Genomic DNA, 144,179 nt, shown 5'->3' with positions numbered 1-144,179 from the left:
TATTTCATAGCACTATGATTGTTATTTGTTTGTATATGCTCTGGCATGTAATCTGCTGTTTCCATCACATGAAATTTTTGCTACTGTGTAATTGACAACTTTTTTATTAATCTTCAGAGAAACTGTTCAGAGAAACATAAGATAAGTGATCGTTATATTTAAGCAGCGCAATTTACTTCATTGGTTCATTGGAATCTGTAATTCTACGTGCCAGTCACAGTAGCACCGGAGCGGTGATTGACAGACGTGCACTCTCCTCAAAAAAATGTGTTCATCCTTGCTGTTTCTTACCAATGTACAACTCACGTAAAGTTGATAATTCCACAAATCACTGCAGTAACAGATTTCGAACAGAGATGGCGACAAAGAGGAAAAAGCTACGGACTGTAGCTTTAATGAAAATATTTTCTAACATGAATCTTATATGGATAACCTAGCATGTTGTCAAATAGGCAAGGTGGTAAAATGGGTACAGTTGATACACCATTTTTAAGATGTGTGCAGCAGTCACATAGTTAATTTAAAGAGAGAGAGAGTGTGTGTGTGTGTGTGTGTGTGTGTGTGCATGTGCTATGCCTCAAAAGAGGTAGAGGAGGGCAGATCAATTAGGAAGGTAGCTGAGAATTTACAGATTCCTGTTGCTTCACTGGCCCAATACACTCTAAAAAATGCTGGGTTGTTTCAACCCAATTTTGGGTCAAATATGGACCAACCCAAAAGTTGGGTTAAAAATGTAAAATCTGAACCCAAATTCAACTTTCACTTTCAGCTGTACATTTTTTTATTACGTTTTTAACCCAACATTTGGGATGGTCCATATTTGACCCAAATTTGGGTTGAAACAATCCAGCATTTTTTAGAGTGTATGTATGTGAAGAAAAGGCGAGAGCTTGCTGATGAGGGCCCAGGCCTGCTGCCCTCAGTAGGTAAGAGCTGCAATGCAGTTCTAACTCATGACCAGGAGCTCAGCCTGGTGTCTTATATCAGGACATTGGCAGCCTTAAATTATGGGCTTATTTATTATATCTAAAGAGGTAGGAATGAACTAAAAGCCAACAGTAGGGAGAGACCTGGGGCTCGTTCTTCGTACGTCGCTAACTCAGTTAGCTGGATTTGATTGTTGGCGATTTGCCATGATCTTGGATCGTTTGGTTCTTCGGCGCTGTTGTGGAAATAATTCTCTGTTCTTCGAAAAGATAGGAGGAAGAAGACAAGTGGAAACCTTTTCAAAAGTCAAAGTATCAAAAGTTTATTTTCTTGCAAGAAAACAAGTCCAAACTTTGGCATTCAACATACAGAACAGTGTCTACATGTGAAGGCCAAGGCTAGTCCTTCTCATCATCCTTAGATACCTGAAAACCCAGGAAACCATGCAGGCTATGTCTGGTTTGCTACCGATTGTCTCCTATACCGTCTAGCAAGGAAACATGTTTGCGCTGCTCTTAACTATTCTTGTAGACCATATATTTAATCTGGACAGCACAATGACGTCTGTTTTTTTTTAAGTTTCCTGTGTTCAAGTACAGCTTGACTTCACACCCCAATTTATCTCTTGGTTGCAAGTACTGTTCGACCTCACACCTTTCTGCTTTATCTTTTGTTTGATCAAAACCCTGCACAAATATAATTCACACTTGAGAAACAAAGAGCTATTAAAATGTTTCCATGCTGCTTGTTCCTTTGTTAAACACAGAACAATATGTCCTCACACTAAGCTTACATTACTTATGCATTTCTAACAGTTTAGTTCTCTTACGAGAGGATCTCTCGTATTGCGTAAGCTAGCTTACGCTACGGGAAAGATTCATCTTTGCTGAGAAGTTGAAGCCAAAAAATTATTCCATAATTTTGTAATCATTGTCAACGCAGTCTCTTCTGAGGCAGACCATGAGCGGGCTAGCTAGCGGCTCCTTGGTTCGCTCAGAGAGAATGCACGAACCTATGGGAGAGCGGCGCTGAGTCCGCGGCCAATGAGCGGACGGCGCTCACTCACTGCGTCACAGCCCGCCAAAAGGGCCGTGGCTACAGTGTATAAAGGTAGCTCTCCCAGGCTCGTTCGTCGATTTTTCATCATTCAGCGAGCTACACGCATCCGCTGTCCTGGGAAGAAGCCGCCGTCGTCGAGAAGGCATCTTCTAGCGAGCTCCGGAGACTGAGGAAGCCGGCCGTCTGCCACCTTCAGCCGCCCAGCAAGCTAGCGCCATCCGACGCCGTATCCTTTTTCACTATTCCATTCACAAAAGAGCTCGAGTGTCTTTTTCAAGATGCATCGATTTTCCTGCGGCTCATGCCGCTCTTCACTCGAGGAAGGAGACCGCCACCCCATCTGCGCTCTCTGTCTCGGAGTGGAACACGCAGAGCTCGCCCTCGCCAACGGAGGATGCGACCACTGCAAGGACCTGCCTCTGTCCGCCCTGCGGGCTCGACTGCAGGCGGTCAAAACCGCTCCCGCGCTGCCTCTCACTTCGCCGCGGAAGAAGAAACGCCGCTCCCAGAGGCTGCCGGAGCCCCCTGCGGATTCATGCGGGCCGCCGCCGCCGCCCACCGACCGCTCTCCCTCTCCGCCCCAGCCGGACTTACAGTTGCCGCCGAGTGGTCGCTCTGTCGCCTCCGACGACACCGCGGATGAGAAGGACTCCTGTTCGCTGCACGCTTCTGACAGCGAGGACTGGTCGTCGATTGGCTCTTCGACAAGAGAGTCTGCGGGGACCCGCGCCGGCATCGAAGAGGAACTTTTGCGTCCTCGCTCATCTTTGCCCGCCCTCTGCTAGATGGCGTTCTTCCCCCACGCTTCCTTCTAAGCGTGCAGAGCGACCTCTACCTTTCATGCCCGCGCCTGTGCTGCCGCCGGACAGGCCACTTCAGCGCTGCATTCAATGTCAGTCCTCCAAGTGCTTCAGAGCGACATCTTGTGCGAAATGGCGAACAGCGGTAGGAACCCGCCCATCCTCGCGGATCTGAGAAGCGCTACGGACCTTTCCCTTCGCGCTACTAAAGCCTCACAAGCCCTGTGAAAATGCATGGCCGCCCTCTGTGTCGCTGAGAGACACATGTGGCTCACGCTTACCGACATGAGAGATTCAGAACGCGCCGTGTTCCTCAACGTGCCTATCTCTCCGACCGGCCTCTTCGGATCTGCCGTCACGGGCATCGTTGACCGCTTCTCCGAGGTACAGAAAGCGACCCAGGCCATGAACTTGTTCCTACCCCGCCGCGCTAGCTCTTCGGCAGGCCGCTCTCACGAGCCCCCTGTCGGAACCCCACATCAGCGCCCGCCTCAGCAAGCTCAGCAGCCCCAGCGTAGACAGGGCGGCCGCCCTCGCTCTCGCTCTGACAGCCGCCGCAGACAGCCTCCCCCCCGGGGGCCTCGACCCAAGATCACGCTGAAGCCTGATCAGCAAAAGTCTGCCTAGCACAGCTGAGAAAAAGACGGCTCTCTCCCGCTGCGGCCGGACCGCCGTCAAAGCTTCGCCCTCTGTTAGTCCCCGTCTCATCGCCGACTACAGTAGAGTTCACCGCCACAAACAAGCCGGTCTCCCTGCCCGCTTGCGAGCGACTAAAAGCCGTTTTCACGGCTACCCAGAGAGTTCACAAAAAGAGCATAAAAGCCTCAAGTGTAATAAATGTGCCCACAAGCATGTGTTCACGTATACACACAAGCACCATATGCCCCGGGTCTCACACAGAGCCCATTCTCACGGAGCGGTCACTAACCGCTCTAGTAGCAGAGAACATAAACACGCCCACGAGCCCGTGCGCGTGTCCCCCCTCTGCTCGCTCTGTCACACGGCCCATAAACTCCTCTCTGAGTGTAAGTCCCGTTGCCAACCACATTATAAGCGCGCCCACACCCAGTGTCCAGCCCGCTATGTGCAGCAATCAGGGCGAAATCGCCATTCAACCGCTAGCCGCATGCTGCGAAGCGTGGGAAGCCATCCCCGGCATCTCCCCGTGGGTTTTAAGCATCATAAAGAATGGCTATCGATTACAGTTTCGTCGCTGCCCGCCACGCTCGTGCGTGCGGCTCGAATCCACTGTCAGTCCGGCTGCTATGAACACGTTTCGCTCAGAAATAGCCAAGCTGCTGCAGAAGGGCGCTATAGAGAGAGTCCCGCCATCTATGACCGAGTCGGGGTTTACGGCCGTTACTTTCTGGTTCCCAAGAAAGACGGCGGCCTCAGGCCGATCTTAGATCTCAGGGCTTTGAACAAAGCGCTCATGAAGAGACCGTTCAAAATGCTCACAGTCAAGAAACTCCTCGCGCACGTCCGCCAGGGGGACTGGTTCATCTCTCTAGACCTGAAAGACGCCTATTTTCAGATCCAGATAAACCCTCATCACAGGCCATTCCTACGTTTTGCCTTCGAGGGTCAAGTTACCAATATGCCGTTCTCCCGTTCGGCCTATCCTTAGCACCCCGTACGTTCACGAAGTGCATGGATACAGCGCTCGCTCCCCTGCGAAGTCAGGGGCTGCGCATTCTAAACTATCTGGACGACTGGCTGATTCTAGCAGATTCCCAGACGGAGCTTCTGTCGCACCGCGCAGTTCTCCTCAACCATCTGGAAGCGCTGGGGCTCTCTGTCAACTGGACAAAGAGCTCTCTCCAGCCCAGTCAAACTATTTCATTCCTTGGAATAGATTTGAACTCGATCACAATGACGGCTCGCTTATCCACACAGCGCGCGCGCCGTGTTCAGCGTCTAGCCGCCTCTTTTCAGATGGGTACCCACACATCCCTGAAATCCTCTCAGAGGATGCTGGGTTATATGGCCTCAGCCTCCGCTGTGCTACAGCTGGGTCTTCTGCACATGCGCCCCCTTCAACTCTGGTTAAAGAGCCGCGTATCCCACCGCGAGTAGACTACGGGCCGCCAGATGATCAGGATTACTCAGGCATGTATCACTGCACTGCAGCCATGGTCAGTAATCGAGTGGTTTCAGGTGGGCGTTACCATGGGAACCTTTTCTCGCTGCTGTTTATCCTCCCGCGCATACACGGTCACCACGTCCTGATTCGCTCAGACAATATGGCCGTGGTATCATACATCAACCGTCAGGGCGGCGTCAGATCCAAGAATCTCTTTCATCTGACGCGCCGCATCCTGTTGTGGTCCCAGAGTCACCTGCTCTCGCTCAGAGCGACGCACGTACCGGGCCATCTGAACGACGGTCCAGACATGCTGTCCAGGAACCTTGTCTCCCCCGGAGAATGGTCCCTGCACACTCAAACAGTCCAAACACTGTGGCGCCTATTCGGCAGAGCGGAGATACGCTCACTGCCCAATATTCTTTTCAAAGAGCGAGGATGTGTTAGCCCAGGATTGGCCCCGCCGCCCGCTCTATGCTTTTCCCCCGATTTCTCTGCTACCGCAGGTCATTCAGAGAATCAGGGACTCACGCCACTCGGTGCTCCTCATAGCCCCGCGCTGGGAGAATCAGATTTGGTTCCCGGAGCTTACACGGCTGTCACAGACAGCCCCGTGGCCCATTCCAATCAGAGCAGATCTCCTCACTCAAGCCTGCGGCTCGATCTGGCTCCCCATCCACAGCGCTGGGCGCTTCATGCATGGGTGACCAACGACTACGCGTCGAATTGCCAGAAGGGGTTCTAAACACGATCAAACATGCCAGAGCGGAATCTACCAGAAAGCTCTATGCTGCAAAATGGTCTGTGTTCTCTAAATGGTGCACCGACAAAAATTTGGACCCACGGACGTGCGAGGTTTCGTCTTTGCTCGTGTTTGGATAAGGGCAGGTCCCCATCCACTCTTAAGGTTTACGTGGCAGCCGTCGCGGCGTTCGTTGAACCCCGGCGCGACCAGTCTTTGGGCAAAGACGAGCTAATCATCCGCTTCCTCAGGGGAGCCAGAAGGATGAACCCCCCTCGCCCCCCCACGGTGCCGGTCTGGGATCTTTCTATAGTTCTAGAAGCTTTGAAAGCCCCACCGTTTGAACCACTCGAGTCCGTGGAGCTAAAATACCTCTCGCTAAAAACCGTTCTTCTGACGGCACTCGCCTCAGTAAAACGTGTGGGGGACATTCACGCGCTGTCTTCGAGCGCCGCGTGCCTTGAGTTTGGACCGAATGACTCCATCGTCATTCTGAAACCTAGACACGGTTATGTTCCGAAAGCGATTGGTACCCCTTTCAGGGCGCAAGTGATCTCTCTATCGGCGCTGCCTGCATCCGATAGCGAACGTGACTCTGATCGCCTCTGCCCGGTCCGGGCTCTCAGAGTGTACACTACACGTGTTGCTGCGTTCAGACGCTCAGAGCAGCTGTTTGTGTCGTTCGGTGGCCGCACCAAGGGGTTAGCCGCCTCGAAACAGACTCTATCCAGGTGGATAGTAGACGCGATTGCCTCTGCTTATGCCGCTAAAGACCTGCCTTGCCCTCTGGGCATCAGGGCTCATTCCACCAGAGGCATGGCCTCATCGTGGGCATGGTCCTGCGGAATTTCCATTCACGACATTTGTGTGGCTGCGGGATGGGCCTCCCCCTCCACTTTTGTCAGATTTTATAACTTGGAAGTTCCCGCCTTACAGGCTAGAATTCTGGCGGTCTAGTACTATACAGCTCTCCTATAGAAAGCCGCACTATCGGGAGTTCCATCACAACCGGCTCACCCCTTGTGTTCCCCTATGTGCTTATGCATTATACGTTCACACCCCCTTACGCCGGCCGCCTTAGGGCGTTTTGCACTAGATGATAACGGCCGCTATGCTGGCCGCCTTATTATCTTCATCCACTTATGATTCCCCCGGTGTTTTTCCCCCCTGGGATGCTTAGTGGTTACTCAGTGCGCACGGCGTTGACCAGGTGTTCCCGTTGCGTAAGCTAGCTTACGCAATACGAGAGAACCTCTCGTAAGAGAACGAATCGGTTACCTAACGCAGTGGTTCTCAAAGTGGGGTCCGCGGACCCCTGGTGGTCCGTGAGCTAAAGCCAGGGGGTCCGCGAAATAATTTATAACAACCTAACGTTTTTTTCCATGCTATGAGTCATGTTTTCTTTATAATCTGAAAACATGCTGTTTATTCCTAAGTAACTTATATAAAGCATTTAACATAAAACAATACAAAGTAGACACTTAAAGTTTTCTATAGATAGATAATCTATGTCTTTGCGTCAAGTAGACTATTCGCTGCTGTTGATTTTGCGGGATGTGCGCCAGAAAGGAGACAGAGAGACGGCATGAACCCGCATCCGGTTCTTTTCTGTATTTTTAAAAAGCATGACATTTTGTAGTTATTTATAATGTATACACACATAAAAAATGTACACTTTACCGTTTCGGATGATGCACTCTTGTCTTAGCTATGACCATAAATAAGAGTATTCCTGTTTCCACTGCTGAGGAAAAATTCCCATGTAATTGCGCCCCGGCGTCTCGCGTGCGCGCACAATAGTCAGTTCTAGCACTGCTACTGTAGATTTGACATTAGAAGTCTGATCATTATCAAAATAAAAGTGCATAGTGACAGGGCCGTACCCACAACTGAGGTTGCAAGGATGCACATCGCGATGATACTGACCTTCTCGTCTGAGGTGCTTCAGCAGACTAACAACGATAGATAGCTCGTCAATGTCAAAATGTTTGAGTCGGAGTGAACTCAAAGTTCCCGGCACGACGTTTCAGTCAACGGTCATAAAGTGCGAGATAAGATGTAGGCCTTAATTAACATAAACTAAACAGCTGTTTTAGATAAAAGTTTTAAAAAACGACTGAAACAATCAGTTTGCAAAGTATTAATCAAGCTCAACTTTAACAAAGGAAAAGCAGGTCAATAGAACATACTGTGCCCATGAGATTAACATTATGGATTCATATATTTAACACTGTATGTTTTTTTTAGCTAATTAGCTCCTATTAAACCTATTAAACATAATGCCATTATCATTGTATTTATAGGCTTATGGGCTTTATTTGTGTGCAGAATAGGCCTAATTATTGAAACATTTCTCTTTTAAGGCCATTCCTGATTGGAATATGTGATTGTGTTTCGTGACATCTTGACAAAAAAAAAATTCTACTTCTACTAAATCTATAGTTATCCAATTGTGGGGCCTTAAAACACCTTAAAATGCACATGTGTAGATCAAGAACATCAAAAATTCCTAAGTGAGGGATCCTAAGTGATTCCTAGCAAGATCACTTTCGTTACCTCAGTAGGCTATTTAGAAATTCCTGCATAGTACCCTGGGTGGAGACCATTCATTTTGTGCAAAAATATTTCATTTGCCGCTCACACATTAACTTTGTGCTCAATAACTTATAAATATGAGGGGGGTCCTTGGAATTTGTTTTCCCCTGAAAGGGGTCCCTGGCACCAAAATGTTTGAGAACCCCTGACCTAACGTAACCTCGGTTCTCTCTAGATGAGGGAACGAGTATTGCGTTCCCGGCCGTGCTTGCGCCACCAGCGTTTCGCTTCATGCTGACAGAATCGACGAACGAGCCTGGGAGAGCTACCTTTATACACTGTAGCCACGCCCCTTTTGGCGGGCTGTGACGCAGTGAGCGAGCGCCGTCCGCTCATTGGCCGCGGACTCAGCGCCGCTCTCCCATAGGTTCGTGCATTCTCTCTGAGCGAACCAATGAGCCGCTAGCTCGCCCGCTCATGGTCTGCCTCAGAAGAGACTGCGTTGACAATGACTACAAAATTATGGAATAATTATAGCTTACGCAATACTCGTTCCCTCATCTAGAGAGAACCGAGGTTACGTTAGGTAACCGATTCGTTATACCTTAAGCTTACTCTAACTTATGCATTTCTAACAGCTTGTTATATCTTTAATAATGTCTTTTGGATTACATGAACATCCCAGCAAACAATATTACGTTGTGACGACGTCACGTGCTGGTCATTTTTAGTCACACTTACGTTAGCATATGACGTCGCCACAACTGTCAAAGTGAAACACCAAAAGATGTCGCTACGACGTCGCCAACCGACAACGTGACAACGTCTTCAGTACGTCACTTTGCGACCGTGTTATTGGTCGCGGATTGGTCATTTGATGACTTTTTCATTATATATTCATTCTGCAGTGGTTCTATTGACAACCATTTACCTGCCACTACTGCCACAGCAACATCTATAATTGTGGTTCTTGTTCAGAACTTGTTTGTTTCAAGTAGCTTTACTGTTCAAATTGTGACATTTTACTCAAACAATTGGTAAAAACATGTTTAAACATTCACTATTGTTAATGTTAAACATGTTAAAAAAACATGTAGAATAATTGAAAAAACTGAAAAGTGTTTTTGCAGATTTTATTGAACATAATTGAATAGACACTATAACAAATTGGGGGGAAAATGAACAACTATACATTAAAGCAAAAAAATAAATGTCACTATTTAAAACACTTTAAAAACAAATGAGAAAAAATGAACAACTGTACATTAAAGCAAAAAAAAAAAAAAAAAGTTTAACACACTATTTAAAACACTTTAAAAAGGTCTTCACGTCAATTGCTGGTTATTGGAGACACCCCTCGCTGCAGCCTGTAGCACGATGACGTAGCTGGATGGTCCAATACGTGTTGGACCCTGTAACGCGCGCATGCGCACTAGTCAAGTCAAGTCATCTTGATTTATATCGCTTTTAACAATTTAAATTGTTTCAAAGCAGCTTTAATTTAATGTAACAGATTGTTTTTGCTTTATAGCGGTTCATGAATAATGTTATTTTACAGCTAGTTAGTTTTGATTCTGTCGAAATGAATTTGCTATTAAATTAGGGGATGACACCGTTCTCTCTAAACAGACTTTAAACGCGATCCTGTGATAAACGCTGATGGCACATGCACATTAATAATTCATAGGCCTAGTTAGTGTAGAGAGTTGGTGAACAATCGTTGATCTTCCAAGAATGGTCACGAGCGAAGCTCTTATGTTCAGAGCTTTTAGAATAAAACTTTTTTTTTAATAATTGCGACTTTTTCCTTACAATTTCGAGTATACTTTTCGCATACTGACTTTATTTCTCAGAATTGTGAGATATAAAGTCAGAATTGCGTGAAATAAAGCCTCAATCGCATGTTATAAAGACATAATTGCTTGAAATAAAGCCTCAATCGCATGTTATAAAGACAAAATTAGGTGAAATAAAGCCTCAATCGCATGTTATAAAGACAGAATTAGGTGAAATAAAGCCTCAATCGCATGTTATAAAGACAGAATTAGGTGAAATAAAGCCTCAATCGCATGTTATAAAGACAGAATTAGGTGAAATAAAGCCTCAATCGCATGTTATAAAGAATTGCGTGAAACTAAAGCCTCAATCGCATGTTATAAAGACCGAATTAGGTGAAATAAAGCCTCAATCGCATGTTATAAAGACAGAATTGGGTGAAATAAAGCCTCAATCGCATGTAATAAAAGACATAATTGCTTGAAATAAGCCTCAATCGCATGTTATAAAGACATACTTGCGTGAAATAAAGCCTCAATCGCATGTTATAAAGACAGAATTAGGTAAAATAAAGCCTTAATCGCATGTTATAGAGAACGAATTAGGTGAAATAAAGCCTCACTCGCATGTTATAAAGACAGAATTGCGTGAAATAAAGTCACAATTGTGTACTATAAAGTCAGAATTCTGACCTTTTTTCTCGCAATTCTGAATCTATAACATAAATGCGAGTTTATTATTACAAGATTTATTTCCCCTATGCTGTTATTAGCCTATTTTAGCATTTTCCTTACTTATTCATCAATAGTTACTTATTATTATTTAACAGTATTATACTACACAGTTTGAACATCATCTCAGTACAATATTGAGCTTACATATCACTTAAAACAAATGCATTCGAATTATAATCAGAGATCGGCACTGCGCATGCGTAAATGACGTCACCAAAACACACATCCATCCACTACGTATTGGACCGTCCAGCTACGTCATCGTGCTACAGACTGCAGCGAGGACCTCTTGGGTTATTGTCCTGTTGCTGGACCGCCACTTCTGGGACTGACTGCACCTAGACAAACAATTTAAATAAATTGAGTGAACAGAACTTCAAGATTCAATGTCAAGATTTTGTATTGGTACACTGTACACACTATTGGCAAGTGCAAAAATGAAATACTATACTCATTCCTTCCTTTAAATGCGTATGAGTATATGTTAGATGATATTAATATTTCCCTTTAAATGCTCATGAATACATCTTCTCCAACGTTAGTAAAAGTTACACACACATCTATCACATCTTAATGAAATAAAAGAAAACATATAAAAGAAAATAAAGATCGTATATGAAAGAAAAGAAACTTATATAAATGTAAATGCAAAATTAGCCATTACAACGCTCATCCTGGACTTGCTGTCATAGCAACAGGTCCGTCAGCTTGAACCTGCTCGCGAGCAGGCTTATTTCATGTAAACAGGATTAGATCGCGGCTGATACGTGAAGTCCTTTAGCGCAGCGCGATAGTGTAGCTTAATTTCTGAGATTTATTTTTGTTTTCTCGTGAAACGATCGTCGTGAGGGTGTCGTTTAAATACATTATTATTTTGTTGGAAATGCACATTAATGTTCGATTCGATATCGGGTTTCAACAACAGCACAAAATGTTTGCATTGCCCTAAAATTATTTGCGAGTGGCTTCCTTTACACTATTGGAGATGCGGAGAACTTGATAAGCTTTCTGTCGTGCCATTCACAAGTAGTGCTCTTAGTTTTTTTTTTTTTTTTTTTTTTTTTTTGCCAACTTAGGGTATATTATAATTTTAATGAAGATAATGCAATCATGATGACCATGCCGATTATGACTTACAGTCCCTCAGGCTTAACTTACGTGATTGGTGCCATACACTGTAGACTACACGTTCCCATCAAGGCCTCAATGAAGGGATTTTGTGAGCAGAAAGGGGGCGTATACAGTGCAGCCAAATTACTATTACAATTTTTAATATTCCAGATTTGGAATATTATATCACTTTTTTTAAAAGGCATTTGACTGAGTAAAATCTTTTAGATGGTGTGTGACCATGTTCTATATCACAAATCAGTGTGAAAGCAAAATGGCCAGGATCTGTGCATGACTCAAAAATTTTAAGAGATTCACATTTATGAACATTATTTGAACATGGTAAGGAAAATTATAAATATCAAACTCACGGTATTACATACACTTATGCTGAGAACTGCATTTTTCCATTAAACAGGTGATTACAACAGGATCCTGCATGGAGACAGGTGTTTTATGACCCCATTCCCTGACCCAAACCCCAGACCAGTTACAATGCAGCTCTAGGACAAGGGCACACAATGACATGAGCTTTGGCCAACTAAAGGGAAGATTTCAGGGTCTAAAAACCCTGAGGGTTGCACCTGACAGGGCCTGTGACATTCCATGTGCCATATTACACAACACTGCCAACATCAGAAAAAGAAAAAAAAAATGTTTAATTAAGCCTAAAATAAAAGACAAGACAAATTTGCAAAACTCTATTTGCTTATAGTTTTATTTCAATAGTTCTTTGTAAAGAAAAGCCAGTTATTCAGTCATGTTTTTAAAAGATATTATGCAAGGTCAGCAATAGTACTCTATGTGATTTTACTCTGAAGTTTATTTTGAAGCAACTCTATTTCTAGTGCAATTTTTTCTTAGACAAGTTCTGTTTCTCCCCCTGATTTTTGTTTTTTCAAAATACTCTATTTTCTGTTGAAGACTCATATAGGGAACAAATGCAACAAATAAAAAGCAAAAGTTGTCTACACTGCCCACCCCTGTATCACTGCTGTGTGCAGACTCTTCTGTAGGCCTTTCCGTACATGTGGACTCCTGTCAGAAATAATAGGCATAGGCACAAGTAGAAATCAATTAAAGCCATCAATTAAATTAAAGTACTTCCTCCAAAGGACAGTCATCTGAGAAGTTTTCTTCACTCTCCAGTGCAATGTGATTGATAACTCATGGCAAAATATGTTTTACATTAACATAAGTTCATCAGTTTTTACTTTCACGAGACAAAGCAATTTATCATTACTCAAGATTTAACAGTTGAAATGACTAAACCAGCCAATTTGGATTATAGGTCTACTTCATTTAATGCAGCAACAAATTATTTCACAGTGTACAAAGATAATTTAAATCTCATTTCCCAGTGATGTAGGTGTTGCTGCTACTGGTCCCTGATGTGGGTCTGGAAGAGCTGAACCCAGGGATGCCCTTCACAACAGGGCAATTCACATTCAACTCAAGGGTCAGCTCTTCTGCCAGGGTCAGGAGCATCATTATTTTTATTTTTTCTCAGCATTTTTCCTGTTTGCTTTCATAAACAGACAATCATTTATTTAACAGTGCCTTTTTAAAAGAGACTAGTAGGCCTAAAAGAGACCTATAAGACCTAAAATTACCATTAAGTAGAATATTTTTGTACTTCACTTTCACCATGTCCATTATTATAGTGTGGTGACTCGACATTACAATGAACAAAGTAATTATGAAATTATGAAAATAAAAATAAAATAATAATAAGTTATTAAAACATCTAACATGGCCACCACAAACGCATTTAATTTGTCTTCTAGTTTTGCCAGCACTGTCTCCTGGCTTTTGCACACTTTGAGGTGTTCCCTGGCGTTTTAATTAAAGACTGAAATTCGGCATAACCTTGCTTTAAAAGCGCTTGCTCTGCTTGGGAGAAAAACGTCTCGGTTACGTATGTAACCCTCGTTCCCTGAGTAGGGAACGGAGACGTTACGTCAGAAGTGACGGAGATTGGGGGTTTCGCATAGAAAGCCAATCCTCTTCGAGTATTTAAACACGAGCCAATGGCATGCAATGCCTTGGGGCTGCGGAAATTTGCATAGCGTACTCCGCCCTACTCCGTGAGTATAAAAGGAGGAAGTGAACGCAACCGCAGTATGTCTTCGCTGAGGAGCCAAGACTGAACTCGGCGTCTACCCAGCGATACAGCAGAAGTGGCAGGGAGACGTAACGTCTCCGTTCCCTACTCAGGGAACGAGGGTTACATACGTAACCGAGACGTTCCCTTTCGTAGTCACTTCGAGTTACGTCAGAAGTGACGGAGATTGGGGGTCTGTGCCATCACGCCATCTTCAAGCTGTCTTCCAGTGCCCTGCGAAAGACTGAACCCCCGAGCCTTACCTCTTTTTTTTTTTTTTTTTTTTTGGGGATCCGACTTTGACACAGGATTACCAAGGTACACTGGGAAACATATCCCGAAGGGGACATGCTACCAGCTGCCTACCGAAGGGAGGACTTATGAATACACATAAGGCCACATAGGAACGCATATGGAACACTGGAGTACCAACCGCAGGTGGCTACTGATTTAAACTCCAGGGGTGGCAGATGGCTTGCCAAGGGAAGACACATGCTCAGAGAGGCTTACAGTGGATAATACACATGAGACGGTTACCATGGGGAACCGTGCGCATGGAGGCACCTAGCTAGCATCCAGAGCAACGCAGTGGTGCCCGCATCGTCGGTGCTGGAGGACTCAAGACTTCAATGGAAGAACTGAGGAAATATCGCACTTATCCAGTCCGGGGAGTGGAGTGGCGAGCAAGCGAAGACACCTGAGCGGATCCAGAACTGGCCGAAACGAGTACGTGAGAGGATACCGGCTCAATTCGCAGATTATAGAATCTGGCGAAGGTGTTGGGTGTCGCCCAGCCTGCAGCTCTGCAGATGTCTGTTAGCGAGGCGCCGTGCGCTAAAGCCCAAGAGGAGGCCACACTCCGAGTGGAATGGGCCGTCACACCAAGGGGGCACGGAAGGCCTTGCTGCTGGTAAGACAAAGCAACGGCATCCACAATCCAGTGGGACAGCCGTTGCTTTGAGAGAGCCCTTCCCTTCTGGCTCCCTCCATGACAGACAAAGAGCTGGTCTGAGGTCCTGAAACACTGCGTTCTGTCGACATAGGTGCGGAGAGCACGTACCGGACAGAGCAGTGCCAAGGCTGGGTCTGCCTCCTCCGGGGGCAGCGCTTGCAGGTTCACCACCTGGTCCCGGAAGGGAGTGGTGGGAACCTTGGGCACATATCCAGGCCGGGGTCTCAGGATCACGTGAGAGTAAGCCGGCCCGAACTCCAGGCACGCTTCGTCAACGGAGAATGCGTGCAGGTCCCCCACCCTCTTGATGGAGGCCAATGCAACCAGGAGTGCTGTCTTCATGGACAGAAACTTTAACTCTACCGATTGCAAAGGCTCAAAGGGATGCCTCTGCAGAGCACTTAAAACTACCGAGAGGTCCCAAGAGGGTACGAGGGGAGGACGAGGCGGATGCAGCCTCCTCGCTCCCCTCAGGAACCTGATGACCAGGTCGTGCTTCCCTAAGGACTTACCTTCCACTGCTTCATGAGAAGCGGCAATGGCCGCGACGTAAACCTTAAGGGTGGAGGGCGACAGCCTGCGCTCCAACCCTTCTTGCAGGAAGGAAAGCACGACACTGATCGAACATCTCCGGGGGTCTTCTCCGCGAGAAGAGCACCAATTGACGAAGAGGTTCCACTTCAACGCATAAAGGTGTCCCGTGGACGACGCTCTTGCGGAAGTGATGGTTGCCGCCACCGCAGGTGGCAGCGAACTCAAACCTGCCTCGTCCCGTCCAGGAGCCACACGTGCAGCCTCCAAGATCGGGACGAGGGTGCCACAGAGTGCCCCGTCTCTGAGAGAGTAGGTCTTGTCTCAGAGGAATAGGCCAAGGAGGTGCTGTCGCGAGGAGCATGAGATCGGAGAACCACGTCTTGGTGGGCCAGTAGGGGGCTACCAGCAAGACCTGCTCCTCGTCCTCCTTGATCTTGCACAACACCCGTGCAAGGAGGCTCACTGGGGGAAACGCATACTTGCGTGGGCCCCGTGGCCAGCTGTGCGCCAGCGCATCCGAGCCGAGAGTGCCGCGGGTCAGAGAATAAAACTGGGCGCAGTGGGACGAGTCCCGAGAGGCGAACAGGTCTATCTGTGCCTCCCCGAACTCGTCCCAAATCAGCTGGACCGACTGAGGATGGAGTCGCCATTCGCCGGAGAGGGGACGGACCCGGGACAGCTCGTCGGCTGCCCAGTTCCGGTCTCCAGGAATGTAAACTGCACGAAGGGACCTCAGGTGCTTCTGACTCCATATCAAGAGGTGGCGGGCGAGCTGCGACAACTGGCGTGAGCGTAGACCCCCCTGGTGGTTGATGTACGCTACTGCCGTAGTGTTGTCTGAGCGGACAAGCACATGCTGGCCCTTGAGCAACGCTCGGAAGCGGTGCAGGGCGAGCCGTACTGCCAACAGCTCGAGGCAATTGATGTGCATGAGGCGCTGGGCTCCTGTCCAGGAACCGGCGGCTGCATGCCCATTGCACATGGCACCCCAACCCGTGGTAGATGCATCCGTGGAGACGACGAGATGTCTGGAAACTCGCTGAATAGGGACACCTGTCCGTAAAAAGCTGAGGTTCGACCACGGGAAGAAGGTTCGCCGGCATGCCGGAGTCACTGGGACTCGGAGCGAGCCGCGACGCCATGCCCACCTCGGGACTCGATCGCGAAGCCACAGCTGAAGCGGTCTCATATGAAGCAAACCGAGCGGCGTTGCCGCGGCCGCGGATGCCATATGCCCCAGGAGCCTCTGAAAAAGTTTCAGTGGAACCGCACTCTTGCCCTCGAACTGACGAAGGCCAGCCAGCAGTGAGTGCGCGCGCTCATTCGTGAGCTGCGCGGACATGGCGACCGAGTCTATCTCCATGCCGAGAAAAGAGATCCTCTGCACGGGGCAAAGTTTGCTCTTTTCCCGGTTGACCCGAAGGCCCAAACGGGCTAGGTGCCGGAGCACCAAGTCTCTGTGTTCGCAAGCTGAGCTCGAGAGTGTGCTAGTATCAGCCAGTCGTCGAGATAATTCAGGATGCGAACCCCGTGTTCGCGAAGGGGAACAAGGGCTGCCTCGACGATCTTCGTGAAGACGCGAGGGGACAGAGCTAACCCGAATGGGAGAACGGCGTACTGATATGCCTGGCCCTCGAAGGCAAACCGAAGAAACGGTCTGTGTCGAGGTAAGATGGACACATGGAAGTACGCGTCCTTCAGGTCGATCGCTGCAAACCAATCCTGATACCGAACACATTCGAAAATGCGTTTGGCCGTGAGCGTCTTGAACGGTAGTCGATGGAGAGAACGGTTCAAAATGCGCAGGTCCAGGATCGGTCGTAACCCACCGGTCTTCTTGGGGACAATGAAGTAGGGGCTGTAAAACCCGGACTCCACCTCGGCTGGAGGGACCGTCTCGATTGCACCCTTCGCCAGCAGGGTCGCAATCTCCGCTCTCAGGAGTGGGGCATTGCCACCAACTATCGTGGAGCGAACTCCCCTGAAGCGGGGAGGAGACCGTGCGAACTGAATCGCGTAGCCGAATCTGATCGTTCTGATGACCCAGCGGGATATCCCGGGAAGCACTAGCCAGGCTTCCAGGAAGTGAGCCAACGGGGTCATGTGAACCACAGACGTCCCCCCGGAGGGGCAGCGTGGCGGGTCGACTGGCACGCGTGCAGGGATGACCCCGCTCGGATGCGTCGAAGCCCGCTCCCCGACGGAAGGGACCAGGGAAAGCGGAGCGTTCCACGGGTGTCCGTTCCGCCGGGGGTCTGGCGACAGAGGGGGAAGGGATTGGCGTAGCCCGGGGACGACACTCGCACCCTTCCGCACCCTCAGAGACAGAGAGGAATGTGTGGGCTGACGCACTGGAACGTCGAGCGCACTCATTCCAGTCTGTGGGCTCAGTGATGATGTCAAGTCTTTCTTAACCAACTCAGGGCGCTGCCCACCCGTGGGCGAGCAGCGGGAACTGAAAACGAAAGATTTTCCCCCCGGCCCTCCACCGGGGGCAGGAGGGGGCCTGCTCCCGCCTCCTGGGGAAAAACTCAACTCCATCACTGAGCAGCCCGTATCAGGATCATCGCTTACCTGGCGTTTAGCGGGGTGTGCGGCCTGAGGGGGCTGTGACGCCTGCCGGCGGCCTCCTCCACGCCGTGGCCCGGATGAAGGCTGCTGCTGGGGCGGGGCGGGAGGCAGGGGAGCCGCGGGGGGGCGTCCTCGGCGGCGAGCAGCGGGAGGCATCTGTGCCGACGACTGGGTGGAGGCAGCAGCTGGTCGTCGGGGCAGAACATGTTTGATTGCCTCCGTCTGCTCCTGGGCAGTGGAGACTGCTGGGCAAGAGTTCTCGACTGCACCGCCAAAAAAGGCCAACCTGGGAGAGAAGGGCGTCGAGCAGACGAATCCGCTCAGCGCTCCGAGTGTCTGCCAGGTTGACGCTCCTGGACCACACTAGTGGCCATCACCTGACCAACGGCGCGAGCGGCCACTTTCGTTGCCCTTTTGGAGAGCAAGGTCAGTGGCGGACCGCAAATCTTCGAATGCCGTTGGATCAGTCCCGCCCTCGAGCATATCTCTGAGCATCTGCGCTTGCACAGTGCTCATCGCATGCAAAGCGGAGGCCGCCCGTCCCGCCGCTCTATAGGAACGCGCCGCCATGGCAGACGAGAACCTACAGGCTTTGGATGGGTGCCTAGGAGGACCACGGAGGAGGCGCTCCGTGGACACAGCTGTATCGCAACAGAACGCTCCAGCGGGGGCATCCCAGTGCACCCACGGGCGGCCCCACCATCGAGGGGGGAAAGGCGGGGGAGAGATCGCGCTCTCGAGTGGACAGAGGAGTCCCCCAAGAGCGCGATAACTCCGCATGCAGCTCGGGGAAAAAAGGCAATGGAGTTGGCCGTGGCCCTGCGGCGGCAGCTTTGTCCAAAAACCAATTATCCCTCCGTGAGAGATCGGGGGAGAATGGAGGATGCCACTCTAACCCAATACTCCCAGCGGCTTGAGACAGCATGCCGTCAGCTCGGGATCCGACACGGGCAGCGCTGGCTCTCCCAAAGGGGGCAGTGCAGCCGCATCCTCATCTCCCGAGGACTGTAGCCCGCCTAGTGATGCTGCGATCGACATCACATCATCATCTGGAGCGCTGCTCGAAGCAGCCGGTACCACTGAAGAGGCAGCCGACTGAATCGAACTAACGCTCGCTGGCTCACGCACTGAGGCGGGAGGTGTGGCCCGAGAAATCGTCGGGGCTTTATCCAACACCGTCACCGTTAATTCGCCGGGTCCCCGGTCGACGGGCCCCCTTTCGTGAAGGAAGCCGATCGAGTAAGGGGGACCGGGGCTCTCACTCTAGTGAGATTTTTTTTTTTTTTTTTATATAAAAATATATATTTTATATATAAAATATATATATATCTTTTTATATATATATATATTTTTTAACCTCAGTGTGGAGATGGTCATGTCCCCATAGCAGGAACATGAGTCATCCACGAACGCTGCTGCTGCATGCTGAATGCCCAGGCATACAGAGCAGCGATCGCGACCATCAGATGACGACAGAAATCGACCGCATCCAGAAGAACACGGGCGAACCGTCTTTAAAAAGACGTGCCGCGTGTAGCTCTTTTACAGAGAGGAGGAAATTCACTCTTTCAGCGCTGAGGCGACCAGGGAGAAGCGCAAAGTCTGGCAGACCACTGCACAGATCGCAGGCAATGCAGAAACTCGCTGGGTACCGCCGTCACACCAACACTGAAGAGGACGCTCGTCTCGAAGAGTCTTGTAATAGCTTTCAGGAGTGAAGAGGTTCTCTTGGCTCCGAAGCGAAAACATACTGCGGTTGCGTTCACTTCCTCCTTTTATACTCACGGAGTAGGGCGGAGTACGCTATGCAAATTTCCGCAGCCCCAAGGCATTGCATGCCATTGGCTCGTGTTTAAATACTCGAAGAGGATTGGCTTTCTATGCGAAACCCCCAATCTCCGTCACTTCTGACGTAACTCGAAGTGACTACGAAAGGGAACTGGGCGTGTTCTTTGGCCATGCTGAACAGCCAATAGCAGTGTTGCTGATCACCGGTTCTGCTATCGATACATGTCCCCTTTTAAACCAATGCGAGAACGCGCAGTTCTCTCAGATAACTCAATCCAGCGATACTAATCATAAACAACAGGTGTGTTCGAAGAACCCAATTAGCCGGATCATGATTAGCACGAGCCCCTGGCATTCTTCGTACGTTGCTTAAAACATCCGAGATCAAATGAGACATCTAAGATGATATCATTGTGCTAATCATGATCTGGCTAATTGGGTTCTTCAAACACACCTGTTGTTTATGATTAGTATCGCTGGATTGAGTTATCTGAGATGACTGCGTGTTCTCGCGTTGGTTTAAAAGGGTACATATATTGATAGCAGAAACAGTGATCAGCAACGCTGCTATTGGCTGTTCAGCATGGCCAAAGAACACGCCCAGGTAGCTTGACACCTACCAGGCTACCTGCTACAGACGACTTTCAGCTCACTATGGGGCTCAGATATTCCAGCTCGCAACTCCGACGACTTAATCTCGCAACCACTCCTGGATTTAACATCCCCATCATTAAAGAACTTGAACTTATTCGCCGTCCTTGTTACATCCATAGAGGCTCCGGTCGAAAATTCATCTTTCATAAACAACCAAGCTGCTCTGCTACAAACATCCCATCTGTCTGGTCATCCGTCACATGTATGACGCGCCATCAGAGTACCGTCGCTCCGGCTACCATCAATACTAGAAATATCGCGAGACCTCTGCACTCCAGTATGGGATCCTCGCATTTTCGGCTGGATACATTTCGTGGAGTGGATTCCAGTCTGCGTGGAGTAGATTTTAATGTTTTTACGACCCATACAAAGATTCACCCCACAGTCAATGGGCAAAATCGAACTTTTCAACACTCAATCCATCAATAATAAATCCACATTGATGGAAGAACACATCTGGGAGAAAGGACTTGACTTTATGTGTCTGACGGAAACCTGGCATCAGCCAGAGGTTTACTCTGCCCTAAATGAAGCCTGTCCCCCCGGCTACAGTTATTTGGAGGCAGCTCGCAGCACTGGCCGCGGTGGTGGCCTAGCTGTCATTTACCGACAGGATCTAGAGCTGTCCCCCATGATACTGCCTGCAACATCTTCCTGCGAGTGTCTTGCATTTACACGTAAGCCCCCCTTCCCAATGACTGTTCTCCTTATTTACCGGCCCCCTAAACTCAACTCTACTTTTATCCCGGAAATGTCTGATCTCCTTACTACACTCTGTACGACCTATGCAATTATAATAATCCTGGGAGATATAAACATTCATGTCGACACCCCCTCACGTCATCCTGCTGCTGATTTTCTTCAGCTATTAGACTCCCTCGATTTACAACAACATGTTGATCTCCCCACACATTCTAGGGAACACACACTCGACTTGGTCATCTCTAACTCCGCCCTCATTAGCAATCCACATGTTTATGATCTCGGTGTTTCAGATCACAAGGTTGTGTCAATGCAATTGCCCTTTCCTTCACCTCATACCAAACAAAGGCGGCAGATTCATTACAGAAAGCTGAAAAACATCAATGTAGATGTCCTGACCCAGGACTTTAAACATCTCTTCTCCGGATTTACTGACTTTGTTTCTGTAGCTGACTCCGTGGATTTTTACAACCAGTCCCTGAGCAGTCTTCTGGACCTCCACGCCCCCTTAATGTCCAGGTCAGTCTCATTCACGCGCTCTGCAGATGAAGGCGGCTGGGCGTGTCCTTGAGCGGCGGCTAAAGGCCTCTGGACTGACTGTTCACAAACAGGCGTACAGGGAGCAAAAGAGGGTATATGCAGAAGCTCTGAGGGACGCACAGTCCAGGTTTTACTCCACTATCATCAATAACAGCCCTGGTAACTCCAAACAACTTTTTTCAACAATAAACCACCTTCTTAAACCCCCCTTATTCTCCCACCCTGAGACCACTGAAGAGAGGTGTAATATGCACATCACTTTTTTCAAACAAAAAGTTAATAACATTCGCACAAACATCTCCGGCACTGCTGTCCTGCCCCTCACAACGGCCGATCCACCGTTTGAAATTGTCCAGCTCCTCTGTTCTTTCTCTGATGCCACACAGGAAGAAGTGGAGGATGTTATTAAAAAAATTAAGCCGTCCACCTGTGCCCTGGACCCTTTCCCTTCAGCCCTGCTGAAGGCCAACATCTCTGCCATTTCTCAATTTATCACAAAGATCATAAACCACTCCCTCCAGGTTGGTCATATCCCATCAACATTAAAGACTGCTGTCATCAGACCTCTACTGAAAAAAACCACCCTGGATCCAGAAGTTCTCTCCAACTACAGGCCCATTTCCAATCTTCCATTCCAATCAAAGGTTCTGGAAAAAAGTTGCAGCTCAACTCCATGTTCATCTTAAACACAATAACTTGTTTGAAAAGTTTCAGTCTGGTTTTCGCCCTGGCCATAACACAGAAACAGCCTTGGTCAGGATCACCAATGACCTCTTGATGGCAGCTGATACTTGCTCTCCCTCTCTGCTTTTCCTACTAGACCTAACAGCTGCTTTTGATACAGTAGACCACAACATCCTCCTTCACCGCCTGCAATACACCATTGGACTCTCAGGAAATGTTTACAACTGGTTTAAATCATACCTGAATGGCCTTGCTTTTGGCTTGCTTAGTCTGGGTTATTTAGTATTTAATATTTAACAATATTATTGATCTGTGTTGTACTACTTTCATGTTATCACTGTGAAGCTGCTTTGATACAATCTGTATTGTGAAAAGCGCTATATAAATAAATGTGACTTGACTTGACTTGACTTGAATGGCAGAACTGAGTATGTCGCCCTGGGCAAAGCCAAATCACACACTCATAATGTCACCTGCGGTGTCCCTCAGGGCTCTGTGCTGGGCCCCACACTCTTCTCCATTTACATGCTGCCTCTTGGCAAAGTCATTAGCAGACATGGTATATCATTCCATTGTTATGCTGATGACACACAGTTGTATCTCAGGACAACCCCCACTTCTTCTGCCCCCTTGTCAGCATCCACACTGAATACCTGCCTGGAGGAGATAAAGGCGTGGATCAAGCTCAATTTCCAGTTAAATAGTTCCAAAACAGAAGCCATCTTAATTGGCACACCCCATCATCTCCGCTTTTCCACCATCAGCAGTGTCATGTGTCGATGCTTTTTTAGATGAAAGAGGAACCAAGTCGTCTTGCTGGCAAAGAACTGTTTTATTAACTGACTCGTATAGCTACAGCTAAGTTACTCGAGCATAACACAGTCACATGTATCACGCGCTTTTCTGAGGCGCCTCACTCACGTCACACATGCGCGACTCCCACAATCTGTAGTTACATATCACAACATCTCCCCCCTTTTCAAAAGATAAAGCTTCACCAGTTAAACAAGATGTACTACACATCAAATAGAGATAAACATGAACATAACAGTCTCTGGGTGGTCGATGAATCACGTCAGCATACTTATTGTGATCTCTTGATCTCAACTTAATTTCTATTTATCCTGTCAATTATCGGATCTTAGCATAACAATCTATTCCCATGAAACTTAACTCAAGAACATAATGTAGCTTTTAACTGTACTTATCACTCAAACAGAAATACTGAGGAACAGTATGAAGATAAGTATCAATAAGTGTTCAAGTGTCTCTATATCTATGAGGTATTCTGACCTCACGACCTCTGGATGTCACTTGAACAGTTCTCTGAGGGGACGGCTGGTGTGGTGAACACACCACAGGTGAATCTTTCGGTCTCTGAACTGAAGCAGGGTCACCATGACTGGGTCTGGCCACAGAAGGAGGGCTGCTGGGCAGCTGCAGTGGAGATCCCTCAGACTGTTGCTGCTGGTCTGGAGAGTCAGCAAGCTCCGGGACTGCCTGCAGATGTCTTCTATTGCGTCGCAGCACTGCACCGTTGTCTGTCTTTACGATGTAAGACCGGGGCTCGCTGCACTTGCTAATGACTTTCGCAGACATTTTCCACCCCTTTTCTCCATCCAATTTCACTCTAACGGCCTGCCCAGATTGGAGTTCAGGAAGTGGCAGAGCAGAGTGACGGCGATCGTAGAAGAACCGGTAGGCTGATTTAGCCTGAGCATCCTTCTGCTGAATTTGATGTCTGCCCACAGGAGAAGCTTGTAGTTTTTCTTCCAACATAGGAAGTGTGGTCCTAATGTCTCTTCCAGCCATAAGTAAAGCTGGGCTCACCCCCGTAACAGCGCTAGGGGTGGCTCTGTAACACATTAGAGCGAGATATGGATCAGGCTGCTTCAGAATGCGCTTAGCAGTCTGCACAGCTCTCTCGACAGCACCATTTGCTTGGGGGTAATGAGGGCTGGTAGTCGTATGCACAAACCCGTAGCTTTGGCAGAAGTCTTGAAACTCACCCGAGGTGAATTGTGTGGCATTGTCGCTCACCAGCTCCAGCGGTATCCCCCATCTTGCAAACATGCCTTTGAGCCTGGTAATGACCTGGTGGCTGGATGTTGAAGACAGGTGGGAAATTTCAATGTCCCTGGAATAATAATCAGTCACAATGAGATAATTCTGTCTTTCCAGCTCACACAAATCTGCAGCAATCCGCTGCCAGGGTCCCCCAGGTAAAGGTGTGGTGAGGAGCGGTTCCCGTCTTTGAGTGCGTCTATTTTCGATGCAGAACTTACATGTTGACACTGTCGTTGTAATCTCTGCACTGATACGAGGCCACCATACTGACATCCTAGCTCGAACACGACACCTTGTTAGACCTTGGTGTCCCTCGTGTAGCTGTTTGAGCACTTCTGACCTAAGTGCAGTTGGGATAACCAGTCGATCTTGATACAACACTAGTCCATCGGTCTCAGAGAGGTGAGCTCTGGCAGAATAATATCCATGCAGGGATGGAAACAGCGATGTCCTTGGTGGCCATCCATTTCTAATGAACTGCACAATCTTTTGCAGCTCTTCATCCTCTAGTGTGGCGGAGCGGATTTTGTCAAGTTTTTTTTGATGAAACAGGCGCATTCTCTACCACTGACTCCACATATGCTTGAACGTCCTGGTCAGTGTGTTCATCACTACTGTCAGTCAGTGGACTCCTAGAGAGAGCATCGGCTATGATAAGCTGCTTTCCCGGGACGTGCTCAGCCACAACATTGAATTTCAGTAGGCGCATTAGGAGTCTTTGGCACCTTGGAGGGACTTTGTCCAGGTCGTATGTATTTATGAGGGGTACCAGTGGTTTGTGGTCCGTTTGTAGAAGGAAGTTTTCCATGCCTTGCACATAGCGAGCGAAGCGCTCACATGCCCACACCCCCGCAAGACACTCCTTTTCAATTTGGGAGTATCTCTTCTCTGCATCTGACAATGTGCGGGAGCCGAATGCAACTGGCCTTAACACACCCTCGTGTTCCTGCAATAAAGCCGCACCTAATCCATAGCTGCTCGCATCAGCGCTGATGACAGTTTTTCGGTTGACATCATAATATGCAAGTGCTGGTGCTGACACGAGCATAGCTTTCACTTTCTCAAACGCCGCTTCTTGAACATCACTCCACACCCACTCACTTTCTTTCCTGAGCAGGGCAGTGATAGGATGCAGCTGTGAGGAGAGGCCAGGCAGGAACTTTCCAACATAGTTGACAAGACCCAGGACCTGTTTAAGCTCCGTAACATTGGTTGGGCTTGGCATCTGTGTGATGGCTTTAACTTTGTCAGTGTCAGGTCTCATGCCTTCTGCACTTATGAGGTGGCCAAAGTACTTTATTTCTGCTTTGCCAAAATGACACTTGGCCTTATTCAACTTTAAACCACTGTCCTTTATGGTCATCAGAACCGCATCAAGACGGGTGTCGTGCTCTTTCCTTGTTGCTCCATAAACAAGTATGTCGTCCATTACTACGACAACTCCATCATGACCCCTTAATAGTGTCGACATCTGTCGTTGGAAGATTTCTGGAGCCGATGTGATACCGAATGGCAGCCGTCGGAAACAGAATCTTCCCATTGGGGTGATGAAGGTAGTCAGCTTTTGGCTTGCAGCATCCAAGGGGATCTGCCAAAATCCGCAGGAGGCATCAAGGGTAGAGAACACTTTAGCTCCGGCTAGCTTGGGAGCAATATCCTCTAATGTTGGCATGATGTACCTCTCTCGCTTAACCGCCTTATTTAAGCGTTTTAGATCGACACACACTCACACTTGCTCCTTGTTCCTCTTCACGACTGGAACCATCGGGGCACACCAGTCAGAAGGCTCTGTAACCTCCTCAATTATGCCCAGGGCCAGCATGCGTTTAAGTTCCGCCTCTACTTTGGCCAGGAGGGGGAACGGGATGCGACGTGGCGTCGTCAGTGAGTAGGGCTCACAGTCAGCTTTAAGTTCGATTTTTACGGGGTCGCACTTGAGCAAACCAATATCCCCAAACACCTGACTTAGCATTACAGTGTCCATCCCGTCAACTCTCATGACCAGTCCCATTTTTGTGGCTACACTCCGTCCAAGGAGGTTGTGAGAGTATGGCCCTTTAATTACAGTTATCCAGAATCTGTACTTTTCTCCTTTGTACTCACTTGTTGCCAGGAACTTGCCAATACTCTTAACTTCGCCACCGGGGCTGGTGATGGGTCCTTTCGTTGCAGTGACCAGGCGGGGGCGCTGTGGCAGTCTCATGAATGCAGCCTGTGATATAACACTGATATCCGCCCCAGTGTCTATTTTGAATTTCACAGTGCTGCCATTAACAGGTAAGTCAACGAGCCACTTATTTTCTGAATCAGGTTGATCCATTATGTCTGACACATTTTCAGTAACTTCTCCAAGGAAAAACAGCTCGTCTGTGTTAGTGGTGCTGCTAGGCATTGTAACAACCTCTTTAAGCATCCTCGTCTGACAAGCTGCCTCAAAATGTCCAATTTTATTACACCTTCTGCACTTTTTATTCTTTGCTGGGCAAGGATGCATTTTACCATGTCGTCTGTTACAGCGGGAACAGGTAGAATGCTGTTTAGACTCACTGTGTTCTTGTTTTTTCTGCCATTGTCCCTCGTTACTGCTCCTTCTGCTGTGGAACGGCCGCCTCCCCTGTCTCATGGCGTCTACTGCACACTCCGACCGCAGGCTCTCATTCTGTTGCTTTATTTGTTCGCTTTGGCGCGCTATTTGAATAGCTCGTTCAAGAGAGAGATCAGGCTCGAGCTGTAATTTCTGTGAAACATCGTTGTCAGATATACCAATAACTATTCTGTCCCTGATTTGCTCATCTTTAGTGTGCTCAAACTCACAGTACTGTGCCAGTTCATATAAACTTCTTACAAAAGCCTCGACTGACTCACCAGGCTTTTGTGCTCTCTTGTGAAAACATGCTCTTTCTGTATCACATTTCTCTTGGGCACAAAATGATCGGAGAATTTGGCTATCACCGTGTCGTAGTCCAATTCCGGTTTACTTTCCTCTTCATCTTCTCCGCCGTCATCGTACACAAAGGAATCATAAATCGCTTCCGCCTCTCTCCCCATTGCGTAGAGAAGCGTGTTTACTTGCACTTCACCGCTATCCTTATCCAACTTTGACGCCACCCGAAAGCGGTCGAAACGTCGGCGCCACATCGGCCATTCCGCCGGCCGCGTGAAGTCAAAAGAATCCGGAGGTCCGAGCTTCGCCATGTCTTATTTTCAGAGCGTGAAGTCGGCCACTTCTGACACCATGTCATGCGTCGATGCTTTTTTAGATGAAAGAGGAACCAAGTCGTCTTGCTGGCAAAGAACTGTTTTATTAACTGACTCGTATAGCTACAGCTAAGTTACTCGAGCATAACACAGTCACATGTATTACGCGCTTTTCTGAGGCGCCTCACTCACGTCACACATGCGCGACTCCCATAATCTGTAGTTACATATCACAACAAGCAGTATCACTTTTTCGGGCCAAAACATCGCCCTTTCCACATCTGTCACCAATTTGGGTGTTAAAATAGACTCTCAACTCACCTATGACACCCACATCAAACACCTCTGTAAGACATCATTTTATCATCTCAAGAACATTGCCAAACTCCGTCCAACACTTAACCTGGCAGATGCAGAGAAGCTCATCCATGCCTTTGTGTCCTCCAGGCTGGACTATTGTAATGCACTCCTCATCGGGATCTCTGGCAAAAGCATCCAGAGGCTACAATACATCCAGAACAGTGCTGCCAGGATCCTGATAAGGGTGCGCAAGCATGATCACATCACGCCCATCCTAAAATCTCTTCACTGGCTCCCTGTCCCACTCAGAATTGAATATAAGGTTTCCCTCCTCACCCACCAGTGCATTCATGGACATGCCCCCCTTTACCTACAGGAACTCCTCCAACATCAGAGCTCCTCAAGCACTCTCCGGTCTGCAAACACAAACACCCTTCATGTCCCCAGAACCAAGCTCTGTAGCATGGGTGGTAGGGCCTTTTCGTCGGCTGCTCCGAAGCTGTGGAATGCCCTCCCTGATCACCTGAGGGCCCCACAGACTACAGATGTTTTTAAACAAAATTTAAAAATGTACCTTTTTAAAAAAGCTTTCTACTAAATGTATTTTATAGGGACTAGTGATGGCCGGTTCGTGAACGAATCGTTCTTTTGAACCGGTTCTTTTTAGTGAACCGGTCGAACCAGTACACTAAATCGGACTGAATCGTTCGAAACAGTTCGCGTCTTGCGTCAGCGCTAAACCACAAGTTACTAAAGTTACTCACTTTCAGACATGCCTGACAGTCCCTCCGAATCGAAATAAACCAATATCCATTAGTACATTTTATTCAGTAACTCAAAAAGTTCACTGAACGGAGACATATGTTGTGCTGAGAGAAGTGATGAGCACGAGCAGCTGATACTGCGCATGCGTGTACTACCGAACATACAGGTACAGCGGTCGGATAACCAGTACAGAACCGAGAACTGTTTCTTTCGGACACGTTCGACATATTGAGAACTGGTGAGTTGATGAGCTGAGCATGCGTGCATTTTTTTCTGAGGGACGAAATGTAGGCCTACGTTTCCATGTCTTTAGTTGAACATCAGTTGTAACAAAATAAAACATTTATCACATTACTGTATCACTGTATTATTTTAACGATTGGAAATAATGATTGGATTCTAAAACTGTTTAATTACTAAACATTTATTATTATACTAAAATAATATTTTCAGGAACAGCTCATTTAATTTCTAAGTAACAATATAAATCATTGATGTTAACTCTTGCCAAGGTATGGTGCACTGCTTAGTAAATGTTTATAATGTGTTAACATAACGTTATGTTAACACATTATAAACATGATGTATACTGTATAGGCTATACAGAAGGCTATATTGGAGACAGACATGCATCGATTTTTTAGTTTTGTCGACTGTATATTCAGGTTTCAGCTCAGCACACAGCTATGCTATGGTTCTCGAGTCGAGAACTGGTTGTTGCAGTTCTTAAATCACTAGTACAGAACCGAGAACTGTTTCTTTCGGACACGTTCGAAACGGTGAACCGATGAGCTGGAGATACTGCGCATGCGTGATAGCACCGTCTCTGAACATAACTTTCTTTCGGCCGGCTGATCCTGTGCTGATATACGAGCACACAGTAGTACGGGTGAACCCAGGACTTAAATGAGAGGGCGAATCGGCGAAATGTAAGTTTATTTAATAACAAATAAAATGATGAAGACCATTAATGCATTTTATATATTTAAAACATGTAAAACATCCGCGTTAGCACATGGCCTAGGCTGCAGCAGGGTTCGTTTTCAAAATGTAAATGTAAGAAACTTATCCAAGATGATTATGACAATGCATACTATTATTTAACTGAAGTTGTGATTACAAATGCCATTAATTTGAAGTATTTTTATCCGCCGGGATGATAGAATTGACGTCATTACGTGATGACGTAAAAGAACTGGTGAACCGGTTTTTTGAACCGGTTCATTAAAACGAACTGTCCGAAAGAACCGGTTCGCGGAAAAGAACCGGACTTCCCATCACTAATAGGGACCTCCCCCCCCCCCCCACCTCTTTTAAACTTACTATTGATTTTGAGTTTTTAATTATATTACTATATGGCCTGTAGCACTTTGAGATTGCTAAAATGTAAAGTGCAATACAAATAAAATCTAAAAAAAAAAAAAAAAATCTATTAAATGCACCAAACAATGGCAACTTCCAGAAGCAAGTGGAGCTCATGGCTCAGTTTTATCCTGTCCTAAAGGAGCATGTTGCCAAGGTGGAAGGAGGAGCGAACCATACATCATACCTCTGGAAAAATATCCAAAATGAAATCATTGATTGTATCAGTGAAAGGATTGTGGACTCCATTGTGTCTGAAATCATACAGTCAAAATATTTTTCAATAATTTTCGACTGCACTTCAGATTTGAGCCACAAAGAGCAGTTCCTTTAAAAGGGAGGGGTTTCTTGAGGCATAAGAAACAACTGGAGAAGGCCTTTCAGCCCTAATCTTAGGGAGACTTCAAGAGTTACGCATCCCATTTGAAGACAGCAGGAGGCAGTCATATGATAATGGTGCAAATATGAAGGGGAAGAAGGCAGGTGTTCAAGCAAGACTACAGCAAATAAACCCCCGTGCACTATTTGTGCCATGTGGAGCACACACTGTTAATTTAGTTGTCTCAGATGCAACAAAGAGCTCTGCAGATGCAACTGGCTACTTTGGTTACCTGCAAAAACTGTTCACTTTGTTTTCTGCTTCCACTAAAAGGTGGTCCATTCTCCAAAAGCATGTGAACACAACACTGAAGTCCTGGAGAGCCAAATTAAAGGGATAGTTCACTTTGAAATTAATTTTTGATATGTTTTAGCTTACCTCAAGGGCATCCAAGATGTAGGTGTCTTTGTTTCCACAGTGTTTTCAATTTTGACATTTTTCAGTCAAACCGTTGTTGTCTATCAGTCATACACTGGAGGCTAAGGGGGTCCACCAAAAAGCATGCACAGAGAAGTCAAAATTAAACATAATTTAATGACTCGTAAATGCAAGTACACATTAATGGCCTAAGACACGAAATGAGTGTTTTTTGTGAGAAAACGAACAGTATTTATATCCTTTTTACCTCTTGTAATCACAGTGACGCCCAAGTGATCTGAATCAGTTGTGCAATGTCCAACTGAACCGAACTGAATCAGTTCAATTTTACGCCGGAAGTGATCGTTTGCGTGTGACGTCACTCAATATTTACACAGAGATTTCGGAAGATTTACACAGAGATTTACCTTTTACTAAACATATATAGATATACCGAAATCGTCTTCCATTGCAATTTCCCATTGCGATATCTAAATATGTTTAGTGAAAGGTAAAACTTCCGAAATCTCTGTATAAACAAAGAGTGACGTAGGCGTGCAAGCGATCACTTCCAGCGCATGCGCAGACCAAAGCGCCCATGCCGTCAGATCATTTTGTCTTGGCTATGATTACAAGAGGTAAAAACGATATAAATACTGTTCGTTTTCTCACACAAACCGCTCGTTTCGTGTCTTAGGCCATCAATGTGTACTTACATTTACGAGTCATTAAATCATGTTTAATTTTGACTTCTCTGTGCATGCTTTTTGGTGGACCCCCTTAGCCTCCAGTGTATGACTGATAGACAACAACGGTTTGACTGAAAAATGTCAAAATTGAAAATACTGTGGAAACAAAGACACCAACATCTTGGATGCCCTCGAGGTAAGCTAAAACATATCAAAAACTAATTTCAAAGTGAACTATCCCTTTAACAGTGTGGCGGCTGTAAGGTTTCAGGCTGCGAAAGTTAGAGATGCCCTCATTGAGGTGAGAGACAGACAGCACAGCAGACTCAGTCATAAAAGTAGAAGCACAGTCTCTAGATGAAGAAGTTGGTTCATACCACTTCTGCATTTGCACTGTTGTCTGGTATGACATTCTAGTAAAAGTCTAGAATGTCAATAAACTGCTACAGTCATGCACTTGGATGTTGCTGTGGATCTCCTGAAAAAAGCTGAGGTCTCCCTTGCCAGTTACAGAAGCACTGGTTTTGCTGATGCACAATCCTCTGGTGAAGAATTGTGTGAGGAGATGAATGTAGTTGCTGCCCTAAAGCAGAAGAGGCTCAGAGTGACCAAAAGGCAGTTTTCCTACGAGGCTCCTGATGAGCAGCTTAGTGATGCACTGAAGAGAATGGAAGTTTCTTTTTTCAATGCAGTTGTTGATGTGTGCATTTCATCTCTAAGAGAGAGAACAGAAATGATGGGTGACATTGCTAGCAAGTTTAGTGTTCTCACAAACTTCCCTGATCTCCCAGCTGATGAGCTTGTGAAGCAAGCTAAAGAACTCACCCACACCTTGACCTTTGGAGATAAATCAGACTTAGATGCGGAAGAACTGATTGTGAAGATGCAATATTTTCCAACTTGGCCGAAACCCAAAATGACAACGCTTGAACTGCTGGTGTTTCTTGAGGAGAAAAACCTTAAGGAAGCATATCCCAATCTATGGATAGCACTGAGAATTGCCGTCACCACTATAGGGTGAATTCAGTGTGATTTAGACACTTTTTGCCATTGAGATTATGGAAAAATTTTCCCTCCATCAACCTGAACATCTATATATATATATATAGGTTGATTGGGAAGGACACTTTTTCCAATTAATCTCATTAATCTTATCATCAATAACATATTATTCAATTATTCAATATCATTTTATTCAAAATTAACAAATGATTGTTTTAACACTATTTGATGCCATTGGTAGTATACGACGATCAATATTCTTGCTTCGGCATACCATGTTGAACTCCATCATATCGCAGGAATGCTAATCATTTGATCTGAAGTGAACGCTATACACGACCGCGTTTTCCGAGCCGATGCAGAAATCCCGTCTCTTCACCTGCTCAAACCGCACCAGGAACGAAAGATAGGCTATATAGCACCGTCACATTTATTGTAATGGAAACTTGTGGACTCGATCTTGAAGTCCTGACAGGCTGGAGTTTTTGCAATCTCCACAAACACAATAATTTACCATGACGATGATAAATTAAAATGCAAAAACTAACGAAAGCACACTGACTGACGAGTGCTCTCACTGAACACCAGCCTACTCTCCACTGAGCCGAGGCTGCAGCTCCCTGATATGACGTCAAATGACGCGATGTTCAAAAAAAAGCCGTTTTTACTAGCAGTCCAAGAAACACTCACTTTATCTTCTAAATTAGTGCCCTTATGTTGTTTTAAAAAAATTTAAATCCTGCATTAACTTTTCATATGGTATTTTCATACAAGGTTATCTATAAATTTCGATTTTTTTTTAACCTGCAATATGCTCTTTAATCCCAGGTGATGGTTCTTCCGTCGAATTACCGCACCGTCCCAGGGAGTCTCTCACACGCGATGACCAGGGCTTGGCAATCACTCACGCGACAGGCATCCTCTCAGTGCTGAAATGACAGCTTCAGCAAACCGACAACGAACAAAATCTTCGGCTTCAAAGTTCACTATTCAGTCTGATTTGTGTGCACAAAACTTGAATAAAGTCCAACTGGCAAATATACAACATTTGTCATGTTATATTTATAGTCTAACTACTAAAAAAAAATGAGCAGGGGCCTCATGCACAAAGACTTGCGTTGAATTCATACTAAAACATAGCGTACGATCAATGCTGTAAATGTGCGTACGCATAAAAAAAAACCCTGATGTATTAATGTCTGCGTACGAAGGATCCCACGCATATTCTCTTTGTACATCCCAATGGGCTTTATGCCCAGCTGCTCTACTTCCTGAACTTCAGCCAGCTCCTTGTTTCCTGTCTGCCATTATTGGCCAAATTGATTAATTCAGGTGTGCTTGACCTCAGTAGTCATGGCAACAATAATCAGACACACCTGAATTAATTAATTTGGCCAATAATGGCAGACAGGAAACAAGAAGCTGGCTGAAGTTCAGGAAATAGTGCAGTTGGGCATAAAGCCAATTAACGTAAAATTGAGCGCACATGAACGAGCACAACGCCCCACCCAGTCTCCTCCCCCAATTAAATGAATTTAAATATGGTAATAGTCAAATTTGGCGAAAGAAACCTGCAAGAAAATGGCTAAAGAAACCTGCAAGAAATGAAATTTCACTGAAAATGTCTTCTATGTGAATATATGTGAAAGTGTAATTTATTCCTGTGATCAAAGCTGAATTTTCAGCATCATTAATCGTCTTCAGTGTCACATGATCCTTCAGAAATCACTCTCATATGATTATTTAATGATCAAGAAACATTTATGATTATTATCATCAGTGATGAAAACAGCTGTGCTTCTGCTTAATATTTTCATGGAAACCGTGATCAAACACATGTAGAAATCTTATAATCTTTTGTAACATTATAAATGCATTTACTGGCACTTTTAAACAAATTCAATGTGTCCTTGCTGAATAAAAATTTTACTTTCTTTTTTTTTACCTTTACTGACCGAATTAATGAAGTTTATTTTTTAATCCTAGTTAAGCCAACGCTGCCATTGCTAGACGGGTTTGTACATGCTCTATGTTCTTACTTAACTGCATAGAATATTTAATATTTTAATAAGACTCGTGTGACATAATTTGTAATTGATACATTATTTGACATATTATTAAGCAATATCTGACAGCTGGTGGTGCGATAGAACAATTCGTAGTGTAATTTTGCCACTTCACTTTATTGCCTCTAGGAGTCGCCAACGGACACAAATCAAGGCAAATGTACGTACGCCAGACATGAAGTTTACTTGGAGGAACGCACATTCTTACGTTAATTTCACTGTTAGTACATCTGGCCGTGAACGTGAAAACTGGCGTACGTGTTTTTGTACGTACGCAGTGTTGATACATGAGGCCCCAGGTCCCGCAACTTCTCCTCAGCTCGTCCGTTTTTTTTCTCCGGTTGCGACCTTTCACCTCACGTCACTCCATCCATACAAAAGTCATATTAGTAAAAGATATATATATATATTTTTTTTAACACCAAACATCAAAATACTATGTTACATTACACATTTCACTTCACCAATGAAATACTTTAAACAAAAACTCTTAGAATAAATTACTTAAAACACATACTTAAAACAAACACAATTGTATTCAAAACTACAACTCCCATATACCCCTTTTCTTGCCTAAAATGAATAAAATGGATATGAACAACAATAAATGTATTTGTTTCTTGTGCTTACTTCTAAATTCTAATATTTTATAACTTTAACGTAATAGTATTTAGCACTATTTAAATGCTTTTTAGCCCTGCGCTACACCCGCCCCCTTCTGAAAGCTAGCATGTCCTCATAGGTCATTTAGACATGATTAAAGCAGAACTAAGTAACTTTTTTTACCTTAATTGAACAGCTTTGGAGTCATTGTAATGTTTATATTACTGATTTCGTGTTGAATGGTGATCGTCTCGCACCCCCCTGGTGCCTGTGAGCCGCAAAACCTGTGTTTAATGTTTGTATTTCTTGTAATTGTGACCTCGTGAGTCGGGATGTTTGCTATTGTCTGTTTGTTTTTTGTTTTTTTATTATGCTCGCTGTCTGTTACCGGCTTACTAGTACGTTAGATACTGTAACTTAGATGTTAGCATTTTCATTAGCAAACAAACTTGCTTGTTTTCTGTAAGTTAGTGTTTTGTCCGTCCCTCTATCAGGGTTTATTTGTGTTTCTCAGATCGCCTATAAATCGATATGAAATTCTACAAATTATGCATTAGTTTAGCTTGTCGTCAGCCTCAGAATTAGTAATGTTATATACTGTGCTGACTTGATATATAATGCATAAACCGACACGAGAGCTGCTAGCTAATAATGCAACTTTTTATATTTATTTAATCACATTTACACAAACAGAACTATAAGTAAACGAGAAATTGCATTGCAACTTAACACATGCAACTCTGTGCTAGTTTGACCTTGTGTAGAAATGATGTTGATAAAAGATTGATACATTTTCATTTTCATTTTTAGCTACAAGCGTTGGCAAGTGTCATCAACTCCGAGTAAGGGGCACTCCAGACCACCAGTACCACCGGTCTCAAGCTTCAATAATAAAATAAACAAACTTGTAATAAACAAATTAAACGTGTTTGACTTTCTTTGGTCAATCGTTACGATAGACAACTCGGATCACCAGAAAAATGATAGAAGAATGTAACGTAACATTTGTTTTGATAATGCATAATCTAAGTAGCTATAGCTGTAGGCTAAACTAAAAATAAATAAATAGCGGAAATATTTCTTATAGTATTGATTTTTAACCATAATGTTACTGATTACGTTTGGTAACACAATAAAAATATACACTATCTCAACATAATAATATTGTTCTGAGAATCATACCTCAGTGGACATGGCTCGGGCGTCAGTTTGGTTTGAAATGTGCTGGGGACAGAGAGGCATTCGGAAGGGCATTTTCAAAAGTGCTGGGTACAATAACGCATTCATTCTTTTTTTCTCTTTCGAGTAGGTCATGTTTTGAAAGACGATGTCCTGTAGCTTCCTGATGCACATAAATAAAAATAAGCACAATGTCCGAGTATAGTGAGTATATAGAAAATATACGCCCTTGATAGCATGTACAGTGATGGTCCGTCCAGAGGTAGAATTCTACACTCGAATAGTTTTTTTTTCCCCTCATCAAAACCAATCATTTTTATCAGTGGTTGAATTGATATAATGTTTATCAGTGGTTTTATATGTTTTGATGAGGGGGAAAAAAATATACGAGAGCGGAATTGGAATTTCTCTTGAAAGGGAAATGCAGGAACCTAACAAGGGCTAGGTTTAGTGTATGTTACAGGGGCCCACAATTATGGAATGAGCTGGACCCTAATTTAAAACAATCTGCCTCTTTAGCAATATTCAAAAAGAAATTAAAGCAACAATTACTGGAGAGATATAATTGAGGGTATTGAGGGAACCCCTCTCCTTTGGTATGAGGATAAATTTAATTTGAAGAACAAAGGTACAATGACTGTCTGTTTTTATCTCTTGAAAGTAACTGTATTCCAAATACTCATAATTTAACGTTTATTTGCTAATGGCATCTAAGTCGGTCCGCTCTGGTCACCAATGTTAGGTGGGTGGGGAGGTGTTGGTGGTGGGATGGACCCCTATTTATAAGCTATTGCTTCTTGGGGATCCATTTTCACAATAGCATATATCTGTTTTCCTGATCAGTTGTTGGGAAAGTTACATTGAACTATGGCGTGCTATAGTAGTAGTTGCAATTGTAATGTGTGATGTACTGCATAATTTATACTGCTTCTGTCTATACTATTCATACCCCAACAACTGCTTTTGTTGAAGTAAAATGTACTGAGTTATTGTGAAATAGATAAATAAATAAAAATAAATAAATAAATAAATAAATTAGAACCCATGAGAAAAAAGGACACGTTTGTGTGCATTTTGATTTCTGATTTCACCGGAAAGAATCTCCGCCACGGATTGAAGCGCGTTTCTGAGAGAAGGTAACACATTTCAGTGCTAGATTGCCTGTTATTTAACAAACAAATGAAACGAATGCTGTTAACTGGAGATGATCTATTTGCATTGGTACATCTGTGCCGCGAGATGTTTCAAAAGTGGTGGGGACAAATAGACCCTGTCGTTCGCCTATGACGCCTATGTTCGCCGGCTTCTCTGAAAACAAATGCACATGGCCTGAACGAGATGGGAGGGGAGGGGAGGGGAGGGGGGGGGGTTGACAACGAGTTTGCGACAGTTTTCTCATATATATATACTCCGAAACTGTAGGGGGAGCTCGAGAGAGAAACCTGCGAGAAAACAGCAAAGAAGTTCCCAGTCTTACTGAGCGCTGCTTTAAGTCCTCTTCTTTCAGGGCAAGGATTAGCTAGAGAGCATCTAAAACATTGGGCCATGGGATGACACCAAACTGTTTTGCACTTCCTCTTCTCAGTCTCTCGTGTTACATGAACCACATTAAGGGGCTTATCGACTGGCTTCCCTGGCTCATCATACGTAAAGCGTGTCACAGGTTTTATCTGTCTTTTAGGACGTCTTTCACAGGTAAGCTCTTCCACAGGCACTTCATCTTCACCCACTTCACACTCAGCAGGAGGTTCTCCCCCTTCAGACTCTGAGGCGTCCACAGGGTCTGGTTGTGGACTAGTTCCGGTGTCATCCTCCACAGGTGTTTCTCCCACTTCTCCAACTTCCTGAGGAAGGCTTTGCTTCACGTCATCAGACACTGGGGTACTTTCAGGTAGGATTTCTCTCTCAGGAACAGCAGAAGGTATCGATCTGAACAGTTCACTCACATCATCTCTCAGAGGGAAATATGACCCATTATGTTCCTCATCAGATGAGGACCCTTCGAATCCATCTTCAGCATTCATTTCTTGGACTTCCTCCTTCCTTGTTTCCTTTCTTACCCGTTTCTGATTTGTTTGGGTACTGGTCACAGGACGATGAGGGGTCTGTTTGCTCTCTTCAGGGATTGGCAACCTCACAGACTCTCCTATGGTTAACAGGTGGTCTCTATGAAGTGTCCGTATGCCTCCCATTCCTCTTTCAGGTTTCAATCTATAAACAGGTAAGTCTGGCAATTTCTTCACAACAATGTATGGCAATGGATTCCACCTATCCTGTAACTTGTGTTTGCCTGTCAATCCCAAATTCTTTATCAACACTGTCTCCTTGTTCCAGACTATAATGTCTCACTCTTCTGTCAAAGATTTTCTTGTTTCAATCATGGTTCTTTTGCGAAGCTTCGGATGCAAGTTTGTAAGCATTCTGCAGCTCTTTTTTCATACATCAATGGGCAAGCGGGCTTCTAGCCAGTAGCCTCATTCTTTGTACAGTTGTACGCGTGGACTAATTGACTGATGCTCTGACTCCATTGTGACCTTTTTGCAGGATCCAAAGTTGCTAGCATTGACAGTAGCGTCCTGTTGAATCTTTCTGGTTGTGCATCACCTTGTGGGTGGTAAGGTGAGGTTCGAGACTTACGGATGCCTAACATCTCCAAAAGGTCTTTGATAAGGCGACTTTCAAAGTCTCGCTCCTCATCGGAATGGATTCGCGAAGGTAATCCATAATGCACAAAGAATTTCTCAAACTGGGTCTTGGCTTCAGTCATTGCTTTTTGATCTTTGCACAGGAAAGATTGGGCGTAGTGTGTGAAATGATCTGTTATGACCAACACATTTGCGATCCCTCGCGAGTCCGGCTCAATAGACAAGAAGTCTATGCAAACTAGGTCAATTGGACCTGTACTTGTGATCTGACCCAATGGAGCAGCTCGTTGTGGAATTGACTTCCTTGCGATGCATCTCCCACAGTTCTTGACGTAACTCTCAATTTCAGTATTCATTCTCGGCCAGTAGAATCGTTCCTTAAGGAGTTCAGTCGTCCGTTCAACTCCAAGGTGTCCAGTATCGTGTAGAGATCGCAGGACCATCCTACGGTATTTCTCCGGTAAGACTACCTGTTGTCTTTTGTCTCCAGACTGTTGGTTCACAACTCTGAAAAGAAGATGATTCTTCACAGCCAGCTCGGGACTTTGTCTTTGCAGGAGCACTATGCTTGGATATTGATTCTTGGCCATAGACTAAAACCGGCCAGTCTCGACTGCTTGCACCGACACGGTGCGATCGCTGTTGTCTGTCCATTGAAGAACATGACAGCCCGCGTCTGTTTTGGAACTATTGGGGCCTCCATGAACCACGTGACAGCCTTGCGGCGACATCAAAGCGCGTCGTAACTCTCTCAATACATGGCTCAACCAAGAGAAAAGCTATGAAATTAAGAGAACGAACTATTTGGATAATTTAATGCTCATTCATGAAGTAGCGGTTCTAGGCACGGGCGAACCGGGCAGTTGCCCAGGGCAGAATTTCTTCATGTCACATGGGGGAAGGCACGAGCAGTTAAAAAAATCCTCTGTGCCGCGAAGTTTTTCTATTTTTTATCATTTCGATTCAATTATTGGCAATGGCGCCCTGCTTGCTGAGAAGGTGCCGTGCGCAGAAGCGATGTCAAGGGGATCTCCTGATTAGTTCACGTATCGCGTCTTTTGCGCGCTCGAGGTCGTTATTTCAAATCCTCTATGTTTCAAATAGGCGCACGCTCATTATGCGCTCAATGGAAGCGCGCTCATAAACTTTTCAGTATGGGAGTGCACGTGCACCAAACACTTGGGTGTTTTTTCTTTTCTCCGTAAATAGTCTACAGGGGTTGGACAATGAAACTGAAACGCTGGCCAATGTTGGAGGTTTCACATCTATATGCTTGGCGGCCAATCTTCAGAGTGAAGCGCGGGTGGATCAGTGATGGTTTGAGCTCCAATATCATGACAATCTTGATTGTATTTGATGGACACGACACTGCCGAGGACTACCAAACCCTTCTGGAGGATCATGAGCACCTGATGCTCAAACCGTGTATCAGCATGATCATGCACCAACACACACAGGAAGACTTGTGACAGAAGGGTTTGATGAAGATGAAAGTGATGTTGAACATCTCCCATGGTCTGCACAGTCACCAGATCTGAATATTATTGAGGTGTTTTGGAGGAGCGAGTACACCAGCATCATATAGTGACCTGGACACTGTTCTGGAAGAGGAACGGCTCATAATCCCTCTGGCCACTGTGAAGGACTTCTATCTGTCAATTGGTGCTTTATTTGGATGCAAAATGAGGCCCTCATTTTGCAATAACAAATTATTACACAATATTATTATACAATAACAAATTATTGTGTTGTAAAACCAGGTGTTTCAGTTTCATTGTCCAACCCCTGTAAATCTTTTAGCAGAGCTACAGCAAGCGTTTTTCTGTGGTGGAAATACATTAGCTACTAAAACTTTGTTGTTGTTGTGGAGAGCGCAGTGTAATGAAGGGGGCGCTCGAAGGGGGTCTCGCCCTGGGTGTAATTCAAAGTAGAACTGCCACTGCATTCATGGAAAAAATATATTAAAGTGCAAGTCAGTGATTCTGATAGTGTTTTGGCCAGCAGAGAAGGCCTTGCTGGCCCTGACGGCTCACCACTGTGAGATACAAACAGGTCCGATTTTAAGACAGTTTAATCTGAAATCAATATATCTTGTCCCCATAATTATTTATGTGTCGAAATGTTGTGCAAGAAGTGGTATGACTGTATACCGTATTTTTTAAATGTATGTCTAGTTTGAACTTGACGCGCTAGCAACTGGTCTCTGCGGAAGCTTTAATAAAAATACATAATAAAATATTTCAACTCAGATTAATATTTTCTGTCTAATTATTTACTTATATGGAAAGTAGCCGTGTAATAATAAATTTTACCTCAGCTTTGCGTTGGGGTCCTGATCACCCTTGTCGGGGGTTATTTTGAGAGAACCACCGCCTGGATGTACATTATCCCTTACTTAACTAATGCATAATTCAGGACTCTTAAAATGTAAAGTTAATCATGGATTAGTGTGTTCGTGCTTAACTAATGCTTAATTGTGAACAAGTTAATCATTCATCAATCCTTAAAGGTGCAGTGTGTAGATTTTAGTGGCATCTAGCAGTTTGGTTGCCAGTTGCACTATTAGCTCAGCCCACTGGTCACCCCTCCCTTTCGAAGAAGCTACGGTGGCTAAAATGGGACAAACATATCATTGTCTGAGACAGCAGAGAATAGCTAGAGTAAGCCAAGAGTGTGTAACATTGTCACTGTTTCTGTTTCTTTATCACATCATGGATAAAGTTTACAAAGCCATAGTCAGGTGAGGATCAAGGGTCTTAATATATAATATAATAATAGTAATCAGTTGATTGCCTCACGAACGTAACCAGCACATTTCTCCCCACATAGCAAACCCATAATACAGCAAGGGAAAAGGACCACATGAAACTATGCAGCTATATATTTTTTATAACAGGGTAGTAAAAGTTTAGCTGGCTAATATGAGCTGTTATGCCGTAGGGCTGTGGCTGAGCTGGTTAAAGCGCAAAGCATTATTTATATTCGACACGTCCGCATGAGCCCAAAGGTATGCGCGGCAAAAATGACATGATTATAACATTGTGCACCTCCGCATCCCTTACACACCAATTACTACACACAAATTAATAAATAATAATTAATAAAAATATTTTTTTTATATTTTTTATATTAGTTTTTTTCTCTAGTTTTGAAAACTCTTTGCGATCGACTTAAAATGCTTCCAAGATCGACTTGTCGACCGAGATCGACGGGTTACCTCCCGTTACTGGTTTACAGTCAACAGTACTAATCAGCTGATTGTCAAAGCCATAACGCAGCGAGGGAGAAGAACTAAGTTACATGAAACAATCCAACTACATATTTTATTTTTATTTTTACCACAGACAAGGGAAAAGTCACTACTCACGGTGTCTATGGCAAGCTTTTAGCTTTCTGCGGCTTCTCTTTCAAGGTAGTGACAAAACGCACTGTGTAGCGTTGTTTGTTCGCTGTCTGCTTTGGTAGAAACATGACGTCACAATATGTCAACCTTCATAGAAGGGGGTGCCCGTGGTTATGTAGATATAAATGTCTAATTCTAAGATACTAAAAACATAACGGTTCACTGAGTAAGGTCTTTATACACTACTGAACATAGTTATGGATCTTATACTGCATTTCTGTCAATAGATCCTCAGAAATATCACACATTGCACCTTTAATATTATTCTGGACCCTTAAAATAAAGTGTTACCCATTTTTGGTTTATTTCAGTTTATGCAATACATGCAGCACTGTAAACTCACAAGGGATTGTGAGTACTACAAACCCTGTTAAATCTATCTCTGGAGTTAGTTATTATCTAACACGTACAGCGTTGTGACAGAATCTACCGAATTATCACAGAAAACATACAAAGGTATTGCAGGGATTGGTAAGGATCTATACCTGCTAAATTCTATTTGGTGAGTGTTAAAAAATAGGAGCTACTGTAAAGATGGATTTGCTCTATGGTGTGCATATTGGAGAAGCTTTGACACTGTGAAAAGGCATGTGGAAAAAGATGTCATGGAACATCTTCCCTTGGCATCTGTCCATTATCAAGCCTAATTTGGGAATACCAGCTGCAAGAGCAAAAAAAATTTACAAAAAAAGTGTTTTGTTTTGTTGTTGTTTTTTTTCACTTGCATGTACTGTGGATGTATCTGTGTGTTTGTATGCCAGCGGCTTGTCCCTGTGTTCTAAAATATCCACCATGAAAGGTCTGCTTGCCAGTATTCTTCTCTGCCCACCATCTGCACGTCTAATGGCAGAATGAGAATTGATGGTTAAAGAAGAAAGTGCATATGATTGAAAAACACTGGAAGAATATCTTTGCTGCTTTCGAAAAATACAAATTTTGATAACTTTTGATAACTCTTTTATCACATTAAAAGAGTACAACGATTTTAACATAGTGCAAAGACAATAAAACAAGACCTCTAATGGTTCTTGTAAATTACTGCACCTGATCAGTATAGTGACGCCCACATCCTCACAGGTTTCGTAAACACGCGCCCAGGTATCCTGAATGATGCCTCGCTCCACATCTGTCAGCGGCTCTGGTTTCTCCCTCCCCTCTGTCTCTTTATCCTCCCTCTCTTTCTCCATGCCACAGACACACCACGGGGTACTTGCGCCTGAAGCAGGCACAGACGATGGAATGAGAGGTGGTGGTGGTGGAGAGGACCAACGAAGTCGGCGGAGGGGGCAACAGAAACGCAGGGCAAGAGAGTAGAGAGTGTGCATCCGCCCCCCTCTCACCCTGTGCCCCTCACTCCCCTGAGCAGGCAGGATGATTTCACTACTGAAAATCGCTCGGTGAATACATCTGCTGTCACTGTCTTCTGTCTGCTTTTCCGCTCCTTGTCTTCCACGCTGCTAAGGTCTTTGTCTACCCTCTAACACAGATGTTGTCTGTGCTTGGAACTTCTGGATTTGTAATGACCTCAGACATGGAACGTGTGGAGGAGAAGGAGGGAGCTGAAGAGCTAAAGGGAGGAGTGACAGTGAGAGAGAGAGAGAGAGAGAGAGAGAGAGCATTACAATTCCTGTGTTACCTATCAAGCCTTTCCAAGCTGTGCCTTTACACTCACAGATTCCAAACACACACAAGCTCATATTCAACAGTCACATTCTTTAAAAAAGGTATAACATGAATATGAAGCCTATTACACAAAATAAAACATACATAAATTCAGACAAAGATTTTGTCAAAAAAGTATATATTTTTAATGTTATTATTGTTATTATTATTATTTGTATTTATTTATTTGTATTATTGTTCATTGAGCCAGAATAAAAGATGTCCAGATCTAGAGATGGACAGTCTTCATAGGCGGTCCTAGGGAGGGGCTAGCAGGTGCTTCAGCACCCCCAAGATAGACCAAAGCACCCCAATAGCACCCCCAACCCCAAAAATAATATCTGGAAGCAATTATATTTTGGCTGAATAGAAAACAGTTTACTAATAGAAATAAATGTTTTCGTAGTATTTTAATTAATAAATGATAAAATAATTTAAGACAAACATTTTACTCATTACGCATAATGACGTCTGACGTATATATCAGGTCACGTAAATTGCAATGTATTAGAATTATTTAGAAAGATGGAGCGTTTCCTTCTGTCAAGTAAGCAAACTCGTAATTCTAATTTAGTTTGTGAAAATGAGTAGCCTACATAAATTTACCTCAGCCCGAGGTTGACAACGTTTCAGAATCGGATTTTGACAGTATGGAGTTTGACAAGGAGTCCGTTTTGTGTAGGACAGGTTATGCTCTTTAAATGCTGTAATAACCTATATCACTGACAAACATGCACATGCTCTGATTATGATGTTTTGTATGCTTTATTTTAGCAGGTTACAAATTATTTATGCTATCTAAGAAAGTTGCTAGGCTTTTGCGGCTCGCGCGGTCGCTTTAACGCCGCCTTCACACTGGCAGTTGAAAGCAGCTCCGATGCGGCTGCGAAACGACCGGAAGTCATTCATTTCCTATGGAGATTCGCAGACCGCATGCGAATGGGTCCGAAACGGGTCCGACCGTGTGCGGTGCGAAGAAAATCGTGTCCGTTGGTCATCCGGATGCGTTCAAAATTTTGAACTCGTGCGAAAAGCAAGTTGAGCGTTGCTATGTACTGATAAACAAACCTGAATTATTAACTTTTAATAAAATAAATAATGATTTTATAACGATAAGTTGTCATGTCATTTTTTATTTTCATGATTTTCTAACGTTTATAAGGGCAGTTAATACAATTAAATTGAAGGTAGATATTGAACTATTGACCACTATATCACATTTTTTAGCCGACCTGACATTAAAACGTCCTCAGCAACTTTCCTCACGCAGCATAACCCTCATCAGAGAGATCATACAGAACTGACAGAATCAACCTTTAATCTCTCCGCCATTTTTGTTCTACCCGCGTCTGACGCTTTTCACTGTTTAGTACGACGTCCGTTGGGAACGTATTGCGTATTACGGAGCTGATTTAAACTGCCAGTGTGAAGGCGGCGTAAGCCTTGTTTATACTCGACGCATCCGCAAGAGCGCGAGTCTCCGCTGCCTGCGCGCGCACCTCTCCAAACGGACGAGGCATTTATACTTGACGCGCTCGCCGTTGTGCTATTCTGTGAAACGACAGGGGGCGAACTTGGAGTAATTCTCCTCTAAACCACCAGGAATCAGCAGTGAAGAAGTAGTTTGCCGTTTATTAGTAGTATTAATGGGCTATATGCACGCATAAGTTCCGCATTTGACGCAAGGATGCTCGTCCATTTCCGGTTGTGGAGATTTAAGCGGAGGAAAACCGAGGAAAACAGGATTATGGCAGAGTCTTCAAAATTTACTGTCCTCCCGTCTTTGAAACGAAACGTACATACGTTTAGATGTAATTTTATATATAGTTATGTTTATTTAATATAATTTTAAAAGGAAGCATAAACACAACGAGGGGTGTCTGTTTTATCTGTTTTTGTGACTAACGTTTCTTTAGTATAACCATGGAGTATAAAATTCAATATAAATTCTCGGTATTGCATTGGACTCTACGATCGGCGGAAGTTATCGAGCATCCTTACACCTTCACCGGAAATACCGCCGTGCATAGAGCCCATTGCTAATTCATAAAAGAGTAAATGCAGTAGGTTTATTGTAGCCTACTTTCACTGCATGTAAACTAGTTAAACAACTGAAGCCTTGATGGAGAGTTTTAAACCTTAATTTTACCAGCAGGGCTTAATTCTGCTATTGTAGGCTTATTTTGTAGATGTAACCAATTACTTTAGACAAGTGCGAACTAGGTGCTTAATGCAAATGTGTTGTTCACAAAATGAGATGTTGTGGTCGCCCATCAATGCAAATGTATCTGTGTATAGAAGGATCATAAACATGCTGGTACAGATCGTACTCGGCCAGATTCGGCTCGTAGTCGTCCATCTTCGGATGTGGCGCCGCGCGCAAAGTTACAAAAAGTGCCGTGCACACCGCCAGGCGCAATGCGACCGCCCACACCGCAATGACATCATTTTTGGCGGGCTCCCTTCGTATAAACAAGGCTTTACTCGGGCGCGAGCTTCAATCTATCGCCGTAGCAGAGACTATTGTGTACAGGCCGCCGGATAGTGTTGCCAAGAACTTGCAATGTATAACTATCAGACCAGCCCTCGAGGCCTCAACACTCGCGGCTCACCGGGAAAAGTCCCGACTTGGATTGCCACACTCCGCTACTGACCGGCGGCCACAGTATCACATGTGCTCACTCGTGCTTGCAGCTGTCTCGCTGAAGTGTTTGTGTCGTGAAGCTGCCGCTTCTTTGCTGCGTGCGTGAGGAGAAACACAGTCCATAGGGTGGGACTGGAAGCGTGCGTTGCACACATCGATACGTCTTTCTTACAAATCTGGAATGTGGTTATTCATAAAAGTAGGCTATCGATTCTAATAAATTTAGGTATAGGTTTTTAATTTCCGAGTATCGCGATACTTTTGAAGTAGGCCTATCGGTGCACTGTGCAATATATATATATATATATATATATAAAAATTGCGCTGCTCCCCCTGTCATTGGCTGTCAATGATCTAGCACCCCCTCAGCACCTGCGTTAAAAATGATCTGGCGCCGCCCCTGACAGTCTTTCCTAAAGAATGAAGAGGATTACTTCTCACCAAGAGGGTCTATAGAAATCAAAATAACAAATTAACAATGATAATCATATGGTCTTTTTTATAAGTATTAAAGGACCACTGTTTTACACTAAAAATAAACTGCTTTCTACTAACAGAAATATGTTTGTATACCTGAGAAGTAATTTGCCCTAATGAACTGCACTGTTGTGAATATTTTTGAGATTATGCTTTTTCTTTATATTTACACCACAACTGTACTCCAAAGTATAACACCGGTCATCTAGAATTGTTTCTTTTTTCCCAAATATTTTATTTTTATTTTTACTTCATATAAACAAACACAATAGACTTTTAAAAAAGTAAAGTAATAAAAGACAATACTGACACAAAACATAACCAATTTAATCTCAGTCACTTACATTTCACAAATACCATTTTGAATACTTGTCTTTAAATGTGTCTATTTGGTGCAGTGCTATAGTGAAGACAGCAAGCATGAGATATGGAGAGATGGACACAAAAAGAGAGGAAAGGACATACATCTGTTTGACTACTGTTACGGAGCAGGCTCCCGCACCGCCTCCTCTCAGCCAACAGAGGGAGCCATCACCAGAGTACTAACTCGTATCAGGACTTCACTTACCATAATGCACCACCCTGATTACACACACACCTGAACTTCATCAGACTTTCTATTTAAGCCACACTCAAACATTGATTCAGTGCGAAGTATTGCATTGCCACGGCTGTAATGACTGAGCGTTTAACCCTGATCTGCCTGTTTTGTGTACCGACCTTGGATTGTTCTACCACCCTCGTTAGCCTGCTGCCTGCCCTGATTCAGATTGTTTTGGATTACCGTTGTCTGCTGCCTGTCCTGATCTTCTGCCTGTTATCTGACCAATCTCTGTGCCTGTCCTGTGATAACCCTGTTCTGCCGATCTCTGACCCTTGCCTGTTTGACCTGTCTTCAATAAAGCTGCAAATGGATTCCAATCTGTCTCGAGCTTCGTTACAGAATACTTCGCCGACTACGAATCCAGCAGCAGTATTACAAATTTCCTCCGAACTCACGTCTCAAGCATCTCGCCTGGATCTCCAACACCAGCAACTCAGCCACCTGACGACACTCACTGAAAAGCTTGTTCAAGGGTTGCATGAATTACGAACTGCCATTTCTAATCCGCCTGTTACACCTGCTAATCCTCCTGTGGAGAACCCGCCAGTGAATCCCACTACTTCCGTAGCCCCGCGACTGGCTTTCCCTGAAAAATTCGACGGTAACCCGACTAAATGCAAAGGATTCCTTCTCCAATGTACGCTCTTTGTGGAACAACAACCATCACTGTATGGTACGGATGCCAGCCGGATCGCGTTCGTTTGCTCACTGCTGACCGGACGGGCGCTAGAATAGGCGACAGCGGTTTGGAGGAATACCGGCTCTTCTTTCACCTCTTTCAGTGAGTTCATCCAACAGTTCCGTCAAGTTTTCAAACATGTGTCAGAGCGTGGAGATGCCGGCGAGCAATTGTTATCGCTCTCTCAGGGTAATAGATCTGCTGCTGATTTTGCTCTAACCTTCCGCACACTCGCGGCACAAACCAACTGGGTTGAGAGCACATTGAAGACTTTATTTCGCAAGGGTCTCACCGTAGAGCTGCAATCTGAACTCGCCTGCCGTGACGAGGGTAAATCTTTGTCTGAATATATTGATCTGGCCATTCAAGTTGACTCGCTGATTCGTTCACGCCGATCGATCCGGTTCAGCCAACGCCCCCAACCTGAAACCTCCACTGAACTAGAGCCTATGCAGGTCGGATTTTCTCATCTCTCTCCTGAGGAGAGAGAACGCCGCAGACAGCAGAGACTCTGCATGTACTGTGGTCAGCCAGGACATCTGAAATTCGTCTGTCCGGTTCGTCCATCAACTGCCCCTCGCTCGGTGAGTTCATGCACAGAACGCCGCAGACAGCAGAGACTCTGCATGTACTGTGGTCAGCCAGGACATCTGAAATTCGCCTGTCCGGTTCATCCATCAACTGCCCCTCGCTCGGTGAGTTCATGCACAGATATCCCCTCAAAACCCTCTAACTTTAAATTGCCAGTTGTAATCACTATTAGAGGAGAACAGTTCAGAACTACGGCTCTCATAGACTCTGGAGCCGTGGGCAATTTTATATCTCATACTTTTGCCGACCATTGCAAGCTTAAGCTAATCCCTTGTCTTTCCTCCTTGGCAGTGGAGGCGCTAGATGGTCGACCCCTAGGGGAAGGAAGAATTCAGAGTTTGACTGAAAAGATTGAACTGCGTGTAAGCTCCCTGCATACTGAACTGATCAATTTTTATGTGATTCAATCACCCCATCACCCCATCGTCTTGGGGTTTCCTTGGTTACGAGCTCATGATCCCCAAATTTCCTGGACAGAGCGGCAAATTATACAATGGAACTCATTATGTCACGACCACTGCCAGACTCCCGTAATTCGTGCCCCTCTTCATGCAGCAGAAAACGAGTCTCGAAATGCCAATAAAATTAATTCACCCCGAGAAAATCAAAACCCTTTGTCCAAAACTGATCCAGAGACAATATCTCACGAGGAAACTGAAATTCCTGTTGTGTATGCTGATCTCCTGGAGGCATTTAGTAAGAAGAAAGCTTCCCAGCTTCCCGAACATCGCTCCACTGACTGTGCTATTGACCTCCTCCCGGGTACCTCACCACCCCGTGGCCGAGTGTTCCCTTTATCTCAACCCGAATCAGAAGCCATGAAAACTCATATTCAGGAGGAACTCACCAAAGGATTCATTCGACCCTCAACTTCCCCCGCTGCTGCTGGATTCTTCTTTGTAAAGAAAAAGTACGGAGGTTTACGACCCTGCATTGACTACCGGGCTCTGAACGACATTACAGTGAAATTCCGTTATCCTCTTCCTCTAGTACCAGCAGCACTTGAACAACTTTGACAGGCCAAATTTTTCACTAAGCTGGATTTACGCAATGCTTATAATTTGATTCGTATCCGAGAGGGGGATGAGTGGAAGACGGCATTTTCCACCACTAGTGGGCACTACGAATACCTTGTCATGCCTTTCGGTTTGTCCAACAGTCCGTCAGTGTTCCAATCCTTCATGCATGATATCTTTCGAGACATGCTGGACAAGTGGGTGATAGTTTACATTGACAATATTCTGATCTACTCGAATTCCATGGAAGAACATGTTCAACAGGTCAGGTTAGTCCTTGAACGACTCATTCAACATCAGCTCTTCGCCAAAGCAGAGAAATGTGAATTTCATCAGACGAGCACATCGTTCTTGGGTTACATTATCAGCCAGGAGGGGGTCGCCATGGACGAAAAGAAGGTAAAGGGGGTTCTGGAATGGCCGTTACCTCAGACTCTGAAGGAACTACAGCGGTTTTTAGGATTCGCAAACTTCTACAGAAGATTCATTCGCAACTTCAGTATCATTGCTGCCCCTCTCACGGCTATGACCAAACGCCAATCGTCCAAACTAAAATGGTCCAATGAGGCGGAACAGGCTTTCGAGGAACTCAAGTCTCGATTCACTTCTGCACCCATTCTCCATCATCGGGATCCCAAAAGACAATTCATTGTGGAGGTTGACGCTTCAAGCACTGGTGTGGGGGCAGTGTTATCTCAACGACAAGGTAATCCTGAGAAGATGTTTCCATGCGCCTTTTTTTCCCGCAAACTTTCACCGGCAGAGCAGAACTATGATGTGGGGAATAGAGAGTTATTGGCAATGAAACTAGCATTAGAGGAGTGGCGACATTGGCTGGAAGGAGCTAGTCAACCCTTCATCATTTTCACCGATCACAAGAACTTAGAATATCTACGATCTGCTAAACGTCTCAATCCTCGACAGGCAAGATGGGCTTTATTTTTCACCCGTTTCCAGTTCACCGTCACATATCGCCCAGGGTCCAAAAATGTCAAAGCAGATGCACTCTCACGTCAAGCTGAAGGTACCATTCAAAATCCCACTCCTGAAAACATTATCCAGTCCAGTCTACTGGTGGCTCCCGTCCAATGGGATATTATCACTGAAATCCAACAGGCTAACAATCACACGCAGACCCCATCAGCATGTCCAGACAATCGACTGTTTGTCCCAGAAGCATTCAGAGCCAGACTCATCGATCACGTTCATTCAACTCCCAGCTCTGGGCATCCAGGTATTACTGCAACGATTCAGCTCCTACAGAACCGCTTTTGGTGGCCCACATTATCGCCTGATACCACCAAACAAGTGAAGAGTTGTGTCAATTGTAACATGTCCAAAACACCCAGACAGCTACCGGCAGGCCTATTAACACCACTCCCCACACCCCAACGACCCTGGTCTCATATTGCAACCGATTTCATCACCGATCTACCCAAATCTCAAGGGCACACCACCATCCTTACCATAGTGGACAGATTCTCCAAAGCATGCCGACTCATACCCCTACCCAAACTCCCTACTGCTTTAGAAACAGCCGAAATTCTTTGCAACCAAGTGTTCCGTTTTTATGGTCTACCTGAAGACATTGTTTCTGATCGAGGCCCTCAGTTTACTTCTAGAGTCTGGTCTGCATTCTTTAAAAGTTTAAACGTCAACATTATTTTAACCTCAGGATACCACCCTCAATCCAATGGACAAACTGAACGCCTGAATCAAGATGTCACACGTTTTCTAAGAGCTTATTGTCAAAAGGAACAAACCGAGTGGAGCAGATATTTATTTTGGGCAGAATACGCACAAAATTCTTTGGTCAAACCAGCTACAGGTGTAACTCCTTTCAAGTGTATACTCGGCTTTCAACCTCCCCTGTTTCCTTGGTCCGGAGAACCGACAGAATTACCTTCTGTGAGCGAATGGCTACGCAAGAGTGAAACGATCTGGGATCAGGCTCATACACATCTCCTTCAGGCTGTCCGAAGACAAGAACTACAGGCCTGTTATCTGACCAATCTCTGTGCCTGTCCTGTGATAACCCTGTTCTGCCGATCTCTGACCCTTGCCTGTTTGACCTGTCTTCAATAAAGCTGCAAATGGATTCCAATCTGTCTTGAGCTTCGTTACAACTACATCTGTCTGACAAGATAATTCCAGTCATTTGTCTGTGGAGCAAAAAGGGGTGAACCTGGGCATAATTGAGTTGAATCGGTCTCGCCCTCCCTCGGTCTTGGTCTCGGCCCCTAAAAGCCTTGGTCTTGTCTTGGTCTCGATGCACTCTGGTGTTGGTCTTGTCTTGGTCTCAGGTTAGGTGGTCTTGACTACAACACTAGCTCTCTCTCTCACACACACACGCACACACACACACACAAACACACACACCCTCGTTAAGATCTCTCTATTTTTCCATTCACTGACACACACAGATACAATGTTGAAAATACTGAACCAGATATGAAGATATATGAAGATCTGACATACAGAAGTTATTATTTCAACACCAATAAAGGTTAATGGATGTTCAGATGTTTTATTAATGTTTTATTTTATTAATGTCTTAATGTTGTTGAATGTTGCCACCAGGCCATGTTTTATTTATTTATTTCTACATTTTCCGTAGAATTGTCGATGGGTTCAATAACACATCATGTAAAAGGGGGGCCTTGGCCAGAACCTAGTGGTATTTGGGGAGCCTTGTCATGGAAAATTTTGGGAATCCCTGGCCTAGAAGACACACCGATGATGCAGCTGGTATCTTTACAGTGGCATCAAGTCTGGAGGTCTCAGAGGTGGTCCCACCGACAACTGTACTCCCTGTTATGGCAATGGCAGTTTGGTGTGTTTGGGCCGTGCACTGCGCTTCAGTTTAAGAGTTCGCTTCAGAGTCCACTTCAGTCCATGAAATCACTCCAGTGTTTGCTACTGTCCCAGAGTCCAGCCTTGTGATCCATGAACTCCCTTGCTGCATCCTAATTTGCATACTATCCATCCTAAATAGTATTGGAAAATAGAATTAGTACGTCCCAAATCGTAGTATGTTGAAATGAGTGTTCCAAAGATACCCAGATGGTCTAAAAATAAACCTTAAATTTTCCGGTAAAAAAACGGAAAAAAATATGGTAGGAACGTTAATGGTTTTACAGACTTAACTTATAATAAATCATATTTTGTTTTCTGATAAAATGTTTATTTACCAGCTTATTGACGTATTGATATCTGTTTTAGACCATTATAATACACTGACAACCAACAATCATCACAGCAGTGATTAGAATTACATGAGCAATCACAGCTCACCACAAGTGAATACTTACATAAGCAATACTTATTTAAAGAAGCTGCACAGTGTAATTCACACAAACATTAAACACCATCATGGTAACACACATGAAATAAAAAAAAAACATTCAATAAACAACATTAAATGTAACATAAAACCCTAATGTACATAACTGATTAGAAATTAGAAAAAAATAATGAAACTATGAGGAACCTAGTTATTTCAACAAAAATACATAAAATGTGAAGTGTCACACAGGGAATTGTGGGAATGTCAATTTACGTTTTTTCACTGTAAATTATACAATAATTGGTTCTTTTTCACTTTTTTAAAAACTCACACAGGGAATTGTGGTAATGTCAATTTACGTTTTTTCACTGTAAATTATACAATCCATCCATCCATCTTCTTCCGCTTCATCTGGAGCCGGGTCGCGGGGGCAGCAGTCTAAGCAGAGATGCCCAGACTTCCCTCTCCCTAGACACTTCCTCTAGCTCTTCTGGGGGGACACCGAGGCGTTCCCAGGCCAGCCGGGAGACATAGGGTGCTTCTCAATATCCCTCCTCGTCTCCTCGCTCCTCCGTCCTCCCTCCTATGACCCGGAAACCGATCGAGCTCAGCCATCTTGAAGGACATCTCAATTCTCTAATTGCACCGTGAGGAGTCGAGGATCGAGGAGTGAGGAGGCTTCCTAAGGAGTCATAAGTGAGGATACACAGGTGCATCCTACGCGGAACTGTTATATTGACTAAACGTGACGCACGTGTCAATTCTCCTCCCCCTTCACATCGGTCACAATCATTTTAATTTATACTTTACCTTTGCAGTTTATATAAACCACACATCTCAGATATTTCAACAGTATAGCCTCTCTTTATTATTATTTATTATGAAATTATTAAATAACCAATCTTCAACAACATAAGGGCAGATCCTTTTAGCGCTGCTGATGACACTGTGGAGTGACACTCCAGTGATCAAGTATTCCAATGTATATAAAAAAGCTTTTATTCGATTCCTCTGTCCTCCTTTCCTTTCCTCGCTTCCTTCCCTCGCGTCCTACAGGGGGTGGAGCTGAGACACAAGGAAAGGAAGCAAGGAAAGGAAACAAGGATGCACAAATAAGAAATGAGAAGCACCCATAGTCTTTCCAGCGTGTCCTAGGTCTTCCCCGGGGCCTCCGCCCAGTGGGACGTGCCCGGAACACCTCCCCGGGGAGGCGTCCAGGAGGCATCCGGAACAGATGCCCGAGCCACCTCAGCTGACCCCTCTCGATGTGGAGGAGCAGGGGCTCTACTCTGAGCTCCTCCCGAGTGACCGAGCTTCTCACCCCATCTCTAAGGAATCGCCCAGACACTCTGCAGAGAAAGCTCATTTCGGCCGCCTGTATCCGGGATCTTGTCCTTTCGGTCATGACCCAAAGCTCATGACCATAGGTGAGAGTAGGAACGTAGATTGACTGGTAAATCGAGAGCTTTGCCTTACGGCTTAGCTCCTTCTTCACCACAACAGACCGGTACATCGACCGCATTACTGCAGAAGCTGCACCGATCCGCCTGTCAATCTCCCGTTCCATCCTACCCCCACTCGTGAACAAAACCCCAAGATACTTAAACTCCTCCACTTGAGGAAGGATTTCTCCACCAACCTGAAGTGAGCAAGCCACCCTTTTCCGACTGAGGACCATGGCCTCAGATTTGGAGGTGCTGATTCTCATCCCAGCCGCTTCACTGCAAACCTCCCCAGTGCATGCTGATTGTCCAGGTGTGAAGGGGCCAACACGACAACATCATCCGCAAAGAGCAGAGACGAAATCGTGCGGTCCCCAAACCTGACACCCTCCGGCCCCTGGCTGCGCCTAGAAATTCCGTCCATAAAAATTATGAACAGAACCGGCGACAAAGGGCAGCCCTGCCGGAGTCCAACATGCACTGGGAAGAAGTCTGACTTATTACCGGGAATGCGAACCAAGCTCCTGCTTCGGTCATACAGAGACCGGACAGCCCTTAACAAAGGACCCCGGACCCCATATTCCTGGAGCACCCAGGCGTGACGTGGCGGCGGGATTGAGGAGATCCTCGAAGTATTCCTTCCACCGCCCGACGACATCCCCAGTTGAGGTCAGCAGCCGCCCACCCCTACTGTAAACAGCATTGGTGGGGGACTGCTTCCCTCTCCTGAGGCGCCGGACAGTTTGCCAGAATCTCTTCGAGGCCAGATTGTAAATTATTGTAATTATTGTAATTGTACATTACTGCAATTGTACAGTTATTGTAATTACAATTGTATAATTGTAAATTATACAATAATTGGTTGTTTTTCACTTTCAAAAACTGTAAATTTAACGGTATTTTACTGTAAAATTATATCACAGTTATTTACCGTGTATAGTACGGAAACTTTCTGTTAACCAATTAACAGTTTTGCACTGTAGCATTTTTACAGTATTTTACCGTTAAAATCACGGTTATTTTTTACATATATATATATATATATATATATATATATATATGTCAGAATGCAAAGTGCAGATCGATGCACACTCTGACGGCTGATATTGCCCACAACCCATCACGTGTTGGACGAGGATTCGGTAAGAACTACAAACAACTACAGACATAGAGGAACGTGCAAGTCTGGCGGTTGTGTAGAGAGGTTTTGATAAAAGGTTTAAGTGATTAATTATCAGTCTCTAACCTAACGAAAATTTATTTATTCAGTGTCGTCTACATTTTATTGCATCTGCAGCAGCATTGTGAACCTTTGTAAAGATACGGTTATAGCCATTCAATTTTAAATGCATCATTACATTCAAATTGCAAACACATGAGGAGAGTCTCCGCATAAAAGACCCACAACTGGCAGAAGTACGTACAACAACATTTCTCTCCGAAATGGTAAGAAATTATATTAGATTGAATGGAGGATTTTAACTGTGACGAGATGAGTGACAGGGCAATTTACGGTGATAGGATGCATGCGACAGAGCTGTCCATTAAAGATGACGAAGTAGTATGTCCCAATCCCAAGGCTTGCCTACTCTTTTGCTACACACTCAAAAGTTTGTACTGTTTCTTCACAAGAAGAGTACATACTTTTAGGGCATAGTATAAGCAGGCAAATTGGGACGCATCCCCTGTCTGCCTTGATGCGACCATGGAGGTCGGCAAAGAACTTCCTGTTTGCCCTGATGTGACCATGGAGACCATACACATTCATATGTACTTTTAAAGAATATATTAAATTTGAATGTTATAGATAGATTTTAACATCACCACCAATATCAGCACACTTCTGTTGTTTAAAATGCTTTCTTTAATAATAAAAAAATTGACATTTTAAATAAAAAATAATTGTGGTGTAAATATGGGTAAATAATGGCCACATAGACCAACAGCATTACAGAACTTGACCATACACAAATTATATAGGCCTAAGGTTCACAAATGGGCCAAAACTGTTTTCTGAATTTTCTCACTTGTGGCACACGCCACTGTGTTGAGAAAAAGAACTAGAAAGAAGTCTAGAAAGAATAATTTGTTGACTGAACAGCATTAAAATTAAGATATTACCACTTTACATTAAGGTTCATTACATTAGTGTATTTACTAACTTGAACTAACCATACATGCGTCACAGTATTTATTAATCTTTGTTAATGTTAGTTAATAAAAATCCAACTGTTCATTGTTTGTAACAAACTAATGTTAACAAATTCAACCTTTGATTTCAATGACATTAGTAAATGTTAAAATGAATATTACCTAAGATTAATAAATGCCTAAGAAGTATTGTTCATTCTTTGTTCATGTTAACTAAGGTAATGAATATTAAAGTCAAGTGTTACCGATTATTTCAATCAGTAAAACGTTAAAGAACTTGCTGAACCAGATTTATGTATTTTTGTTCATAAAGGCTACACTTTTCATATCTGATATTACATAATTAAATGCACTGGAAAATTATGTACTGTAAACTGCAATTTTAATTTAGCAGATGAGTTGACAACATGTCTGTGTTTTAGATAGGAGTAGCACCCGTTTTAAGTCAAAATCACTTAATTTGATCATCGTCTGCCCTCTTGAGTATGAACGGTGCAACTACATTCCTTTATCTTCCAGTTATGCCAGATTTCCCGAGAAGTTGAGGTACACGTCAGAATGGAACCTGTACTGGTGAGCGGACGTGTACAGTGACCTCAGCGGTTTGTGCGTATCAGCTGACACAAATACAGACGGGAAGACATGGAACGCGGTAAGACCTACCATACCGAAAAACCACAACCTTTGAATAGAATGGAATCTACTGATTGTAGTCTTGAATTTAAATCTATACATACAGTCGGCAATGCGTCATAGTTGGGGGAAAGCAGCGCGACCATCCTATGTATTTGAATGACAAAAATGTCATATTGCGAGTCATTTATGCCTGCCGACCGGCAATGGTACATTGCAAAATGAACTGTAATAGGTTATGATTGCCCTTATTTAATTAAAAACTGGGTCAATGACCCAACCAAATGGCCGGAGGTGTCGTTTCCAGAATATCTGGTTGAATATCCAGGTAAGACATCGCGGAAGATACCGGCAGCATGCCTGTAGCTAACTCAATCAACTTGCGTATAAGTTACTATAAGTCCATAAAACCATGTCACTTACCAATTGTACGTATGCTTCACTCCAAACTATTAATCCTTTTGTAAAACGGTGATCAGTTGCAGAGGGACTTTGCTGACAGTTATCCGAATTCTCACAGGCTGCAGTCTGATAACCTTCAGCTGATAACACTAATGTGAATGAGACATATCCCTTATGAAAAACAACTAAAGGAATCTTGTAGTATTTTAGGACAAAATATTATAGTAACGTTAATCCTATAGGAATACTATAGTTTTGGGACATAACCTAGAAGTATAGAGGTATTAAAGAACATCACAGAAGAATTATAAACTACTATAGAATACTATAGGATTACTTTTCGTAAGGGATGTAACGTCAGACAAATCTGTCAGACAAAACATCTAGTACTATATCACACATCTACTCACACAGTATAATCTAATAAGATATTAGTAATTTTGCCATTTTGTCCTCCTATCCGGTTCTGTATGCATGTAAGAAAGGATGTAGAACTTCAATTTATAATTTGTTAGTTTATTGGTGGTACAGAAAACGACACAGCAACTCTTCGGCATGATTGTCCTATGTATTTCAATGAGCGCCAAGGCAATGTTTTCCCCCACGGGCTAAATTCACATCACGTGACGGGGTGTTCCCGGGGGCGTTCCCAGACCAACCGACTGTATTTATTCTATACAACGTTTTTAAATAGAATGCATTGATTCTATTCTAGAATCATTATAACCTGTTTTCAGATTATCTGTAGCGCGGAGATATAGTCTTACTTCTGCATTGCACTACTATGCTAAGCGACGTCATACAATTAACGATCTGTAAAAGCCTATAGGCTGCACTGCTGTGTCAGTATTCAATATAAAGGCACCATGACACTATTTATTGTAGAAAACACTGTATTTGTCTTGTTAAAAGTAACATGTTAGTAAAAAAATAATGGTCAAAACTCAAAATAGTTAAAGACAAAATTGACTCAGAACTGAGCTGAGCTGGACGATGACATCTGTTTTCTCCAGATAACTAGGATTTTTACAACGGAAATTAATCAACGTTGAACTTACTGGACAACGACTTTTTTCAAGAGCTGCTGTACAGCCAAAACAATCTTTGTTGCATTAATTTACCGTTATCACACTGTAAAGCTACTTAAACAATAGTCTATATTAAAGCGCTCAATAAAGGTGTCTGAAGATGACTCGACTTGACTTGACTTAATAAAGAATAATGCATATGTAGCCTAATATATTTACAGTTGGATTTGGACCATACTATTGGACCATGCATTCAAGTACTTCTGGGAATTTCGTATTTTATGAGTTAGGAAATGGTGATTAGGACGTCAGGTGCGTTTAAATGACTTAAAGGAAAACTCCAACTTTTTGAGACTTTAGCCTTTTCACCTTATCCCCCAGAGTTAGATAAGTCCATCAGTAGCGGTTCTAGGCACGGGCGAACCGGGCAGTCGCCCGGGGCGGCATTTCTTCATGTCACGTGGGGGGCGGCACGAGCAGTTAAAAAAATACTCTGTGCCGCGAAGTTTTTCTATTTTTTATTTCGATTAAATTATTGGCAATGGCGCCCTGCTTGCTGAGAAGGTGCCGTGCGCAGAAGCGATGTCAAGGGGATCTCCTGATTAGTTCACGTATCGCGTCTTTTGCGCGCTCGAGGTCGTTATTTCAAATCCTCTATGTTTCAAATAGGCGCACGGGAAGCGCGCTCATTATGCGCTCACGGGAAGCGCGCTCATAAACTTTTCAGTATGGGAGTGCACGTGCACCCAAACACTTGGGTGTTTTTTCTCTTCGCCGTAAATAAATCTTTTAGCAGAGCTACAGCAAGCGTTTTTCTGTGGTGGAAATACATTAGCTACTAAAACTCCTTTGTTGTTGTGTAGAGCGCAGTGTAATGAGTGCATGGTTCTATAGCAACGACAGCCATGGGAAAATCGGTACGAATTTTACTATTAATAATAGTAAAAGGGGGTCTCGCTCTGGGTGTAATTCAAAGTAGAACCGCCACTGGTCCATACATACCTTTTTCATCTCTGTGCATGCTATGTCTGTTTGACGCACCCACCGTTAGTCTAGCTTAGCACAAAGACTGGATGTAAATGGTTGCAGCTGGCATACTAATCCAAATGAGTGACAAAATAATGCAAACATTTTCCTATTTACATGTTGTGGTTTGTATAGTCATAGACTGTACAAATAACAAAGTTATATGAGACTAGCCATCTTTTAACCATATAAATACTGGGAAATATATTTTCTGAAGGCGAAGCACTTGGGAAGAGTGATAACCGCAGCACCTGAGTCCTTGACTAGGAGCAGAGAGTTCGCTCAGAGTTGGAGTAACAGAGTCAGCATGAATTATTATTATTTTTTTTATTTTTATTTTTTTATTTAACAGTCAGACATACATACAAACAAACCAACATAGTGCAGTAGTGAGCAATCTTGTAAATCCATAATTCCAGCAGTGGCAAGAGTGATTTAAGTGTTTGATCTAAGTGTGTAAGTGAGCGTGTATGAGCGTGGGTATGTGTATGCGTGTGTACACAAAGTAACCATTTATTATTTATTACCATTGTCCTTACCATCACTCCCCACTACCACCATACTGCCCATATTGTTTTTGTAGATTTTTATTTCCATCCTTCCTCCTATGTAACAATTGCCATTGTCAATCCTGTACAAAATATGATAATATAATAATATAATATAATAATATAATATAATATAAGACCACCTTCCCCCATATCTCATCAGTCCCTATCTTTTCCTATTTTTCTGTTTTTTTTTTTTTTTTTTTTTTGTGTGTTATGTGCAATGTCTAAAGTGCATTAAAAGAGGGAGTACAGTGCGAGAATGTCTCAAATTGGGCCAGAGATGCTGTCCCGTTGAAACTACTTCTCGCCTGTCTTGCCTGCCTTGGTGTTTGCGATGTTTTTCCAAATATACTTATTCTTTTTTTTTTTTTTTTTTTTTTTTTTCCTTTTCTATGTTGTGGTGCATTAAAAACCCATGAAAAGATAAGGGGGAAGTTATTGCATTAGTGATGACAATGACGCTTAATTCTAGTTCTACATTCTAATTCTACAGCATTGACAATGGCAATATTGATGATGATAATAATAATAATAATAATAGTAGTAATAATAATAATAATAAATGACAATGATGATGGCAGTGGTGATCACAACGGTGAGAGCAAAAGACAGCAACAACAGCAATTACAACAATGAAACAACAAAAAATAAAATAAAAGTGAAAATAGTAATCATAACAGTGACAGTAAAGATAGCAACAACAATGATGACAAAAACAAGTTCGAACAACTAAAATGCACAAATATTCGTGGGTTGGTTATAGTCTGAGTTAAGAACAGAGAAGGGATTCATAGCTGTAAGAGGTCAGAAAGTGTTGGACGGTAGAGGTCAGTTTCAGATGTGTAATTATGAAGGGGAGATGCGAGTTCCATTGCAATGAAGTCTGTAATAAGATTTTTCCAAATGGTAATGTGTAATTTATTTCTGGTTTTCCAGTTCATGAGGATAGTTTTCTTGGCGATGGTTAGCGCTATGAGGAGTATTTTAGAGTTTATAGTTTTATCAGTGATTATTGTGAGGTCCCCCAGCAAGCAAAGGGAAGGCGACAATGGGATGTGGCAGCCAACTATAGTGGATAGTGAGTGTGTGACCTCTTCCCAAAAGTGTTTGATTGGAGTGCAGTGCCAGGTTGCATGGATGTATGTATCTGTAGAATTTTGATTGCAATGTGTGCAAACTTCTGATGTGAAACCCATTTTAGCTAATCTATTGCCTGTGTAATGTGTTCTGTGGAGTATTTTGTATTGTATTAACTGAAGATTCGCATTTTTGGACATGAGATAGACGTTTTTACAGATTTGGGTCCAGAAGTTGGCATCAGTGGCTATTGAAAGATCATTTTCCCATTTTATTGTTGGTAAGTATATAGTCTGAAGTTGATTTGAGATAATTTTGTATATTTTAGAGAGCAGTTTTTTTGGAGAGGAAATGTTGACCATGTCTGATATTGCCGGTGGAAGTTCTAAATTTGTATCTCCGATGTTTATTTTTGCCAGGACAGAAGATTTGATTTGTAGGTATTTTAAAAATTCGTTGTTCCCGATGCCATACTCCTGAGCCAGTTGTGGAAATGGTTTAAATGTGTTGGATTTGAAAATATGCTTAACCTCCTGAGACCCGAGAGTTTGCCTGGTGTGCATTTTATAATTTTTCTTGCTATTTGGGACAAGTAGGACCTAATAAGTATAATAACTAAAATTTGTTTTTGTACAGGAAGTAGTTTTTGCATAAAATGATGTCCTCATGCAAGGACAGTGGGTCTATCTTAACTACTTGAGACCTGAGTTTTGGTTTGGTGTGCTTTTAGATTTCTTAGCTTTTTGGGGTTAGGAGGGAGCAAGAAATATAACCAGATATTATATTTGAACATGAAGCACTTTTTGAAAAAACTAAAAACAAAAAATTGTCTGTATGCACAGAAAACAATCAATACACCATTGTGTAAAAAAGTGCAAATCTATTTTTTTTTTTACAGCATGAGCATTGTGCCTGAACATTTTTCATTGTTACTCTTGCATGCATAACTTCTGAAAATTGATATGGAAAAACAAAATAAATATAATAATGAAATATAATATCCATAATAATATATAATATCCACATAAAAAAACCTATCCAAAACAAATTGAAAATTTGATTTCTTTTTTGCAATGCTCCAAAATTTCTGCTTCTCCAAACTAGAAATGTTCTTTTTATCTGTGGGAACAGTGGATCACACTTAGCCGGTGTGAAAGACTGTGTAACTGTTGCCCCTGAACCCTCCATGGGCTTTATTCGTGCCCAGGAGAGGTGCACCATTGGATGCGCAATTCTAAAAATCAGCCCATCTTTTCCAGGGGATTTTTTGATTTTCAGAGCTCCACCACGGTGGAGATCGAGCAAGAGAGAGCGTATGTGTGTGTGTGTGCGCGCGATCGCGAGTGAGTGATGTGTGTGTAAGCGATAGCGAGTGAGTGAGCGAGCGAGAGAGAGAGAGAGAGTGCGCGCGCGTGTGTGTGTGTGTGTGTGCGAGTGAGCAAGTGTGTGTATGTGTGCATGCGCGATCGTGAGTGAAGCCCCGCCCCGTTGAGTGTGTGTGTGTGTGTGTGCGCTCGAGTGTGTGAGCCTGCCACGAAGCTCAATGCAACTACAAATTTTCATTTTTTTTTGCAAGTTTCAACGAAGCTTAGTCCCAATGTCCACATATGGGGACATCAACTTTAGCAGCTTGGTAAATCTTTATTTTTACAAAAGTTTGTCAAATGTGCATGCCGTTTCAAACATACAACACTAATATGCATAACTTAACAAGAATCAACAATGAAATGTTATTAGATTGTTTACCTTGTGGAAGTTTTGGTCTGGAGTGGCTGCGTGACATGTGACCTGTTTTCTCTGCCATCTTTAAATTATTTATGTTAATTTTTTTTCTCTTCTGACGCCACCAGATGGCAGTGTAAGTGTCCTCGTTTGTGAAAAACATGTTCCAGTCACACAGAATTAAGTATTATGCTGCACAGAACCAAAAATGTGATGTCCCCGTATGTGCACGCAGGGTCTCAGGAGGTTAATGTGGGTGATACCCCTTTCCGCCCATGTGTGAAAATTCAATGTTTTTTTTTATTGCTTATAAAATCACGGTTGTTCCATAGTGGAGTGAGGTTAGATGGAGCTAATGTAGAGTTTGTGATTTGGTGAAATTTCCACCAGGCTGTCAGAGTGGAGGCTATAGTTACTGCATTAAAACATGTGTGTTGTTTAATTGATTTGGTGAGGAACGGTATGTCAGCTATATTTAATTCTTTGCATAATGATTGTTCTATATCTAGCCATATAATATCAGATTGGGTGGGGTGAATCCATTTGTATATGTATTGCAGTTGGTTAGCCATTGAGTAATATTGGAAATTTGGTGCTTCTAGTCCTCCTTGAACCTTACTCTTTTGTAGTGTAGTGAGTTTTATCCTTGGCGTTTTATTTTTCCAGTAGAAGTGAGTTATAATGGAGTCTAGTGATTTAAACCAGGTAAGTGTGGGGTGGGTTGGAATCATTGAGAATAGGTAGTTAATTTTTGGTAGAATCGTCATTTTTATTGCTGCTATCCTGCCGATTATGGAGATTGGGAGGTTGAGCCACCTGAGCAAATCGTCTTCTATTTTTTTTAGTAGTGGTGTGAAGTTGAGTGTTACCAACTCTGACAGTCTGGAGGAAATCTTAATGCCTAAGTAAGTGATGTGATCCTGACAAATAGGTATTGGTGATTGATGGGGTGCCACATCCCATTTGGTTTTATGTAAAGGGAGGATGGAGGATTTATTCCAGTTTATTGCATAATCGGATATTTTTGAGAAGGACTGGATTGTTTTGATTATTTCTTGAGTAGATGTTAGGGGTTCTTGTATATATAGTAGGATATCATCTGCATAGAGTGAGATTTTATGTATTTGTTGTGGTGTTTCAATACCTTTGATTGCTGGGTTTTGACGGATAGCTGCTGCTAATTGCTGCTTATTATTTTTTTTAACAAGGGGGAATTTTAAAGTCCCACTGCCCCCCTCGTCCCAACACAATGCTAAAGCTTAAAATGTTCACATTTATTGAAGTAACAAGTAGTATCTAAATACAAACTAAACAAACAAAAACAAAAATAGAGAAAATAAAAGTGCTGCTGTGTCAAAATGTTTAAAAAAAAGAAAAGAAGAGATTTCATTTGGCAAGACAGGTCTGTTTAAAAACATTAAAATAGACATAACATAGGCGACTGTGTTTGATATGGGATTAAAATGATGGGCAGTGTATGAGATATAATCTAATGATTAATTATGTCAATATTCCTTTCTTACGATCAAAGCATGTGAGCGAAGAGCGCATTTCTGAAGATTCCTCGGCTCGCTCATTTCGCTCAGGGTCGCGCGCTCAACCCTGCTTCCGACTAAAGTTTTTTTTCTAGTCGACTATTAGTTGCTTATTTAAGCCATTAGTGGACAAATCGCCCCTTTATATTGATTTAATAACTTAAATAGGCTATACAGGATAATGATAAAGGCGCACTCAAGCGCACAAAGGCGCACTCAAGCGCACGAGCCGGCAAAAGTGAATGTGTAAAAATAGCAAAGAGGCATTTAATTGTTTATTAATAAACTGGTGTTTTCTGCGTCACTGCAAAGATGAAGATGCGATGCGGACTCGCCATGAACGAATAAAGATATAAAGACATGGAAAAGTTCCTCCCGTTGGCGCCCAATGGGATGAACTTTTCCCCACACTTTGAGCGGCGACTACCATCTGTAGTTAGGGGGCCCCCTAGTGTCGGCGGGGACCTAAGCAGCCGCTTAGTTAACTCATAGGGAGAGCCGGTGCACGCGGCCACGAACTACACAGTTTTGAACATGCGTATTCTCACAGCCTTTCGAAAAACTGGGACATTCAGTGTCCCGGGAGAGCGCTTAAATTTCCCGGGACAGGTTAATAAAAAGAAGGACAATCCCGGTAAAACCGGGACAGGTGGCAACCCTAAGCGCATTAGTGATAAAACAATACTAACATTAGGGCCTGCTCACATATCGCGTCTTTTGCGCACTCAAGTTCGTAATTTCAAATGTAGGCTACTCATTTTTTCCAAGCGCGTCCGCGCCGCATCAAGTTAAAAACATATTCATACCCTATTAATATAATAGTGTCACTAACGTTATATTAGATCTGTCTAATGGCACTGTTACAGTTGGTCATATAAAAACATAACGGAACACTTACCGCAGCCGCAGGTGATCCACTTTGTCCTGTCTGCTATAGATGGGATGGCAGCACACGTTTATTTTCCGTGTGGCAAATTCCATTTTTTTCAAAATAGTCGTCCTCATTGAAATGTACCGAGCAAACATAATGTCCCTTGGTAATATCTTTAGGTGTGTTTGGATCAATATCCATAGCAAGTAGCCATTTCTTCATCAGATCAGCGTTTTTAGTTGGAATTCTGTGAAACATCATGGTATTACCTCCCCTGTTTATTGCCGCAGCTATTTACAATACAGTGAAAACCCTTCTTTCCATCCCCGGCAAGCTCTTTACCAGGATCTTGCTCACTCGTGCTCTCCCAGCCATCAGAAGCAGCCGCCGTCCCCAGCAGGCTGGCTTCATGCCTCAGCGCTCCACAACAGATCAAATCTCCGCAATTCGCTTGCTTATAGAGAAGACCTATGAATTCCGTAAAGATCGCCATCTTTACATTGGGTTCGTAGACTTGAAGGCTGCCTTTGACACTGTCTGCCACTCTTCACTGTGGAGTATCCTACATGCTCTTGGAGCACCACCCAAGATTGTTGCCCTGCTTAAGCTGCTTTATAGTAACACACAGAGCTGTGTCCGCATTAATGGCAGAGACTCAGACTGGTTTTCCATCTCTAGCGGCGTTCGACAGGGCTGTGTGGCTGCCCCTGACCTTTTCAACTGCATCATTGACCATCTGATGTCCAGGGTTTGTGAACGGGCCCCCGGAGTGACCCTAGGCAGCTACCATCTGACTGACCTGGAGTACGCTGACGATACCATCCTGCTCAGCACGTCCCTCAGCCAGCTGAGAGATACTCTGGGCATATACAGTGAGGAGGCTGAGAAGCTTGGCCTCCAGGTGAGCTGGATAAAAACCAAGTACATGTACATCGGTGATGGACCGCATCCAATCCCCCTGCGGTTTGGCAATGATATTGTAGAACCTGTCAGCAATTTTGTATATCTTGGATCCCTAGTGACAAACAACGGGGACCTAAAACCAGAGATTACCCGCAGAAGAGCCCTGGCTGCGTCAGCCCTGCAGTCTCTCTGGAAACCACTCTGGCGGCACCAAACCATCTCCCGCAGGACGAAGCTCCGGATTTATAACTTAGCAGTACTCTCCATCCTGCTCTATGGCTCTGAGACCTGGCCCCTAAATAAGACACTGGCCGCAAGACTCGATGGCTTTGATAGCAGGGCCCTCAGGACCATAGAAAACATCAGGTGGCCCCAGCGGGTTTCCAATCAAGTGCTTAGAGCCCGCACGCGCCAGCCCAGAGCATCTTGTCTGGCTGCGCAACGCCGTACCCGCTGGCTCGGCCACGTCCTCCGTCTCCCTCTTGACCATCCGACAAGAGCCATTCTCCAGTTTGATCCGAGAGCTGCAGGCTGGAGACGACCACGAGGTAAGCCTCGCACCCGATGGCTTGACGTCCTTGCGGGTGACCTCCAACAACACGGAGTCGCTATGGAGGATGCAGAGCAGCTGGCACAAGATCGCCGGCACTGGAAAGAACTGGTTCATCTGGTCGGCTCAACGCACAGGGACGGGATGTGAACCCATACCCAATGCAGGAGCTTAATAATAAAATAATAATAATAGCGTTATATTTTGCCAATGAACTAAAATCGAAACCATTATATGGCTTTTTGCCTTCATAAAACAGCACAAGACTTTTAGAATAGGCATTCTGTGTGCACAATATACAGATTAATAGAAAGAACAGAAGAGAAATTAAAATTTTTAAATAAAAATCTATAAGAAAGTGAGACATTGTGGCTTGATTTGTTTTATTAATATTAATTTTTCATGACCAAAATAATATTATGCAATGTGAAGAGACTACAGGTTACAACAAGCATCATATATTTAAAAAATACAATAATAAAAAAACACATTGTTGTAAAGGTTGTTTCAGATCAACACCTGCAATTGACCACTAGGTGTCACCATGTAGACGGGTGTCGGATTGATTCGAAGCCTCAAAACAATATAGCACATTTGCTTCAACTGTTTCATTGCTTCACAAAGCCTCGATCTGCCCATCACTAGAATTCACACGAAGATAACTTTACTTCCAAAGTAACAGGCAAGGATACAGACGGGAGCAACACAGGGTAACATCAACATTGACCAACAAAGACTGACTGAATGAGGGAGAACAAAATACAAGCAGGAATCAAACATAATGATGTGAAGACAGGTGATACTGATGAACAAGACGAGGAACAGGTGGCTGATGAGGGTTTAGGAGTGGAGACAAGAGGATCCTGGGAAGTGTAGTGCTGATGACAAGACAGACTGGTGCAGAAGAGGACTGTGACACCACCAAAGTAGCAGTGCTTCACCTTCAGAGAATAGTTCCCAGTATTCATATGTTTAAAAGATGTCTGTGTCTCATTTGACTTTGTTTTTTGTACACTCTGTGACTATACAAATCACAACATGTAAATAGAAAAATGTTTGTGTTATTTTGTCACTCAATTGGATTAGTATGCCAGCTGCAACCATTTACATCCAGTCTTTGTGCTAAGCTAGGCTAGCGGTGGGTGCGTCAAACAGACTTATAGCACGCACGGAGATGAAAAAGGTATGTATGGACTTATCTAACTCTGGGGGATTAGGTGAATAGGCTGAAGTCCCAAAAAGTCGGAGTGTTCCTTTAAGTCTCTGAAAGATATATATATATATATATATATATATATATATACTTGTAAATTACAATGCTACTATATTTTGTGCAGGGAATTAGCATATTTTGTTATAAATACAAAATCCAATAAATTACATTTATAGACAAATAAGATTCAGGCTTAAAGAAATGCTGCCTGCATGTGCTATTGGATATTTTCTATTTCACACTTCTGAAGCCTATTTTGTAAAATGTTTATTGTTGTCAATGGATGGGAGGCTAAAAATAATTTTGGCTTTAATGAGCATTCACCATGCTATATAGATAGCTTGCTAATTATTCTGGAATTTCAGTCAAATACAGGCTATTTTTGCTATACAATGTGTTTCAAATAATTATTCATACATGTAAACATGCAATTACAAGATAAGGTGATGTAACTGTTGTGAAATAAAAGAATAGTCACAGGAGCAATCTTTCTCCCTTCTGCCATGTGTTTATGGCACGCTCAACTCGGGAACTTGGGTATCAAAATTATCCCCAAGCTTGCCAGTGGTAAATATGACATGATAGGGTGTTTAAATCCATTTTTTAAACCAGGAAACCCGTATTAATTCAGATGTGAAGGCAGCAAAAATCCCTAGCTTACCACTCATACATGACTGTGGTGGCGTTTATGTGCATTCAACTGGTAAATGCGATCTTTTCTACGTGCTTTGAACACACCTTAAGAAAAGAAACGGACTATAATTTTATTCTCACTATAATAACAGTGTGTTACTATGGTATATTAATTAAGGTATATTAATGCTGATACAGCATATGAAATAATTATTCACAGATTCATTTGCATGCAAATGTTTAAAAATCCAGTGCCCAGATTTTACTTTAAGTCTCTCACATCTTTCTGTCCATATACAGGTTTCTCTCTTGCAGGATCTTCTTCTAATCCTCGAAAACGTCAGGTGCGATTTTCAGCACGTCATGACATCCTGCTCCTACGTGAGGTGATAGCACAGAACCCCTTCACTTCTAAAGAGTCAGGCCGGATCTGGGCAAGGGTGGGTGAAATTATTACTGCTACCCTACAGGACGAGAACTTTGAGGTGGATGGACGCAGATGCAGAGAGAGGACTATGCTACTACTGGATTATTATAAAAAACAGGACTTTGCCAGTCTGCGCAGGTTAGGAGAGGTCAACTTCACTTGTTTTCCTGCCTTGAAGGTGCACTAAGTACATTTTTATATTTGAAATAAGTGAATTGAAGTAAATAAATGATTAGTACTTTACTCTTTAATGTTTGTACTTTTACAATTTCACCCATAAATAAAATAAACTTTGACTTTTCAGATGTAATAAATATTCCTAGGTAACACTTTAGATTACAGCCCACAAAGTAGATTTGATCCGATGGGCATTAAAATGAACATTTTTTAAAGAATAACCCGACTCAAGACAGACCCGATAAAATTAGGTAAAGTCCAACAGCATTTATTTATTTACTTATTTATTATTACTTAATATTATTGCCTGACCGATGAATATAAGTTATTTCTGAGTTTGGCTTTTAATTGGGACCAGTGGGAAAATAAAAGTATTAATGTGATAAAAACTAAAGGCGTAAAAAACAGGAAAATTTAATTATTTATACCATAACTATTTTAGAACTAAAGGGTACTTGTTCTACTATTATGATAGGCAACAATTTTACGTTTTGGAGCAATTTAGTGTGAACACTGCATACATTTTTGTAATAATAGCAACCAATATGTATAGCCTAGGCATTTATATATATATATATATATATATATATATATATATATATATATATATAATTTCAGGGTACATAACTGAAACTTAAGGCTTAAGTACACATGACTAATGAGTTAATTGACAAGACACACCTGAACAGAATACTAAATCAATTTGGAAACTAAACAGCAGGTAGATCAGAACTAAACTAACAAGCTAAAATTTCTATTGTTTGTATTTCTGTTTGATTAAGTTTCATTTTCAGGTTCTAGTTTGTCACTGCAAAAAACACTGACTTTAGGACCAGGCTTTTTCTGGAATTGTTTTCTTGAACTGCAAAATAGCACAAGGGAATGTTTGCACCAAAACACGCCTCCTTTTTGCGCCGACCCGCCCAGGGAGCGCAAGTTCATTTTCTAGTTTACCGACGTGCGTCTGTGGAGGGAAAAGCCCGCTTTGGATGCAAAATAGGAATGATACAGGCGTCAGTGTACAAAGTCATTTGCGCCGGGTACAAGATAGGGCCCATTGATACCAAGGCATAGTTACAGGCTAAGTAGTGTTTGTTACCCTCTTTTTCTATTAAGTTACAGGGTACAGTAAGTGTGACATCTGCAGGCTGTAAATTAAGGGCTTTTTACCCTCTCATTCCATGAAGTAACAGGGTAACTCTGTTTGTTTGCTTGATATAGTCTAATAGGCTGACCACCTTTTTCTTTTGTCTGTCTACTATTTGTATTATTTTTTTTCTTGAAAGGCGGTATAAAAAATGAACATAAAAGTAGCACGCTTTATACCTTTTTTTTGGTTGCACTTGCTTAAAGGGTTAGTTCACCCAAAAATTAAAATTAAGTAATTATTAATTACTCACCCCCATGCTGTACCAACCCCGTAAGACCTTCATTCATCTTCGGAACACAAATGAAGATATTTTTGATTAAATTTGAGAGCTGTATCACTACATAGGCTGCCTAAGGGAATGACACTTGACGGCCCATAAAGTCATTAAAGAAAATGTTTAAATATTCCATGTGCCTACAGTGGCTCAATTATAAGTTTATCAAGTGACTAGGCTACTTTTTGTGCGAAAAAAACAAACATAAATAACGACTTTATTCGACTATTCCATTACGTCCTTGTGGGAGACGAGAGTTGAAGAGATTTCCAGAACGCATGCGCGAGAACTGAGATGAGGACGTTCTTCTTCGACTACTTCTTGTTACCGGCTGCTCACCGCTTAATATTACCGCCAGCTACCATATAAGATGACAAGCTGATATAGCTGGAAGCGCAAAACTTTCTGTTTACAAGCAGAGGAAGATGCACGGTGTACATATGAAGATTTCAGATGCAAAAGCCTCTAAGTGCCATTGGAAATTTTCTTCTAAAATGATCATTTTTATCAAGCTTATATATTCAAGTTCAGTAATTTCACTTAAATGACAATTAATAGGTAATCCTCATTGCAATTTAAGTGAAATTACTGAACTTAAATATACAAGCTTGATAAAAATGATCATTCTAGAAGAAATTTTCAAATGGCACTTAGAGGCTTTTGCATCTGAACTCTTCATATGCTTTTCAATTAGACACTTAACATCCCTCTGAACATTTCTCTCTGGCGCATTCACAATAGGTCTACTGTGAAGATCGTAAGTCAGCATCGTCAACTTCCATCTTTATTAATAAACAATTAAAATCTCTCCTCGCTATATTTGACATATTGATAATCAATGCTTTTGCCGGTTCTTTGTGACAGCTTTTAGGTGATTAATTATCTGCAGCGCCGCCGCTACCCTTACATGTTAAATAAACGCATCACCACCGCATCAAAAACATGGTTGCGTGATGATTTTCCACTGGCCAGTGCTTGCACAGAGGCTGAAATCATGACTCACGGCACTCCTGTAAAAAATAAATCGCTATACAAACATATCAGGCACTGCCATTTAGTCTTTATTTACAAACTTGGACACCACAACACACGGCTATTGACTGACCACGAACAGGTAACTTAGCCTACTTGTATTTTTCATTTGTTAATGTCTTGCGGTCTTGCTGTTTTGTTGTTTGTTTTACAATTAAAACTAAAAGTCTGTTGTAACACAAGCCTTACTGAACATGTAACGAGTAAGTATTACTGAAAATTGATTAGTAATAACTTACACTACTGCGTTACAGCAAAAAGTAATATTTTACTGTAATGCATTACTTTTGTAACACGTTACTCCCAACACTGCTCCCGAGCCGAGTCCCTCTCCTCCACCTCGCTGCCCCACCTCAGGTACGTCTGTGGTTCCCTGGCCCCTGGCACAGTGTGTGTAAGCCTGATGATGCTTCCTACCGTTCCAGCTGGCCCTGAAACTTTCAGCAGACTCGGCTTGCGATTCATTTCACTTGGCTTCGCCCTGGCTCAGTGATATTCATCATACCTAGGTGTTTAGCTGAGATGCTTCTAAGATTAGTGATATTTATCACACCTACGTGTTAAGCGCTGCTCCAGTCCTGTGTACACACGTCACAGTCCTACTGGCGAAGGACGCAATGTAGCCTCCCCTACAGCAGATATGAAGACCGGTTTCTATAAACCCATACTTTATTGTACCCTAGATATGTGGTGGGTTATGGCCATCTTGGACCTCCATTCAATTGCTACACAGAAATGCATTTTCAAATGCTCCATCCCCAAGGTTGGCCTGTGCGTTCGACCTGAAGGACAGTACTTCAGATCTCTATCCTTCAGCTCCACAGACCATTCTGTGTTCTGGCATCGAGGGTACAAATTATCAGTTCAAGTACTACCCTTCGAGTGCTCCATAGCCAGTTGGGTCTTCAGGTCAACTGGGAGAGAGTAATCTCACCCACGGGCTGAGTATCTCTTTTCTCAGTTCAGGAGAAGAAGAAGTATTTTCAAGAACTTTTCAAGAAGTGTTAGGCTAGTGCTAGAAGTTAGAAAGGGTCCCACTGAAAATTCCAGAGGCTCCTGGGGCATATGTCAGACACAGCCTCTTGGCTTCCTCCATATGAAGACCGCTTCAGCACTAGTTTTATGATCGAGTCCTGAGGTGGCCGTGGCTATGGCACACCCTGTGTGATAAAAGATCTCCCCGGCCTGCCGCCAAAATCCCAGCCCATTGTAATGACTCATGGGCAGGTCTGATCATAGGGAATTTGCATATTATAATGAATAATTGATAATTAATAATTATTCATACAAGTCTGGATCAGACCAGTCCTACACACCATCCAACATTAATAAATCGCCCGGTAAGGGATGATATCTTATTTTACCTGCATTCATGCATGTGTATCCTTGCACATTAACCACAAGTTGATTGCAATTAATTACACAGATCACGTTTTACAAAACAGGTAAAATTAATTATCTCAATTAATTTATAGATTTCCAAGAAAATTAATTCTGTGGCCACAAGAATTAAGTTTCCTGCTCTATAAACAAATACCCTTTAAGGTATCTTTAATTTGTAAAGCTCGTAGCTTTGATCTAGTCATTTCAGAGAACGGTATTATGAGCAGACACAGTAAGTCAGTCAAAATCAATATAATGAATTTAATAAGGCAGAACTACATGCATTTACTACGTTACAGGAATACATGTATTTACAAACATTAAAACAGAAAACGAACGCTAGAAGTCTGGACAATGGAAACACGTGAGAATGAGCGGGAGAGAGAGAGAGCGTATAGAAATTGGCTCAATTCACCTGGACAATCTACCTTCTGAGCAACAACACGGAAAAACATCTTAATGCTTCTTAGAAGCTTCGTAGATAGGTATACTTGCACACTTTCTTGGACTCTCTGCGTCGCGGCATTCTTGCACGGCCCTGTCTGGCCGCGTGTTGAATGTATGGGCTTTGTGTCCTCCGTGAGCGTGTCACGTGGTGCTTGGCGCGTGTGTTTGACAAAGGTTTAAAGTCTTTGAGGTAACGTTACCAAAGGAAATATTTCGGCTAAGTTCACTTCCTTTCCTGGGAGGTGAACTTGGTAGGACACTTAAGAAAAAGACTAAACTTTTAGATGAAACAAAAGTACAGAAAGGATTTCCTGAGGGGAAATTGAGTCGGAGACTACATTGTGCAGGCAGACATGAAGACCAGCGGGGTAAGAGGCGGAGACTGCGTTTGTGTCCTTCTTTTAAATGGACGCAGACCATGCCCCTTCTGGAGCAACCTTGACCAATGAGATTCGACAAAACTCTGGCGCGAAGGCTTTCCTGTGCCTTGTCAAAACATTATTTACGACAGGGTGAGTTTTTAGTCTTTTCCTTCCTTCTTTTCCACAAGGTGGAAAACATAGTAAACTATGTTTTACTGAATATTTCTTTGCATATTCGAGTAGTCCATACCACGTGCATTTTGGAGGTATCAAAAACATTGTGTGAAAGTCAAAGGAATATGCAGTGTTATTTAAAATGCATAATGAAGGTATTTCTACTTTTACTTATGTCACGATAAAACCAGAGCTACTCCAGTGTAACATGGAGAAACAAACACACAAAACACATTGAATATATTTAGTTAAATGTCTTTAAACAAAAGAAATGTCTTTCTCTTTGTTCAGAATCACATCCTGCCACATTCCGATGGGTAATAAAAGTCTTGTAAGAGGAGCCACTGTTTGTCCAGCAGGCTTCCTTCGGATGTGTGTGTGGGGCAGCTGTGTATGTTTGTGCGCATGTGTGATTTCAAGTCCCAGGGGGGATAGTTCGAAGAATGTTTGGTAAAGTCCTTACACCATGTTCAGACCTTCAGGTCCACTAACACTGACTGAGGGGCCATGTACAAAAGGCATGCTTTAACGGAGGCCTGGGCGACCTCCAACTGCATTGGTTTTCGTTACCTCGAGTTGGCAGTTCACCTCGCTTTGAGCCACCACTGCTCAGCGAACTGGTACTGGTCTGAAAAGACAACATTACGACCATTGGGCTAAGCTTCCCTCGCATGTCATAACTCGCCTGTCACCTCCTTCTTGGAGTCAGAAGCTTCTGAGGTCTCTTCCTTCCACTATAAAATTCTTCCAGTCTGCTCATTCGTGCCACCAACGAGTCTCATGACAGCTATGGCCAGGGAGAGTGAAGACTCCAATCCCCTGGCGCCGCCAGGCTGGCGGTCCAGCTGGGCAGGGACCACTTCGGGGCCACCATGTTACATCTGTTGCCCTTCCGGACTCGTCCCTCTGCCAGTTGTATTTCTTTCTGAGCGGACATAAACCCTTGGATAGACACTGGCTTCTTAGCTGACCCCGGGGCCCCGCAGAAATGCATTCCTCAGTGAGCCTTCAAAGAAAGAGCTATGTGAGTCATTATCACCTTGTGCTGCTCAAGTTCAGTGATGTTCATCACACTTAGGTGTAGCGTATCTGGGCCACGCCAGGGTGAATCATGCATTCCAACACCCTAAGGATTGAACCAGAATCATGGTTTGTTCACCTGAACACAAATAATGCACATTAAAATCAGTTTCACTAATTTATTATGGTTATTTACAAAAGTTATTAAGAAAATCAAATGTCCTATAGCAAGAGAAAGAAATGCAAAAATGAAAGTCCACCTTTTCAAAGTTCACCAGCCTTCAAATTTGGCTGATTTTTTTCTGCTGAAAAATGGTCGAGTTTTGGTCTGTACTAATCTGTCACATCGGGGAAAATACCTTTTGAATTATAGACTACCAAACGTTAAAGAGAAGAGTGCAAAAAAACTGATGAAAGAAGGCGTTTGTGGAAGCAATACGGCACTGACATTGACACTGATGGAGGGGTTTGCATTTGCAATAGTGATGTTTTCTTATTTAATTTTTACAACATATGTGTAGCCACCGCCGCGCTGGACTATATTGCGTATTGAGCTTCCGAACGGTAGGAGGCTGTTATGCAACGTTACGGCTTTTTTCGCGCTCTTGTCAGCGCCGGTTTCAATACGTTTCATAAATAATATTTTTCTGCTCGTTCGGCACTTTGCAACAACACAGCATTGTTTCGACAGCGACTTGCAGCATGTCTCCCCTAAAACTGATGTTTACATTTTATGTGGCGTGAAAGTCGCATGCCATCCGAAATCCGATCATTCAGACTGAGGCATATGTCCTGGTATTTGAATAGGATTTCAAACCACATATGGATGTAGCTTGAAACGGATTTCATGTGCTTTTTGGACTGACAATCTGAGCGTAGCTTATGTCGGAATAAGAAATAGAAGGAAGAATTGCAGTACGGGCTAGAGAGGCTAGCTCATTCTGACAATTACCACATATTAACTTTAGTTTGTCAAAATATTACGCTCTCTCCTGCTTGGTAAGTCCTTCTCTATATGATTTCGCACCTTGCGGCACCTACCAAGGTTTTTTTCTGTGTTTTTTAGTGTAACAATGTGTTCCGTAGTACATACATAGTGCAGTAAATGCTGTTGTTTACATCCGAGTGCCTCCATAATGGCCACTCATCCGGGTTACCGCCCAGAATGTGACGCTTTCGCGGTCATGTTTCCATGGTGACGCGTCATTGCTTGTCACGTGACACAGCGTTCCCACGTAATTTGAACCGATATACCGGCGGGCCAGCTCTAAAAATAAATACATTTTCTCATGCGGGCCAAAGATAATTCATTTGCGGGCCGGTTGTGGCCCGCGGGCCTTGAGTTTGACACATATGCCCTAGACACTTCCTCCAGCTCTTCTGGGGGGATGCCGAGGCGTTCCCAGGCCAGCCGGGAGACATAGTCTCTCCAGCGTGTCCTAGGTCTTCCCCGGGGCCTCCGCCCAGTGGGACGTGCCCGGAACACCTCCCCAGGAAGGCGTCCAGGAGGCATCCGGAACAGATGCCTGAGCCACCTCAGCTGACCCCTCTCGATGTGGAGGAGCAGCGGCTCTACTCTGAGCTCCTCCCGAGTGACCGAGCTTCTCACCCTATCTCTAAGGGATCGCCCAGCCACTCTGCGGAGAAAGCTCATTTCGGCTGCCTGTATCCGGGATCTTGTCCTTTCGGTCATGACCCAAAGCTCATGACCATAGGTGAGAGTAGGAACGTAGATTGACCGGTAAATCGAGAGCTTTGCCTTACGGCTCAGCTCCTTCTTCACCACAACAGACCGGTACATCGACCGCATTACTGCTGAAGCTGCACCGATCCGTCTGTCAATCTCCCGTTCCATCCTTCCCTCACTCGTGAACAAAACCCCAAGATACTTAAACTCCTCCACTTGAGGAAGGATCTCTCCACCAACCTGAAGTGGGCAAGCCACCCTTTTCCGGCTGAGGACCATGGCCTCGGATTTGGAGGTGCTGATTTTCATCCCAGCCGCTTCACACTCGGCTGCAAACCGTCCCAGTGCATGCTGAAGGTCCTGGTATGAAGGGGCCAACACGACAACATCATCCGCAAAAAGCAGAGACGAAATCGTGTAGTCCCCAAACCTGACACCCTCCGGCCCCTGGCTGCGCCTAGAAATTCTGTCCATAAAAGTTATGAACAGAACCAGTGACAAAGGGCAGCCCTGCCGGAGTCCAACATGCACCGGAAAGAAGTCTGACTTACTACCGGCAATGCGAACCAAGCTCCTGCTTCGGTCATACAGGGACCGGACAGCCCTTAGCAAAGGACCCCGGACCCCATATTCCCGGAGCACCCTCCACAGGCCGCCTCGGGGGACACAGTCTAATGCCTTATCCAAATCCACAAAACACATGTGGACTGGTTGGGCAAACTCCCATGAACCCTCCAGCACCCTGTAGAGAGTATAGAGTCGGTCCAGTGTTCGACGGCCCGGAAGAAAACCGCACTGTTCCTCCTGAATCCGAGGTTCCACTATCGGCCGTATTCTCCTCTCCAGTACCCTGGCATAGACTTTCCCAGGGAGGCTGAGAAGTGTGATCCCCCTATAGTTGGAACACACCCTCCGGTCCCCCTTCTTAAAAAGAGGAACCACCACCCCGGTCTGCCATCCCAGAGGCACTATCCCCGACCGCCACGCGATGTTGCAGAGGCGTGTCAACCAAGACAGCCCCACAACATCCAGAGAATTTAGGTATTCGGGGCGGATCTCATCCACCCCCGGTGCCTTGCCACCGAGGAGTTTCTTGACTACCTCGGTGACCTCAGCTTTTTGAAACTGACACACTTACTGCTGCCAGTTGGTGGCGCTATAAATTTGACTCACAATAGTCACATCCATGTGATCGGCCTCTTACAGCGAACACACTGCTGAAGTTTCATAAAGATCAGTTAATGTATGCTGAAGTTATAACACACTTCCTGTTTCAAGTTTCTCGCCATAATTTCGTTTCCTCGCCACGGCCGAACCGTTCGAGATATCAAAAATCCCCACACAAGCTTTCATCCTCAATGTCTTGACTTGACCATCCTGACCGAGTTTCGTGCCATGTGTTTGAATTCTCTAGGAGGAGTATTATAAATTCCATTGCGAGCGTTTTACAAACAAACCTCAATAGCCGACTTCCTGTTGGGCTGGGGTAAAAAGTAAGAGTGTGAGGTATAGATGAAACGATGAGATCTTCATGTGTACCGAGTTTCATATTATTACATGCAAGCGTGTTTGAGTTATGGACTGAGTGTTCGGACCCCTTTCCAGGGGGCACTGACGAGCCCCCCTGCCACGCCCGGGTACCAGCTTCAGCCCGGTTCTGATGGCCGCGGGTTCTGACCCGTGTGCAAAGTTTCAAGAGTTTTTGAGCATGTTAAGGGCTCCAAAAGTGCCAAAAAGGTAGTAAAATAATAATACGAATAAATAATCCCAAGGAAAACAACAGGGCCTTCGCCCTTTCAGGGCTTGGGCCCTAATAATAATAGAAAAGAATAACCCTAAGGAAAACAATAGGGCCTTCGCCCTTTCAGGGCTTGGGCCCTAATAATAGAAAAGAATAATCCCAGGGAAAACAATAGGGCCTTCGCCCTTTCAGGGCTTGGGCCCTAATAATAAATATAGCTGCGAGCAGCGATTGCGGGCCCAAGCCGGTGGCACCGCAACCCCGATGCCTTTAGTTACCTAAAGGCACCGGGATGGTGGTACCGCCGGCTTTGGCCCTTTATTGCTGCTCACAGCTATATTTATACATGTTGCCTCAATTTTATAGCAGCCATGGCTATATCTAAAATAATTTATCTTTTTGATTTTTGTTATCTTGTTTTTCATGAATGTATTTTACAACAATACAAAGAGCAATGTGTATTTTCCATTAATATAGTTTGTAATGGCTTTTTTGTCATAGATTATAATCATATATTTTTGGGATTTGTTATTTATCTTTATAATGAAGTTGTCTGTATTAAGTAGATTGTGTTTAACACACACAAGAGTGATTTATTAGTTCAACACATAGTTATAGAAATTCTACTTTATCTAAAAAAAACCCTGCAGTTTATACACACACACACACATACATAAATACATGTAAATAAAAATACAAAAAGAAACATCAAATGTGTTTTTAATCAGAGTATTATTTTATACAGAAACAAATATTTGTAATTCAGATAAGAGTGAAGTTAGTGTTTTAAAATCTTAAGGAAAACAAATATATTGAAATATAGCACATGAATTTTAAATTCATTCAGCTTCAATTACAAATACAATCTTACTTATATTTAAAGCAAACTATACATTTAAAAGATGGGGGTTATATGCCAATTTTGTCATAATTAATACAAAAAATACAAAATTGTTATGCAAAAAGACAAGGACTTAGAGGCAAGGACTTGTAGGAAAAATCGCAGCCAGCCACACACACACACACACGCAGACACACACACACACACAGACAACAGCCCTCCCCTCCCCACACAGACACACACACACACACACACACACACACCAGCAGCCCCCCCCCCCTCCCCACACAGACACTGATAGAGACAAATATACACATCCAAACTGCAATATCTGACTTTCTTTTGGTCTGAGCTTCTTACTGTTAATTAGAAAGTTGATCGGCTTGACAAGAACAATATACGTGGCACGTTTTGTAACTGTAGGTAAAACGAGCAAAGTTATAACACATTTTATGTGTCCTTTTTTAGTCATAAAATTAATTTCCTCGCCACGGCCAAACCGTTCGAGATATCAAAAATCCGTCCGGAATTGAGCATCCTCAATGTCTTGACTTCATGCACACCGAGTTTTGTGGTGATTGGTAAACACATGCGTTGTAATTTGATGTATTTCTCCTAGAGGAGATTTATTTAGACAACCCATAATTCCCGACTTCCATTTGAATTGTCGTGAAACTTAGAGCACGAAAGTTGTTTGGCCTGATGTGATCTATAAGTGTACCGAGTTTCATATTATTACATGCAAGTGTGTTTGATTTATGGACCAAATTTTCAGTTCAAGTTTATGGACCAAGTTAATTTAATTAATAAACTAATTATATAAAACTATTGTCAATGCACTACAATTAAACTGGTTATATTATGCCTTTACTTATAAAAAAATTAAATAAAAACATTTAAAACATACCAGGCTTAAGAAATGTATTTTCTTTTTCTGCAGGCCAGACACACAGCAGTGAAATGGTTAAGCCCCCTCCCCCTAAACACACACACACACACACACACACCCAGACAGGCAGAGGCAGAGACACAGAGATGTAGGCTCAGAGCGAGCATGACCACATTCAAACAAACATATCTGACTTTCTGTGGGTTCTAGCTAATGAGTGTCAATTAGAAAGTTGTCCGGCTTGAGGAGTACAATATACATACCGATTTTTTTAACTGTAGATAAAACTAACAACCCCACTTTTGTCAAAAGGTGGCGCTACTGAGCCCTCACCACGCCCGTTTCTGAAACTTTGCACATGTCTACTGGCTAATAAATGTGATGTGTCTGAGTTTCATGCAATTTGAAGCATGCTAAGGGTCTCAAAAGCATCCTAAAAGAATGGTAAAGTTTGATGCGTTGCCACCGCAACAGTTTCAAAGATATCAAGAATCCATTCACAGGTCTTCATCTGCTATGTATTTACATTATACAGATGAAGTTTGAGGCAAATTGGGTCAAAATAAAAGGGTGAGTTCAAAGCATTTTGAAAGTGACACACTTCCTGCTACCAGTTGGTGTCGCTATAACTTTGACTCACAATAGTCACATCCATGTGATCGTCCTCTTACAGCGAACACACTGCTGAAGTTTCATCAAGATCAGTTAATGTATGCTGAAGTTATGACACACTTCCTGTTTCACGTTTCTCGCCATAATTTCATTTCCTCGCCACAGCCAAACCATTCGAGATATCAAAAATCCCCTCGCAAACTTTCATCCTCAATGCCTTGACTTTATGCTGACCGAGATTCGTGCCGTGTGTTTGAATTCTCTAGGAGGAGTACTTCAAATTCCATTGCGAGTGTTTTATGAACAACCCTAAATAACCGACTTCCTGTTGGGCTGGGGTAAAAAGTAATAGTATGAGGTATATATGAACGATGAGATCAACATGTGTACTAGGGCTGGGAATCACTGGCTACTTCCCGATACGATACAATACGCGATACATTGTTCACGATACCGATAATATCACGATATGGCGATACTGCGATAATCGATATATTATCAGTAATAACTCACAATATATCATGTTTTAAGAAATAAAAAGATTTTTTTAATTAGTAAAATGAATTTCCATTTATTTATTTTTTGGATAAAACACAATAACAAATACAACTTGTGTCTTATCAGTTGCAACAAAACAGTCAGACACTATTTTAGTGTAAAATTGCTGCAATCAGTAGTCTTTGACAACTGGTGACACCATTTGGGTGCAAAATAGTTGTAAGGCTGAGGACAGATTCAGTGCAACTGTAAACAATACTGATTGTCCTTCATAAATATGAACAGTGACACTATTAAGTGCAAGAAACATAAAACTTTGGGCTACTGCTTTCAAATAAAAAATAAAATAAATAAAAATATCAGGGATAAAGTGCATCTAAACTGTACCCAACTTAAAGTGCATCCAAAAATAGACATTTTTCAGAACAAACCCTTTACACATGTAAACAGCGATCCCATTTGTGATTGACTTTGCCCTCGCAGAAGAAGGTGGTAACTTTGCCTGGAAAAAGGTGTTTACGCCGGGGGGTGTCGACTTTGACCCAGCACCATGCGCCGATGCGCGGCTTTCTCACAGAGCTCCGGGTGATGCTGCGACAGGTGGCTGTGCATGTTCGTCGTGTTTCCCGTGTAGCGGACTTTTGCAAAGCAGTTCTTACATATTGCGTGGTCCTTTTCTATCTTTGCCCTGTCCGCACTGCTATAAAATCCAAAGTGAGTCCACACTTTGGATTTAAATGTTGCTGGAGCGTCTTTTAATTTCTGCTCTCGCTTCGGCTGACCTCGCTTGACTCCGCCATTTTCAAGTGTAGCCTGCGCCTTTTTTTAAGCTCAAAACAGCCAAACTCGCAACGCGCGCCCCCTATCTACTTCTGGAGAAGGGTCTCATCAAGGCAAAATGTAATGGATACTAATAGAGCATTTTACAACGGCTTTTAAGATCGATTCTTGGCAAGAGCACATCGAGAATCGATCGCGGGGGTAAATATCGCGAGATATCGCCATATCGATATTTTGGCGCACCCCTAATGTGTACCGAGTTTCATATTATTACATACAAGCGTGTTTGAGTTATGGACCAAGTTTTCGGACCCCGTTCCAGGGGGCGCTGTCTAGCCCCCCTGCCACGCCCGGGTACCATCTTCAGCCCGGCCCTGATGGCCGCAGGTTCTGACCCGTGTGCAAAGTTTCAAGAGTTTTTGAGCATGTTAAGGGCCCCAAAAATGCCCGAATAGTCGTATAAATAATAATAATAATAATCCCAAGGAAAACAATAGGGCCTTCGCCCTTTCAGGGCTTGGGCCCTAATAATAGAAAAGAATAACCCTAAGGAAAACAATAGGGCCTTCACCCTTTCAGGGCTTGGGCCCTAATAATCCTAAGGAAAACAATAGGGCCTTCGCCCTTTCAGGGCTTGGGCCCTAATAATAATAGAAAAGAATAATCCCAAGGAAAACAATAGGGCCTTCGCCCTTTCAGGGCTTGAGCCCTAATAAAGTAATACCCCTATCTGAGATGGAAGAGGTTGAGCTGGTTTACGGTGCTACTGGGCCTCCAGCCCAGGGACTTCTTATACTCTCGGCAGTAACTTACTTCTTCACTCGCCTCATCAGAGTGAAGACTCTCCCGCTCTCCATCAAAATCTCTTCCAGTATACCCCTATATGAGATGGAAGAGATTGAGCTGGTTTACGGTGCAACTGGACCTCCAGCCCAGGGACATACTCTGCTGGGGTGGTGCTACACCAGTAATGCCCAGCGGGGCCCCCACAGAGCACGTTTCTGCTGTCATTACCCTTAACGAAGCTCTCAGCGACTTCTTATACTCTCGGCAGTATAAGTAATTTACTTCTTCACTCGCCTCATCGGAGTGAAGACTCTCCCACTCTCCATCAAAATCTCTTCCAGTCAGAGCAGTATTAAAGCAGTATTAAAGCAATACAGTAAAACAGTCAGACAACAGTGGCACAGTGCTCATTCAGTAAATGCACAGCTAAACAGATGTGTTTTGAGTCTGGATTTGAATGTGACTACTGTAGGAGCACACCTGATCTCTTCTGGAAGCTGGTTCCAGCTGCGGCTGGCATAATAGCTAAAAGCAGACTCTCCGTGCTTAGAGTGAACCCTTGGTATTTCTAGCTGATGTGATCCTAATGATCTAAGTGATCTGTTGGGTTTATATTCAGTGAGCATATCTGCAATATATTGAGGTCCTAACCCATTGAATGATTTATATACCAGTAATAATACTTTAAAATCAATCCTAAATTTAACTGGGAGCCAGTGTAAAGTCCTGAGGACTGATGTGATGTGTTCATATTTTCTAGTCCTGCTCAGAATCCTGGCAGCAGCGTTCTGTATGAGCTGCAACTGTCTTATGGTCTTTTTGGGAAGGCCAGTGAGGAGGCCATTACAGTAATCCACCCTGCTGGTGATGAAAGCATGCACAAGTTTCTCTAAGTCTTGACTGGAAACAAAGCATCTAATTCTTGAAATATTTTTCAGATGATAGTATGCTGATTTAGTTATTGCTTTGACATGACTACTGAAACTAAGGTCTGACTCTAGAGACACGCCAAGATTCCTGACTTGATTTTTAGTTGGTAGACCCCTAGTGTTGAGGTATGCATTCACCTTGAGAACCTTAATCTTTGTTTCCAAACACAATGACTTCAGTTTTGTCTTTGTTTAACTGCAGAAAGTTTTGGCACATCCAACTATTTACTTCATCAATGCATTGGCACAGGGAGTCAATGGGGCTATAGTCGTTAGGCGATAGGGCTAAGTAGAGCTGTGTGTCATCTGCATAGCTATGGTAAGCGATTTGGTTCTTTCTCATTATTTGGCTCATTGGGAGCATATACAGGTTGAACAGGAGTGGCGCAAGAATCGAGCCCTGAGGGACTCCACAAGTCATGGATGTCCACTCAGACTTATGGTCCCCTATACTCACATAATAACCTCTCCCTTCTAAGTATGACCTGAACCATTTTAGGACTATCCCAGAAAGCCTCACCCCGTTTTCCAGCCTGTCAAGAAGGATGTCGTGATCGACAGTGTCAAATGCAGCACTGAGGTCAAGTAGTACCAACACGGATAATTTGCCTGTATCAGTATTTAAGCGAATATCGTTTATTATCTTTATGAGCGCTGTCTCTGTGCTGTGATGCGATCGGAAACCAGATTGAAAATTGTCAAAGTATCCATTTGAGCTTAAGAATTTGTTCAGCTGATTGAAGACAACTTTTTCAATGATCTTGCCTATGAAAGGAAGATTTGAGATTGGTTTATAGTTGCTTAAGATGGGCTTATCCAGATTGCTCTTTTTCAGGAGGGGCTTGACAACTGCAGTTTTCAGGGAGTTCGGAAAACTCCCAGAGCGAAGTGAGGCATTTACCACTTCTAGGAGATCTGCTTCTAAACAGTTTAACACACTTTTGAAAAAAGATGTGGGAAGTGCGTCAAGGGCGCAGGTGGATGTTTTAAGGTGCTGTACGGTTTCTTCCAAAATTGTGCCAGTCATTTCTTCAAATACAGACATAGTAACTACAGATTGTGGTCTGATCTGTCTGACTCCAGAGCAACTCAAGGATGTGCTGATCATCTTTCTGATATTATTAATTTTCTCAGAAAAGAAAGAAGCAAACTCACTGCACTTGCTGTCTGAGAGCATTTCTATGGGAATCTGGCTCGGGGGGGTTGTCAGTCTCTCTACAGTAGCAAAAAGAGTGCGTGTGTTGTTTATATTGCTGTTTATAATATTTGAGAAAAAATTCCTTCTAGCTTTGCCTAGTTCCCTATTGAAAGCGTGGATGCTGTCTTTGTAGATGTTATAATGGACTACCAAGTTTTGTCTTCCGCCACATGCGTTCTGCTCTTCTGCATTGTCTTTTCATATTTTGCACTGCTGTTGAGTTTCTCCAAGGTGCTTTTTGTCTACTATTCTTCCTGACTTTAACAGGAGCAATATCATCAATTACACTCTTAATTTTTGAGTTGAAAGAATCAAGGAGAAAATCAACAGAGTCGGCAGATATGCTTGGTTTTAAAGATATAGCCTCCATAAATAGCACACCAGTGTTCTCATTTAAGCATCTCTTCTTGACAGACACAGATCTAGCTTCAACTGCAGGAGAGATTAATATATCAAAGAAAATACAGAAATGATCAGACAGTGCTAATAACAATCAATGAGATGTTTAAACCCGTACTGATAAGTAAATCTAGAGTGTGTCCACGATTGTGTGTGGGACCATGAACATGCTGAGTCTGATCAAAAGTTTTTAAAACAGTTTTGATTTCTTTTGCCATATTGTTTTCTGCATTATCTATATGAATGTTAAAATCTCCAGCAATGGCAAAACAGTCAAACTCAGAGGCAATTGTTGATAGCAGTTCTGTAAAATCCTCAGCAAAGGCTGGAGAGTATTTTGGAGGTCTGTAAACAATGATAAGTAAAATACGTGAAGCACCTTTTAACACAATACCCAGATATTCGAAAGAGGGGTAAATCCCAAATGATATTTGCTTACATTCATAAACATCTTTAAAAAGAGCAGCTAAGCCGCCACCTCTCTTACCCGCTCTGCAGACACTCATATAAGTAAAGTTAGGAGGGGATGTTTCGTTTAGGACCGTTGCACTGCAACTGTCTTCTAGCCAAGTTTCATTTAGAAACATAAACTCCAGGTTGTATGTGGTTATTAAGTCGCTGACTAGAAGTGATTTATTTTTAAGTGAGCGGATGTTTAAAAGTGCTAACTTTATAGTCTTACTTTTTGTCCCCACGGCAATCTTAGTTTGGCGTGTAATAGACACCAGATTAGATGGGTTTGCAGTGCGACTTTTGAAGGTCTTAGATTTTCTATCATGTATTTGAACCAAGCGGCAACCTCCCCGTCTCTCTCTTGAAGCCAACACGGAAGTGAATTAAACTGCAATTTATCGAGTGGCCGCTTGAGGCAGGCTGCAGAAGCGAGTCAAATCTGTATCTCCCCCATGTTAAAATGCCCAACTTTACAGCAGAAAAAAACATGTTTACAGCCTGGAGCAAAAAGTGGCTTTGGTCTATAGAGCTCATTTTTCCCTTCATGACAACTGTGAGGGGGGTGAATTTTTTTACAACTCATCTGTTTAAATTATATTTAAGCCTTAAAGTTCTGCATAATTAAGGGCGTGGCCACTTGAGTGACAGGTGGATTCTTGCGGCCGCTTTCACTGCTAGTCGTTTGTCTGCTGTCTGTTAGCGTCACCCTCAGCCGTGTTTCTGCTTTTTCCGGGATTATTTCATACAATTTAATACATGTATTTTACCTTCGCCCGTGCACGCTGTTGGATTCCGTCGTATTGAGTATGGAGAGAACAACCAGCGCCGTGTTTCCAGCTGTTTCCCTCGCATGCACTAATGGATGTCTGATGATTTCAGTGCTTTCTCTCTGTCCATGCAATAGATGCACACCCTTGAATGAGTGCGGATTTCTAGTTAATTTACTTGAAGTTCTGAGGTAATATCTTTGGTTTGACCCATCTGAGAAACTGAGAGGCAGCCAAAATCAGATTGTAAAATGGACTGATTTAAAGCTCTTTACGAACTTGACGTGAGATGCCGACTGACATGTGTGCTTGCCTTGAATCACTGTCACATGCACAAGCTTAGAGCAATATTGTAAGTAATTAATACATTTTTAACTAGCAGAATAATAATGCATCACGATGCACATAATTGACTGCTTGTATGTTGTGAGAAATGTGTGTGATCTGTGTTAATGTATTTGTATACATGCTCTTAACTAATTGCCCCTTGTGAGATTAATAAAGTTGATAAAAAAGTAAAGTAAATAGTCTCACTTTTAGTTACGTTTTAACTATTATAATATTTCGAAGGGCAAAACATGAACTTTAACCATTGGCTTTACTTTTTCAATCAGCTGTCAATTCAGCGGCAGTAGCATAGCATTAGCACCTCAGCTCCACCCGCGTCCTGCCTCTTTGCCCATTTTAATTTATCCAGTAGTGACGAGAGGTGACGCACTGCCAAGATGGCGACGGCCGGCCCCGCCCACTTTAGTCTTCAAAAACGCTCTTCAGAAACCTATGGGTGACGTCACGGACACTACGTCCATATTTTTTACAGTCTATGATTTGAACCGCTATAGAGAAGGATTCAGGCACACTGGGTTCCCGCTTGTTTTGTAAACATTTAAGAAAGTTACTGATATCAAAGCGGATACCGACTCATATCATTGAGAGTTGGTATCAGTTGTTTTTGGTTCACCTCGAGCAGATGGAGGAGGGTGTGAGCCCTGGCGCCGTGGTAGAGGCCGAAGAGCTCTATCGGGGGGAGGAGGAGGAGGGCGAGCTGTGCCCGCAGGCTTTGGTGGTTGTGGGGCCTGCTGGGGGCTTGCAGCAAAAGAGTGTGATAGTTTAGTTCCAGCATACACCCGTTTTTCCATTTTCTCTGAGAAGCACAGAAGTGGAGATTCTGGAGAGAGTGATAACGTGTCAGGTGAGAGGGGCTGTTGCTCTGGTGTTATTGGAGGCTGTAGTATGCTGTCCTGGTTTCCCTCGTTGGTTTCCTTAATGTCGTCCCTGGGTGCTGAATCTTGGAGCAGTTCTGATTTGTCACAATCTGTCTGTGGTGAGCTCTGTGGGCAGGGCTCTGCTGAGATTATGTCCGTGAGCAGAAGTTGTTGTGGCTGCATGGTGTTATCGTTGTACCATGTCCATTCAGGTGCTGAAATGAAGTCCTGTGGTCATTCATATTGTGTCCAGGTGTGTGTGTGCCATTCAGGTTGAGTGGGTTGGCACACACTGCAGAAGAATCATGGAGGGAGAAGTAGATATTGTCCTTTAGCACTCTTGAACCAAGTTTGTTTGGGTGGTGGCCATCCCGTTGAAACAGTTGCCTCTGACTCCAGAAAAGATTGAAGTTGTCTATGAAGTTTACTCCTTTTATATTGCAGGTTTTTTGCAGCCATGTGTTGAGCCCAAGCAACCGAGAAAACCTGTTTGTTCCTCTTGCTGGGAGTGGTCCACTGATGAATGTCTGAACTTTCAGTCTTTTAAGTGTTTCAAAAAGTTCATTGAAATCCTTCTTAAGGAGTTCTGACTGCTCTTTATGAATATCGTTCTTCCCCACATGAATGAGTCGATTTGCAGTCTTATGTTTCACCAGAATGTTCTCAAGTTCCCTGTTTACATCAGAAGTTGTTGCTTGTGGAAGGCAGCATGTAGTTTAATCCCTGCTACTAATGTTTCTGATTATGGAGTCGCCCACTATCAGGCCACCCTTAAAAATATTCTTGTTTGCCGTAACCCGACCGACCCGGTCAATTTAGGGCCGACCCAATTTTTTATTTTTTTTTCCCTTTTAGTCCGACCGACTTGCCGGTTGTAACTTGCGTTCAGACTGACCGACTTTTTTTTTACTCTTCAAACGACTAATTCAAATTCAATAAAATGATATTTTAGTTAGTATTATGAAAGTTGTTTATGTCTACAAACGTATGCTACGTTCTTTCTTTTAAATAAAACCCCGTGGCGTCATCGTCATTTGATTATGTTTACACGATTGGTTTACCCGTGTCACACTGTCTATATGGCTTATACGTTCGCTTAGTTTCATTCAGTGTTCCCGCTTGGTAAACCCGGTATTAAACGGGCAACGGGGCTGAATATCAACCATTTCTATATATAATAATAATATTAAACAATTTGTCTGTAATGCAATTTTGCTATTCGCAGTCCAGAAGCGAGAGCGACCTCTCATCCGGAGCCACAGCGCGCACAACATGACAGCCCTGCTTAATGAGTGACAATGAGGACAGATCGTGGTTACCTACACTTTAGATCTGGGATATTATTCTAATTGTATTTTAGATTTCGGCTTTCAAAGATTATAAAAAGAAGATATTTGAGATGAAACCATTAGTCTAGCGCAACTTCCTTCCCTTCACAGCGTTGCGCTGTCATTTCTTCCTAAAACCCAAACGTACCGTCAGAATCAGCACGATCGGTAATTGTTGTAAAATGCAGTCTGTACTGTTGCTAAACTGCGGATGCATTCAATCATTAAAAGAGCTATTAAAAGCACAAAAGTCTGCGCAAGAGACGCTGTTCATACGGCGACGCGCGCTCCGAAAGGCACTGCAACGAGACGAGAAAAGTAGGCTATAGCCTCATTTTGGGCTTCACGTGCACAGCTAAACTATCAAATATACATAAAATATAAAATGACCTGCTCTGAGATTCATTTAAACACAGTTTATGTCTTAAATGGACGTGAATAGTTGGGAGGATATGGTGGTGCATCAGTCATCTGTTAGATCCGCACTCGGTCTTAAAGGGGCAGTAGTCTAATAAACATGTGACGATTGAGCCAGTAATGGGAATCAAACAACAAAAGGCAGAGAAAATCCCTCACATCTTTTGAATGATTAACTTAAACTTTAATAAGCATTAATCTAACTATGATAAACCATGCAATGTCATTTTACATTTGATTACTAAATTAAATTTCTTTTCAGACAGTGCCACACTCAACTGAAAAGTTGCTAATTTTAGACCTTTCTGAAATTAAAGCACTGTGTAGCCTATATAGGCTAATTTGTATTTTTGTTTAATTGTATTCTTTGTTTCACCATGCATTTGTACTTGTTTTTGCTTATATCTCACGTATATGGAAAAAAGCATGCACACTGCTGCATAACGGTCACGGTGTGGTGCAGGCAGAAGATCAGGCAGAGTCCAGATTAACACGAAGATATCTTTAATTCCAAAGAACAGGCAAGAAGAAGGTAAACAGGTGCAACACAGGGTAACATTCAACATCGACCGACAAAGACAGACTGAATGAGAAGGAACTAAATACACAGAGGAATCAAACTAAACAAGGTGCAAACAGGTGAAAATGATGATGACAGGACGAGGAACAGGTGGCTGATTGGGGAGTGAGTCCGGGAGTAGAAACAAAAGGATCCGGGGAAGTGTAGTGCAGATGACGAGACAGACTGGTGCAGACGGAGGACTGTGACATCACTCCCCCCTCCCGGTAGGCGTGACCTCACGCCATAACATCAACGGGGAGGGGGGGTGGGCGCCCTGGAGGCTGTGGAGGACGTGGTCTGGAGCAGGAAGCCCCCCAGGGCGGAGCAGGATGAGGGCGTGGCCAGGGCGGATCAGGATGAGGGCGTGGCCAGGGCGGAGCAGGATGCGGGCGAGGCCAGGGCGGAGCAGGATGAGGGCGTGGCCAGGGGGGCCACGGCGGCGAAGACCCTTCAGGCGGCCACGGCGGCGAGGACCCTTCAGGCGGCCACGGCGGTGAAGACCCTTTAGGCGGCCACGGCGGAACTGAAAAGCCGAAGAACCATGGCGCCAACGAAGTCCTGGCACACTGAAGCCGCGCCGTAGAGCCACGGGACCGAAGAGGCGACGCGGGGACGGGTGACCAGAGTGACGATGAGGCGAGGGAGGCCGACGGGGAGACCAGAGGAAGGGAGGAGTCCAGGGATGCCGAAGGGGTGCAGGGTGAGGGTGCAGCCCGAATCCCGGAAGTCCGTGGCTGGTACTGGGCATCGAGCAACGAGGGCCGACCTGGCGTGGCGCTCGAGCCCAGCGGAGCTTCCGGGCAGACGGACTGCGGAGGCGATGAGGGAGTGGCGGGTCTAGGTGAAGGCGGAGGGCTGACAGGGTGAGATGAAGGTGTGGGCTCTGAGGACAGAAGTGTAGACCTGAACTCGGCCTTACTGAAGGGGCTTGAGTGAGCAGAGGGGATGACCAGCAGTGGTGGATGAACAGTCCAAATGTGATGGTTAGGAGGAGGTGGGAGAGGGAGGCTGGGAGGGACCATGGTCTCGGGCTCTGGCTGGACGGTCTCGGGCTCTGGCTGGACGGTCACCGGTGCAGGCTGGACGGTCTCTGGTGCTGGCTGGACGGTCTCTGGCGCAGGCTGGACGGTCTCTGGCGCTGGCTGGACGGTCTCTGGCGCTGACTGGACGGTCTCTGGCGCTGGCTGGACGGTCTCTGGCGCTGGCTGGACGGTCTCTGGCGCTGGCTGGGCGGTCCCTGGCGCTGGCTGGGCGGTCTCTGGCGCTGGCTGGACGGGGCTGGACGGAACCAGCGGAGAAGAGAGCTCGAGCTTGTGGAGATTCACAGCACACCAGCACCCACTCCACACAGGCGGCCAAATTCTCTTCGGGACCGCTCCCTGGGAGGCGTGCCCGGGACCGCTCGCTGAGGCTGGCGATGTAGAATACACACAGCGAGCGGTCAGAATAGTGGGTGAGGCACGCCAACTCCAGAAAATCCCTGGTGTGGGACTCCAGGGAGCGGTCTTCCTGTTCCAGGCAGAGGAGGGCTACCGCTGGAAGATCCATTCTTATTTCCCTTTTAGGTCGGTCGATCTGTCACGGTGTGGTGCAGGCAGAAGATCAGGCAGAGTCCAGATTAACACGAAGATATCTTTAATTCCAAAGAACAGGCAAGAAGAAGGTAAACAGGTGCAACACAGTGTAACATTCAACATCGACCGACAAAGACAGACTGAATGAGAAGGAACTAAATACACAGAGGAATCAAACTAAACGAGGTGCAAACAGGTGAAAATGATGATGACAGGACGAGGAACAGGTGGCTGATTGGGGAGTGAGTCCGGGAGTAGAAACAAAAGGATCCGGGGAAGTGTAGTGCAGATGACGAGACAGACTGGTGCAGACGGAGGACTGTGACAATAACAAATACTGTAGATATTTTATTCATTTTGTGACTGGCCTAAAATGTAACCGGTTGTAGGTTGCATTAACACCTAGCGGTGGATGCACAGTTTGAAGACCCAGTCAGTGACGTCACAGTATGCAATTTTTTAAAAAAAAATTCATGATCACCATCACCAAAATTTTACTTTTTTTTGTTACACTGAATCCTGGAAAAAAAAAATATAGACCTACCTACCGACCCTTTTTAAAAAAATTTTTGCTGTTACTGCAAACCAAAATATTTTTAAGGATGGCCTCAGAGTCCTGGGCCCCGCTGTGCTCTGAGTTGAGTGCCGCTGTCTGCTCGACCTTGAGCGCCGGTTAGCATCAGTGTTAACGACCGGCTGGCTCAGTCTTTGATCGATCACATTAATCAAATTCAGGGATTTCTCATTCATTAATACTTCAAATCTGTTCTCAAGATGTATAGGCGGTGGTAGGAGACCAGTGTTTGCAATCCTTGTCAGAGCCGTATCTGGGGTAGAAGATGCTATTGCGGCAATATGTGATGCTTGTGAAAATCTGATGTCTCGAGTAGGGCTGCAACTAACGATTATTTTGATAATCGATTAATCGGACGATTTTTTTCGCTTAATCGATTAATCGGATAAAAAAATATATATATTTCATTTTTTTTGTTTATTATAACTAAATAAAACCCTAAAACCCTAAAAACCACTCTTTTGTGTGTTAAACAATCTACTTAATACAGACAACTTCATTATAAAGAAAAACAACAAATAAAAAAAAATATATGAACATAACCTATGACAAAAATGCTATTGTAAAATAGATTAGTGGATAACTCAGCAAAACTTAGCCTAGAAATATCACAAGTGCACAATAATTTTATAAAATCTGAACATTTAGTGAAAAAAACATTCCTTAGTGGGGAACAAATAAGAGACAATGTAGCACTAACTCTGGTAAAACGTTACACATTGCTCTTTGTGTTGTTGTTATACATTCATGAAAAACATCTTAAAAATCAGATACACAGCTGTTTTAAATGTAAAGCACAGCTGTTTAGTGAGGAAGCAAAATATAATAGATAGGACAGAACAAGAAAGGCTATTAATAAGCTTTCATTGCGCAAAAGTATTATGACATGATCATGAAAGAGCTGCACAAAGTGCTTATGCGCATCGCAAGCGCTGAATGATGCGCTTGAAGCAACACGGAGTCACAGGGCGGCACGCAGCTCTTCAGTGTCCGCCGCATTAAAGTTAAAAGCACCAAGTATCTATGCAATAGTTTATTAAGCCTTTTCTTTTAACAGTTTTAAATTTCAGCTAGGCTACTGTGCACGTGAAGAACAATTATAGTGCGCCGACTCTACTCTAGTGTTGTGAGCTAACAGACACTCAGTAGAAAGTGATTAAGTTACAATAAAAGTCTAGCAAGATAGAAATAGAAACCATCATAGACCTTTATCTACGGATCAATTATAATAATAACAGTGAATCATCTTGGAAAGTTTCAACATGTTAACTGTTGTAACGCGACACGCTGTTTGTTGAACACCGAATAGAGAATGACTGACAGCCGCAGTGGAGGGAAAAGCTTAGGTTAACTTGATACTATATTACTATTATACTCACATTATACTATAGTATGGCTTCATAAAGTATACACGATTAACGTAGGTCACCTATTTTGGTTTCAAAACGGCGAATTTGCCGAAAGGTGAATGATTTTCGTGTATGCTGCATATTGATAGCGGTTTCCTGATGTCCGCAAATTAGTTCAAACTCACGGAATCAAGAGTGCGCATGCGAGACAAAAGATAATGTGCTCCAAAACGTCCGTGTTGCGCGCGCGAGGCAGGGTGGGAGAGAGACTGCGTGTGTGCCTCATGAAGACGCATGTAAGAAGCGCATGTAGCATGTAAACAATCCCCGTGACGTAATAAGACCAACTAATCGATAATGACATTCGTTGACAACGATGTTCATTATTGATTATAATCGATTTTATCGATTAGTTGTTGCAGCCCTAGTCTTGAGTGGCTTTGGGTCTCGTGCCCTGTTTGTGCCATCGATTTGTGAGTCGATCGGCTTGTTTCTCTACACTCAGTACTGCCTGTCGAGTAGCACTAGATTTCTGGGACTCACCGGCTGTATGCAGAGGGCGTCCATGATGAAGCTCTGTTGTGTGTTCCGTCTGGTGTGGTGTTCCCTCAAGTAACTTTGTTTCAATAATTGCAATCCTTTGTAAAAGTCTCTGACAGTTATTGCAGCAAGTAGATTCTAGAAGAGGCATTTTCTCTTATCCTTTGGAATGTAGGCAGTTGTGTTTTTCCTTCCCCGGAATGTAAGCTTTCAGTGGGAGGCTGGTCGGAGAAAAGAATTCTGCTTTTTTGTAGTAATCAAACGTTTGAGCACTGTACTGGTTTTCTGAAGTTAAAATTAGGTGATAAAATGAGATAAAATAAAATAATATAAAAACGATAGAGCGATTTAAAATTATAAAAGCGATAGAGCAAAGCGCAGAGCGGTAAGCAAGAGCGTCCGAACAGAGCAGAAAGTCGTCCTGAGCAGAAAGAGCTGAGCAGAAAGTCGTCCTGCTAAGTTGCAGGAAGTCGTCCTGAACAGTAGCTGAGCAGGAAGTCTCCTGCTACACAGGAGAATAGTAAGCACAGATAACAATAAAAACAATCAGCACAAAAATGCATTTCTGAATAAAAAAGTCTTTAGTTCAGCCTTGAAAGTGTCCAGGCTCTGTGCTGCTCTCAGGTCGCTCGGGAGCTGGTTCCAGAGCCGTGGTGCAGCTGAACAAAAAGCTCGGTCCCCCATGGTACGAAGCCTTGTGGTGGGGACCTGAAGAAGCAAGTGTCCTGTTGATCTGAGGGTGCGTGGGGAGGATTTCAAGGTGATGAGTTCTTGTAGATAAGGTGGTGCATGTCCAGTGATACATTTTCGTTTAAGCATGAGGATTTTGTAGTCGAATCCGGAATGAAACAGGGAGCCAGTGCAATGAGTGTAGAATGGGAGTAATGTGATCATATTTTCGGACTCTCATTAGGACTCTGGCAGCGCTATTCTGGAAATATTGAAGCTTCTGGATATTTCTGCCAGACATCCCAATGAAGAGTCCGTTACAGTAGTCCAGCCTTGTAGAAATAAAGGCATGAACAAGTTTCTCTGCATCTGGAAGAGTTAGAAGGGGACGGAGTTTGGAGATGTTTCGAAGATGGTGGAACGTGTTTTTACAAATGTGTTTTATGTGATCATTGAAGGTCAGCTGTGGGTCAAACCAAACCCCTAAGTTTATGACTGAGGAGGAGAAAGTGATGACCTGATTGTCGAAGATGAACTGAGAAATGGGAAAGGAGCGAATCTGATGAGGGGTACCAAAAAGTAATGCCTCAGTTTTACTAGGGTTCAGCTGGAGGAAGTTGCTTTTCATCCATGCCTTTATCTCCTCAAGACACGTGGTGAGTCGTGACATGGCTATGGAGGGGCTTGAGGAAGTATTGATATAAAGTTGCAAGTCATCAGCATAACAATGGAAGGATAGTCCATGTCTGCTGATGATAGAACCAAGTGGTAGCATGTACAGAATGAAGAGTGGGCCGAGAACCGACCCCTGCGGGACACCACATGTAACCGGGAGCATCCTGGACTCACATTCTCCCAATATAACACGCTCAGTCCTGCCAGAGAGGTAGGACTCAAACCACTGCAGTACCGTTCCTGACAGTCCAACTGTGTTGTGGAGGCGGTCCCGGAGGATGGTATGGTCTATTGTGTCAAATGCTGCGGTTAGGTCGAGGAGAATGAGCAGTGATGATGATCCTGAATCAGCAGCCATAAGAAGGTCATTTGTTACCCTGAGCAGGGCTGTTTCGGTACGGTGGCCCGAACGAAAGCCTGATTGAAATATCTCATATAGGTTGTTGTTTTTTAAATGGATATGAAGTTGAGAGGCAGCTTCCTTCTCTAGAACCTTTGACAGAAAGGTGAGATTGGAGATTGGCCTGTAATTTCCCAGGACCTCTGGGTCTAGGGTCATTTTCTTGAGTATTGTACGAATGACAGCATTTTTCAAAGCAAGGGGGACGAAACCAGCTTTGAGAGAGAGATTAACTAACTCAGTGATGATTGGGCTGACACTAGGAATGAATGACTTAAGCAGAACAGTCAGGATGGGATCCAAGATGCAGGTGGATGACTTCATTTTTTTAATGGTTACCTCAATGTGGCTATGCTGAACCTCTGTGAAGTGCGAAATGAATGGCATTTTCCCGGGCAGGGGGTCAGAGGACGGTGGAAACAGGGAGAAAGTGCCAGTTATTGAAGAGCGGATGTTATTGACTTTCGTTCTAAAAAAGTAAATGAAGCTGTTACATCGCTCCACAGTGGTTTCAGTGGATAGAGATGATTTAGGCTTCAAAAAATTGTTTACTGTAGTGAAAAGTTGCTTAGGATTTGCAGTATTTTTATTGATAAGATTGGAGTAAAATTTAGAGCGCTCACCCTTCAAGGACTTAAGATAAGCCTTTTGATGGTCGCGGAAAGCAAGTTTGTGAACAGTTAGACCAGACTGTTTACAGCGGCGTTCCAGGATACGGCCCTCAGTTTTCATTCACCGCAGTTCCTGTGTGAGCCAGGGGGCAGAGAGTTCAAAGCTGACTTCCCGTGTCCTGATGGGAGCATGGAATTCAAAAACACTCCTCAGAGTTGCATTATAGTGCTCCACCAGTCCGTCCACTGTTGCAGAGGCTGGGCAGTTGATAATGTATTGAAGATCTACAGTGATGGAGGTTGGATCAAGCTTTTTCCAGTTACGAAAAGATATTTGGCGCTTGGGTCTGATGATGGGCAGTGAAAATGTAAAGGCCATAGAGACCAATTTGTGGTCAGACACATACAGATCTTTTACCTCCAGAAAGTTCTTAGAGGCCGCGTCAGTAATGACCAGATCTAGCGTGTGGCCCTTGGTGTGCATACATGTTACTGGAGACCAAGACAATCAATTAGACTCAGAAACTCTGTGGCAAGATGACAGGAGGGTGTGTCAATATGGATATTAAAATCACCAAGAATAACAATTTTTGAAATGCGTGCTTTTTCCATGTAGCCATAGCCCAGAGGGCAGGCTTCATTAAGTACTGAGTAGTCCCCTTTTTGTGCCAAGTTTCCACTAGGCACATGAAATCTATGCCTTTATCCAAAATATGGTCATGGATGAGCAGGGATTTATTAGTGAGAGATTGTATGTTGAGTAATTCCATAGTGGCAGGGGACAGAGCTGATGGTGAAAGTCTCTGTAAGCTCCGCAGTACACTGTGATCCACTCCACGTTTTGTATTTCTCCCAGCACTAGAGGCTCTCAGAGGGAGAAGGTGGGGTGCAGGGTTGATATATTTTCCAGGTGCGGCAGTGTTCTGATGACGTCGCTGGTGTGTGACACACGCAGCTGAAGACCAGATAGAGGGAATCGTCGATGTACCATGAAAGTGGTAAACAAAGTTTTTTCGAACACTTCTGTGACAATACTGGGGTTGGCGCAGAATTCCAAGTTGCCCAAGTTGTCTTATGGCTGTAATGCAAAGTGGAGTAGTGTTCCTGTTGAGACTCAGCAGTTGAGAAGTGGAATATTGCAACATCATCATCATGCCGGATGCTGATAACATAAGCCCGGTGGTAATCGCGATCAAGTTGAGCCAGGGCAACAGCAGCAGTCTACCAGCAACAAAGGACACCGGTATGTAATAATTAAAAAGTAAAAAATAAAATAAAACGGGTTAAAATAGATTAAGACAGACTAAAACAGACAGAGAAGCGGCAGCCAGCATGCACACAGTGTACTCTCTCATCCAATATACATCTTATATTAAGCATTAAGCATCTTATGTTAAGCATTAAGGTAAGGTTAGATTTGTGATAAACTGGATGTTTATCGAGCTGATATGAGTGTTTTCATGGCTTGCCTCAAAGGTGCAGTGTGGGATTTTTAGCGACATCTAGCGGTTCGGTTGTGAGTTTGCACCAGGTTTGCACTAAGGGCTCAGCCCACTGCTCACCCCTCCCTTTCGAAGAAGCTACAGTTGCTAAAACGGGACAAACATCTCGTCGGCTGAGACAGCAGAGAATAGCCAGAGTAAGCCAAGAGTGTGTAACATTGTCACTGTTTCTGTACCACAGTCCATTATAAACCACATCATGGATAAAGTTTACGAAGCCATAGTCAGGTGAGGATCAAGGGTTTTAATATATAATTTAATATAATAATAGTAATCAGCGGATTGTCTCACAAACGTAACCAGCAGCACATTTCTCCCGACGTAGCAAACCCATAATACAGTGAGGGAGAAGAACCACATGAAACTATGCAGCTATATATTTTTTCTAACAGGGTAGTAAAAGTTTAGCTGGCTAATATGAGCTGTTACTGTGGACAGTACTGAACTGGTTAAAGCGTAAAGCCTTGTTTACACTCGACGCGTCCGCATGAGCCCAAATGCATGAGCCCAAAAATGACATGACTGTAACAGCACGCGCACCTCCGCATCCCATAGACACCATTTAATAAACACAATAGGCTTTTTCTCTGATTTTGAAAACTCTTTGCGATCGACTTAGATCTCTTACAAGATCGACGGGTTAGTGATTCCTGTAATATACTGTTTTACGGCCAATGACATGTACTAATGACATGTAGCTGATACTAATCAGCTGTCTCACGAACATAACAGCACATTTATCCCCACATAACAAACCCATAACACAGCGAGGGAGAACTAAGTTACTTGAAACAATCCCAACTACATATTTTACACCACTGACAAGGGAAAAGTCACTCACAGAGTTTATGGCTAGCTTCCAGCTTTCTGCTGTGTCTCTTTCAAGGAAGTGATGAAACGCGTTCTGTAGCTCTGTTTGTTCGCTTTCGGCTACGGTAGAAACATGACGTCACAATATGGCGACCTTCATAGAAAGGGATTCCCGTGGTTATGGAGATATAAATGTCTCATTCTAAGGTAATAAAAACATTATGGTTTATTAATCCTCTGGGGACCAACAACACGTCCCCGTGTTTTTATAGTTTTTTTTTTCACACAGCTGCAACATAGACTTAAAATACTCCGTCATAAATGGTCATATAAATAAAATCAATACATGATTATAACCTATAGAGGGTCTTTTCTTTTTTGTGTACACTCTTATTAATATACAAATATACAAAACCTTGTGTTTTTGTAAAATAGATAAATTAAACTTTTAATTTCGCTTTCAGCTCACTCTGTCCCCGCAAAAATCTTTCTGAAACGCGTCCGAAAAAAGAGCTGTAACTCATAAAATACTTGTCACAGAGACACGAAAGAGCTCTCTTTCTGAAGCTGAAATGCTCTTCTTTTAGTCATTTATATATAAAAAAAACTATTCTCAGTTGATGTAATCTGTATGAAAAGAGAGAGATGCCAGTCTTTTCCCTTTCTCCTCGAATGACATGCTAATGTGACCCCGCCCACTGAGACCGGTGCTATTCAAACGCTAATGTTGAGGCAAGCCATGAAAACGCCCACATCGATAAAAACATACAGTTTATTATGGATCTAACGTCGTCCTAACCTTTCGTCTTGCTGCGCAGTGAGGGTATCCTGGAAAAACGTTACCTCAGTTACTCAGTTTCATTTTGAGGAGCAAGGACTCAGCTGATGCAGTAAGTCATTATTCTTAAGTACTTTGTTCTAATCGCGTTATTGAATATTGTCTGTAAACTCCACAAAGACTGTTTAAATCAAACTGACTGTTTAGACTGTTTAGATCAAAATATTCGGTCAACCGGTTAATTAGTTATAATTAGTTGAAGATGGGGTAGGATTGAATAAGCTTATGCTTCTTCCTACTCCTTTTCGGACATGTATAGGTTAAAAAAAAAAAAAAAAAAATTGTTGTTGTTTTTTTTTTTTTTCTTTTTTTTTTTTTATGTATTGTTTGTTTGTTTTTGTTTTGTTTGTTTTTTGTTTTCTACATGTTCGAAATAAAAACTTTTCATTCATTCATTCATTCATAAATATCAAATGCGTGTCTGATAGTGTAACGGTGGCAACCTACTTTATTGGAAATAAATTCCTTAAATTACTCTTAAAGAAATTCGGGCGCCAGGCAGAATTAAATCCACCAAAATCGTTTAATGTAGGCTAATAAATTAACCCAAATCTAACCACCAATTACACAACAATGAAATTTGTTCACCAAAAAAAAAACTACACGCAATAGCTTCAATGACAAATTGTAATATGTAATTGTCACAACAGGAAGAAAAATTCCACAGAGAATAAATGCAAATACACAACTCTCAAAAAAAAAGTTTCATGAGGTGCGTTGTAAGAGATTATAAAAAAAAATACTTAGGCTAGAAATTACTCACACACAAAAAAAAAAATCAATGAGAAAAAAAAATTAAATAAGGCACACTTTTTACACTTTTGGGAGTATACGGGAATAGCTATTTTTTGCTTCTTCGTTTGCGTGTATTTTCAGATGTGTAAGTGTGTGGCGCAAATGGCTCTGCATAGATAAGTTTGAGTTTATAGTCAGTGTAGTGTTTGTCTTTGAAGAGTACCTGAGTTATCAGTCTAGGAAGCACGCAGATGAAGCAAGGAGATCCGAAGACGAACAATGCCTCTTGGTCCACTGAATCCGAACATGCATGCACACAGGTGGCTCTTTCAATACACCACCGGCAGCTTCGGCACGCAGAAACGGACGCTCAGTCAGTAGGCTACACGTCTCAGATGGGAACCGACACTTTTTAGTGTTCACGCCAGACAACGATCCCGCACACTTTACAGGCAGCTTCGGCACGCAGGAACGATCACGCTCCGTCAGTAGTCTCAGTCAGAAGGGAAACGACACTTTCAGCGTTCGCGCCAGACCACGCTCCGTAGGCTACTCAGCAGCAGTAAGCAAAACAAGCGCTCTGCAGTCTCTGCAATAAAGTTCCAAAGGCATATCCAGTGGCAGGTAATCCTGGTTGATTCACTCCGCCGGTGACTAGACTCGATCTGCATGCAGCTTCCTAATTTTTCCCACACTCACTGCACCTCAACACATCATTAACCAACTTCCCTGCACCTTTCACTTCCACTTCCACTTTTATTTGTCCATTTCCGCCGAAGATACTCCACCCCTTCCTTCCGATTGACTCCTGCATTTTTATTTATATAATTAATTTGTGCGGTTCAACCCGAATCCGTCACAATAGGAAGGAATAGACGAATTCACAGACGCTCACGCCGTGCATTAATTCATTTAGCTCCTACATAACATTAGTAAGATAACATTAGTTCTCTTACGAGAGGTTCTCTCGTATTGCGTAAGCTAGCTTACGCTACGGGAAAGATTCATCTTTGCTGAGAAGTTGAAGCCAAAAAATTATTCCATAATTTTGTAATCATTGTCAACGCAGTTCCTCTGAGGCAGACCATGAGCGGGCTAACTAGCAGCTCATTGGTTCGTTCAGAGGGAAATGCACGAGCCTATGGGAGAGCGGCAGGCGCTTGCTCATTACGTCAGAGCCCGCCGAAAGGGGCGTGGCTATAGTGTATAAAAAGGCTCTCCCTAGGCTGTACTTCATTCTTCTTCTCGCTACTTCATCTTTCAAGACTTCATCTTTCATACTACACGCATCCGCTGTCCTGAGAAGAAGCCGTTGCCGTCGAGAAGGCCCCTTCTAGCGAGCTCCGGAGACTGAGGAAGCCGGCTGTCTGCCACATCCAGCCGCCTTGCAAGCTAGCGCCATCCGACGAGAGTATCCTTTCATATTCCATTGTAAAAGAGCTACAAGCGTCTTTTTAAAGATGCCTCGTAATTTCTGTGGCTCCTGCCACTCTCCACTCAAGGACGGAGATCGCCATCCCATCTGCGCTCTTTGCCTCGGACTGGAGCACGGAGAGCTCGCCCTCGCCAACGGAGGATGCGACCACTGCGAAGACCTGCCTCTGTCTTCCCTGCGGGCACGACTGCAGGCGGTCAAGACCGCTCCCGCGCCGCCTCTGACCTCGCCGTGGAAGAAGAAACGCCGCTCTCAGAGGACGCCGGAGCCCACTGCGGATTTATGTGGGCCGCCGTTGCCGCCCCCCCGACCGCTCCCCCTCTCCGCCCCAACCTGACATGCAGTTGCTGCCGAGTGGCTGCTCTGTCGCCTCCGGGGACGCCGCGGAAGAGAGGGACTCTTGTTCGCTGCACGCTTCTGACTCTGAGGACTGATCTTCACTCAGTTCTTCAGCGAGAGAGTCTGCGGGGACCCGCGCCGGGATTGAGGAGGAATTAATGCGTCTCCTCTCACAGGCCACCGAACACCTGGGGCTCGAGTGGTCGCCTCCCCCCAAGCAACCACCGAACCGCATGGATGGTAAATTCCTGCATCGGCGCCCGGCCCCCGCCTGCAACCGGGCTGCACCATTCCTACCGGAACTTCACGTCGAGCTTACGAAGTCCTGGAATGCCCCCCTTTCGGTGCAAAACCGCTCCGACGTGTCCGCCTCGCTGCGCTCGGTGGACGGAGCCGCTGAGAAAGGCTACACAGCCATGCCGCCCGTGGAGGACCTGGTCGCTGCTCACCTTTACCTGCCCTCTGCCAGATGGCGCTCTTCCCCCACTCCTCCGTCGAAAGCGTGCAGAGCGACCTCCACTTTTCACGCTCGCGCTTACGCCGCCGCCGGACAGGCCGCCTCTGCGCTGCACTCTATGTCTGTCCTCCAAGTGCTACAGAGCGACATCTTGTGCGATATGGTGAGGAGCGGTAGGAACCCGCCCACCCTTTCGGATTTGAGGAGCGTGACGGACCTCTCCCTTCGCGCCACAAAAGCTGCCGCACAAGCCCTGGGAAAATGTATGGCCACCCTCTGTGTTACCGAGAGACACTTATGGCTCACGCTCCCCGACTTGGGAGACTCAGAATGCGCCGCGTTTCTCAACGCGCCTATCTCACCGACCGGCCTCTTCGGATCTGGTGTCACGGGCATCGTTGACCGCTTCTCCGAGGTACAGAAAGCCACCCAGGCCATGAACTTGTTCCTGCCCCGCCGCGCTAGCACTTCTGCAGGCCGTTCTCCTCCGCCTCCTGTCAGAACCTCGCCCCAGCGCCCGCCTCAGCAGGCTCATCAACCCCAGCGTAGACAGGGCGGCTGCCCTCGCTCTCGCTCTGACAGCCGCTGCAGACAGCCGCCTCCCCGGGGGCCTCGATCCAAGATCACGCTGAAGCCTGATAAGCAAAAGTCTGCCTAGCACAGCTGGGAAAAAGACGGCTTCCTCTCGCTGCGGCCGGACCGCCATCAAAACTTCGTCCTCTGCTAGTCCCCGACGCCTCGCTGACAACAGTAGTGTTCACCACCACAAACAAGCCGGTTTCCCTGCCCGCTTGCGAGCGACAAAAAGACGTTTTCACAACTACCCAGAGAGTTCTCAAAAAGAGTATGAAAGCCTCATGTGTAAAAAATGTGCCCACAAGCATGTGTTCACGTATACACACAAGCACCATATGTCCCGTGTCTCCCATAGAGCCCAGTCTCACAGAGCGGCTACAGTCAGCTCTAGTATCAGAGAACATAAGCACACCCACGAGCCCATGCGCGTGTCCCCTCTCTGCTCGCTCTGTCTCACGGCCCAAAAACTCCTCTCTGAGTGTAAGTCCCGTTGCCACTCACATTCTAAGCGTGCCCACACCCGGTGTCCAGCCCGCTATGTGCAGCAATCAGGGAAATATTGCCATTCGGCCGCTAGCCGCATGCCTCAAAGCGTGGGAAGCCATCCCAGGCATTTCCCCGTGGGTTCTAAGCATTATAAAGAACGGCTACCTATTACAGTTTTGTCGCCGCCCGCCCCGTTCCCACGTTTGGCTCGAATCCGCTGTCAGCCCGGCAGCTATGAGCACGCTCCGCTCAGAGATAGCGAAGCTGCTGCAGAAGGGCGCAATAGAGAGAGTTCCGCCATGACCGAGTCGGGGTTTTACGGCCATTATTTTCTTGTGCCCAAGAAAGACGGCGGCCTCAGGCCGATCTTAGATCTCAGGTTTTTGAAAAAAAGCACTCATGAGGAGACCGTTCAAAATGCTTACAGTCAGGAAACTCCTCGCGCACGTGCGCCAGGGGGACTGATTCATCTCTCTAGACCTGAAAGACGCCTATTTTCAGATCCAGATAAACCCTCGTCACAGGCCATTCTTACATTTTGCCTTCGAGGGTCAAGTTTATCAATGCTCCGTTCTCCCATTTGGCCTATCCTTAGCACCCCGTACCTTCACGAAGTGCATGGATACAGCGCTCGCCCCCCTGCAGAGTCAGGGGCTGCACATACTAAATTATCTGGATCTGGACGACTGGCTGATTCTGGCACAATCCCAGACGGAGCTTCTGTTGCACCGCGCAGTTCTCCTCAACCATCTGAAAATGTTGGGTCTCTCTGTCAACTGGAAAAAGAGCTCTCTCTCCAGCCCAGTAAAACTATTTCCTTCCTAGGAATAGATTTGAACTCTATCACGATGACGGCTCGCTTATCTACACAGCGGTCACCATGTCCTGATCCGCTCGGACAACATGGCCGTGGTATCCTACATCAACCATCAGGGCGGGGTCAGATCCAGGAATCTCTTCCATCTGACGCGCCACATTCTACTTTGGTCCCAGAGTCACCTGCTCTTGCTCAGAGCGACGCACGTACCGGGCCACCTGAACGACAGCCCAGACATACTGTCCAGGAACCTCGTCTCCCCCGGAGATTGGTCCCTGCAGACCCAAACAGTCCAAACACTGTGGCGCCTATTCGGCAGAGCGGAGATAGATCTCTTCGCGTCAGAAGAGAACGCTCGCTGCCTGATATTTTTTTCGAAGAGCGAGGACGCGTTAGCCCAGACTGGCCTCGCCGCCCGCTCTATGCATTCCCCCCGATCTCTCTGCTACCGCAGGTCATTCAGAGGATCAGGGACACACGCCACCCGGTGCTCCTCATAGCCCTGCGCTGGGAGAATCAGACTTGGTTCCCGGAGCTCACGCAGCTGTCTTAGACAGTCCCGTGGCCCATTGCAATCAGAGCAGATCTCCTCACTCAAGCTCACGGCATAGCCACAGCGCTGAGCGCTTCATGCATGGGTGACCAACGGCTACTCGTCGATTTACCAGAAGGAGTCCTGAACACGATCAAACACGCCAGAGCGGCGTCTACTAGAAAGCTCTATGCTGCAAAATGGTCTGTGTTCTCAAAGTGGTGCACCGACAAAAACTTAGACCCACGGACATGCGAGGTTTTGTCTTTGCTCGTTTTCCTTCAGGAGATGCTGGATAAGGGCAGGTCCCCATCCACTCTAAAGGTTTACGTGGCAGCCGCCGCGGCGTTCGCTGAACCCCGACGCGCCCAGTCGCTGGGCAAAGACGAGCTAATCATCCGCTTCCTCAGTGGAGCCAGAAGGATGAACCCCCCTCGCCCCCCTTCGGTTCCGGTCTGGGATCTTTCTCTAGTTCTCGAAGCTTTGAAAGCCCCTCCATTCGAACCACTCGAGTCCGTGGACCTAAAATATCTCTCGCTAAAAAAAGTTTTTCTGATTGCTCTGGCCTCAGTAAAACGTGTGGGGGACATTCACGCGCTATCATCGAGCGCCGCGTGCCTTGAGTTTGGACCTAATGACTCAGTCGTCATTCTCAAACCTAGACATGGTTATGTTCCAAAAGCTATTGGTACAGGGGTACAAGTTAGGGCACAAGTTATCTCCCTGTCGGCTCTGCTTGCATCCGATAGCAAACGTGACGCCAATCTCCTTTGCCCAGTCCGGGCTCTGAGATTGTACACTACACGCGCTGCCGCGTTCAGAAGCTCGGAGCAGCTGTTCGTGTCATTCGGTGGCCGCACCAAAGGTCTGGCCGCCTCAAAATAGACACTGTCTAGATGGATAGTGGACGCTATCGCCTCTGCTTACGCCTCAAAAGACCTGCCTTGCCCTCTGGGCATCAGGGCTCATTCCACTAGAGGCATGGCCTCATCATGGGCATGGTCCTGCGGAACTTCCATTCACGACATTTGTGTGGCCGCAGGATGGGCCTCCCCGCCAACCTTCTCAGCAAAGATGAATCTTTCCCGTAGCGTAAGCTAGCTTACGCAATACTCGTTCCCTCATCTAGAGAGAACCGAGGTTACGTTAGGTAACCGATTCGTTATGTAAAACCAAAACGAGTGTTTAAATATGATTCGGGTATGTGAACGAACATTCATTTAGTTAGAAAGTTTCTGCTCATATTATTTTCTTTTCAAGATGTTTTAAACTTGAACCTGTAAGGTCCACCCATTGGCCCAAGGACGGAATCCAATGGCTGGGCGAAGGGATAATGCGTGTATGTCTTTTCAGCGCTCCAGTTGAGTTCACTTAATTTATTAGAATTTAGTTTCAATATTGCTTTAGCTCTACGCTTAATCTGACTCCAATTTTTACTGATGATCAAGTTTAGATTGTGTTTCTTATTAGAAAACTATTGATTATAATTTAATTTAGATCTTTGATATGTCTGTGTTTCTTACACTTTCAATTATTCGTTCATTATGGACCCGATGCCGCACAGAGATCACGGTGGCCAGATCGTGTTTCTCACGGACACAAACCTTGTCAGTTCTGTATTTAGTCAGAGGGTGCAGGGTTAACTAATACTTCTTAAGTCGGTTGCCTACTGCTCACACGTACAAAGAATGTAGTTTATTTTAGCAACTTCCATACAACTTGCTAAATCAGTGATAGACAGAAATCAAAAGGTCTTCAGAGGACGTGCCTACTGCTCCATTCACATCTGTGCCTTTAGTTTGACCTATCCTGCAAGATTTGCGGTAGCACCAGCCTCCTATAATTTACTAAAATAATGACGTCAGAATACTCCAGAGTAAATCAAGATGTAACATTTATTTGTCAGGAAAAAATGTATCATGCCAATTCAGAAATAGTAAATACATGACATCAATCACTCAAAGATGATTCTAAAAGTAAGCAATGCATTCCTGACAGAGACACACAGTAGTGTGTGAGTGCTTTCCACCGGGAAAACACTGACACAGCACTGTATGGGGGTTTTCCTGGTTACAGGTTCCCGAAGACTGCTCTGTTACCTAGCCTTAAATACCCAGACCAGAACAAAAGGGTTGTACCAATCGCTTTCAGAGTTTGTTTTGGGTCCATTCCTATACCCCAGGGGGTAACACCTGGTCTCGGGGGAGAGGGGAGATATCTTGAAAAGACATCACCCTTGGAGGAGAACTGGAATCTCCTAAGTTCTCAATCTTTCTCCTATTTCCAATAACTGTAATGAAATGAAGACCATTTTACCAATCGCACTGAGACACTTAAAATGATACCAAACATGAAAAGGGAAAACCTTAGATTCACAAGCAAAAGAACAATAAACACCTATCACCCAAATCTTTATTGGGGCATCTCCCACAACAGAAGAACAGGCGTTGTTTTCTTGTTCTGCCTGTTCTGCTGCTGCAGGAATTAAACAATTTTACCACTCGCGCCAGAAGTATTTATTTTGCCCTTGCATAACACAGCTGGGGGCAGGAGGTTGGTGAGATTTGAATGCCTGAATGAGCCCTGGAGGAGAGAAGATATTGTGCAGAGTCAAGAACCACAACATGGGGGGGAAGATATCGGGTTGTGCCAGTTGTGTGGTGCCCTCTGTCCCTTTGATCTCTTTTACAGATTAGTAAGTTTTTATTGTTTTACTGCAGTTTCGAATTCCTAAATTCAGTCTTAGGAAAGTCCTTCCTTACAGTTTCGACCCCTGGCCCCTTGGGGCAGATTCAGATCAGTTCCTGAGGGGCCACAATTTTATTAAGTCCACTTCTGGTTACAGTTTCCGTAGCGCAGGTACCTTTAAAGGGCTGAGCGCGATGGCCACGTTCGTCGACGTGCGCATTGTGCGGATTAGGCACCTGAAGTAGCAGCACCGGCAGAGTGTGACGAAGAAGATTATTCCACTGGCGAGGACGCATCCACGGAACGTCCAGTCCCACCAGGTGTACGCATACCTCGCTGACCGGGTCGAGGATCTGGACAGGATTTCTGCAGTCTTTCTCGCCAGATTTGCTTCCACTTGAGCTTGGTTCAGATGATACTCGGTCTGTAAGATGATTTCTTGCACCAAGTCCATTGTATTGACCAGAGCTTGAGTACTTTGTTCATAGAAGGTGTCCTCTCACCAGGGAGAAACATCAGTGTCCATTGGAACCCTTCCCAGGATGTTTATCTGTGCCATTGAAAAGTCCTCTTTTACTTCCAAACAGAACGTGTGGTTCGCAGGGCAGGTCAGACCTCCATAGGAGAAGTTCATCTCACTGACGATGCACCACTGTGTGTGAGACACTTGAACAGCATCAGAATGACCCTGCAATAATTCAACAATGATGCATTTGTAGTTCTTGTCAAATTGGGGAAAAGGTTGTTAAACACAAGAACACAAAAGCAAGACATGATGCAGTCATGTCAAAAGTGCGAGTGGTAAATAAGGTCTCTTTCAGAATCATATATTTAGTGGCCAGGTCTCATTTAATCACCAAATTCTTCACCACCACAGTGATGTGGTTGTGGAATTTAGATTGGGTCTGGATAAATTAAGGAAGTGTATCAGAACGTCAACATAACTAGTATATTTACCAGCGGTATGCATAATTAAAATAAATCAAATAATTAATCATGGAACTACACAATTTCATAATTATAAAATTGTCTGCATTAGTTGTTTAAGTGCAAATCATCAATTGAACCTTAAGGTTTTAATATGTTCAGTTAGAGAATGAAATGTACCGGAACAGAGATTTGAACTCTCTAGTTTAACCTTTAAAATCATCCTCTGTGCATTTGATGTACAGGCTAAGTCACACTCAATAGTGCAGGTCTGGCTGGGAATTGTATAGTTGACCAATAGAAATGCCTGCATTTTAGATATGTTTTTATATTTTTTATTGTCATTAGTCATTTGTTGGAAACTAGGGGGCCCTCCTGGTTTGCAACAACTCTAACGACTGGATCATCAACATTTTGTCCAAAGACCAGTTGCATTGATGAACAGGTCTCACTTAGATTTTAAATGTGGAATTTAAAGCAATTGATGTGTGACTATAGCCATGCACATGTTCTTAGCACATCACAGCGTTTACATTCAGGAAGTTGACAAGACTGTACTGCTGTAAAAATGTTTAGAAAGAAATTATTCAAATAATTTCCCTTGTCCTATATGTATGAAGGTGAATGATGTATTGTTTGCATTATGTGAATAATTTTGACCTGAATAGTCCTATGATCTATGCCAGGTAGAGATGTTCTAAGGTTGTCATAGTCATGGGGTGTATTGTGTATGTTTATGCATAGGAGATGGGTGTTGTCTATATCATTATAATCTGTGTTGCATAATTTAGTTCCGGTGCTACACCGGGAGGCCACATAGAGTATAGCTACTTCCGTAGTGTTATAAGGTGTGAGCAGCCCCTTGAAGTTTCTCCACCCATCTCCTACATGTCAAGTTGTGTGTCCTGCTTGATGCAGGCAGGACCAGACCCTTGTGGAATCTGGTTCTGAAGAAAGTCAGTTGTCAGCCTGTAAGGGAATAGACCTAGAGAGAACATCACAGTTTAATCTTGAGCCTTTACACAAACTGCAGTCAAATAGATGGTACCATCTCAATATTTCTTTGATGGCCTAAGCCAGAAGGTTGTTACTGATGGCTTTGATCTGTTAAGATTTTATTCCATTAGAAGAAATTTTGTTTTAGTTTACAACAACATGTATCATGATCATGATCATGTTTCTGCAAAGAAAAGGCCAATTAAACTGAGTGTTAATGGTCAGATCTTACTGCTATTGCAGTTAAACTCACACAGTCTGCTGTGTTGTGAGCAGTAGGACACCCATATCTGCTGGGGAAATCTCTTCACATGCTGCTGTTTATTTACACTAGCCAGATCTGTGTTCAGAGCAATTAGATCACCAGGTGTGGTGCTGTGCTCGTTTGTTTGGCATTTAGAATTTATGGTGCCATTCAAACTCTTGACCATTTAGATCTCTGAGGTCCATAAGGACAGTAGATGACTGATGATTACATTTCACACAACTTTCCTTACATGTCCAGTAACATATATTCCCTGATCAGATCCCATGTGAGCTGATGTTCCCAGAGAGGAATTTAACACTTGCACCACTTTGTTTGTGGTTTTGTTGCAAGAGAACATTAAAACTTGTATCTCCCCTTGTTACTGGGTTAAAGATCTATTAGATCAAAATGATATTATCCTGTGGCTTTGGATGGACTTTCAAGACATGTCAATCAAGTTGATCATTTTAGTTGGTACATACTGGACATTGTAATTTTCCTCATTAAAGATTCTTGCACAAATAAAAGGTTAAGAAGTTCTTTCTCACTATTTTTTTCTTTTCAGTTTTCTTTCTTAACAATCCTTTCTCTAACCATCCATTGTCTCCTTCTTCACCCCATTTCAACACTAGTAGTGTTCCTGCCATCTTACTCCCTACATGCACATTCCCTCTTCCTACATTCTGATTCTTTTCATTCTTCTTCAACATCCTTTCTTCTTCTAAACCAATGCTGAATCATCAAGAGATTAAAGCCATTCCTGGACATTAGTATAACATATATTATATCTGGTCATAATATAATTTATATTCTAGAAAATTGTATAAATCAAAACTAATTTTATTTGCTGGTGTCTGGGGTCTCTTCTGAGTAAATGTCCATACTGACTTGTTATCTTCTCCCTGATCTTTTAGAAGGCATTTGGCCCTGCAGCTCCAGTTGTGCTGCCATGAGCATTGTGTGCACAGCAACAAACTAAGCTGGAAAGCTATAGCTGATACGGTAAACATTCAATGCACTGCAAGCACTGAGAGAACCATGGGTCAAATCATTGCTCACTTTAAAAATTTCTGTGCATACAATATAGAATTGGACACAATTATTATCTTGTTTTAGGCCGAGATTTTATCAATTGCATTCTATTAAGAATCCATTTGAATATGAAAAAATGGTTGGACAAAGGGGTCTGATTGAGGGTGCCATTGTTTTTGGCTTGTTACTTTTGTCAGTGTCTTTTGAGACCTCTGAAAACATACAAGAGCACAGCGATTGCAAAGTATGATTTAATATCAAATTAAAAGCTATGTTTTATAAGACTGTGCCTTAAATGGTGTTGTTTAAACCATATTTTGGGACATCAGTCATGCATTTTTTAGCATTCTTGTAAGATTTTCAAAAAATAACGATTAATTTGATGTAATTCATTCTTTGTCTAACTTCCCTCATGGGACAAGAACCAGCTGTGCATGGGTGAAACGATCAGGCCTGGCTACAAGCCTTTTAGTGACACACTAATCATTATATGTATTAGTTTTAACAGTTTGCATATTCTTTTGAATTTCAGTCACTAGGACTTCTGTATGGCAGCTGTTCTCTAGGACTGAGAGGTCATTTTCCCAGATCATTTCTTTTGAAATATTCAAATTTCATTGCACTGTTTAGTCCAACTTTTCATTTTGCACACAAATGATTCAAGTGAGATATTTTTACTTGTTACATTTTAGATCATCAAATCACAAGACCTTTTCACAAGTCAGCATGATCATTTTCTTACTTCAATGTTGCAATCTTGTTGCAGCACACAAATTAATCAAATTACATATTTACCCTCAGATTTTTAAGTTTTTAGTTTACATCCCTCTGTTGAGTACCAGGATAAAATTTGAATGAAATTATTCCAATTTTGGTTTCATCTCTTGTTGCGTGGGCAAACAAGGGTTATTTAAAGTTAAAGCAAGGGATATCATTTCTCATCTACGCTGCTGCTATCATGTCCCTAGCATGTGGTTTCATTAATTCTCAAGCCCCACCGGATTTTGCGTTCTCCGGTCTAACTGGGTATGCCGACCCATTCTACAAATGTGTCTATATGAGGTGCGTCTGCATGTTCCCTCAACACTTCTAAAAGGCAAAAAGAATTGACTTACCACAACAGCTGGAGAAAGAGAAGGAGATCAAACCTCTTACTAGTTGCAAGTTCCAATATTTTGCTGAAAAGACACTCGCAATCTGGAGATCACGGAGGGCCTGTCACCACTTTGTAAGGTCCACCCATTGGCCCAAGGACGGAATCCAATGGCTGGGCGAAGGGATAATGCGTGTATGTCTTTTCAGCGCTCCAGTTGAGTTCACTTAATTTATTAGAATTTAGTTTCAATATTGCTTTAGCTCTACGCTTAATCTGACTCCAATTTTTACTGATGATCAAGTTTAGATTGTGTTTCTTATTAGAAAACTATTGATTATAATTTAATTTAGATCTTTGATATGTCTGTGTTTCTTACACTTTCAATTATTCGTTCATTATGGACCCGATGCCGCACAGAGATCACGGTGGCCAGATCGTGTTTCTCACGGACACAAACCTTGTCAGTTCTGTATTTAGTCAGAGGGTGCAGGGTTAACTAATACTTCTTAAGTCGGTTGCCTACTGCTCACACGTACAAAGAATGTAGTTTATTTTAGCAACTTCCATACAACTTGCTAAATCAGTGATAGACAGAAATCAAAAGGTCTTCAGAGGACGTGCCTACTGCTCCATTCACATCTGTGCCTTTAGTTTGACCTATCCTGCAAGATTTGCGGTAGCACCAGCCTCCTATAATTTACTAAAATAATGACGTCAGAATACTCCAGAGTAAATCAAGATGTAACATTTATTTGTCAGGAAAAAATGTATCATGCCAATTCAGAAATAGTAAATACATGACATCAATCACTCAAAGATGATTCTAAAAGTAAGCAATGCATTCCTGACAGAGACACACAGTAGTGTGTGAGTGCTTTCCACCGGGAAAACACTGACACAGCACTGTATGGGGGTTTTCCTGGTTACAGGTTCCCGAAGACTGCTCTGTTACCTAGCCTTAAATACCCAGACCAGAACAAAAGGGTTGTACCAATCGCTTTCAGAGTTTGTTTTGGGTCCATTCCTATACCCCAGGGGGTAACACCTGGTCTCGGGGGAGAGGGGAGATATCTTGAAAAGACATCACCCTTGGAGGAGAACTGGAATCTCCTAAGTTCTCAATCTTTCTCCTATTTCCAATAACTGTAATGAAATGAAGACCATTTTACCAATCGCACTGAGACACTTAAAATGATACCAAACATGAAAAGGGAAAACCTTAGATTCACAAGCAAAAGAACAATAAACACCTATCACCCAAATCTTTATTGGGGCATCTCCCACAACAGAAGAACAGGCGTTGTTTTCTTGTTCTGCCTGTTCTGCTGCTGCAGGAATTAAACAATTTTACCACTCGCGCCAGAAGTATTTATTTTGCCCTTGCATAACACAGCTGGGGGCAGGAGGTTGGTGAGATTTGAATGCCTGAATGAGCCCTGGAGGAGAGAAGATATTGTGCAGAGTCAAGAACCACAACATGGGGGGGAAGATATCGGGTTGTGCCAGTTGTGTGGTGCCCTCTGTCCCTTTGATCTCTTTTACAGATTAGTAAGTTTTTATTGTTTTACTGCAGTTTCGAATTCCTAAATTCAGTCTTAGGAAAGTCCTTCCTTACAAACCAAACATTTCTACAAAACGGCCCATAACCTATTTGACCAGGATTTGTTTCCAGGTATGACTAAAAATGGGTTTTGACTTTCATTTATACTTTGATTTTATATTTATATGAAGAGTTTAGATGCAAAAGCCTCTGTGCCATTTGAAATTTTTTTCTATAATGATCATTTTTAGAATTATCATTTTTATCAAGCTTTTATAATTAAGTTCAGTAATTTCACTTAAATTGCAATGAAGACTACCTATTAATTGTCATTTAAGTGAAATTACTGAACTTAAATATACAAGCTTGTTAAAAATGATCATTCTAGAAGAACATTTCAAATAGCACTTAGAGGCTTTTGAACTTCGCATATATATATATATATATATATATATATATATATATATATATATATATATATATATATATATATATATATATATATATGTTGTCCTTTCAATTTTTTCTTGTCTGACTCACCTGAATGAAAGGCTCATTATTATGCGTGTCTTTGTCTCTCAGGTGAGAATCACCTAATTATTCATGATGGGGCTGGCTTGTTCACGCCCATTCGCATATTGCCTTGGCAAAAAAAATAAATAAACGTTTTTCACAATATAACCCAATTCACAGTTTTATGTGAACGATTAGGAGGATGATTTTCAGATCATTGTGAAGAAAAAACCCTAAGCAACAACATCAATTAGTCAAAAGTCTTGTGGACACATATTTAGTATGTGTTTTGTGACCTTATTTCAGAAACTTTCATTTTTAATTTTTACAATAACCACGCATAAACAATATTCTCTCAAAAGTACAAACATGTTGCTCATAAGTTATTGTTGCCCTGTTTCTGCTAAATATAGTGGAATTTCACCTTTGCCATTAATATGTTTATAAGCAGCTGAAAAAATACAGATGTCAGGGCATGTCAGAACATTCCAAGGAGGCCAAATAGCCCTTGGTCCCCAGAGGGTTAAGCAAGTTCTTTATATACTACTGAAAGCATAGTTATGGATGTCATATTGCATTTCGGTTTATAGATACTCAATTTTTTTACACATTGCACCTTCAACATTAGCGTTTGAATAGCGTGAGCTCTCAGTGGGCATGGACACATTAACACGTCATCCGCTATAATTAGGTGAAAGGAAAAAGACTGACATCTCTCTCTTTTCATACAGATTACATCAACTGAGAATAGTAGTTTTTTATATAAATTCATTTAAAAGAAGAGAATTTCACTTTCATGTCTCTGTGACAAGTATTTACTGAGTTGCAGTTCATTTTTCAGATGCATTTCAGAAAGATTTTTGCGGAGACAGAGTGAGCTGAAAACACACCCTGTTTATTTCATTTGTTTTACAAAAAAACAAGGTTTTGATGTTAATAAGAGTGTACACAAAAAAGAAGACCTCTATAGTTTATAATCATGTATTGATTTTATTTATATGACCATTAATGACTTAGTATTTTAAGTCTAGGTTGCAGCTATGTGAAAAAAAAAAAAACCCAGTATAACGCGGCGGCGTGTTACTTGACCTCAGGGGGTTAACTTCGTTTTAATTGGAAACCCAATCAGTCGACTGAAAGGGAACGTCTCGGTTACGTATGTAACCCTCATTTCCTGAAGGAGGGAACGGAGACGTAGTCCCGTCGGCCACTATTGCTGGATCACCATTGACTCAGATTTACGCTCGGCTCCTCAGCGAAAAACAACTAGTGTGTGCATCCACTTCCATATTTATACCCACGCCATGGGGGCGGAGTGAGTAATGCATTTCACGCACACCAATTGCATTGGCTCATTTTAATAGTACTTGTAGATGACAGGCTCTATTAACCTGGTAATACCAGACTCTGCTACTTCACTTTGCTTCGTAGACAGAGTCTGGAATGGCATAATAGAGAAGTGTTTTCTCTATCGCAAGGGGGCGCTTCTCTGAAGTTTAAAATCATTGGTTACCCGTAAGCCAATCAGATAAGTTTATTTATGACGTATGTTATGCACCGACACGGCCGCATCGAGACATTATGCATCGAACTCAAATCTATGATCGAACTTCCACTGTAAACAGGGAGCGGCGCTTTTGTAAGGACTGCAAAATGTGTGCCAACCGGGAATGAACATCACAAACTAGGTTATATGAATTACTGAGTTGCGGCCACCCCGCAGCGCCGCGAGGGCGAAACCGAGCCGCTGCTCTCGCGAGTCATGAATAGCAAGTTCATTTTACTGATTTTCTGAGTCATTCGAGTCATTTCGTTTATTTAAGTGGCTTAATGTTATAATTTTAACAGCCAAATTCCCCGATCACATCCACCTACGCAATGTTGATCATATTCTTAATTAAGAAATCATAATGCAGTAAAAAATGATTTACAGGGAACATAAATAATCACTTTACCTTCCGAGTCTTACGTTCATTTGTCACGTGACATACACAATGAACAGATCGTTCATGAATCACATATCTGGGACTAATGCAGCAGGATGTCGAAACGAAATATGGTGGATTATTATTATGAAAATAATAATATGATAATAAGAGCGCACCAGGAGCGTTCACAGCCGAGGAGACCGACTCTCTTGTCCCTGCCTTAAAAGATGGAGAACTGACGTTGAATGGGGGTAAGTTATGTCCATATAGTTATGCATAGTTATGGCCAAAATTGGGTAGCCTAAATGCCTAAGCTTGAAGTGTTAATATTTTTCCTTGTTATAATGATTTGCAAAAATAAAAACGGCTGCATATCTGTGTTGATGAGATAATCAAAAGTGTATGCGCGTTGTGCAAGCTACATAATGGCCAAGCATGCTGGTTGCAAATAGAGGGGCAGCAAAATTGTTTTTTGCCTAGAGCGGCAGAAGTGCATGCGCCGGTCCTAGCTGTAAACACTGATGATGTGAGCGAAATACCGGAGTGAACATGGGTGTAAACGACCTTTGCTTCAGTTTGAAAAACCCCGGAATGTTCTCCATAACAGAGCGAATAGCATCCCGTGTCTTGTTTCACATTTCTGCGGTTGTTTCGGTTTTCGATTTCTCTAACCTACAATGTAAACTCGGCGCTTAGCGTCTACGTAACGGCTCTCAGCCCGCCCTCTGTTTGTTGATTGGCCGGCTGTTTTCAGGCCGGTGGAAAACTGAAAGATAGGCCGCTATCTCAGACTGACTACAGGAGCGAAATGAAATTAGCGGAAGTAGGAAGTCTGACGTAGTCAGGCTAAGGCTCTATAAGCATGATCCCAATCAGTCGACACGTCGACTACTTCTCTGTTCCCTCCTTCAGGGAACGAGGGTTACATAACCGAGACATTCTGTTCAGTCCCTTGTCGGTTATTGTTTGTGTGATGATGTGAAGTTTGTCATTGTTTTAAAATACTTTGCATCCATCACCATCTCCTTCATTGTGCGCCTTTCTACAGACACTAGACGCATTACAATAGCTTCCCCATAATAAAAAAGTAAGATTGTTGCCTACCATAATAGTAGAATAAATACCTCTTAGTTCTAAAATACTTACAGTATAAATTAGTTAATTTTCCTGCTTGTTACTGGGGTGGGGTAACAATCTATTAAAAGATTTTAATAACGTAATATTGACGGAACACAAAAGACGGAACTCTGAAGCTCGGAAGTGCAGTACCCGGACTGTCTGTGGCATGCACATATGGCTGAGCGTGAAATCCAAACACCCTCCTTGTTAAAAGCTGACGTGTGGAAATATTTTGTAAGCTTTGTAGAATAAAACTAAAATATTTCAGAAACACAACAAATATGAGAAGTCATATAACACGTTTCCACCCAGAGGAGGAAAAACACTTGGCTGTACCGGTTGGTTTTATATTATTATTTTACTACTACAATTAGGCTGCTAGTTCAGGCACACATTTATTTTCCTGTTGGTTCTTTGCAATGTTAATACAATATATTGTACGTTAATTCTTTATGGGTCATTACTTTGTACTTTTAAAGCAAAGTATTTATAGTCACACACTCTGTTACGTGCAGAGGAACGAAGGCAAAGGTGAGGATCTAAATGCAGGAACTTTTAATGAAATTAAAATAAATACTAACTAATTAGAACAAAGGAACAAAACCACGAGGAAACAAAAGCAACCATAACATGTACAACAACTGACAAACTAACAAGTGAAACACAAGGGCTATAAATACACAGACAAACAGGCTAAACAAGGTAACAAGGGGGCGGGGCTAATCAGAAACACCTGGGGAGACTAATCAACAAAACGGGAAACAGCTGAACATGAAAAGACAGGGAACCACAAACATGAATCGTGACATAGCCCTCCCCCAAAGAGCGGCTTCCAGACGCTCAAAAAAACAAAACTGTTCAGGTGGGAGGTGGAGCGGAGGCAGATCTGGGGGGCGGGATGGAGGGCCAGGTCCGTGGAGCAGAAAAGGAACAGAGCGGATCAGGCTGTGCAGGCGGCCAGGGCGGTGAAGACTCCTCGGGCGGCCACGGCGGTGAAGACCCCTCGGGCGGCCACGGTGGTGAAGACCAGAAGAAAAACTGGCTTTTTACTTGACGTGCTCGCCACTGTACTATTATTTGAAATGACAGGGACTCAGTGTAATTTCTCAGAGGAATTTCCTCTAAACCACCATGAAGCAGTGGCGAGAAGACATAAGGCCATTGCATACTGAGTCCAAAATTTTCGCATGTGTTTTTTTTCGTGTTCGTCAGCCTAAAAATTTGTCACGCACAGAAACCTTGCACACTGAGTCCGAAAAAAAATGCACAACAATACAAAATGGATTCGTCAAGCAGTGAGGATGATTTTGTTGCCATCTCTCTTCAAAGAGAAGAAAGAGAAAATTTTGGGTCCATCTAATACTGAAATTTCACCAAGAGGAAGGAGAGTTCCACCTCCTTATCAAGGAGTTGCGAATTTATCCCGATCGATTCAAAATTTACTTCAGATTGTCAGTGGAACATTTTGATGCTTTGCTTTGATTCTGGAGCAACATATTAAAAAGAAGATCACCAATTTCTGTGAACCAATCAATCCTGAACAGAGACTGGCAGTATGTCTAAGGTGTGGTTACAGACATACACACACACACACACACACACACACAACCCGGCGGAAGCACTGGGCAGACGGAACAGCTGTATAGGCTACAGGTTATATATTGTACCCACATTAGTTATCGAATTGGCTGCTCAATCACACCTTAGTCGATCCGAAATTTCGATCTGATTGAAAGGGGAGGTTTATTCCTTTTCTAATCCGATCGAGAGAACATATAAACACTTGATCAAATTGAAAATCGAAACTGAAAGGACTGTGCATGTGCAATGATGTGTGGAACAAGCTCCCCCCGGCCCTGAATTGTCAAAAACCTCTCAAAATGCTGTCTGTGGATGCGAAAAACGCAGAAAATCTAACCCAATTTTTTTTGACGGACGAAAGTTTCCGAGGCAGTGTGCAAGCGTGATTGACATAACGTGAGGTAGAATTTTTTTTTTTTAAATGCGAAAATTTTGGATGCGAATTTCAAACTCGGTGTGCAATGGCCTATAAGATGCATGTGAAGATGTTTGTTTTTTATTACACTTCACCAAACCCAAGCTACAAAACTGTGAATTGTGTGAAACCCAGTTAACTTTATTTACTGAGATTATTACTTGTGACATTAGAATAAAATATATGGACATGTAAACATACGTATAATACTAAATCAAACAACATTCTCTGAAATCTTTTCAATTTTTAAACTTTTTAAACATTTGCATTTAATTTCATGAACATTTTTATTAAACATGGACCTTTATTTTCATCGAAAAGGCTTATTTCTGCTTTTTTAAGATAATTTTGTAAATGTAGAGAAGCGCAAAATGGGTGCCAGTATACACTCACTGGCCACTTTATTAGGTACCCCATGCTAGTAACGGGTTGGACCCCCTTTTGCCTTCAGAACTGCCTCAATTCTTCGTGGCATAGATTCAACAAGGTGCTGGAAGCATTCCTCAGGGAGTTTGGTCCATATTGACATGATGGCATCACACAGTTGCCGCAGATTTGTCGGCTGCACATCCATGATGCGAATCTCCCGTTCCACCACATCCCAAAGATGCTCTATTGGATTGAGATCTGGTGACTGTGGAGGCCATTTGAGTACAGCGAACTCATTGTCATGTTCAAGAAACCAGTCTGAGATGATTCCAGCTTTATGACATGGCGCATTATCCTGCTGAAAGTAGCCATCAGAAGTTGGGTACATTGTGGTCATAAAGGGATGGACATGGTCAGCAACAATACTCAGGTAGGCTGTGGCGTTGCAACGATGCTCAATTGGTACCAAGGGGCCCAAAGAGTGCCAAGAAAATATTCCCCACACCATGACACCACCACCACCAGCCTGAACCGTTGATACAAGGCAGGATGGATCCATGCTTTCATGTTGTAGACGCCAAATTCTGACCCTACCATCCGAATGTCGCAGCAGAAATCGAGACTCATCAGACCAGGCAACGTTTTTCCAATCTTCTATTGTCCAATTTCGATGAGCTTGTGCAAATTGTAGCCTCAGTTTCCTGTTCTTAGCTGAAAGGAGTGGCACCCGGTGTGGTCTTCTGCTGCTTTAGCCCATCTGCCTCAAAGTTCGACGTACTGTGCGTTCAGAGATGCTCTTCTGCCCACCTTGGTTGTAACGGGTGGTTATTTGAGTCACTGTTGCCCTTCTATCAGCTCGAACCAGTCTGGCCATTCTCCTCTGACCTCTGGCATCAACAAGGCATTTCCGCCCACAGAACTGCCGCTCACTGGATGTTTTTTCTTTTTCGGACCATTCTCTGTAAACCCTAGAGATGGTTGTGCGTGAAAATCCCAGTAGATTAGCAGTTTCTGAAATACTCAGACCAGCCCTTCTGGCACCAACAATCATGCCACGTTCAAAGTCACTCAAATCACCTTTCTTCCCCATACTGATGCTCGGTTTGAACTGCAGGAGATTGTCTTGACCATGTCTACATGCCTAAATGCACAGAGTTGCCGCCATGTGATTGGCTGCTTAGAAATTAAGTGTTAACGAGCAGTTGGACAGGTGTACCTAATAAAGTGGCCGGTGAGTGTAGATGATGGTGGTGACGTATCTGCTTTGCCAGAAATAGCTCGAAGTTGTGCATCTTCGGAAGCTGAGCCGCACAAAGTTACAAAAATGCCATGCACACCACCATAGTCTGAATGGGATGTACCCAAAAAGTGAAAGTGAGGAGCATTTATGGGTACAAGTTGGGAACTGGCCTACCTTACATATTTCAAGGGTGCTAAGTCCAAAATAAACGGTACCCAAGCGAAAGTTTCATTTTTTTTACCTTCTAATTTGCATATCAAAATGGTCACCAAATTGCCTATCTTGCTCAGTCATTGGACCATTTTCCCCTAGTTTTAGTAGTAGGTAGGTAATCAAGATGAGGAAATTAAGATCAATAGTCAAGGGTCAGAGCAAAGATATATTGGAGGCTCACTGCCTTTATGTATATATTTGTAAAATACCAACTTTTAAGGCGAGACACTACAGGTGAATAGGTTAAAAATTTTAAATAATAGATATCACCATGAAACTTCCTCAGTTGATTACTTACACAAGTATATAAAAATGTATTAAAAGTTTTTTGAAATTTGTATGTTTAATTATGCAAATTTGCATATATTATTGTTAGATAGATCTGAACATGATAAAGCCAGGTGCAATTTTTTTTTTTCATTTTGTTTACACACAAGATGAAAAAAAAAAGTTCAGAGGTATTTCAGGAAATATGCTTTCATTACCTAGGAAATCTAATATGTCCATACTCTTAAAAAATCGATTTTCGCCATATTTTTTTTTAAAATTAAAATATGACATAAATCAGGCCAGGAATGATTTATTTACAAATCCCTCCGAAAATATCTTCAGAATACTCCTAAGTGTATAACTGGAAGGTTTGGTGTACACAGGTGCTACATAGGCTGAGATATTTGTACTGGAGAATGACAAAAAAAATCATTTGGAGAAAAAGGCATTTAAAGGCAATTTAAAACATTTGTATTGAAGAAAAAAAAAACTTGGTGGAGAGGTTTGAGTACCCGAACGACCCTAGGAGCTATGCTGTCCGGGGCTATATGCCCCTGGTAGGGTCTCCCAAGGCAAACAGGTCCTAGGCGATGGGTCAGACTAAGAGCGGTTCAAAAAACCTTATGAGTTAAGAAAAAAACAAGGACCGTGACGTTGCCCGGTATGGCGCAGCCAGGGCCCCACCCTGGAGCCAGGCCTGGGGTTGGGGCTCGTATGTGAATGCCTGGTGGCCGGGCCTCCCCTACGGGGTCCGGGCGGGCTCAGGAACTGTAAGGGGCCAGTGCTGAGAGGATTGGGCGGCAGTCGAAGGTGGGGGCCTCGACAACCCGATCCCTGGACACTAGCTCTGGGACATGGAACGTCACCTCGCTGGCGGGGAAGGAGTGTGAGATTGCGTGAGGTTGAGAGGTTCCGACAAGAGATAGTCGGGATCACCTCTACATATGGCTTGGGCTCTGGAACCACACTCATTGAGAGAGGATGGACTCTTCACCACTCTGGAGTTGCCCATGGTGAGAGGCGACGGGCTGGTGTGGGTTTGCTTATAGCCCCCCAGCTCAGCCGCCATGAGTTGGAGTTTACCCCGGTGAACTTGAGGGTCGTTTCCCTGCACCTACGGGTCAGGGATAGGTCTCGCACTGTCGTGTGTGCCTACAGGCCAAAAGGCAGTGCAGAGTACCCGGCCTTCTTGGGGTCTCTGGGAGGGGTGCTGGAAAGTGCTCCGACTGGGGACTCCATCGTTCTACTGGGGGACTTCAACTAGGGCTGTGCAATTAATTGAATTTCGGTTTTGGTTTCGGTTTCGATTTCGGCTCCCAACGATTACCAAAATAGTACAATCGAGTAAAAACGATTATTTTGCCATGTTCTGTTTTGTAAGAACACTAATTTCCTCATGTGTCCTGAATGACGTACGCGCACACACGTCATGCGCACATCTGCCCCTCCCGAAGCCAAACGCTTTCAGCCTACACTGTCAGGGAGGCAGGTCGTGTGCATGTTACCCGCTGGAATTTAAAAACTTAGCGAGAGTAAAGATGGCAGAAGGAGGGCAGCCACAGCAGCGTTTGGTAAGCAAAAAAGGCAAAACCAACTCCATTGTCTGGGAACAGTTTGGCTTCGAGGAATCCGACGACGAGCAGAAACATGCTATGTGCAAGATTTGTTACATGGTAGTGGCTGCAAGTAAAGGGAACACCACGAATTTGTTTAACCACTTGAAAATTAAACACAGAGTGACCTATGACAATTTAATGAAGAAACAGAAACAACAATCCACCCCCATCAACATCATTCGTAACCCAGACATGCATAACGAACACACTCTACTGCGCAACTCCCTATCAGTTGAATTCGGAAAGGCACAAAAAAATAACCGAGTCTGTTGCCTATTATTTGGCTAAAGACATGCGCCCCACTAGCACAGTTGACAACCCTGGATTCAAGAAAATGGTCAATACGTTGGATAAACGTTATGCTTTACCATCTTGACACCATTTCTCGAGAGTTGCTCTGCCAGAGTTGTTCAACAAATGCCATGCAGAAGTGGCTAACGAGGTGACCAAGCAGAATACTTTGCAATAACAACGGATATATGGTCTAGCCCAGTGATTCCAAACCCCCGGTCTGCGGACCGGTGCCGGTCTGTGAACACGTTAGTACCGGGCCTTGAAATATTCCCAGAATTTTTTTTTCCACATAATAATTGTGACAGAAGTATGCGGAGAGATGAGCGGGCTCAGCAGACTTTAATGGCTAATTTCATTGCCGACAGTTCCGGTAAAAGGAAAGGCAATGACCGACTTGAAATATAGAGAATGAAAAAGTCAAGCTTCTATCGTAAATACGATACCTCATGCATTAGATATGGATTCACGACAACAGGCGATTCCGTGGCGTCAAATCCGTTGTGTGTAATTTGTGGTGAAAAACGCTCCAATCAAGCAAGCCGTCAAAACTGCGGCGGCACTTCACCAAACATCCAAATCACGGTGTGTTTGCTATTGTATTCTGAAACTGTTACTAATATACAGTAGGCCTAGTAGGCTGTGTTATTTATCCTGGTTGACTTTATGATTAGTTTTGCACATGCATCACCACAGAGTTAACTATTTCTGACAGTACCGGACAGCCTCTGTCTCGTTCACTTCACGTCTGTGGGCGTCAGTGTCCAATTTACCTTCGATGAAATCTAACCTTTGTGTAATTGAGAGAATTACAAAAAAATATTTAGCTACCTAAAAGTTAAAGGTTTTTAACAAAACTCAAGAGATTTATGAGTGATGTTAGTCTAGTAAAATTTTCTAAAAAATATTTTGCTACCTAAAAGTTAAAGATTTTTTGTGTCACGCATGCATGTCTATTTCCCTCATATTAAATATAAAAACGCATGTTGACTGATATGTTTCCTTTGTCTGAACTCCTTTATTAATGGAGTAGCCTATATAAACAGCCTTTTCAATATATTAGTATTAAAATGCATTTTCTGAGAATTTATATTTCAAGTTTTTACTGCACATGTCTAAATGTGCGCTCTTTGGTCCATCAGTGCTTGGGTCACCATATATCGGAAAACATTTGGAATGGGTCAGACATAATTCTGACCAATTATTAAGTTTTCTGCGTATCAAATGCATGTAAAAACTAATTTTCGCGTATATATACATAATCCTTATTGAATCCTTATGTAAATTTAGGGGGCGGCCGGGGGTTCCAACGTCTATGCACCTGCTAGTGAGTGAGTGCTTTGTGAGTTGCTTTTGAAGTAGACCTAATTGAATGGGAGAAAAGAGAAACTTTTTGTGAACCGTTCTGAAAGTTTAAAAAGATTTGTATGCAAGGAGCCTTTGTTGCCACCTAGTTCATTATATGCAAATAAATGATATCCTGTTACTGTTTTGCACAGTGATATGTTCCGAATCCAAACGATGCATCTTAAAATTGAGGTATTCAAATTGACAGCTGGTCCCTGGAATTTTTTTCATGAATATGCCGGTCCCTGGCACAAAAACGGTTGGGAACCCCTGGTCTAGCCGAACCATGGAGCCATACATTAGCCTCACAATCCACTATATTGCCACCGATTTCCGTTTGAATACCAAATGCCTCCAAACGGCGTTTATTCCCGAAGATCAAACGGGCCAAAACATCGCCAATGGACTGAGGGAAGCTTTGGCTGCATGGGGTTTAAACGAAGAAAAGCTAATCTGCATCACTTCGGACAATGCCTCAAACATAAAGCTGGCGGCTGAGCTAAATGTGTGGATAAGGCTTCAGTGCTTCGGGCACAGACTCCACTTGGCTATAGGTTAATGTGATAAGTGACATGATATGTGGTGATTTAATTATATGTAAAACAACAGCAACAATACTCGGAATACTAGCAAATAATAATTTGACAGTTATACCGTGTCCTAACTACACTCGATGCCGCAACGCGCGCGATGTGCGACAAAATTTATCTTTTTCGTGTCAATCAGAGTTTTTGTTTTTGACACGCGACGATTCTATTTCAGAAACGGTTTCTATTTTTCTGTGACTTTGCTCTAGAACAACAAACACAAAGTGTGGCAATGATAATCTCAAGTAATGATTAATGATTGTTAGGAAAATGGCGCCAGCAACGGATCACATCTTGGCAGGTGCTGGGATTTCCCCGTTTCTCCAACTAGCCGGCCGTTTTCTTTGTTTAATCGCCCTCGTGTCTGAGGCTGTTTTAATTTTTTTAAGCAGAGTTAAATATTTTATAAATGATAAATTGGGACCTATGCTTTGTAGTATGTTTTTTACACTACTACTCTTTTCCACCATTGCGCTACCTGTACGTGTGGTGTTTAGAACTGTTCACGCTGATCACCTACGCTTCGAGAATTCAAGCAATTACGAGGACCAGGGACGAAACTGTTTTCATTTGGATCCTCTCCCGCTATTTATCCGAGCGGGAAGTTTTCATCAAAACTTATTCGGCTATCACGCAATCTATTCATCTGCTTTGAGTTATGGACGCGCTGTGATATGCAAACAGACCGTCAAACAACGGAGATCCGGTGCGTCTACTTGAAAGACTCGTGGTTTTCTGCTTATCTTACTGCTGCTTTGCGGGGATGTTCAGTTAAACCCGGGACCAGTTTACCCAGGAATACAGCAGGACTCTGGAGCTGAGCTTCACTTGGCAACAACCATGGTGGCGTCTCACAATGAAGGGTGTGCATGGGGATTTCCTGTAGATCTACCTGGCCTCCCGAACAATGAAGTGAGTTTAATCAACAACGTACTCAATGCTCCAAGGTATGACACTTCTACACTACTTTCTAGTCATTCTACAAGAGTAAAAGAAACACCGATGTATCATGGAAATGCTTCCTTGTGCCGAAATCCTGCAGTAAGAAGGCATACATTATGTAGGATATTTCAGACTGCAAATCATGCAAAGGTCCTATGGGATCCGAAAGTGAAACCGAGAGGACTGTTTGGCGGTCATTTGAATATAAGAAGCGTTGTTGCAAAGAGTGAGTTGTCTCATCTATTATCCAATTCAAATTTGGACTTCCTATGTATCTTTGAAACGTGGTTGCAGCATTCATCATCTTCTAGTGTATTTATTATGCCTGGATATCAGTGTTTTAGGCGGGATAGATCTTCTGGAAGGGGAGGGGGAGTGTTAATTTATGTTAAAGATGGCATTAAGTGTGAACGTCTCATGTTTAACTCCGCTAATGATTTAGAATTTGTGGGGTTGAAAATGATTCTATCTCCTCAAATGTCATTTATTTTTTTATGTGTATATAGGCCCCCTTCTGCTAACAATACATTCTATGATCAGCTTACAGGAATTTTAAAAGAATAATCTTAACAAAGAAATAATTCTTATGGGTGATTTTAATTTGAATTGGGAAGATAAATTAAAGAGGAAAATACTTAAAATTGTTGCAGATAAATTTAATCTATATCAGTTAATTAAAGGGCCAACTAGAATTGCGAAATCTTCGAAGACACAGTTAGATTTAATATTTGCTAATAAGCCTGAAAGGATAATCAAGAGTTATAATCTGATCACTGGGCGATCTGATCACAATCTAACCTCAGTTGCACGGAAATTAACGAAAAATAGATTTAAAAATTATACGGTAACTCTTACTAATGTTTTTCATTGTATACCTAAAGGAAAATTAGTAGCATTTGATGAAGAAATAGCAGAGCTAGAGTGGAATGATATCTTATCCTCCAAAGATATAGATTATGGCTGTAACACATTTTATAATAAATTTAATTCTGTGAGAGAGAAATTTACTGTTGATGTCCAGAAAAAAATCAAACATAAGAATGTTTTACCATGGTTCAATGCGAACTTATGGAAGCTGATGAAGAGTAGGGACTCAGCATTAAAGAAAGCTATTAGTACAGGAAGAGACATAGATAGGCTTTGTTACAAGGGTTTGCGTAACAAAGTAATTCGAGAGCTGAGAGTAGCCAAATCCAACTATTATCTTCATTTAATGAATGAGGCTAAAGGAAATAATAAGCTAATTTGGAAAAACATAATACTCTTTTGCGAAAGGAACCAAATTTTAGAGGAGATGTTAAACTTAAAGTTGAGGGAAAGTTAATTGAAGATGATTGTGCCATTGCTACTATTTTTAATAATTTTTTTATTGACTCTGTTAAAGAATTAGGGGATACATTTCCAAAAAGGGAAATAAATATTAGTCCAAATGTTTCCATATAGTCAAGACAAATGAAATGCAAGTTAATAAAGTCATTAGCTCATTGAAAAATTCACAATGTAAAGATGCTCATTATATGGATGCTATGTTTGTTAAAACTCACAAAGACTTAACCCCGGTCATCACTCATCTAATTAATTTGTCATTTGAAGGTAGTGTTTTTCCTCCCGCATGGAAAAAAGCTATTGTCACTCCTATTTTTAAATCTGGAGACCATTATAAAGTTAGTAACTATAGACCCATAAGCATACTACCAGTCCTCTCTAAGGTTGCAGAGAGGATTGTTTTTGCTGACATCCCATCTTAACATCAGTGAGTTTGGCCAACATTGTATGCTGTTTGGTTTCAGAGCAAATTATTCTACCGAAACAGCTACTTTACATTTAATAGAGCAAATAAAATCTAAAGTTGACAAAGGAGGATTTGTTAGGGGCTATATTTTTAGATCTACGTAAGGCCTTTGATACTGTTAATCATACAGTTCTTCTTTCTAAGTTGTCTTCTTTTCAATTTTCACCTGAAGCTATGACATGGGTATCCTCATACTTACTAAACAGAGAACAATGTGTTAGAATTAAAGGGGTCAAGTCCTGTGATCTGCATTATACAATGGGTGTACCCCAATGATCTGTACTAGGGCCCTTACTATTTAGTTTGTATATTAATGATCTTCCCCAACAGTGTGAAAGGATACAAGTACAAATGTATGCTGATGATACTGTTATTTTTACACATGCAAAAACAGCAGACTTAAGGCGGGCATACACTGTGCGATGTCTGTGCGATTTCAGCAAGGTACCTACTCACACTGAACGAGTAAATCGCATGCGATGCAAAGCCAAAGTTCACGATTTATGTGCTCACACTGTACGGTCCGATCGTCGAGCTGCGACTTCACTGCTCACACTATAGACCATTTCACAAGATGTAAACAACACTGGTCCAGAAGCACTTCCTGTTTCAGTTTTTTAACACTACATAAAAGCTGGGATAAAATACAACCAACAGAACATTTAAAACTGAATCAAAAAGTTAAACAAACATCTTTAAGATGTTTTCTTTACATGTGAAATAAAGAAAACAGCTACAAAAAATGAAACAGGAAGTGCTTCTGGACCAGTGTTGTTTACATCTTGTGAAATGGTCTATACGTGTAATATCTGCGATAACTCCCTGGATTGCGCTTATTTACGTGTATGTATCCAGAGATATTGTCAAAACAAGCATCTGCTATCAGTATCAAGATGATTTAGTATTTTCAATTTATGCATTTAATTATTATTATTATTATTATTATATTATCATTATTAGGGGAGGCCTATAGGCTAATTTTACTATTAAATTGATCCGCTATTATAATTAATTTGCCACGCAATATTTTCACAGCACATAACCAACGTGCTGTGAGGATAATAAAATATTAATCTTACTCCTCATTAAAAATTGTCTAGGTCGATTTAGGTCGATTACAATGAATTATATACATATAAAATAACTATTAACAGTCTATATTATGTCCGAACATTGCCATTATTAATTATCAATGAAAATTAAAAACAGGTTTATTTCAAAAACATTGTTTGACAAAATAATAAAAGAGGTGTTACATATCAGGTGGCTTGAAGACGGTGGGTAATATTATCCATTTTGCAACACGAACTGGAGGTAAGCAACAGTAATTTGTAGCTCGTTTTTATTTAAATTTTATTTTTGCTGCAGATGAAATGGTTAAACTTCTGTTTTCGCACAGGTGCAGTGAGGGAAAAAACACTGAGTTTAGGGCAATCGGTTCGTAGCTTTGCTTCAACTGTGCGATATAGTCACGAGGAGCGACCAAAATTGACATGCCAGAAATTCATCCGACCATCCGATTGTCGATCGTGAGAGGTTAATCGCCTCTCGTTTCTCCCTGTACACTGCACGAACACTGCACGACAAACGACGCACGACAAAGCTGAAAATCGGTCCGACACGAAAATGAGTCGCATGAGTCAGAATTCGGCTCAAAATCGGACGAAAATCGCACAGTGTATGCCCGCCTTTAGCGGCTGAGAAGTTAAAAGCTGCTACTGAAAAGATCACACAGTGGCTGGAACAGTCATGTCTTAGCCTAAAGATCAGTAAAACAAAAGGAATTTTTTTCTCTAAAACAAATGTTAAATCTCCTGATGTTAATATTATTATAAATGGTGAAAAGTTAGAAATAGTAAATGAGCTAAATTATCTTGGTATAATATTGGACTCAAATCTCAGTTTTAAAAAACAGGTAAAGAAAATGGTGAGGAATATTAAATATAATATGGAAAACTTTAGACAAATAAGACAATGTCTTTCTTTTGATGTAGATTTTATAATCGTAACGTTACGCCGTCCTACCTGACTCTGCACACACACGAGCAGCGGATCTCGTTTCGCTTCCCGGGAGATGTAGTTCACAGAGCGATTTTCACATAAAACTAAATGTTACTCTTCTGTTGTATGACAAACTGCGACGTTTTTGACTTTCAGAATTATCTTTTAAATTGACAAACATCATATGTGTAATTGAGGGCACAGTTCAGACGGAATAAAAAGATAAGTTGTCTCTCGCCATTGACTACCATTCATATTTTTTCCGAAATAAGGTCCATGAGCTGAAAGCGGAGGGGCGGGACTTAGGCTCTCTATGGCAAGCCGTTTTAGCTTTTATTAATTTCCAGGATATGAATTATTGATATCAAGAATTAAATTTTTTGATATCAACAATTAAATTGTGAATATCAAGAATAGACATTTCAACTAGTAACAATTTAATTCTTGATATCAAAAATAAAGTAATAACTAGTAATTACTAGTAATAATTGCATTTCTGATATGTGAAATTGTTATTTCAACTAGTAAGAAATCAATTCTTGATATCAACAATTGGTTTTGAATGGCAGCCTTTGGTGACATTTCACTAGTGAAAATACAATTGTTGATATCAAGAATTGAATTCTTGATATCAAAAATGTAATTGTTGATATCAATAATTTAATTGTTGTTTGGCTACTACTACTACTAGCTTAGGCTAATACTAGGCTAGCAGCATACTATTATACTTTATTAATAATAATAATAACAACACCACACAAATAGAAAATAAAATTGATTAAATTTCTATTTTATTGCCATTACACAAGTTTATTTGATGTGATATTTGTGATAATTTGTGATAATCATAGTGATGCTAAATATGTATTTGTTGTAATCTTAGAGAATGCAATGAAGGATCCCAGGATTGACCGGGCGATGGGGGTTTGCAAGAAGGTGGTTAGTAGCTTTTCCTACAGTTGGAAATAGAAGTAGGGCTTTGACAGAGGCAGTTGAACCTGCCTGAACACTCTCTAAAGACTGAATGCCCGACTAGATGGGGATCTAGGCAGGCTATGGTCGACAGAGTCCTTGAACAACAGAAGGCCATTGCCCAGGTTTTCTCTAGTGACCGGAAAGCTAGACATCTCACCCTCACATGGCAGGATATTGATGTGCTAGAGGCCATCAACAAGTCACTCAGCCCTCTGGTTGAGTTCACTGATGCCCTTTCTGGAGAGAAATATGTTAGTGTTTCTTTCCTGAAACCAACCCTCCACCTCTTCAATAACCAAATATTGGAAGTGCAGCAGGAAGACACAGACCTTGCCAAAAGCATCAAATAGAAGATAGTAGATTATCTCAATGAGAAATACAGTGACACAGCAACACAAGAATTGCTGGACATGGCCTCTGCCTTGGACCCAAGGTTCAAACTTAAATATGTCAATGAAGACAACCGAGGATCCATTGAAGACAGACTGAGAGCGGAGATGAAGAATGTCATGATAATAAAAATAAAAGATTAATTGCATGAACATGTTGGCAAATATTGTGAACATTAATACTACTATGGTAAGATCAGGTTAAAAATAAAATTCCTAAATTTATAATTTGTTCCCTCCAGGAGAATGTCCCTCTTGAGACTGCAGTAACACCTTCTGAGGATACAGAGGATGATCCAAAGAAGAAGAAGAAGAAGGGCCTAGGCAGCTTCTTCAAGGTCAATACAGTCACACCTCCTCAGCAACAGGACCAGGCCATAGCTAGTGAGCTACAGTCTTACCTCCAGAGGGAAATGCTGGATGCTGAGGAAGACCCACTGAAGTGGTGGATAGAATCCCAGAGGATATACCCTCGGCTTTCAAAACTGGCAAGAAAATACCTCTGCATTCCAGCTACAAGTTCCTCTTCAGAGAGGGTCTTTAGTACAAGTGGAAACATTGTCACCTGCTTGCGTTCATCTCTTAAACCAGATAATGTTAACAGATTGGTGTTTCTGGCTAGAAACATTTAAGAAATTATTTTAGCAACCCTAATAACATGGTGACTTAAATCATTTTGTTGTCTTTAGTTAACTTGGTATGTTAATGCCGGGGCCTGATGATGGGCTAGCCTTTTATATTCGTGGAGTTGCTGGAATTTGTTTAATATATTTTGCCAAAATGTTGCCTACTTGTTTTAAAGAGATTGTGGAAGTGAATACAGGGAATAAATACTTTTATACTTTGATTTGAATTTTATATTTATTTTAATAGTTCAAAAAGTACAATAAATGTTCAATGTTTTAAGAATTGTTGAAAGGTGTCTTTTTATTAAATGCGTCACGTTATGTTTCCAAAGTCATGTGAAATAATCGTGTTAAATAATCGTGATTTCAATATTGACCAAAATAATCTTTGATTATAAAAATGATTATGATTTTTCCCAAAATCGAGCAGCCCTAACTTCAACGCTCACGTGGGCAGCGATAGTGACTTTTGGAGGGGCGTGATTGGGAGGAACGGCCCCCCTGACCTGAACCCGAGTGGTGTTCAGTAGGGGTGTAACGATTCACTCGTTTTCTCGATGCATTGATTATAAATCCTGACGATGCATATGCATCGATCCTGAAACATGTATTTTGAATCGTGAATCGTTTATTTATGTGAATAATCAATTTAATAGACTAAGAATTGAATTGACCGCGATTTTATAGCGATTCAGTGGTTTAAAATATGTAAACACAACCTTAAAGTGTTCCTGGTACAAGCTGCCTCACGCATTGGCCGTCATAAGACATCCGCATTTGATTGGTTTCACACGCTCACACACCCCTGATTTCTCATGCTGAAGCCCGGTCGGTCAAATGCCTGAAAGGTGAGTTTATCTTTCTACCTGTTGAGCTACTCGTGTCGTGATCAGCTAGTATTACCGCAAATTAGTTAAAATCTCCCGGAATCTAGAGCAAGCGTGCATACGGGACAGAGGTTGTGCTCCAAACCGCGTATCGCGCGTGCACACACGGCTGCACGCACTCGGCAGAGAGGGAAAGTGAGCGAGAGACCACCTTGCATGTACGGAGAGTCTTTCCATGTAATAAATGAATGAAAGCGTTTTATTTCATAGTGCCCACGCAATGGCATGGCAGCTTTATCAATAGCTTGGGCGGTTTGCCTCAAAACTATTGCTTTCTCGACAGAGAGCTCAAACATGAACTGCTCAAAAATCTGTAGTTACATGAGAGCTATGGGACCAAGCGCAAGCAAAATGCAGTGAAAAGATGTTAACGAGTGCACTGAGAGGACGCAAAATGAAACTAATGAAAACGTCTCCATTAATTTGTGCATGTAGTCATTTAATGCAATACTTTAAAAGCCTTTTTCAAAATATTGGCTACTTAGGTAGGTTTCTACAAATGCTAATTTGTAGGCCATTGAATTTTTTTTATAATAATATATTCATTAAAATTATAAAACAAACATGAACTAACATTAACAATGGACAAAATCCCCACTATCTGACCCCCGAAGGCCACTGTGTAGGCTAATTCAAACCCAGACAAAGACCCATTGGGTGAAGCATTGAAAAAATAATATAATGCATATAAAAAATTAAGAATCGAATCGAATTAATCGAATCGCATCGAATTTGGATGTGAATTGCATCAAATTGAATCGTTCTGAATTTGCACAAATCGTTCTTGAATCGAATCGAAAACCTATGAATCGTGAATCGAATCGCTGTCTACCCAAAGATTCACAGCCCTAGTGTTCAGTTATTGGATTTCTGTGCTAGTCACAGTTTGTCCATAACGAACACCATGTTCAAGCATAAGGGTGTCCATCAGTGCACATGGCACCAGGACACCCTAGGCCGTAAGTCGATGATCGACTTTGTGGTTGTTTCATCTGACCTGCAGCCGTATGTCTTGGACACTTGGGTGAAGAGAGGGGCGGAGCCGTCAACTGATCATCACCTGGTGGTTAGTTGGATCCTATGGCAGGGGAGGAAGCTGGACTCGGCAGACTCAAGCTTACTGTAAGGGTCTGCTGGGAACTTTTGGCAGAGTCTCCTTTCAGAGAGATCTTCAACTCCCACCTTCGGCAGAGCCTCGACTGGATCCTGAGGGAGGCTGGAGATATTGAGTCTGAGTGGACCATGTTCTCCACCTCCATTGTCGAAGCGGCTGCTCGGAGCTGTGGCCGTAAGGTCTTCGGTGCCTGTTGAGGCGGCAATTCCTGAACCCGGTGGTGGACACCAGAAGTAAAGGATGCTGTCAAGCTGAAGAAGGAGTCCTATCGGGCCTGGTTGGCTTGTGGGACTCCTGAGGCAGCTGACTGGTACTGGCAGGCCAAGCGGACTGCTGCCCGGGTTGTTGTGGAGGCAAAAATTCGGGCCTGAGAGGAGTACGGTGACGCCATGGAGAAGGACTATCGGCTGGCCTCAAAGAGATTCTGGCAAACTGTCTGGTGCCTCAGAAGAGGAAAGCAGTACCCTACCAATGCTGTTTACAGTGGAGGTGGGCAGCTGTTGGGCCAACTGGGGATGTCGTCAGACGGTGGAAGGAATACTTCAAGGCTCTCCTCATTCCTGCCGTCACATCTTCCATCGAGGAAGCAGAGGCTGAGGGCTCATCCATCACCCTAGCTGAAGTCACAGAGGTAGTCAAGAAACTCCTCGGTGGCAAGGCATCGGGGTGGATGAGATCCGCCCTGAGTGCCTCAAGTCTCTGGATGTTGTGGGGCTGTCTTGGCTGACACGCCTCTGCAGCATTGCGTGGCGGTTGGTGACAGTGTTTTTGGGATGGCAGACCGGGGTGGTGGTCCCTCTTTTTAAGAACGGGGACCGGAGGGTGTGCTCTAACTACAGGGGGATCACACTTCTCAGCCTCCCTGGGAAAGTGTATGCCAGGGTATTCAAGAGGAGAATTCGGCCAATAGTGGAACCTCGGATTCAGGAGGAACCGTGTGGTTTTCATCCAGGCTGTGGAACACTGGACGAGCTCTATACCCTCTACAGGGTGCTGGGGGTTCATGGGAGTTTGCCTAACCAATCCACATGTGCTTTGTGGATTTGGATAAGGCATTCGACTGTGTCCCTCGCAGCGGCCTGTGGAGGGTGCTCCGGAAGCATGGGGTCCGGGGTCCTTTACTAAGGGCTGGTCCCTGTATGACCGAAGCAGGAGCTTGGTTCGCATTGCCGGCAATTAGTCAGACTTCTTCCCTGTGCATGTTTGACTCTGGCAGGGCTGCCCTTTGTCGCCGGTTCTGTTCATAATTTTTATGGACAGAGTTTGTAAGCCCATCCAGGGGCCAGAGGGTGTCAGGTTTAGGGACCACGTGATTTCGTATCTGCTCTTTGCGGTTGATGTTGTTGTGTTGGCCCCTTCAGACCAGGACCTTTATCATGCACTGGGACGGTTTACAGCTGAGTGTAAAGCGACTGGGATGAGAATCAGCACCTCCAAAGCAGAGGCCATGGTCCTCAGTCGGAAAAGGGTGGCTTGCCCACTTCAGGTTGGTGGAGATATCCTGCCTCAAGTGGAGGAGTTTAAGTATCTTGGGGTTTTGTTCACGAGTGAGAGAAGGTTTTAACGGGAGATTGACAGACGGATCGGTGCAGCTTCTGCAGTAATGCGGTCGATGTACCAGTCTGTTGTGATGAAGAAGGAGCTGAGCCGCATCCCTTAGAGACAGGGTGAGAAGCTCGGTCCGAGAGGAGCTCAGTGCAGAGCCGCTGCTCCTCCACATCAGCTGAGGTAGCTTCAGATGCCTCCTGGACGCCTTTCCGGGAAGGTGTTCCGGGCATGTCCCACTGGGAAGAGACCCTGGGGAAGACCCAGGACACACTGGAAGCCAAAACAACTCTGGCTGTTGTCTGCCACAATATATACCCATTGATGCTTTTTTTTAACAAACTGTCAAAGGATTCAGCACCAAAATGAAAATAATAATTTTGCACCTGGCTTTATCATATGTTCAGATCTATCTACTGAAAATATATGCAAAATTGTGCATATTTAATGATAATGCCTAATTTGCATAATTAAACACACATTTCAAAAACTTAGAAAACATTTTTTTATATACTTGTGTAATCAACTGAAGAAGTTTCATGGTATCTAATATTTAAAATTTTTACCCTATTCACCTAGTGTCTCGCCTTAAAAGTTGGTATTTTGCAAATATATATACATAAAAAAGGCAGTGAGCCTCTAATATATCTTTGCTTTGACCCTTGACTATCATTCTAGAAACTTAATTTCCTCATCTTGATTGCCTACTTACAAAAAACTAGAGGAAAATGGTCAAACGACAAGATAGGCAATTTGGTGTCCATTTTGATATGCACATTAGAAGGTAATAAACTAAAAATTTCACTTGGGTACCATTTTTTGGACTTAGCACCCTTGAAAATTGTATGGTAGGCCAGTTCCCGACTTGTACCCATAAATGCTCCTCACTTCTTATAGAAGGCTATATTTCTGAAATCCTACCACGTGAAATTGCTTAACTCATCACGCACGACTGCCCACACTGCAATGACAAAATTTTTTGTCATGCACTCCATTATGCTTTGTGCGGACGCAGCCAGTATAAACCAGGCTTTACATCGGTCAGTTAACTTTTTTTTGTGCACAGAAAATGGCTTTTGAAAGCTGGGGTCAGGAATTGCCAGAAAGCTTAATTTAAATGCTTATAACATATTAAAAAATATTCAAGTTTAATGTGAGTGGCTTTTGTGCATACCAAAGTTGTTAGATATGAGTTTTTGATGTTCAGGTTTGGTACGGAGCGGCTATATGCACAGAAAGAAGACCTATTGCACGAAGCGCTGGAGCTGGAAGCCGAGAAGAATCTTCTAGCGAGTGGGGAAAATAAATACCAAGATGAAGAGCTCAGGAAGAGAGCACTGGAAGAAATATCATCCCTTGAGCCTGACAAATCCACCGTGCTGTCAGTAACAACAGCTCCACCTGCTGGTAAGGAGTTTTTAGTCCAGCAATAATTATTATATCATTAAACATCATACAGCCTGAAGCCTTATTGCATCTAATTTAATCACATTTGTGTAATTTTTAACAGTTGTAGCAAGCCCAGAACCTGAAGAGCAGGAGGAGGCTGAGCTCACAGCTCCTACAGCCAAACAGCCATGTCAGTGCTGCTGCCAGACCTATTCAGAGATCCTGAGCTTTCTAGAAAAGCGCTTTGAAGCAGAGCAGAGTCTGCGAGAGGAGGAGATGGCACTGAGAAGAGAGGAGCTAGAAATCCAGAGGAGTAAGATTGCCCTGGATCGAGAGCGTCTAGGAGCAGAGAGAAAAGAGCGGGAACGACGGTTTGAGCTGGAGAGTCAGGAAAGACAGGTCATACTCGACTTGTTGAAAGAGAAGGTCCTAAAGAATGAACGGAACTCTGACTGAAATTAAAAGTTTTTCTTTTCAGTCTTTGATGTTGAACTCTCCTTCCAACCAATGCTAGCATTTCACTTTCCTTGTTTAATTTGATCTCCTTAAAGTATGAAAATAATATAAACCTATAATAATATAGTATATATATCATTTAATGCAATGGGTAAATGTCTTGAGATATGATTGCATTCTTTGGATTACCTGAAGGAGGGAACGGAGACGTAGTCCCGTCGCCACTATTGCTGTATCACCGCTGACTCAGAGTTATGCTCAACTCCTCAGCGAAAAACAACTAGAATGTGCATCCGCTTCTGTATTTATACCCGCGCCGCAGGGGAGGTGTGTGTAATACATTTCACACAGAACACTGACCCCAGGTTTCAAAGACAAGGCTTAAGCCTAGTCCCAGACTAAAATGCATGTTTGAACTGTTTAACTGAAAGGAATTTGCACTGACCTATTTTAAAATAGGTCAGTGCCATTGTTTTGTCACAAGATGCACACCAGTAATGTTTTTCCAGGGATTTATAAAAGGTACTTTCATGTCCTAATTGAACTAAAACATAATCCTGTCTTAATCTAAACCCTGTCGGTGAAACCACGCCTGAATTTAGTAACTGCTGTAATGCTTAATTTTAGATCCAGTAATGGCATGATTAGATCATTGTCTACACTGACTTCAGTGTGCTCAAAGCTGTGCTTAATTGAAGCTATTGCAATTGTGATATACCACTGAATACAGAAACTGTTGCAGTACATTTATCAGTACAAGTTTTATTGGTAAAATGTTTGCAGACCTTAATCACTTCACCATAAAGGTAAAGCTATTTTAGTTTCGCTTAATAGATGAATCGCTTAATCTCTAATATCAGTTTAATCTCGGGTGTAAGTGTTAGTGATTGTGTTATTATTTTTCTTCTAAGTAACCTGTTCCCAGAGATCATAATTAATGCCACATTTGGTTTATGTGTAGACCATTGTGGTTTTCTTCTGCATTTAAATCTTTGTTGTGTAATGTTGCAAAGTTGTGTAAGTAAAGTTTAACTTTATTAAAATGTTACCTTTTATTCAAATTGTGCTATTTTGCTAAGTGTGTTTAATAAGTGGAGTAAACAGGGGAAAAGGACAGAAAAAGCTACATACAATGCTTCAATGTTATTGGTTTCATCAACTTTTCTTTACGAAAAATTATGAAAAAGCGTAATGGTTGACTTGGATTGTGTATGCTTTGGTAACAAATCACATTAAAGCCTTGATGTTGAGTTGTGTGACAATGTATAACATTTTTAAATTTGAACAACTCTACACATTTAGTTTCTGAAATATATGAAGATGTGATGGTGCAAATGGGTGATGTCAAAGAAAAGGTTTACAATAAGTTTAAAAAATATATATATATAAATGGTGGCAGCATTTGGGCAGGCATGACCCGGAAGCATTATTCCTTACACTACAACTTATGGTCCGGTCACTTTAAAGGAACACTCCAACTTTTTGGGACTTTGGCTTGTTCAGCATATCCTCCAGAGTTAGATAAGTCCATACATACCTTTTTCATCTCCGTGCGTGCTGTAACTCTGTCTGACGCACCCACCGCTAGCCTAGCTTAGCACAAAGACTGGATGTAAATGGTTGCAGTAGCATACTAATCCCAAATAAGTGACAAAATAACGCAAACATTTTCCTATTTGCATGATGTGATTTGTAAAGTCACAGAGTGTACAAATAACAAGGTCATATGAGACACAGTCATCTTTTAACCGTATATATATTGGGAACTATATTCTCAGAAGGCGAAGCACTGCTACTTGGGCAGAATGATAACCGCATCACCTGAGATGGACCATGGTTAGGAGCAGAGAGTTCGTTCGGAGTTGGAGTAATAGAGTCAGCAATTACTACTTTGTAAAAGCATAGTTTACAATCATGGGTGTTAGTTGTATTGTGGCTGCAACAATAAACAGGGGAGACTGGGTAATACCATGATTTTGAATTCCAACCAAAAACGCATCCCGACTAAACATGAATAAAGAATTATTACAGTAATCGATATATTTTAAATGCAATTTATTACAGCTGAACCAAATGTATTCAACAACATATGAAGAGTTCAGATGCAAAAGCCTCTAAGTGCTATTTGAAATTTTCTTCTAGAATGATAATTTTTATCAAGCTTGTATATTTAAGCTCAGTAATTTCACTTAAATTGCAATGAAGATTACCTATTAATTGTAATTTAAGTGAAATTACTGAACTTAAATATACAAGCTTGATGAAAATGATCATTCTAGAAGAAAATTTCAAATGGCACTTAGAGGCTTTTGCATCTGAACTCTTCATATTATACAGTAATGTTAGATAATTGCATTACAATAGGCTAGAATAAGGGGAAAGTAATAGCACAAGGCAAATTTTTGCACAATGAACCCACAATAGCCTACCCGTACTGGACAAGGTCACTGTTTCTCAAATAAATAAATAAATAAAAAATCTGATTCATTAGCAAGGTGAAGGCTACAGTTCTGAGTTTACCTCTTGCTCCGCTCATTTGTTACTGGGCGATAGAGCACGTTTGTGACAAAACAATAACATTATAGGGGCCTGCTAATGACGGGTCTTTTGCACGCCCAAGTTCGTAATTTCAAAGGTAACATGTAAATACGAAAATGTTTGTCACTTATTTGTTATTTTGTCAATCAGTCTGCGCATAAGTAAATAATTAAAGACACAAAATATTGATCTTAGTCAGAATATTTTATTATGTGTTTAAACACAAAGATTCCGCAGAGAGAGCAGTTGCTAGCAAGTGGCAAGTTCAAACTACTTTGTACATGGACATTTAAGGGATATGGTATAGTCTTACGACATATTACACAGCATTTCGCCAGATAAATAATTATGGGGGTGGTTGTTATAGAGGAATAATTAGTGTGTTATAGAGTGTAAATGTGATAAACCGCATATCGTTGCCTTCACCGTTTGGTGCTACAGTAACATGCATCATTCAGCACAACATTGTTAAAATTTGTTATCTCGGTTATTTACATACGTTAATGAAGCTAAGTGACATGATGTACAACACAGCTAAAGGTTAGAAGCTAACGTTAATGTTTTCTAATGTAAGTCTAACATTAGACTAATGTTACATTAGAGATTTTAAAGATAATGTTAAAATACATTGTAGACTTAACCTAGAACAGATGTAGACATACTTGTTAAATTCATCCGCATTGAGTTGGTGTTGTGGTCTACCGCATAACTTAATCGCATAACTTTATCCAAAGCAGACATGTATCTTGGTTGATATGTGGTTTGGTAAAGGGTAAAAAAATACAAACCATCGCCCAGCTTCTCGGGAACCTAGTGTCAGAGTTGCATTTACCCCATAAACACCGTTTGACCATTTTAAACTTAAAATATAAAAAAAAAAAACGAATGAAAACTGAATATCTGCAGTGCATTTCAATGGAAGTGGAAGCAGAGAATGTCCGAGTGTATTGGGTTAGCTGCATACTGTGATTGGCTCATCACGTTTGAGGGCGTGGCTTAGCCATAGGTCAATTAATCAGTTCGTCCGACGAACTCTTTTGATTATTAATTTATCCTAAGAAAAGGGTATCTTCCATGACCCCAGAAGAATAATTATTTCTTAGCATGTACAGCACTAACCGCAAGTAGCAAAAACCGCAATCGTAAAAGTGACTTTGTATTGCAAACAAAACAGAACCAAATACATAGTATGTACAAGTTTTATTAACTAAATATAGGTATTTATATGAATATAAATAAACTAAACAACATACACACATGAATAGAATAGGTGAGTGATAGAACGAAACCGGAAACAGAACTATTGAGAAGTTCCATGTAACTATATCAGCAGGAACATCAGCATTTCATTTTCAAAGCATCAAATCATGTATACTTGCATGCCTGGGTAGTGTACACTAGGGGTTTCACAACTACTGATTTTTGTTAGTCGACTAGTTTTGCATAACAGTCGACGACTAGTCGACTAGTCGTTATTCTATACGGTGTGCGATATCACGAAACGTAAATGTTTCCACGATCTGCTTTTGAAGAAATATCGTAGTATCGTGTTACAGTGCATTCTATCAGTTCAGTTCTGGCGCCTCTTTCTCAACTGTAACGCGACGAAGTCTTATCACACGTTAACGAATATGTACGGGACACTGCAATTCACGAAAGTTAATTATTTGCATAAGCCTTGCAGGTTAAACATTTAATTCATGTGCTGATGATACGCTGTTCTAACGTGCGCTTTCCTGAGCGCATAACCCCCGACGCTCACTAGAAGACTGTCAAACAGCGCCTGAATACTGGACTAAGTTATCTTTGAAGTCTTATTTTGCTAATACTGTTAAATACACATAATGTTTACATAAACAGAATTGGCTATGTCTAAGTGAAAGCAAACATTTGAGAGAAAATCTGTAATATGCGTCTATATTAAACGCGTCGCGTGCTGGTCTAAAAGCGACAGGAGTTAATAGTAGCCTACTGCCGCTTGAACTCAAAGGGATAGTTCACAAATAAATAAATAAATAAATAATAAATCTGACATTATTTACTCACTCTAATGTTGTTCCAAACCTGTATTAATTTCTTTCTTGTGCTGAACACAAAAGAAGATTTTTTTTTTAATGTGGTTAACCAAACAGTTGCTGGTCCCCATTAACTTCCAGAAGAAAAAAAAAAAAACTATACACTGGGGACCAGCAACTGTTCGGTTACCCACATTATTCAAAATAACTTTTATTTTAGACAGAAGAAAGACACTTATTCGGTTTTAAAACATCTTGAGAGAGTAAATTAAGACAATTTTCATTTTTGAGGGAACTATCCCTTTAGTGTTAATAAAACAAAAAAAATCACTGACTGAGAACTTTAATAGTAGCTTTAATAAGAATCAATAATGTATACAGTGATGTCTATATGTAGTGTTTTAATTTCATATTTGTTCATTTAATTACTTTCTTCAATGCTACTGCTAAATGCACCTGTATCTGAAAAAATAAAGCAGTTTATTTAATTTGAATATTAATTTGTGTAATGTTCATCTTGTATTATTTTTTAATAACAAAGAAAATAATGACAAAGATTTTTATCTTCGCCACTGGCCTAAATGTGTGTCTTTCTTTTTTTTCTTTTGTTACCTAAGGCTTTGTTTTTAACATAGGGACATTCGTTTGGCTGTAATGAACAGCCACTTGCAAAAAAATAGTAAAACCAACTTGAAAAAGAATCCTGATAAAAAATCGTGACCGTGATTTTCCTAAAGAAAATCGTAATATGATATTTTTGCCATATCGCCCACCCCTAAAAGTTTATTTATTAAACTGACGCATTAACGCATTGAGCATTGTTAAGGAAGACAAAGGAAGGAGTTGGTGAATCATTTGAAATGTATTTTTGAAATTCAGAAATAAAATAAATAAATTCATCAGTTATTATTTTCATCAACATGTGTTAAAAAATTCAAAAACAGCAGCATTCATTTAAAACATTCTTGTAATTAAAACATTCTGAACATTTAGCCGCGCCACACCCGCGCATCAGCGAACTTGCAGATAAACATGGCTAGCCTCAGACAATAACATTGTCAACATCACAACTCTAAGTTTTGCTCATAGTTTTAACTGCGTTTGTCATTGCATCTTTAAGCAAATGTCATTTAAACATATATAGGCCAATACAAGTTTGACGTATGGTTATACCGAACTGACCACTATTTTTTTTTTGTCGAGCCATAAATCTTAACATGGAACTTCACTTACCCCAAAGCGGTGTCAACTACAACAGTGGGAAACATTGATAAATATTATCCATACAGCCCTCACTTTTTTCGTTGCCATTCCATAAGCCTACTAGTCAATGTCCTCTTCCCGGATCAAATTCACACTGCCTTTTCGGTTAGCGTTGAGAAACACCAGCGCATCGACGTGGGATGGATGGAGGCTACTCCTCTGTCGGGTGACTGTGTTCCCCGCCAGAGAAAAAATTCTCTCGCTTGGGGTGCTGGTGGCTGGAACAGCTAGATAACACTTCGCCAAATTGGCTAGACGGGGGAAACTGCCCTCATTTTGTGCCCACCACTTTAGTGGATTATCCATTGTGGGTATGTGGGCTAATTGATGGTAATCCCGTAGTTCGTTTGCATTGGTCATCCTGGCCCTTTTGCTCTTCGCACCTTCATAATGTGGTCCAAACAGCTGCTCGAAGTCGTTCTCCAGCCTTGTTTTCTTGCCATTTTCAGACTGGTTGTCCCCACCGTCAGCTTCACCTTCACCAGGGTCTATGAAAAAAAAATGGCAAAAAACGATTTAGTTTCATGTTTAAATAAAAAAAAAATATTATATATTAAATTTCATGTTGATGATTAGCCTATATGAAAAGTTAATAGCATAAATAAAATAAGATAATCCCGAAAATATCAGGAGAAAATTACTGCCCTACAAAAAGGCCTTTACAGTTTTCATACCAGCCAGTCAAACATGTTATGGGTAGATTAGTGGTAATGCATATCCGAAACGGGACATAATTTAACCCAGATATATTTTTTTCACAAGACAGAAC

The 144,179-nt window shown here is 42.9% G+C and overlaps 2 protein-coding genes and 1 pseudogene across 4 annotated transcripts; 2 read left to right on the top strand and 1 right to left on the bottom strand.

Moving 5' to 3' along the window:
* The first annotated feature begins 57,387 nt into the window (after positions 1-57,387).
* On the top strand, positions 57,388-138,844 carry LOC120466956 (uncharacterized). 3 transcript variants are annotated; one of them, XM_039655677.2, is made up of 5 exons: positions 57,388-57,514; positions 69,307-69,392; positions 69,477-69,571; positions 136,957-137,156; positions 137,260-138,844. In XM_039655677.2, the coding sequence occupies exons 1-5, from the start codon at positions 57,505-57,507 to the stop codon at positions 137,592-137,594; spliced, it is 726 nt and encodes a 241-aa protein (XP_039511611.2). In that variant the 5' UTR covers positions 57,388-57,504; the 3' UTR covers positions 137,595-138,844. The 3 variants fall into 3 exon arrangements, with proteins under 3 accessions (XP_039511611.2, XP_088990105.1, XP_088990106.1); XM_089133979.1 differs by having other exon boundaries at positions 69,307-69,571; XM_089133980.1 differs by lacking the exons at positions 57,388-57,514; positions 69,477-69,571 and adding an exon at positions 57,537-57,823.
* Positions 108,122-110,505, bottom strand: LOC148977664 (uncharacterized; annotated as a pseudogene).
* LOC148977663 (E3 SUMO-protein ligase ZBED1) lies at positions 121,910-136,950 on the top strand. Its single transcript, XM_089133981.1, has 2 exons — positions 121,910-131,152; positions 131,820-136,950. Exons 1-2 carry the CDS (start codon positions 131,105-131,107, stop codon positions 132,207-132,209), a joined length of 438 nt encoding a protein of 145 aa, XP_088990107.1. The 5' UTR covers positions 121,910-131,104; the 3' UTR covers positions 132,210-136,950.
* Positions 138,845-144,179: the final 5,335 nt, after the last annotated feature.

This window comes from Pimephales promelas, chromosome 8 (genome assembly GCF_988280905.1).
Source record: "Pimephales promelas chromosome 8, fPimPro1.hap1.1, whole genome shotgun sequence".
In the NCBI taxonomy this organism is placed as follows: domain Eukaryota; kingdom Metazoa; phylum Chordata; class Actinopteri; order Cypriniformes; family Leuciscidae; genus Pimephales; species Pimephales promelas.
The sequence above is the reverse complement of the archived record's forward strand: the minus strand, read 5'-3'. Positions and strand labels throughout refer to the sequence as shown.

Bases quoted from the DNA above. Each gene is read 5' to 3' on its own strand.
- LOC120466956 (XM_089133979.1), top strand. The intron at 69,572-136,956 runs GTTAGGAGAGGT...TTTGATGTTCAG, and splicing joins GACTTTGCCAGTCTGCGCAG to GTTTGGTACGGAGCGGCTAT. The intron at 137,157-137,259 runs GTAAGGAGTTTT...AATTTTTAACAG, and splicing joins AACAACAGCTCCACCTGCTG to TTGTAGCAAGCCCAGAACCT.
- LOC148977663 (XM_089133981.1), top strand. From the start codon at position 131,105: ATGAAGGATCCCAGGATTGACCGGGCGATGGGGGTTTGCAAGAAGGTG. The intron at 131,153-131,819 runs GTTAGTAGCTTT...TGTTCCCTCCAG, and splicing joins TGGGGGTTTGCAAGAAGGTG to GAGAATGTCCCTCTTGAGAC.